The sequence below is a fragment of the Ranitomeya imitator genome, chromosome 4 (genome assembly GCF_032444005.1).
Source record: "Ranitomeya imitator isolate aRanImi1 chromosome 4, aRanImi1.pri, whole genome shotgun sequence".
Taxonomy (NCBI): Eukaryota; Metazoa; Chordata; class Amphibia; order Anura; family Dendrobatidae; genus Ranitomeya; species Ranitomeya imitator.
Genome location: NC_091285.1, coordinates 4,405,208 through 4,514,458, shown reverse-complemented (window position 1 = coordinate 4,514,458; position 109,251 = coordinate 4,405,208). Strand labels below are relative to the sequence as shown.

At 50.6% G+C, this 109,251-nt stretch overlaps 1 protein-coding gene across 15 annotated transcripts; it reads left to right on the top strand.

Annotated features, from left to right (window-relative positions):
- The first annotated feature begins 6,243 nt into the window (after positions 1–6,243).
- Positions 6,244–91,103, top strand: C2CD5 (C2 calcium dependent domain containing 5). 15 transcript variants are annotated; one of them, XM_069762798.1, is made up of 27 exons: positions 6,244–6,351; positions 9,457–9,563; positions 11,864–11,950; positions 12,025–12,196; positions 19,880–19,975; positions 20,130–20,285; positions 20,399–20,597; positions 23,772–23,923; positions 31,720–31,805; positions 32,790–32,898; positions 58,658–58,772; positions 58,850–58,942; positions 63,228–63,422; positions 64,134–64,320; positions 64,394–64,558; positions 64,670–64,810; positions 65,255–65,318; positions 66,654–66,715; positions 73,921–74,019; positions 74,608–74,697; positions 74,771–74,852; positions 75,707–75,793; positions 75,876–75,920; positions 76,063–76,164; positions 88,333–88,523; positions 88,836–88,982; positions 89,191–91,103. In XM_069762798.1, the coding sequence occupies exons 2-27, from the start codon at positions 9,474–9,476 to the stop codon at positions 89,308–89,310; spliced, it is 3,132 nt and encodes a 1,043-aa protein (XP_069618899.1). In that variant the 5' UTR covers positions 6,244–6,351; positions 9,457–9,473; the 3' UTR covers positions 89,311–91,103. The 15 variants fall into 15 exon arrangements, with proteins under 15 accessions (XP_069618899.1, XP_069618896.1, XP_069618897.1 ...); XM_069762795.1 differs by having other exon boundaries at positions 58,850–59,032; positions 75,716–75,793; XM_069762796.1 differs by having other exon boundaries at positions 58,850–59,032; positions 76,093–76,164.
- The last annotated feature ends 18,148 nt before the right edge of the window (positions 91,104–109,251 follow it).

The window sequence follows — 109,251 nt, the reverse complement described above, 5'->3', positions numbered from 1 at the left end:
TAATACAGGATGTAACTCAGGATCAGTAATGTAATGTATGTACACAGCGACTGCACCAGCAGAAAAGTGAGTGCAGCTCTGGAGTATAATACAGGATGTAACTCAGGATCAGTAATGTAATATATGTACACAGTGACTGCACCAGCAGAATAGTGAGTGCAGCTCTGGAGTATAATACAGGATGTGACTCAGGATCAGTAATGTAATATATGTACACAGTGACTGCACCAGCAGAATAGTGAGTGCAGCTCTGGGGTATAACGACACACAGATCTACATCTCTGGACCAGATATCACCTCCCTACTAACCAGAATCCCTCAATGTCTGTCCATTATTTCATCCTTCTTCTCCACTAGATTTCTAAAACTTAACATGGACAAAACAGAATTCATCATCTTTCCCCCATCTCACGCGATCTCCCCAACGAACCTATCCATTACAGTAAACGGCTGCCCACTCTCCCCAGTCCCACAAGCCCGCTGTCTTGGGGTAATCCTTGACACTGATCTCTCCTTTAAACCACATATCCAAACCCTTTCCACTTCCTGCCGCCTCCAACTCAAAAATATTTCACGGATCCGCACATTCCTAAACCAAGAATCTGCAAAAACCCTAGTCCATGCCCTCATCATCTCTCGCCTTGACTACTGTAACCTCCTGCTCTGTGGCCTCCCCTCTAACACTCTTGCACCCCTCCAATCTATTCTAAACTCTGCTGCCCGACTAATCCACCTGTCCCCCCGCTATTCCCCGGCCTTTTCCCTCTGTCAATCCCTTCACTGGCTCCCCATCACCCAGAGACTCCAGTACAAAACCCCTAACCATGACGTACAAAGCCATCCACAACCTGTCTCCTCCATACATCTGTGACCTCGTCTCCCGGTACTTTCCTGCACGCAACCTCCGATCCTCACAAGATCTCCTTCTCTACTCCCCTCTTATCTCCTCTTCCCACAATCGCATACAAGATTTCTCTCGTGCATCCCCCCTACTCTGGAATGCTCTACCACAACATATCAGACTCTCGCCTACCATCGAAACCTTCAAAAAGAACCTGAAGACCCACCTCTTCCGACAAGCCTACAACCTGCAGTAACCACCGATTGACCAAACCGCTGCATGACCAGCTCTACCCTCATCTGCCGTATCCTCACCCATCCCTTGTAGATTGTGAGCCCTCGCGGGCAGGGTCCTCTCTCCTCCTGTACCAGTTGTGACTAGTATTTTTCAAGATTATTGTACTTGTTTTTATTATGTATACCCCTCCTCACATGTAAAGCGCCATGGAATAAATGGCGCTATAATAATAAATAATGATAATAATAATAATAATAATACAGGATGTGACTCAGGATCAGTAATGTAATATATGTACACAGTGACTGCACCAGCAGAATAGTGAGTGCAGCTCTGGGGTATAATACAGGAGGTAACTCAGGATCAGTAATGTAATGTATGTACACAGTGAATGCACCAGCAGAATAGTGAGTGCAGCTCTGGAGGATAATACAGGATGTAACTCAGGATCAGTAATGTAATGTATGTACACAGTGACTGCACCAGCAGAATAGTGAGTGCAGCTCTGGGGTATAATACAGGATGTAACTCCGGATCAGTAATGTAATGTATGTACACAGTGACTGCACCAGCAGAATAGTGAGTGCAGCTCTGGGGTATAATACAGGAGGTAACTCAGGATCAGTAATGTAATGTATGTACACAGTGACTGCACCAGCAGAATAGTGAGTGCAGCTCTGGGGTATAATACAGGAGGTAACTCAGGATCAGTAATGTAATGTATGTACACAGTGACTGCACCAGCAGAATAGTGAGTGCAGCTCTGGAGTATAATACAGGATGTAACTCCGGATCAGTAATGTAATGTATGTACACAGTGACTGCACCAGCAGAATAGAGAGTGCAGCTCTGGGGTATAATACAGGATGTAACTCAGGATCAGTAATGTATGTACACAGTGACTGCACCAGCAGAATAGTGAGTGCAGCTCTGGGGTATAATACAGGAGGTAACTCAGGATCAGTAATGTAATGTATGTACACAGTGACTGCACCAGCAGAATAGTGAGTGCAGCTCTGGGGGATAGTACAGGATGTAACTCAGGATCAGTAATGTAATGTATGTACACAGTGACTGCACCAGCAGAATAGTGAGTGCAGCTCTGGAGTATAATACAGGATGTAACTCAGGATCAGTAATGTAATGTATGTACACAGTGACTGCACCAGCAGAATAGTGAGTGCAGCTCTGGGGTATAATACAGGATGTAACTCAGGATCAGTAATGTATGTACACAGTGACTGCACCAGCAGAATAGTGAGTGCAGCTCTGGGGTATAACAGAGGATGTAACTCAGGATCAGTAATGTAATGTATGTACACAGTGACTGCACCAGCAGAATAGTGAGTGCAGCTCTGGGGTATAATACAGGATGTAACTCAGGATCAGTAATGTAATGTATGTACACAGTGACTGCACCAGCAGAATAGTGAGTGCAGCTCTGGAGTATAATACAGGATGTAACTCAGGATCAGTAATGTAATGTATGTACACAGTGACTGCACCAGCAGAATAGGGAGCGCAGCTCTGGAGTATAATACAGGATGTAACTCAGGATCAGTAATGTAATGTATGTACACAGTGACTGCACCAGCAGAATAGTGAGTGCAGCTCTGGAGTATAATACAGGAGGTAACTCAGGATCAGTAATGTAATGTATGTACACAGTGACTGCACCAGCAGAATAGTGAGTGCAGCTCTGGGGTATAATACAGGATGTAACTCAGGATCAGTAATGTAATGTATGTACACAGTGACTGCACCAGCAGAATAGTGAGTGCAGCTCTGGGGTATAATACAGTATGTAACCCAGGATCAGTAATGTATGTACACAGTGACTGCACCAGCAGAATAGTGAGTGCAGCTCTGGAGTATAATACAGGAGGTAACTCAGGATCAGTAATGTAATGTATGTACACAGTGACTGCACCAGCAGAATAGTGAGTGCAGCTCTGGGGTATAATACAGGATGTAACTCAGGATCAGTAATGTAATGTATGTACACAGTGAATGCACCAGCAGAATAGTGAGTGCAGCTCTGGGGTATAATACAGGATGTAACTCAGGATCAGTAATGTAATGTATGTACACAGTGACTGCACCAGCAGAATAGAGAGTGCAGCTCTGGGGTATAATACAGGATGTAACTCAGGATCAGTAATGTATGTACACAGTGACTGCACCAGCAGAATAGTGAGTGCAGCTCTGGGGTATAATACAGGAGGTAACTCAGGATCAGTAATGTAATGTATGTACACAGTGACTGCACCAGCAGAATAGTGAGTGCAGCTCTGGGGGATAGTACAGGATGTAACTCAGGATCAGTAATGTAATGTATGTACACAGTGACTGCACCAGCAGAATAGTGAGTGCAGCTCTGGAGTATAATACAGGATGTAACTCAGGATCAGTAATGTAATGTATGTACACAGTGACTGCACCAGCAGAATAGTGAGTGCAGCTCTGGGGTATAATACAGGATGTAACTCAGGATCAGTAATGTATGTACACAGTGACTGCACCAGCAGAATAGTGAGTGCAGCTCTGGGGTATAATACAGGATGTAACTCAGGATCAGTAATGTAATGTATGTACACAGTGACTGCACCAGCAGAATAGTGAGTGCAGCTCTGGAGTATAATACAGGATGTAACTCAGGATCAGTAATGTAATGTATGTACACAGTGACTGCACCAGCAGAATAGTGAGTGCAGCTCTGGAGTATAATACAGGAGGTAACTCAGGATCAGTAATGTAATGTATGTACACAGTGACTGCACCAGCAGAATAGTGAGTGCAGCTCTGGAGTATAATACAGGAGGTAACTCAGGATCAGTAATGTAATGTATGTACACAGTGACTGCACCAGCAGAATAGTGAGTGCAGCTCTGGGGTATAATACAGGATGTAACTCAGGATCAGTAATGTAATGTATGTACACAGTGACTGCACCAGCAGAATAGTGAGTGGAGCTCTGGAGTATAATACAGGAGGTAACTCAGGATCAGTAATGTAATGTATGTACACAGTGACTGCACCAGCAGAATAGTGAGTGCAGCTCTGGGGTATAATACAGGATGTAACTCAGGATCAGTAATGTAATGTATGTACACAGTGACTGCACCAGCAGAATAGGGAGCGCAGCTCTGGAGTATAATACAGGATGTAACTCAGGATCAGTAATGTAATGTATGTACACAGTGACTACACCAGCAGAATAGTGAGTGCAGCTCTGGAGTATAATACAGGAGGTAACTCAGGATCAGTAATGTAATGTATGTACACAGTGACTGCACCAGCAGAATAGTGAGTGCAGCTCTGGAGTATAATACAGGATGTAACTCAGGATCAGTAATGTAATGTATGTACACAGTGACTGCACCAGCAGAATAGGGAGCGCAGCTCTGGAGTATAATACAGGATGTAACTCAGGATCAGTAATGTAATGTATGTACACAGTGACTGCACCAGCAGAATAGTGAGTGCAGCTCTGGAGTATAATACAGGAGGTAACTCAGGATCAGTAATGTAATGTATGTACACAGTGACTGCACCAGCAGAATAGTGAGTGCAGCTCTGGGGTATAATACAGGATGTAACTCAGGATCAGTAATGTAATGTATGTACACAGTGACTGCACCAGCAGAATAGTGAGTGCAGCTCTGGGGTATAATACAGTATGTAACCCAGGATCAGTAATGTATGTACACAGTGACTGCACCAGCAGAATAGTGAGTGCAGCTCTGGAGTATAATACAGGAGGTAACTCAGGATCAGTAATGTAATGTATGTACACAGTGACTGCACCAGCAGAATAGTGAGTGCAGCTCTGGGGTATAATACAGGATGTAACTCAGGATCAGTAATGTAATGTATGTACACAGTGAATGCACCAGCAGAATAGTGAGTGCAGCTCTGGGGTATAATACAGGATGTAACTCAGGATCAGTAATGTAATGTATGTACACAGTGACTGCACCAGCAGAATAGAGAGTGCAGCTCTGGGGTATAATACAGGATGTAACTCAGGATCAGTAATGTATGTACACAGTGACTGCACCAGCAGAATAGTGAGTGCAGCTCTGGGGTATAATACAGGAGGTAACTCAGGATCAGTAATGTAATGTATGTACACAGTGACTGCACCAGCAGAATAGTGAGTGCAGCTCTGGGGGATAGTACAGGATGTAACTCAGGATCAGTAATGTAATGTATGTACACAGTGACTGCACCAGCAGAATAGTGAGTGCAGCTCTGGAGTATAATACAGGATGTAACTCAGGATCAGTAATGTAATGTATGTACACAGTGACTGCACCAGCAGAATAGTGAGTGCAGCTCTGGGGTATAATACAGGATGTAACTCAGGATCAGTAATGTATGTACACAGTGACTGCACCAGCAGAATAGTGAGTGCAGCTCTGGGGTATAATACAGGATGTAACTCAGGATCAGTAATGTAATGTATGTACACAGTGACTGCACCAGCAGAATAGTGAGTGCAGCTCTGGGGTATAATACAGGATGTAACTCAGGATCAGTAATGTAATGTATGTACACAGTGACTGCACCAGCAGAATAGTGAGTGCAGCTCTGGAGTATAATACAGGAGGTAACTCAGGATCAGTAATGTAATGTATATACACAGTGACTGCACCAGCAGAATAGTGAGTGCAGCTCTGGAGTATAATACAGGAGGTAACTCAGGATCAGTAATGTAATGTATGTACACAGTGACTGCACCAGCAGAATAGTGAGTGCAGCTCTGGAGTATAATACAGGATGTAACTGAGGATCAGTAATGTAATGTATGTACACAGTGACTGCACCAGCAGAATAGGGAGCGCAGCTCTGGAGTATAATACAGGATGTAACTCAGGATCAGTAATGTAATGTATGTACACAGTGACTACACCAGCAGAATAGTGAGTGCAGCTCTGGAGTATAATACAGGAGGTAACTCAGGATCAGTAATGTAATGTATGTACACAGTGACTGCACCAGCAGAATAGTGAGTGCAGCTCTGGGGTATAATACAGGGGTATCTCGGGGTCCGCGGTGTGTACGGTGTCGGTACGTTATGACGTCAGTGTTGGCCTCTGTCTCCTCCTCTCTGTTCCGCTCTTCCGGCTTCTTGGTCTTCTCCGCGCTCCGTACTTACAGTCATGTGACTGATCGGAAGCGGAAGTAGTGACTGCTGAGGAGAGTGGGTGGTGCTGAGATCTGGACGTCAGTCATGTGACCGTTCGAAAACTGTGTCCGGTGTGTATCGGGTGTGTGACGTGTGCGGTGTATACCGGGTGTGTGACGTGTCCGGTGCGGTGTATACCGGGTGTGTGACGTGTCCGGTGCGGTGTATCCCGGGTGTGTGACGTGTCCGGTGCGGTGTATACCGGGTGTGTGACGTGTGCGGTGTATACCGGGGGTGTGACGTGTCCGGTGTATATCGGGTGTGTGACGTGTGCGGTGCGGTGTATATCGGGTGTGTGACGTGTGCGGTGCGGTGTATCCCGGGTGTGTGACGTGTCCGGCGCGGTGTATACCGGGTGTGTGACGTGTCCGGTGCGGTGTATACCGGGTGTGTGACGTGTGCGGTGCGGTGTATCCCGGGTGTGTGACGTGTCCGGTGCGGTGTATCCCGGGTGTGTGTCGGGTCCGGTGCGGTGTATACCGGGTGTGTGACGTGTCCGGTGCGGTGTATATCGGGTGTGTGACGTGTCCGGTGCGGTGTATACCGGGTGTGTGTCGGGTCCGGTGCGGTGTATACCGGGTGTGTGACGTGTCCGGTGCGGTGTATACCGGGTGTGTGACGTGTGCGGTGCGGTGTATATCGGGTGTGTGACGTGTGCGGTGCGGTGTATACCGGGTGTGTGACGTGTCCGGTGCGGTGTATACCGGGTGTGTGACGTGTGCGGTGCGGTGTATATCGGGTGTGTGACGTGTGCGGTGCGGTGTATACCGGGTGTGTGTCGGGTCCGGTGCGGTGTATACCGGGGGTGTGACGTGTGCGGTGCGGTGTATACCGGGTGTGTGACGTGTCCGGTGCGGTGTATATCGGGTGTGTGACGTGTCCGGTGCGGTGTATACCGGGTGTGTGTCGGGTCCGGTGCGGTGTATACCGGGTGTGTGACGTGTCCGGTGCGGTGTATACCGGGTGTGTGACGTGTGCGGTGCGGTGTATATCGGGTGTGTGACGTGTGCGGTGTATATCGGGTGTGTGACGTGTGCGGTGTATATCGGGTGTGTGACGTGTCCGGGGCGGTGTATACCGGGTGTGTGACGTGTCCGGTGCGGTGTATATCGGGTGTGTGACGTGTCCGGGGCGGTGTATACCGGGTGTGTGACGTGTCCGGTGCGGTGTATACCGGGTGTGTGACGGGTCCGGTGCGGTGTATATCTGGTGTGTGACGTGTCCGGTGCGGTGTATACCGGGGGTGTGACATGTCCGGGGCGGTGTATACCGGGTGTGTGACGTGTCCGGTGCGGTGTATATCGGGTGTGTGACGTGTCCGGTGCGGTGTATACCGGGTGTGTGACGTGTCCGGTGCGGTGTATATCGGGTGTGTGACGTGTGCGGTGTATATCGGGTGTGTGACGTGTCCGGGGCGGTGTATACCGGGTGTGTGTCGGGTCCGGTGCGGTGTATACCGGGTGTGTGACGTGTGCGGTGTATACCGGGTGTGTGACGTGTGCGGTGTATATCGGGTGTGTGACGTGTCCGGGGCGGTGTATACCGGGTGTGTGTCGGGTCCGGTGCGGTGTATACCGGGTGTGTGACGTGTCCGGTGCGGTGTATATCGGGTGTGTGACGTGTCCGGGGCGGTGTATACCGGGTGTGTGACGTGTCCGGTGCGGTGTATACCGGGTGTGTGACGGGTCCGGTGCGGTGTATATCTGGTGTGTGACGTGTCCGGTGCGGTGTATACCGGGGGTGTGACATGTCCGGGGCGGTGTATACCGGGTGTGTGTCGGGTCCGGTGCGGTGTATACCGGGTGTGTGACGTGTCCGGTGCGGTGTATATCGGGTGTGTGACGTGTCCGGGGCGGTGTATACCGGGTGTGTGACGTGTCCGGTGCGGTGTATACCGGGTGTGTGACGGGTCCGGTGCGGTGTATATCTGGTGTGTGACGTGTCCGGTGCGGTGTATACCGGGGGTGTGACATGTCCGGGGCGGTGTATACCGGGTGTGTGTCGGGTCCGGTGCGGTGTATACCGGGGGTGTGACATGTCCGGGGCGGTGTATATCTGGTGTGTGACGGGTCCGGTGCGGTGTATATCGGGTGTGTGACGTGTCCGGTGCGGTGTATACCGGGTGTGTGACGTGTCCGGTGCGGTGTATATCGGGTGTGTGACGTGTCCGGTGCGGTGTATACCGGGTGTGTGACGGGTCCGGTGCGGTGTATATCGGGTGTGTGACGTGTCCGGTGCGGTGTATACCGGGTGTGTGACGGGTCCGGTGCGGTGTATACCGGGTGTGTGACGTGTGCGGTGCGGTGTATACCGGGTGTGTGACGTGTGCGGTGTATACCGGGTGTGTGACGTGTCCGGCGCGGTGTATACCGGGTGTGTGACGTGTCCTGTGCGGTGTATACCGGGTGTGTGACGTGTCCGGTGCGGTGTATCCCGGGTGTGTGACGTGTCCGGGGCGGTGTATACCGGGTGTGTGACGTGTCCGGTGCGGTGTATACCGGGTGTGTGACGTGTCCGGTGCGGTGTATACCGGGTGTGTGACGTGTCCGGTGCGGTGTATCCCGGGTGTGTGACGTGTCCGGCGCGGTGTATACCGGGTGTGTGACGTGTCCGGCGCGGTGTATACCGGGTGTGTGACGTGTCCTGTGCGGTGTATACCGGGTGTGTGACGTGTCCGGTGCGGTGTATACCGGGTGTGTGTCGGGTCCGGCGCGGTGTATACCGGGTGTGTGACGTGTCCGGTGCGGTGTATACCGGGTGTGTGTCGGGTCCGGCGCGGTGTATCCCGGGTGTGTGACGTGTCCGGTGCGGTGTATATCGGGTGTGTGACGTGTCCGGTGCGGTGTATCCCGGGTGTGTGACGTGTCCTGTGCGGTGTATACCGGGTGTGTGACGTGTCCGGTGCGGTGTATCCCGGGTGTGTGACGTGTCCTGTGCGGTGTATACCGGGTGTGTGACGTGTCCGGTGCGGTGTATCCCGGGTGTGTGACGTGTCCGGTGCGGTGTATCCCGGGTGTGTGACGTGTCCGGTGCGGTGTATCCCGGGTGTGTGACGTGTCCGGTGCGGTGTATACCGGGTGTGTGACGTGTCCGGCGTGGTGTACACTCAGCCTCTCCCCTGTATACACCGGTCACGTCTCGTCATACAGTCCGGCAGCGGCAGTTACTCTCTTCTATTCTCCTGCAGGTGACGGAGCAGCAGCCATGCCCGGGAAGCTGAAGGTGAAGATCGTGGCCGGACGTCACTTACCGGTGATGGACCGGGCCAGCGACCTCACCGACGCCTTTGTGGAGGTCAGAAGCTTCTCTGTGCGCCGCTAATGAGCGTGTCAGCAAGTGTGCCCGAAACCCAGCGAGGAGGGAACGGGAGGACACCGTGCGCAGACCGGGGGAGGGAACGGGAGGGCCGTGCTGTATCCTCCGCTCACCGCTAGAGCTGCACTCACTATCCTGCTGTTACATTGTGTCTTGTCCTCCAGTCACCGCCAGAGCTGCACTCCTTATCCTGCTGTTACATCGTGTCTTATCCTCCAGTCACCGCCAGAGCTGCACTCACTATTCTGCTGTTACATCATGTCTTATCCTCCAGTCACCTCCAGAGCTGCACTCACTATTCTGCTGTTGCATAGTATATTATCTTCCAGTCACCTCCAGAGCTGCACTCGCTATTCGGCTGTTGCATAGTATCTTATCCTCCAGTCACCTCCAGAGCTGCACTCGCTATTCTGCTGTTACATTGTGTCTTATCTTCCAGTCACCTCCAGAGCTGCAGTCACTGTTCTGCCTTTAGTTACTTTTTTCCCACCCGTGGTTCTGCTTGTTGGCAGCTGCTCCTCTATCTTTTTCTAAGTCTTTTCCCTTTTTTTGTTTGTACCTGTGGCTCTATTAAAATGCGGGTGGAACGTGTAGCATCTCTTGGCTATTTGCCGGTTACGCCCGGTTCCTAGTTTTATGCCCGGTTCCTAGTTTTACGCCCGGTTCCTAGTTTTACGCCCGGTTCCTAGTTTTACGCCCGGTTCCTAGTTTTACGCCCGGTTCCTAGTTTTACGTCCCGGTTCCTAGGTTTACGTCCCGGTTCCTAGGTTTACGTCCGGTTCCTAGGTTTACGTCCCGGTTCCTAGGTTTACGTCCGGTTCCTAGGTTTACGCCCGGTTCCTAGTTTTACGCCCGGTTCCTAGTTTTACGCCCGGTTCCTAGTTTTACGCCCGGTTCCTAGTTTTACGTCCCGGTTCCTAGTTTTACGCCCGGTTCCTAGTTTTACGCCCGGTTCCTAGTTTTACGTCCCGGTTCCTAGTTTTACGTCCCGGTTCCTAGTTTTACGTCCCGGTTCCTAGGTTTACGTCCGGTTCCTAGGTTTACGTCTCGGTTCCTAGGTTTACGTCCCGGTTCCTAGGTTTACGTCCCGGTTCCTAGTTTTGTGCCCCGGTTCCTAGGTTTACGTCCCGGTTCCTAGGTTTACGTCCGGTTCCTAGGTTTACGTCCCGGTTCCTAGGTTTACGTCCCGGTTCCTAGTTTTACGTCCTGGTTCCTAGGTTTACGCCCGGTTCCTAGGTTTACGCCCGATCACTAGGTTTACGTCCCGGTTCCTAGGTTTACGTCCCGGTTCCTAGGTTTACGTCCCGGTTCCTAGGTTTACGTCCCGGTTCCTAGGTTTACGTCCCGGTTCCTAGGTTTACGTCCCGGTTCCTAGGTTTACGTCCCGGTTCCTAGGTTTACGTCCCGGTTCCTAGGTTTACGTCCCGGTTCCTAGGTTTACGTCCCGGTTCCTAGGTTTACGTCCCGGTTCCTAGGTTTACGTCCCGGTTCCTAGGTTTACGTCCCGGTTCCTAGGTTTACGTCCCGGTTCCTAGGTTTACGTCCCGGTTCCTAGGTTTACGTCCCGGTTCCTAGGTTTACGTCCCGGTTCCTAGGTTTACGTCCCGGTTCCTAGGTTTACGCCCGGTTCCTAGTTTTACGTCCGATCACTAGTTTTACGTCCCGGTTCCTAGGTTTACGTCCCGGTTCCTAGGTTTACGTCCCGGTTCCCAGGTTTACGTCCCGGTTCCCAGGTTTACGTCCCGGTTCCTAGGTTTACGTCCCGGTTCCTAGTTTTACGCCCGATCACTAGTTTTACGCCCCGGTTGCAGATCTTCTCACCCTGTTCCTGCCCCTCGTTGACCTTACAGCCGTTTCTGTCTGTAGTCTCTCCTGTTCTTTGCATCCTGGTTGCCGCGGTTACCATTGTGCTGGGATTTCCTTCTGCAGTTGATACATTGTATCTGTCGGTCACTGTCCATCTCTTTTCCTCTATTGTTTGGCCTTTGTGTTCTTTTTGCTGCTCTTTTTTTTCTTTGTCACCACCCTGTGTTTTCTCTCATGCATACTTATTTCGTTAGGAGCGGACCCCTGAAGATTGTGAGCCCTCGCGGGCAGGGTCCTCTCTTCTCAACCAGTCATGACTTGTACTGTTTAAGATTAGTGTTTTTTTTGTTTTGTTATTTTATGTATACCCTTCCTCACATGTAAAGGGCCATGTAAAAAATGGAGCCTTAATAATAATAATACTAATCATACTAATAATCCCCTTATTAACCCTTTTGCCTCCACTCCTTCAGGTGAAGTTTGCAAACACCACGTTTAAGACTGACGTGTACCCCAAGTCTCTGAATCCTCAGTGGAACTCTGAGTGGTTTAAGTTTGAGGTGATTCTTCATTTATCGAGTGGATGTTGGGAGTTCAGATACTTTGCTGGGTGTTAACCCCTCGCTCTCTGCAGGTGGATGATGAGGATTTGCAGGATGAGCCGCTACAGATCACCGTCCTGGACCACGACACGTACAGCGCCAATGACGCCATCGGGAAGGTGTACATAGACATCGACCCGCTACTGTACTCGGAGGCTGCCACCGTCATTTCAGGGTGGTTTCCTATATACGACACTATCCACGGTAAGAAGCCGTCTGGTGTAGGGGTCTCCAGCGCTGCCGTCCTGTAGGGGGGAGGTCTCCAGCTCTGCCGTCCTGTAGGGGGGGGGGGGTCTCCAGCTCTGTCGTCCTGTAGGGGGGGGGTCTCCAGCTCTGTCGTCCTGTAGGGGGGGGGGTCTCCAGCTCTGTCGTCCTGTAGGGGGGGGTCTCCAGCTCTGCCGTCCTGTAGGGGGGGTCTCCAGCGCTGCCGTCCTGTAGGGGGGGGGTCTCCAGCTCTGTCGTCCTGTAGGGGTCTCCAGCTCTGTCGTCCTGTAGGGGTCTCCAGCTCTGTCGTCCTGTAGGGGTCTCCAGCTCTGTCGTCCTGTAGGGGTCTCCAGCTCTGTCGTCCTGTAGGGGTCTCCAGCTCTGTCGTCCTGTAGGGGTCTCCAGCTCTGTCGTCCTGTAGGGGTCTCCAGCTCTGTCGTCCTGTAGGGGTCTCCAGCTCTGCCGTCCTGTAGGGGTCTCCAGCTCTGCCGTCCTGTAGGGGTCTCCAGCGCTGCCGTCCTGTAGGGGTGTCTCCAGCTCTGTCGTCCTGTAGGGGTCTCCAGCTCTGCCGTCCTGTAGGGGTCTCCAGCTCTGCCGTCCTGTAGGGGTCTCCAGCTCTGTCGCCCTGTAGGGGTCTCCAGCTCTGTCGCCCTGTAGGGGTCTCCAGCGCTGCCGTCCTGTAGGGGGAGTCTCCAGCTGTGCCGTCCTGTGGGGGGGGTCTCCAGCTCTGCCGTCCTGTAGGGGGGGTCTCCAGCTCTGCCGTCCTGTAGGGGGGTCTCCAGCTCTGCCATCCTGTAGGGGGGGTCTCCAGCTCTGCCGTCCTGTAGGGGGGGGGGTCTCCAGCTGTGCCGTCCTTGTGGGGGAGGTCTCCAGCGCTGCCGTCCTGTAGGGGGGAGGTCTCCAGCGCTGCCATACTGTAGGGGGGGGGTCTCCAGCTGTGCTGTCCTGTGGGGGGGGTCTCCAGGTGTGCCGTCCTGTGGGGGGGGGTCTCCAACTCTGCCGTCCTGTAGTGGGGGTCTCCAGCTCTGCCGTCCTGTGGGGGGGGTCTCCAGCTCTGCCGTCCTGTGGGGGGGGGGGGTCTCCAGCTCTGCCGTCCTGTGGGGGGGGGGGGTCTCCAGCTCTGCCGTCCTGTAGGGGGGTCTCCAGCTGTGCCGCCCTGTAGTGGGGGGTCTCCAGCTGTGCCGCCCTGTAGTGGGGGTCTCCAGCTGTGCCGTCCTGTGGGGGGGTCTCCAGCTCTGCCGTCCTGTGGGGGGGGGTCTCCAGCTCTGCCGTCCTGTGGGGGGGGGGGGGTCTCCAGCTGTGCCGCCCTGTAGGGGGGTCTCCAGCTGTGCCGCCCTGTAGGGGGGGGGGGAGGGGTCTCCAGCTCTGCCAATCTCATGGCTTGGTTTCCTAGAAAGCAGGATGACTACCAGTCTGGCTGCTCCTCCATCATGAGTCTTAACCTTTGTAATCCCTGATACTTTGGAGCTTGCGGTTTTATTTCTGCATAATCTGAGCAGTTTAACCCTTACTTGTCATGTCACGTGTTTCCCCTTGTGGCCCCCTAGTAATTTCTGAGGTTCCTCTCATCTGTCCCGATCCCCCCCCCCCTTTCTATATATGCCACGGTGGCCCCTCCAGATCCACTGTATTCCATGCGGTGCCTGATCTATGGCCTCTTCACTGTAATCATAAAGCTAAACATTTTCTCATTAGTCGGATTCTAATGGCTGGGTCCAGTTAAAGGATGAAGATGTATTGCACCAGGGTGCACGGAGCGCAGCGTAAGGGCCACATGCAGCCCACCCATGCGGACACAGCAGTGTTTCCCTAGCAGGTCACCTCCGTGTGCAGCCATCCTGGCCATCCGCTTTCTCACATTCTGTTCTTTCATGTCGTCCTCTTGTCACGCTCACACGTATATTTTGTTGCATCTGGTCTTCTGTCGAGCTAGTTCACCTGATGCACATCAGCCGCACTTTAGAACATCTTGTGTTCAGTCTCACGCTGTTGGTGCAGATTGTCGGATGCATTGACTTTGACCTGCTTTCTAGGGCTGCACACAGTCCTTCCTCCTGGTATCTGGCTTTATTGGTTCTTGTCACTTTTACTGGAGCAATATATTGATATGTTGCTGATTGACTTTAGTGTGGGATAGTGATTGCCACATCATGGGGTAACTAGGTATCTTACCATGCTTTAGTGTTTTTATTAGTCTGTCTTGCTGTATGTGTTTATGTCAAATAATAAAATATTTTTTTACTAAATTTTGAATGCTCCCAATTTTGTGGGCTTGTATGTTTTCTCCCTTTTCCATCTCATGCCCGTTAACAAATTCTTGGAAAACCCCTATTTTCAATATTGTCTAGTGGTGCCCTCCATATTCTGTTCTAAAGTATTGTCCTCTTCTGGCGCTAGCTTGTTGTCTCTTAATTCTGTGTTATTCTCCTCTTGTTGCACTCGCTTTTTGTCGCTTTCTTCTTAGTAATAATGTTGTCCTTTTTTGGTGCTTTTGTTCGTTGTCTGTTCATCTTTATTACTGTTGTCCTCTTGTGACACAATTTGTTGCTTCCTTTATAATGTTATCCTCATCTGGCACTTGTTCGTTGTCGCTTACTTATGTCACCTCTGGCGCTAGCTCTTTCTATCTTTGATTTCTATTAATATTTTCCTCTTGTGGTGCTCGCTCGTTGTCACTTTTTTTCTTTGTGTTAATGTCCTTTTGTGGCGCTCTTGTTGCTTTCCTCTGTGTTGTTCTCTTCTGTCGCTTCCTTGTTGTCACTCATGTCTATTAATATTGTGCCCTTTTGTCGCTCGCTCATTGCCGCCTCCCTCTTGTATTAATGTTGTGCTCTTGTCGCTCGCTCTTTGCCACTTTCCTCTGTGTATTAACCCCTTTACCCCCAAGGGTGGTTTGCACGTTAATGACCGGGCCAATTTTTACAATTCTGACCACTGTCCCTTTATGAGGTTATAACTCCGAAACGCTTCAACGGATCCTGGTGATTCTGACTTTGTTTTCTCGTGACATATTGTACTTCATGATAGTGGTAAAATTTCTTTGATAGTACCTGCGTTTATTTGTGAAAAAAACGGAAATTTGGCGAAAATTTTGAAAATTTCGCAATTTTCAAACTTTGAATTTTTATGCAATTAAATCACAGAGATATGTCACACAAAATACTTAATAAGTAACATTTCCCACATGTCTCCTTTACATCAGCATAATTTTGGAACCAATTTTTTTTTTTTGTTAGGGAGTTATAAGGGTTAAAAGTTGACCAGCAATTTCTCATTTTTACAACACCATTTTTTTTTTAGGGACCACGTCTCATTTGAAGTCATTTTGAGGGGTCTATATGATAGAAAATGCCCAAGTGTGACACCATTCTAAAAACTGCACCCCTCAAGGTGCTCAAAACCACATTCAAGAAGTTTATTAACCCTTCAGGTGTTTAATAGGAATTTTTGGAATGTTTAAATAAAAATGAACATTTAACTTTTTTACACAAAAAATTTACTTCAGCTCCAATTTGTTTTATTTTACCAAGGGTAACAGGAGAAAATGGACCCCAAAAGTTGTTGTCCAATTTGTCCTGAGTACGCTGATACCCCATATGTGGCAGTAAACCACTGTTTGGGCGCATGGGAGAGCTCGGAAGGGAAGGAGCGCCGTTTGACTTTTCAATGCAAAATTGACAGAAATTGAGATGGGACGCCATGTTGCGTTTGGAGAGCCACTGATGTGCCTAAACATTGAAACCCCCCACAAGTGACACCATTTTGGAAAGTAGACCCCCTAAGGAACTTATCTAGAGGTGTGGTGAGCACTTTGACCCACCAAGTGCTTCACAGAAGTTTATAATGCAGAACCGTAAAAATAAAAAATCATATTTTTTCACAAAAATTATATTTTTGCCCCCAGTTTTGTATTTTCCCTAGGGTAACAGGAGAAATTGGACCCCAAAAGTTGTTGTCCAATTTGTCCTGAGTACGCTGATACCCCATATGTGGGGGGGAACCACCGTTTGGGCGCATGGGAGGGCTCGGAAGGGAAGGAGCGCCATTTGGAATGCAGACTTAGATGGAATGGTCTGCAGGCGTCACATTGCGTTTGCAGAGCCCCTAATGTACCTAAACAGTAGAAACCCCCCACAGGTGACACCATTTTGGAAAGTAGACCCCCTAAGAAACTCATCTTGATGTGTTGTGAGAGCTTTGAACCCCCAAGTATTTCACTACAGTTTATAACGCAGAGCCGTGCAAATAAAAAATATTTTTTTTTCCACAAAAATTATATTTTAGCCCCCAGTTTTGTATTTTTCCAAGGTTAGCAGGAGAAATTGGACCCTAAATGTTGTCCAATTTGTCCTGAGTACGCTGATACCCGATATGTGGGGGGGAACCACTGTTTGGGCGCATGGGAGGGCTCGGAAGGGAAGGAGCATCATTTGGAATGCAGACTTAGATGGATTGGTCTGCAGGCGTCACATTGCGTTTGCAGAGCCCCTAATGTACCTAAACAGTAGAAACCCCCCACAAGTGACCCCATATTGGAAACTAGACCCCTCAATGAACTTATCTAGATGTGTTGTGAGAACTTTGAACCCCCAAGTGTTTCACTACAGTTTATAACGCAGAGCCGTGAAAATAAAAAATCTTTTTGTTTTCCCACAAAAATTATTTTTTAGCCCCCAGTTTTGTATTTTCCCAAGGGTAACAGGAGAAATTGGTCCACAAAAGTTGTTGTCCAATTTGTCCTGAGTACGCTGATACCCCATATGTGAGGGTAAACCTCTGTTTGGGCACACCGGAGAGCTCGGAAGGGAAGGAGCACTGTTTTACTTTTTCAACGCAGAATTGGCTGGAATTGAGATCGGACGCCATGTCGTGTTTGGAGAGCCCCTGATGTGTCTAAACAGTGGAAACTCCCCAATTATAACTGAAACCCTAATCCAAACACATCCCTAACCCTAATCCCAACAGTAACCCTAACCACACCTCTAACCCAGACACACCCCTAATCCTAATCCCAACCCTATTCCCAACTGTAAATGTAATCTAAACCCTAACCCTAACTTTAGCCCCAACCCTAACTGTAGCCCCAACCCTAACTGTAGCCCCAACCCTAACTGTAGCCCCAACCCTAACCCTAGCCCTAACCCTAACCCTAACCTTAACCCTAGCCCTAACCCTAGCCCTAACCCTAGCCCTAACCCTAGCCCTAACCCTAGCCCTAACCCTAACCCTAATCCTAGCCCTAACCCTAGCCCTAATGGGAAAATGGAAATAAATACATTTTTTTTTATTTTTCCCTAACTAAGGGGGTGATGAAGGGGGGTTTGATTTACTTTTAAAGCGAGTTTTTTAGCGGATTTTTATGATTGGCAGCCGTCACACACTGAAAGACCCTTTTTATTGCAAAAAATATTTTTTGCGTTACCACATTGTGAGAGCTATAATTTTTCCATATTTTGGTCCACAGAGTCATCTGAGGTCTTGTTTTTTGCGGGACGAGTTGACGTTTTTATTGAAAACATTTTCGGGCACGTGACATTTTTTGATCGCTTTTTATTCCGATTTTTGTGAGGAAGAATGACCAAAAACCAGCTATTCATGAATTTCTATTGGGGGAGGCGTTTATACCGTTCCGCGTTTGGTAAAATTGATAAATCAGTTTTATTCTTCGGGTCAGTACGATTACAGCGATACCTCATTTATATCATTTTTTTATGGTTTGGTGCTTTTATACAATAAAAACTATTTTACAGAAAAAATAATTATTTTTGCATCGCTTTATTCTCAGGACTATAACTTTTTTATTTTTTTGCTGATGATGCTGTATGGCGGCTCGTTTTTTGCGGGACAATATGACGCTTTCAGCGGTACCATGGTTATTTATATCTGTCCTTTTGATCGCGTGTTATTCCACTTTTTGTTCGGCAGTATGATAATAAAGCGTTGTTTTTTGCCTCGTTTTTTTTTTTTTTTTTTTTTTCTTACGGTGTTTACTGAAGGGGTTAACTAGTGGGACAGTTTTATAGGTCGGGTCGTTACGGACGCGGCGATACTAAATATGTGTACTTTTATTGGTTTTTTTTTTTATTTAGATGAAGAAATGTATTTATAGGAATAATTTTTTTTTTTTTTTCATTATTTTGGAATATTTTTTTTAATTTTTTTACACATTTGGAAAAATTTTTTTTAACTTTTTTACTTTGTCCCAGGGGGGGACATCACAGATCAGTGATCTGACAGTTTGCACAGCACTCTGTCAGATCACTGATCTGACATGCAGCGCTGCAGCCTTCACAGTGCCTGCTCTGAGCAGGCTCTGTGAAGCCACCTCCCTCCCTGCAGGACCCGGATCCGCGGCCATCTTGGATCCGGGGCTGGAGGGAGCAGGGAGGGAGGTGAGACCCTCGCAGCAACGCGATCACATCGCGTTGCTCCGGGGGTCTCAGGGAAGCCCGCAGGGAGCCCCCTCCCTGCGCGGTGCTTCCCTGCACCGCCGGCACATCGCGATCATCTTTGATCGCGGTGTGCCAGGGGTTAATGTGCCGGGGGCGGTCCGTGACCGCTCCTGGCACATAGTGCCGGATGTCAGCTGCGATAAGCAGCTGACACTCGGCCGCGCTCCCCCCGTGAGCGCGGCCGATCGGCTATGACGTACTATCCCGTCCAGGGTCAGATAAGCCCAGGGCACCTCGACGGGATAGTACGTCTAAGGTCACAGAGGGGTTAATGTCCTGCCCTTGTGGCGCTCGCTCATTGTCGCTTCCCTTTGTATTACTGTCGTGCCCTTGTGTCGCTCGCTCGTTGTCGCTTCCCTCTGTATTAATGTCGTGCCCTTGTGGCGCTCGGTCATTGCTGCTTCCCTCTGTATTAATGTCGTGCCCTTCTGGCGCTCGCTCGTTGTCGCTTTCCTCTGTGTATTAATGTCATGCCCTTGTGGCGCTCGCTCATTTTCGCTTCCCTCTGTATTAATGTCCTGCCCTTGTGTCGCTCGCTCGTTGTCGCTTTCGTCTGTGTATTAATGTCGTGCCCTTGTGGCACTCCATTGTTGTCACTTTGCTCTGTATTAAGGTCGTGCCCTTGTGGTGCTCGCTCGTTGTCGCTTTCCTCTGTGTATTAATGTCGTGCCCTTCTGGCGCTCACTCGTTGCCGCTTCCCTCTGTATTAATGTCGTGCCCTTGTGTCGCTCGCTCGTTGTCGCTTTCCTCTGTGTATTAATGTTGTGCGCTTGTGGCGCTCGCTCATTGTCGCTTCCCTTTGTATTACTGTCGTGCCCTTGTGGCGCTCGCTCGTTGTCGCTTCCCTCTGTATTAATGTCGTGCCCTTGTGGCGCTCGCTCATTGCCGCTTCCCTCTGTCTGTATTAATGTCGTGCCCTTCTGGCGCTCGCTCGTTGTCGCTTCCCTCTGTATTAATGTCGTGCCCTTGTGGCGCTCGGTCATTGCTGCTTCCCTCTGTATTAATGTCGTGCCCTTCTGGCGCTCGCTCGTTGTCGCTTTTCTCTGTGTATTAATATTGTGCCCTTGTGGAGCTCGCTCATTGTCGCTTCCCTCTGTATTAATGTTGTGCCCTTGTGGTGCTCGCTCGTTGTCGCTTTCCTCTGTATTAATGTGCGTGCCCTTCTGGCGCTCGCTCTTTGTCGCGCTCCTTGCAGTTTTCTCTCCTTTTGATCAGTTTTTCCCTTGTGCAGGGATTCGTGGCGAGATCAGCGTGGTGGTGAAAGTGGACCTCTTCAATGATCTGAATCGCTTCCGTCAATCCTCCTGCGGAGTGAAGTTCTTCTGCAGTAAGTGATGAGCAGTCGCCATTATGTGAGACGGTCTGATGGGAGTAGTAGTCCTTATTGGACTGAACCTGTGGTTGTATCTTTTCTGGGGTGATGGGTGTTTAGAGCTGGTTTTGCGGTGGGTGTACCCCCTTCTCTCGGTCCTGTGTTGCAGCCACTTCCATCCCTAAGTCGTACCGCGCGGTCGTCATCCACGGCTTTGTAGAAGAACTGGTGGTAAACGAGGACCCCGAGTATCAGTGGATTGACCGGATCCGGACCCCGAGAGCTTCCAATGAGGCGCGTCAGCGGCTGATCTCCCTCATGTCAGGTGAGTGGGGTAGATGACGGGTAATGCCATCTATAAGTGCAGATACGGGCCCCCGGCGGAGGCAGCTGATCACGTGGGGACCCGCTGACGTCTGTCTGACCTCTCCTCCCCAGGCGAGCTGCAGCGGAAGATTGGCCTCAAAGTGCTGGAGATGCGAGGCAACGCCGTGGTGGGCTACCTGCAGTGCTTCGATCTGGAGGGGGAGTCCGGTCTGGTGGTCCGCGCCATTGGAACCGCGTGCACTCTGGATAAGTTAACCAACCCAGCACCATTCCTCCCGGCCTGTCACTCACCATGTAAAGAGCTGAAGGAGTAAGTACGAGCCGTCCCCGGGGTCACAGAGCAGAGTGTGTGCAGTGGGTGCGTACCATGTCCATCCGTGCAGAGCGCCAGCCCCTCCGACACTGCGCTCCACAGCAGAAGAGTGAGTGCAGCTCTGGGGTATAAGACAGGATGTAACTCAGGATCAGTAATGTAATGTATGTACACAGTGACTGCACCAGCAGAATAGTGAGTGCAGCTCTGGGGTATAAGACAGGAGGGAACCCAGGATCAGTAATGTATGTACACAGTGACTGCACCAGCAGAATAGTGAGTGCAGCTCTGGAGTATAATACAGGATGTAACTCCGGATCAGTAATGTAATGTATGTACACAGTGACTGCACCAGCAGAATAGTGAGTGCAGCTCTGGGGATAATACAGGATGTAACTCAGGATCAGTAATGTAATGTATGTACACAGTGACTGCACCAGCAGAATAGTGAGTGCAGCTCTGGAGTATAATACAGGATGTAACTCAGGATCAGTAATGTAATGTATGTACACAGTGACTGCACCAGCAGAATAGTGAGTGCAGCTCTGGGGTATAATACAGGATGTAACTTAGGATCAGTAATGTAATGTATGTACACAGTGAATCCACCAGCAGAATAGTGAGTGCAGCTCTGAGGTATAATACAGGATGTGACTCAGGATCAGTAATGTAATGTATGTACACAGTGACTCCACCAGCAGAATAGTGAGTGCAGCTCTGAGGTATAATACAGGATGTAACTCAGGATCAGTAATGTAATGTATATACACAGTGACTGCACCAGCAGAATAGTGAGTGCAGCTCTGGAGTATAATACAGGAGGTAACTCAGGATCAGTAATGTAATGTATATACACAGTGACTGCACCAGCAGAATAGTGAGTGCAGCTCTGGAGTATAATACAGGGTGTAACTCAGGATCAGTAATGTATGTACACAGTGACTCCACCAGCAGAATAGTGAGTGCAGCTCTGGAGTATAATACAGGGTGTAACTCAGGATCAGTAATGTAATGTATGTACACAGTGACTGCACCAGCAGAATAGTGAGTGCAGCTCTGGGGTATAATACAGGATGTGACTCAGGATCAGTAATGTAATGTATGTACACAGTGACTGCACCAGCAGAATAGTGAGTGCAGCTCTGGGGTATAATACAGGACGTAACTTAAGATCAGTAATGTAATGTATGTGCACAGTGACTGCACCAGCAGAATAGTGAGTGCAGCTCTGGGGTATAATACAGGACGTAACTTAAGATCAGTAATGTAATGTATGTACACAGTGACTCCACCAGCAGAATAGTGAGTGCAGCTCTGGAGTATAATACAGGATGTAACTCAGGATCAGTAATGTAATGTATGTACACAGTGACTGCACCAGCAGAATAGTGAGTGCAGCTCTGGGGTATAATACAGGATGTAACTCAGGAGCAGTAATGTGTGTACACAGTGAGTGCAGCTCTGGGGTATAATACAGGATGTAACTCAGGAGCAGTAATGTAATGTATGTACACAGTGGCTGCACCAGCAGAATAGTGAGTGCAGCTCTGGGGTATAATACAGGATGTAACTCAGGAGCAGTAATGTAATGTATGTACACAGTGGCTGCACCAGCAGAATAGTGAGTGCAGCTCTGGGGTATAATACAGGATGTAACTCAGGATCAGTAATGTGTGTACACAGTGAGTGCAGCTCTGGGGTGCAGCTCCGTGCTCTGCAGTCCTCTGCTGTGGATGGTGCAGTCTGGAGGAGCTGGTGTGTCCCGGTGTGTGACGCTCTTTTCTTGATGGGATCTTCCATTAACCATTTCTCAGCCTGATCTTTTTAACCTGTAGAACTTGTGTCCTGTTCTCTTTTTCTCCCACGGGTCGCTGCTGCTTTTCTCAGGTCTCCACTGGTCCAGCCACCGAGCCACGGATATCGCTCAACTCACAACAGCCCTATTCACACTGCTTCCGGCTCACGACTTACTCAGAACTTCTCTGTGTCTGTCCCCACTCTCATCTACACTGGTACGAGACCTCTCTCCCTCCGCAGTGGGGAGGGGCAGGGTAGGCTGGCACTGCCACATACTACCCTCGGACAGGTGCTCAGGTGTACGCAGAGCCCCTCCACTGACCTTCAGACCCAGCCTCGTTCACTAGGAGAAACATGTCCACGTCTAGTCACCCCCAGAGCTACACTCACTATTCTGCTGTTACATCGTCCCTTATCCTCCAGTCACCTCCAGAGCTGCACTCACTATTCTGCTGTTACATCGTCCCTTATCCTCCAGTCACCCCCAGAGCTGTACTCACTATTCTGCTGTTACATCGTCCCTTATCCTCCAGGCACCTCCAGAGCTGCACTCACTATTCTGCTTTTACATCGTCCCTTATCCTCCAGTCACCTCCAGAGCTGCACTCACTATTCTGCTGTTACATCGTCCCTTATCCTCCAGTCACCTCCAGAGCTGCACTCACTATTCTGCTGTTACATCGTCCCTTATCCTCAAGTCACCTCCAGAGCTGCACTCCTTTTATACATGCCCCCTGCTCTCACACCTCACAGCGTACTCTTCATCACCGTGATATACCGCACTAGTAGTGAATGTTGCGCGTCCCATAATGCAGTGCTGTATAGCTGACCATCTGCCAGCTGCGCTTTGAAGTGCAGCTCTTGAGGTAACTGCAGATTTGGATGTATCTGGAGCAGAAGGCTGCTGCCTTATGTACATTGTATGAGGATAGAAGTGACACGTCAATGATCAGGGGTCCGCGCTGAGCCTCCGACCTCCGGCGGGATCTGCTGACCTGTCACTGGTGGGCTTCCCTGTGTCCAAGGTCACGTGGCTGGCGGTCAGTGGAGGGGCACCAGGTAAGTGACGGCAGCCGCCGGAGGGCGCAGTGTAGCGGATGCATGATAGTGGAGCCGGGCAGCGAGGGGGAGGGGGCGCTGCGGCTGCAGACGATCTGCCTTCTGCTTGCTCTCAGATCTTTTGCTTCTTTTGTCTCCTTTTCTTTGCTGATCTTTGTTGTTGGTGGCGGACGCTGGCCTGAGGAGCGGCACTGGCATTGAGGCGCTGGGAGAGTCTCCCCTCAGTCTTCCCATAGCCCCCCATTACGGGAGGCGCCCCCCAATGATTGGTTTATTTGGGGGATTATTTAATGTATCTCCACCTTCTTCTGACAGGACCCCCTTCAGTGAAGAGCTAATCCCCAATATTCACTCATCCGGACCCTCCACCCCTCTGAAAAACCAAACCTATTCCTTTTCACCTTCCAAGTCGTACAGCCGACAGTCCTCTTCTTCAGACACAGATTTGAGTTTGACACCCAAGACCGGTAAGACGCCTCCACCCGCGACGCCGCACAATTCTGCTCAGCGTTTGTCCTTCTTTGGTTTGTGTTTAATTTATCTTTATATTAATTCCTCCACTGCTGCAAGTTATCAAAAAGATGTCTGAAGGGTCCAGAATATAGGAAGCGTCCCCCACCGATGTGTGCAACGCTGGCCCCGTCCCCCATGGCCCCGTCCCCCATGATTCCTCTGTCCTAAACCCCACCCCTGGCCCCTTTCAGGGTACAGCTCTGCCCCCACCCCCATGGCCTGACCCCCGCAGCCCGTTCCCTATGGCCCCTCTGTCGGTACAGCACTGTCCTCCTAAACCCCACCCTCACCCCTGGCCCCTTTCAGGGTACGGCTTTGCCTCTTGACATGGCCCCTCTGAGTGTACAATTCTTTCTGGTTACTGTAGTTCTCCTCACCTTTTCCATATCTGTCCCTTGTGATTACTATTCTATTTGGTAGTTATCCTCTTCCCCATTGAGTACGGCCCTTTGTGTCCCCATTACTGATTCTTCACCCCAGCTTTCCTGTCACATCCGCTCCTGGTTGTCTCCTCTGTGATCCCATAATACTCTGCTCTCTGCTGCTTTCACCAATTGGCGATATATACACCCCCGCACACAGAGGAGTATATACCCTGAGCCAGGAGCTGATAGTGTATGGACACGGTGACTGCTGCTCCTCGTGGGCGCGTCGCCTTTGCTGCTCCTCGTGGGCGCGTCGCCTTTGCTGCTCCTCGTGGGCGCGTCGCCTTTGCTGCTCCTCGTGGGCGCGTCGCCTTTGCTGCTCCTCGTGGGCGCGTCGCCTTTGCTGCTCCTCGTGGGCGCGTCGCCTTTGCTGCTCCTCGTGGGCGCGTCGCCTTTGCTGCTCCTCGTGGGCGCGTCGCCTTTGCTGCTCCTCGTGGGCGCGTCGCCTTTGCTGCTCCTCGTGGGCGCGTCGCCTTTGCTGCTCCTCGTGGGCGCGTCGCCTTTGCTGCTCCTCGTGGGCGCGTCGCCTTTGCTGCTCCTCGTGGGCGCGTCGCCTTTGCTGCTCCTCGTGGGCGCGTCGCCTTTGCTGCTCCTCGTGGGCGCGTCGCCTTTGCTGCTCCTCGTGGGCGCGTCGCCTTTGCTGCTCCTCGTGGGCGCGTCGCCTTTGCTGCTCCTCGTGGGCGCGTCGCCTCTGCTGCTCCTCGTGGGCGCGTCGCCTCTGCTGCTCCTCGTGGGCGCGTCGCCTCTGCTGCTCCTCGTGGGCGCGTCGCCTTCTCTGCTCCATACAGGTCTGGGCTGTAAATCCCTGAGCTGCTGAGCCCGTGCCCCCGAGGCCCCATCTGCTGCACACCTCAGCCATGGTTTTGATAACTCTCCCATCATTTCTCATTATCATGTCCATAGTTGTGTGCCTGCCGGCTGTATATCGGTATTTCTCTGTACCCGGGGCAGCGGCACAGGTCTGTGCAATAGTTTTCAGCAGGTGTATAAATAAATTGGACTTCACACATGTGTATGCGTGTCTGGGGGCTTCTGTATATAACCCAAAACTAAGCAAAAAAGCTGCCAAATATTTAATGTAATACATGTACAAAGGACAGGTGTAAAGATGAGAAATGCCTGTGTGACACGGGCCGGACCACCAGCAGGTACAGGCCAGGAACAGAGCAGACGGGCTGCCGGCCCCGCGGCGGCTGTGCGCTCCCGGCCCCGCGGCGCCTGTGCGCTCCCGGCCCCGCGGCGCCTGTGCGCTCCCCATAAAAGGCAGATGGCCATAGGTTGCATCTTCACACGGCGGCCTCTTTGTACATGCGGCTTACTTATTAATATCGTACTATTTGGGAGCTTAAAGTATTTTTTTCCTTTGAAGTGTAGAATAAATACTGAAAAGTGGAAAGTTATTACAGGTAGAAGAGTTAAAAGTTTATTTGTATCAATTTGCGAAATACAAAGTGACTGAAGAAAAGAGAAGTATAAATCCCATCAGTATCTGGTGACCAGGTAGTGGTGGCGACGGGCTGTCACCAGGTAGTGGGGGCGGGGGTGGGGGGCTGTCACCAGGTAGTGGGGGCGGGGGGGCTGTCACCAGGTAGTGGGGGCGGGGGGCTGTCACCAGGTAGTGGGGGCGGGGGGGCTGTCACCAGGTAGTGGGGGCGGGGGGGCTGTCACCAGGTAGTGGGGGCGGGGGGCTGTCACCAGGTAGTGGGGGTGGCGGGCTGTCACCAGGTAGTGGGGGCGGGGGGCTGTCACCAGGTAGTGGTGGCGACGGGCTGTCACCAGGTAGTGGGGGCGGGGGGCTGTCACCAGGTAGTGGGGGCGGGGGGCTGTCACCAGGTAGTGGGGGCAGGGGGCTGTCACCAGGTGGCGGGGGTGGGGGGCTGTCACCAGGTAGTGGGGGCGGGGGGCTGTCACCAGATAGTGGGGGCAGGGGGCTGTCACCAGGTAGTGGGGGCGGGGGTGGGGGGCTGTCACCAGGTAGTGGGGGTGGCGGGCTGTCACCAGGTAGTGGTGGCGACGGGCTGTCACCAGGTAGTGGGGGCGGGGGGCTGTCACCAGGTAGTGGGGGCGGGGGGCTGTCACCAGGTAGTGGTGGCGACGGGCTGTCACCAGGTAGTGGGGGCGGGGGGCTGTCACCAGGTAGTGGGGGCGGGGGGCTGTCACCAGGTAGTGGGGGCAGGGGGCTGTCACCAGGTGGCGGGGGTGGGGGGCTGTCACCAGGTAGTGGGGGCGGGGGGCTGTCACCAGATAGTGGGGGCAGGGGGCTGTCACCAGGTAGTGGGGGCGGGGGTGGGGGGCTGTCACCAGGTAGTGGGGGTGGCGGGCTGTCACCAGGTAGTGGGGGCGGGGGGGCTGTCACCAGGTAGTGGGGGGCGGGGGGCTGTCACCAGGTAGTGGGGGCGGGGGGCTGTCACCAGATAGTGGGGGCGGGGGGCTGTCACCAGGTAGTGGGGGCGGGGGGCTGTCACCAGGTAGTGGGGGCAGGGGGCTGTCACCAGGTGGCGGGGGTGGGGGGCTGTCACCAGGTAGTGGGGGCGGGGGGCTGTCACCAGATAGTGGGGGCAGGGGGCTGTCACCAGGTAGTGGGGGCGGGGGTGGGGGGCTGTCACCAGGTAGTGGGGGTGGCGGGCTGTCACCAGGTAGTGGGGGCGGGGGGGCTGTCACCAGGTAGTGGGGGGCGGGGGGCTGTCACCAGGTAGTGGGGGCGGGGGGCTGTCACCAGATAGTGGGGGCGGGGGGCTGTCACCAGGTAGTGGGGGTGGGGGGCTGTCACCAGGTAGTGGGGGTGGCGGGCTGTCACCAGGTAGTGGGGGTGGGGGGCTGTCACCAGGTAGTGGGGGCGGGGGGCTGTCACCAGGTAGTGGGGGCGGGGGTGGGGGGCTGTCACCAGGTAGTGGGGGTGGCGGGCTGTCACCAGGTAGTGGGGGCGGGGGGGCTGTCACCAGGTAGTGGGGGGCGGGGGACTGTCACCAGGTAGTGGGGGGCTGTCACCAGGTAGTGGGGGTGGCGGGCTGTCACCAGGTAGTGGGGGGCTGTCACCAGGTAGTGGGGGGCTGTCACCAGGTAGTGGGGTGCTGTCACCAGGTAGTGGGGGTGGCGGGCTGTCACCAGGTAGTGGGGGTGGGGGGCTGTCACCAGGTAGTGGGGGGCTGTCACCAGGTAGTGGGGGGCTGTCACCAGGTAGTGGGGGGCTGTCACCAGGTAGTGGGGGGCTGTCACCAGGTAGTGGGGGGCTGTCACCAGGTAGTGGGGGGCTGTCACCAGGTAGTGGGGGGCTGTCACCAGGTAGTGGGGGGCTGTCACCAGGTAGTGGGGGGCTGTCACCAGGTAGTGGGGGGCTGTCACCAGGTAGTGGGGGGCTGTCACCAGGTAGTGGGGGTGGCGGGGCTGTCACCAGGTAGTGGGGGGCTGTCACCAGGTAGTGGGGGGCTGTCACCAGGTAGTGGGGGGCTGTCACCAGGTAGTGGGGGGCTGTCACCAGGTAGTGGGGGGCTGTCACCAGGTAGTGGGGGGCTGTCACCAGGTAGTGGGGGGCTGTCACCAGGTAGTGGGGGTGGCGGGCTGTCACCAGGTAGTGGGGGTGGGGGGCTGTCACCAGGTAGTGGGGGGCTGTCACCAGGTAGTGGGGGGCTGTCACCAGGTAGTGGGGGGCTGTCACCAGGTAGTGGGGGGCTGTCACCAGGTAGTGGGGGGCTGTCACCAGGTAGTGGGGGGCTGTCACCAGGTAGTGGGGGGCTGTCACCAGGTAGTGGGGGGCTGTCACCAGGTAGTGGGGGGCTGTCACCAGGTAGTGGGGGGCTGTCACCAGGTAGTGGGGGGCTGTCACCAGGTAGTGGGGGGCTGTCACCAGGTAGTGGGGGGCTGTCACCAGGTAGTGGGGGGCTGTCACCAGGTAGTGGGGGGCTGTCACCAGGTAGTGGGGGGCTGTCACCAGGTAGTGGGGGGCTGTCACCAGGTAGTGGGGGGCTGTCACCAGGTAGTGGGGGGCTGTCACCAGGTAGTGGGGGGCTGTCACCAGGTAGTGGGGGTGGCGGGGCTGTCACCAGGTAGTGGGGGGCTGTCACCAGGTAGTGGGGGTGGCGGGGCTGTCACCAGGTAGTGGGGGGCTGTCACCAGGTAGTGGGGGGCTGTCACCAGATAGTGGGGGGCTGTCACCAGGTAGCGGGGGCGGGGGGGCTGTCGCCAGGTAGCGGGGGCGGGGGGGCTGTCGCCAGGTAGCGGGGGCGGGGGGGCTGTCGCCAGGTAGCGACGGCTGGGGGGCTGTCGCCAGGTAGCGACTGCGGGGGGCTGTCGCCAGGTAGCGGGGGCGGGGGGGCTGTCGCCAGGTAGCGACGGCTGGGGGGCTGTCGCCAGGTAGCGACTGCGGGGGGCTGTCGCCAGGTAGCGACTGCGGGGGGCTGTCGCCAGGTAGCGACTGCGGGGGGCTGTCGCCAGGTAGCGACGGCGGGGGGCTGTCGCCAGGTAGCGACGGCGGGGGGCTGTCGCCAGGTAGCGACGGCGGGGGGCTGTCGCCAGGTAGCGGGGGGCTGTCGCCAGGTAGCGGGGGGCTGTCGCCAGGTAGCGGGGGGCTGTCGCCAGGTAGCAGGGGGCTGTCGCCAGGTAGCGACGGCGGGGGGGCTGTCGCCAGGTAGCGGGGGGCTGTCGCCAGGTAGTGATGGGATTTACGTTTCTCTTTTTGTCTCTTCACGTCTTGTTTGTTGATAGAAGTGATTTCTGTGTGTGAAGCCTCAGACCGCGCAGCATTTCCCAAACCTGCCGAACATTTTTGCACAGCATTAAGTACCTGCACCCCTGATCCCTGGTGGGGGTGCACTTATACACCCCGAGTCTCTGTGTGTGAGTAGAGTATATCGGTTAAACCCCCCGGTCTGTGTGCACCTGTACCTGTACCCCCCTGGATCTTGGTGTGTATACTGATACCCCCTCCCTGATTATCCCTGTGCCCCCTCTCTGGGTGTATGTGTGTCTGTACACTTTATTTTCACTTTTTTTTTTGTTTTCTTCCTCCTTTTTGTTCTTCCATCCTCCTCATCTTCATTCTGTCCTCCTTCAGCTCTTATTCCGAAGGGTCCTCGGATTTTCGTGTCCCCCAGCTCCCCCGCTCTTATCTGTGAGCCCCCGAGCCTCAGCCAGTCCCGTAGTCTCCTCCTGGCCTCCCGCGTCTCCCCAGCGCTCACCGCTCCTGCCGGCCCGCGGCTGAGGAGATCCAGGTCCTTCAGTGACGATCTGCTGCTGTCGGCTGGTAGGATCCATCGCCGCACGTCTGCTGTGCTGAGTTCTCACGAGCAGCGGCTAAAAGCGTGTGCCGCTAGTCACCGGACTGCCTGGTGATCACTGGCCCTCCGCACCCGCTGCTGATCATGGGGCTGCCTGGTGATCACTGGCCCTCCGCACCCGCTGCTGATCATGGGGCTGCCTGGTGATCACTGGCCCTCCGCACCCGCTGCTGATCATGGGGCTGCCTGGTGATCACTGGCCCTCCGCACCCGCTGCTGATCAAGGGGCTGCCTGGTGATCACTGGCCCTCCGCACCCGCTGCTGATCACCGGGCTGCCTGGTGATCACTGGCCCTCCGCACCCGCTGCTGATTACCGGACTGCCCGCTGGTCACTGGCCCTCCGCACCCGCAGCTGATCACCGGGCTGCCTGGTGATCACTGGCCCTCCGCACCCGCTGCTGATCACCGGGCTGCCTGGTGATCACTGGCCCTCCGCACCCGCTGCTGATTACCGGACTGCCCGCTGGTCACTGGCCCTCCGCACCCGCAGCTGATCACCGGGCTGCCTGGTGATCACTGGCCCTCCGCACCCGCCGCTGATCACCGGACTGCCCGCTGGTCACCGGGCCTCCGCACCCGCCGCTGATCACTGGGCTGCCTGGTGATCACTGGCCCTCCGCACCCGCTGCTGATCACCGGGCTGCCCGCTGGTCACCGGCCCTCCGCACCCACCGCTGATCACTGGGCTGGTCACCGGGCCGCCGCGGGCGCCGCTGATCACCAGACTAATGTGTGCGTCCCATCCACAGCGACACTAACATCAGCCTCCCAGGGAGCTGCACCATGAAGGGACTCGCAGTGATGGCACCCTGATCTCTGTGAGATTGCTGCTTGCATGGTGTCACTCCCGGCCCCTGGGCTGTCCTGTGCTTGCCGCAGGGCCCTTGCATGCGTGGGGCGCATCAGCATTTCCTTTGTTTGTGCAGCACCTCGCAGCCTGCAGTCCCCGCACGTAGCATCTGGGTATAACGCTTCCCATTCTCTGATGGCGCGGTGCGCAGCACATTTCCTTCTAGTGTGTGTCCCACCACCATGCAGCCCGGAGACCATGTGACACCTACCTGCTGACACTCTCCGGCTCCCCCACCCTCTCCATCACCTCCTCATCTGTCCGGTGGGGGCCTCCATACTTGATGTGTGGTCAGTGCCGCCTCACCGGTATCACCCAGTCCAATAAGCGACACCGACTCTGGGACTCTGCCGAGCCCGGCTCCGGGACTCTGCCGATCCCGGCTCCGGGACTCTGCCGATCCCGGCTCCATTTCCTTATCTGATTATAGCTACTAAATTTGCAGTGCTTGGGGATCTGCTATTAAAGGGCCGGCGTCCAGTCTGTGGCAGATGTCGCATCTTCAAGGAAATTTGAATTTCTTGCCATTGTCCAGATCTCTGCTTGCTGTCAGTGAATCGTTTTGAGCTGCAGATGCTGAGCAGACTCGTCCCGTGTACACCGATACATGGCAATGTTTCCGCTCACTGACAGCAAGCAGAGATCTTCACACTAGGGAGGAAAAATGTCTGAGACAGCGGCATAAACCTTCTCTATAGAACAGACTGGACGCCACCTCGTCCCCCCATAAAATGGTTTATTACATCGCAGAGGAAAGATGGCGTCCTGGGCGTTACTGCGGCGGCTTTAACTCTCAGGATCTGCTGGAAGTGGCAGCGCTTTCTGGTCAGAACCTGATGTAAAGACATCGCCCAGAAGGGGGGTCCACGGCCATACATCCAGCAGGGGGTGCAGTGAGCAAGGAGCTCCGTCACCTGAGAGCCAACAGCAAGGCAGCAGCAAAAGTGGCTCCGGCCGCACAGGGTCACCGCCGCGGCCGGCCGTACAGGGTCACCGCCGCTCCTCTGCCACTCGTGTCCACCCATGATACAACGTGTGGGGATTCTTGCCCCGAGTCCCATCTTTCCTCTAGATCTGGCTGGGAAGCGTCAATGCTTGTGTCCGGGGGGCAGGACGGGCCACGCTCGCGGTTCTGATCACTTCTTACTTGCATTAGTGTCCTGTGATTCTCAGTTTTGTCTTTTTGGTGGCGCCCTCTAGGTATGGGCAGCGGAAGTGCAGGAAGAGAGGGCGGCGCCTTTAAAGCCCTCCTGAGACAGCAGACACAGTCGGCACTAGAGCAGCGGGTAAGCAGCGTGTGTGATGCATCCTTCTGCATGGGAGCTGCGTACGCTGCTGTTGTGCAGCCAGTCTCCCCTTACCCCCCGAGAGTGATGGTCGCCCTGATCCTGGATGGTCCCCGGGAGAGGTCTGGCTGATGGTTGTCCCCGGAGGGGTCTGGCTGATGGTTGTCCCCGGAGGGGTCTGGCTGATGGTGGTCCCCGGGAGGGGTCTGGCTGATGGTGGTCCCCGGAAGAGGACTGGCTGATGGTGGTCCCCGGGAGGGGTCTGGCCGATGGTGGTCCCTGGGAGGGGTCTGGCTGATGGTGGTCCCCAGGAGGGGTCTGGCTGATGGTGGTCCCCGGGAGGGGTCTGGCTGACGGTGGTCCATGGGAGGGGTCTGGCTGATGGTGGTCCCCGGGAGGGGTCTGCCTGATGGTGGTCCCCGGGAGGGGTCTGGCTGATGGTGGTCCCCGGGAGGGGTCTGGCTGATGGTGGTCCCCGGGAGGGGTCTGGCTGATGGTGGTCCCCGGGAGGGGTCTGGCTGATGGTGGTCCCCGGGAGGGGTCTGGCTGATGGTGGGTCCCCGGGAGGGGTCTGGCTGATGGTGGGTCCCCGGGAGGGGTCTGGCTGATGGTGGGTCCCCGGGAGGGGTCTGGCTGATGGTGGGTCCCCGGGAGGGGTCTGGCTGATGGTGGTCCCCGGGAGGGGTCTGGCTGATGGTGGTCCCCGGGAGGGGTCTGGCTGATGGTGGTCCCCGGGAGGGGTCTGGCTGATGGTGGGTCCCCGGGAGGGGTCTGGCTGATGGTGGGTCCCCAGGAGGGGTCTGGCTGATGGTGGTCCCCGGGAGGCGTCTGGCTGATGGTGGTCCCCGGGAGGGGTCTGGCTGATGGTGATCCCCGGGAGGGGTCTGGCTGATGGTGATCCCCGGGAGGGGATGCCTTGATTGCCTGCTGCCGCTCGGCCCCCCGTCGCCCCTATTAATGGTGGCCTCTTCTCTCCCCCTGCAGGAGTTCCCTTTTTTCACCCTGACCTCGTTCCCGGTGGGCTTCCTCTTCCACGTCGGCGGAGTGGTCAGCGCCCGGTCGGTGAAACTTCTGGATCGGATCCATAACCCGGGTACGTCCGCTCTGGTCTCATGTACTTGCTGCTGCTTTCTGTGACCCGGTGAAGGGGGTCCTGGTGTGAGGACAGGGTGGGCTTCAGTGCCTACACATGGGGTGCAGTAGGGTCCCCTCCAGCGTCTCGCTCATTGGTCAGCGCCTCCTCCTATCCCCCATAGGGATTTTCGGCTCCATCACCTGATGTCTCCTCCTATCTGACCCAATGGGGGCGATTAAAGGGCCGGCGCACAATCTTCTGGACATTGGGCTCCTGCTTCCTTCCAATAGTCTGATGTTCCAGCTCCTCACCGTCTATAAGACCTTTGCTTGCAGTCACTGAATTGATCATCCTTGCTGATGTTTTTGTCGCTCTGTATCTGCGATCCTCTGTGATCTAATTACACAGATCCCTCCCATCATAGGCTACAGGCTGACTCCTCATACTTGCACTGTTACATTGGGACAAATCCTCAGCTCTATCTCTTCACTGACAGCAGATATATGGCAAACATTTTTTTTTAAAGATGAATATACCTAATTTACCTTCATCTGGACACCGCCCCTTTAATTGAGGCCTGTTGTTTGTCAGTGGCCAGCTTTCTGTGTTCCCTTCCAGCCATCCTCCTGTTTCCTGCAGATTTTCAGCAGCATTGGGGTCCTATATCGCCTCCTTTATAGGGTCACTTTCCCTTTAACACCCGGTGATTGTAGCAGATTCCTGAAGACTGATACATTGATACCTTGAGTGGCCTGTGTTGTCATTGGGCGGCTGCGGCCTCTGGGGGAGGGGGGTGGGCGATGTCCTCCAGAGCTGCAATCACTATTCTGCTTATGAAGTTTTTTTACTACAGTCCCATCCAGAGCTGCGTGCACAGTGATAACTCAGTGGTAAAGCTCCAGGGGTCCATATATGGTCCATTAGCTGCCGCCCATCTCCTACGAACTCAACCAGGGGCATTATCAGCTGAGGGTACTAGTCCGCCGTGATTGTCTCCACTGCATAGTAATGGCCTGCTCCTCACCAGACCCCCGAACTATCAGGGAGCTGACTGTAAGGTAGCAGGGTTATGTAAGGTCCTACTCCCTGAGAGCTGACTGTAAAGTACCAGGGTCATGTAAGGTCCTACTGCCTGAGAGCTGACTGTAAGGTACCAGGGTCATGTAAGGTCCTACTCCTTGAGAGCTGACTGTAAGGTACCAGGGTCATGTAAGGTCCTACTCCCTGAGAGGTGACTGTAAGGTACCAGGGTCATGTAACGTCCTACTCCCTGAGAGGTGACTGTAAGGCAGCAGGGTCATGTAAGGTCCTACTCCCTGAGAGCTGACTGTAAGGCACCAGGGTCATGTAAGGTCCTACTCCCTGAGAGCTGACTGTAGGGCAGCAGGGTCATGTAAGGTCCTACTCCCTGAGAGCTGACTGTAAGGTACCAGGGTCATGTAAGGTCCTACTCCCTGAGAGCTGACTGTAAGGCACCAGGGTCATGTAAGGTCCTACTCCCTGAGAGCTGACTGTAAGGTACCAGGGTCATGTAAGGTCCTACTCCCTGAGAGCTGACTGTAAGGTAGCAGGGTTATGTAAGGTCCTACTCCCTGAGAGCTGACTGTAAGGCACCAGGGTCATGTAAGGTCCTACTCCCTGAGAGCTGACTGTAAGGTACCAGGGTCATGTAAGGTCCTACTCCCTGAGAGCTGACTGTAAGGTAGCAGGGTCATATAAGGTCCTACTCCCTGAGAGGTGACTGTAAGGCAGCAGGGTCATGTAAGGTCCTACTCCCTGAGAGCTGACTGTAAGGCACCAGGGTCATGTAAGGTCCTACTCCCTGAGAGCTGACTGTAAGGCACCAGGGTCATGTAAGGTCCTACTCCCTGAGAGGTGACTGTAAGGCACCAGGGTCATGTAAGGTCCTACTCCCTGAGAGGTGACTGTAAGGCACCAGGGTCATGTAAGGTCCTACTCCCTGAGAGCTGACTGTAAGGTACCAGGGTCATGTAAGGTCCTACTCCCTGAGAGCTGACTGTAAGGTAGCAGGGTCATGTAAGGTCCTACTCCCTGAGAGTTGACTGTAAGGCACCAGGGTCATGTAAGGTCCTACTCCCTGAGAGCTGACTGTAAGGTACCAGGGTCATGTAAGGTCCTACTCCCTGAGAGCTGACTGTAAGGCACCATGGTCATGTAAGGTCCTACTGCCTGAGAGCTGACTGTAAGGCACCAGGGTCATGTAAGGTCCTACTCCCTGAGAGCTGACTGTAAGGCAGCAGGGTCATGTAAGGTCCTACTCCCAGAGAGCTGACTGTAAGGTACCAGGGTCATGTAAGGTCCTACTCCCTGAGAGCTGACTGTAAGGTAGCAGGGTCATATAAGGTCCTACTCCCTGAGAGGTGACTGTAAGGCAGCAGGGTCATGTAAGGTCCTACTCCCTGAGAGCTGACTGTAAGGCACCAGGGTCATGTAAGGTCCTACTCCCTGAGAGCTGACTGTAAGGCACCAGGGTCATGTAAGGTCCTACTCCCTGAGAGGTGACTGTAAGGCACCAGGGTCATGTAAGGTCCTACTCCCTGAGAGGTGACTGTAAGGCACCAGGGTCATGTAAGGTCCTACTCCCTGAGAGCTGACTGTAAGGTACCAGGGTCATGTAAGGTCCTACTCCCTGAGAGCTGACTGTAAGGTAGCAGGGTCATGTAAGGTCCTACTCCCTGAGAGTTGACTGTAAGGCACCAGGGTCATGTAAGGTCCTACTCCCTGAGAGCTGACTGTAAGGTACCAGGGTCATGTAAGGTCCTACTCCCTGAGAGCTGACTGTAAGGCACCAGGGTCATGTAAGGTCCTACTGCCTGAGAGCTGACTGTAAGGCACCAGGGTCATGTAAGGTCCTACTCCCTGAGAGCTGACTGTAAGGCAGCAGGGTCATGTAAGGTCCTACTCCCTGAGAGCTGACTGTAAGGCACCAGGGTCATGTAAGGTCCTACTCCCTGAGAGGTGACTGTAAGGCACCAGGGTCATGTAAGGTCCTACTCCCTGAGAGGTGACTGTAAGGCACCAGGGTCATGTAAGGTCCTACTCCCTGAGAGCTGACTGTAAGGTACCAGGGTCATGTAAGGTCCTACTCCCTGAGAGCTGACTGTAAGGTACCAGGGTCATGTAAGGTCCTACTCCCTGAGAGCTGACTGTAAGGTAGCAGGGTCATATAAGGTCCTACTCCCTGAGAGGTGACTGTAAGGCAGCAGGGTCATGTAAGGTCCTACTCCCTGAGAGGTGACTGTAAGGCACCAGGGTCATGCAAGGTCCTACTCCCTGAGAGCTGACTGTAAGGCACCAGGGTCATGTAAGGTCCTACTCCCTGAGAGGTGACTGTAAGGCACCAGGGTCATGTAAGGTCCTACTCCCTGAGAGGTGACTGTAAGGCACCAGGGTCATGTAAGGTCCTACTCCCTGAGAGCTGACTGTAAGGTACCAGGGTCATGTAAGGTCCTACTCCCTGAGAGCTGACTGTAAGGTAGCAGGGTCATGTAAGGTCCTACTCCCTGAGAGTTGACTGTAAGGCACCAGGGTCATGTAAGGTCCTACTCCCTGAGAGCTGACTGTAAGGTACCAGGGTCATGTAAGGTCCTACTCCCTGAGAGCTGACTGTAAGGCACCAGGGTCATGTAAGGTCCTACTGCCTGAGAGCTGACTGTAAGGCACCAGGGTCATGTAAGGTCCTACTCCCTGAGAGCTGACTGTAAGGCAGCAGGGTCATGTAAGGTCCTACTCCCAGAGAGCTGACTGTAAGGTACCAGGGTCATGTAAGGTCCTACTCCCTGAGAGCTGACTGTAAGGTACCAGGGTCATGTAAGGTCCTACTGCCTGAGAGCTGACTGTAAGGTACCAGGGTCATGTAAGGTCCTACTGCCTGAGAGCTGACTGTAAGGCACCAGGGTCATGTAAGGTCCTACTGCCTGAGAGCTGACTGTAAGGTACCAGGGTCATGTAAGGTCCTACTGCCTGAGAGGTGACTGTAAGGTACCAGGGTCATGTAAGGTCCTACTGCCTGAGAGCTGACTGTAAGGTACCAGGGTCATGTAAGGTCCTACTCCCTGAGAGCTGACTGTAAGGTACCAGGGTCATGTAAGGTCCTACTCCCTGAGAGCTGACTGTAAGGTACCAGGGTCATGTAAGGTCCTACTGCCTGAGAGGTGACTGTAAGGTACCAGGGTCATGTAAGGTCCTACTGCCTGAGAGCTGACTGTAAGGCACCAGGGTCATGTAAGGTCCTACTCCCTGAGAGCTGACTGTAAGGTACCAGGGTCATGTAAGGTCCTACTGCCTGAGAGGTGACTGTAAGGTACCAGGGTCATGTAAGGTCCTACTGCCTGAGAGCTGACTGTAAGGTACCAGGGTCATGTAAGGTCCTACTGCCTGAGAGGTGACTGTAAGGCACCAGGGTCATGTAAGGTCCTACTCCCTGAGAGCTGACTGTAAGGTACCAGGGTCATGTAAGGTTCTACTCCCTGAGAGCTGACTGTAAGGCACCAGGGTCATGTAAGGTCCTACTCCCTGAGAGCTGACTGTAGGGCAGCAGGATGTTGCATGCAGCTCTGGATGTGAGTGGAGTAGGGGAGGTGTAACTTCTAGTTACTGTATTACATTTTGTCCGCTGTCCCCCCCAGCGCTGTCCTTTTTAAGCTGTCTGTGATGGCAGCCTGTGTGGTGACTTGTCGATGCCTCTCTTGCAGCCTGTGTGGTGACTTGTGTCGATGCCTCTCTTGCAGCCTGTGTGGTGACTGGTGTCAATGCTTCTCTTGCAGCCTGTGTGGTGACTTGTGTCGATGCCTCTCTTGCGGCCTGTGTAGTGACTGGTGTCGATGCCTCTCTTGCAGCCTGTGTAGTGACTGGTGTCGATGCCTCTCTTGCATCTTGTGTGGTGACTGGTGTCAATGCCTCTTGCGGCTTGTGTGGTGACTGGTGTCGATGTCTCTTGCAGCCTGTGTGGTGACTGGTGTCGATGCCTCTCTTGCAGCCTGTGTGGTGACTGGTGTCGATGCCTCTCTTGCAGCCTGTGTGGTGACTGGTGTCGATGCCTCTTGCAGCCTGTGTGGTGACTGGTGTCGATGCCTCTCTTGCAGCTTGTGTGGTGACTTGTGTCGATGCCTCTCTTGCAGCCTGTGTGGTGACTGGTGTCGATGCCTCTCTTGCAGCCTGTGTGGTGACTGGTGTCGATGCCTCTCTTGCAGCCTTTGTGGTGACTGGTGTCGATGCCTCTCTTGCAGCCTTTGTGGTGACTGGTGTCGATGCCTCTCTTGCAGCCTGTGTGGTGACTGGTGTCGATGCCTCTCTTGCAGCCTTTGTGGTGACTGGTGTCGATGCCTCTCTTGCAGCCTTTGTGGTGACTGGTGTCGATGCCTCTTGCAGCCTTTGTGGTGACTGGTGTCGATGCCTCTTGCAGCCTGTGTGGTGACTGGTGTCGATGCCTCTCTTGCAGCTTGTGTGGTGACTTGTGTCGATGCCTCTCTAACACCTGATTTGCTGTTTTGAACTCAGCCTTTGTCGGGATTATGGGTAACACCAGATCTTACAAACTGCTAGACTGGAGTAGTTACAGCGCAGGTACAGCCCCCGTCAGACGCTCATCGGACCCTCCGTGACCCCCATACACGCCAGCAAAAATTATGGCTGCTCAGTGAAAACCAAGCTCCTCCCAAATGTGGGGCGGGGTCTGGGGAAGGGGGTCCTCGTCCAATCACAAATCTGCAGAATAAGATCTTTGCAATCGGTCACTGGAGTTCTGCATTATAGGGGGAAGGGGCCCTGCGGCTTCATCTGGGGAGGGGTCCTGCGGTGTCTTCTGGGGAGGGGTCCTTCGTGTCTTCTGGGGAGGGGTCCTGCGGTGTCTTCTGGGGAGGGGTCCTTCGTGTCATCTGGGGAGGGGTCCTTCGTGTCTTCTGGGGAGGGGTCCTGCGGTGTCTTCTGGGGAGGGGTCCTTCGTGTCTTCTGGGGAGGGGTCCTGCGGTGTCTTCTGGGGAGGGGTCCTTCGTGTCATCTGGGGAGGGGTCCTTCGTGTCTTCTGGGGAGGGGTCCTGCGGTGTCTTCTGGGGAGGGGTCCTGCGGCTTCATCTGGGGAGGGGCCCTGCGGCTTCATCTGGGGAGAGGTCCTTCGTGTCATCTGGGGAGGGGTCCTTCGTGTCTTCTGGGGAGGGGTCCTTCCTGTCATGTGGGGAGGGGTCCTTCGTGTCTTCTGGGGAGGGGTCCTTCGTGTCTTCTGGGGAGGGGTCCTGCGTTGTCATCTGGGGAGGGGTCCTTCGTGTCTTCTGGGGAGGGGTCCTTCGTGTCTTCTGGGGAGGGGTCCTTCGTGTCTTCTGGGGAGGGGTCCTTCGTGTCATCTGGGGAGGGGTCCTTCGTGTCTTCTGGGGAGGGGTCCTTCGTGTCTTCTGGGGAGGGGTCCTTCGTGTCATGTGGGGAGGGGTCCTTCGGTGTCTTCTGGGGAGGGGTCCTGCGGCTTAATCTGGGGAGGGGCCCTGCGGCTTCATCTGGGGAGGGGTCCTTCGTGTCTTCTGGGGAGGGGTCCTTCGTGTCATCTGGGGAGGGGTCCTTCGTGTCTTCTGGGGAGGGGTCCTTCGTGTCTTCTGGGGAGGGGTCCTTCGTGTCTTCTGGGGAGGGGTCCTTCGTGTCTTCTGGGGAGGGGTCCTTCCTGTCATGTGGGGAGGGGTCCTGCGTTGTCATCTGGGGAGGGGTCCTTCGTGTCTTCTGGGGAGGGGTCCTTCGTGTCTTCTGGGGAGGGGTCCTTCGTGTCATCTGGGGAGGGGTCCTTCGTGTCATCTGGGGAGGGGTCCTTCGTGTCTTCTGGGGAGGGGTCCTTCGTGTCTTCTGGGGAGGGGTCCTTCCTGTCATGTGGGGAGGGGTCCTGCGTTGTCATCTGGGGAGGGGTCCTTCGTGTCTTCTGGGGAGGGGTCCTTCGTGTCTTCTGGGGAGGGGTCCTTCGTGTCTTCTGGGGAGGGGTCCTTCGTGTCTTCTGGGGAGGGGTCCTTCGTGTCATCTGGGGAGGGGTCCTTCCTGTCATGTGGGGAGGGGTCCTGCGTTGTCATCTGGGGAGGGGTCCTTCGTGTCATGTGGGGAGGGGTCCTTCGTGTCTTCTGGGGAGGGGTCCTTCGTATCTTCTGGGGAGGGGTCCTTCGTGTCTTCTGGGGAGGGGTCCTTCGTGTCTTCTGGGGAGGGGTCCTTCGTGTCTTCTGGGGAGGGGTCCTTCGTGTCTTCTGGGGAGGGGTCCTTCATGTCTTCTGGGGAGGGGTCCTTCGTGTCATCTGGGGAGGGGTCCTTCGTGTCTTCTGGGGAGGGGTCCTTCCTGTCATGTGGGGAGGGGTCCTGCGTTGTCATCTGGGGAGGGGTCCTTCGTGTCTTCTGGGGAGGGGTCCTTCGTGTCTTCTGGGGAGGGGTCCTTCGTGTCTTCTGGGGAGGGGCCCTTCCTGTCATGTAAGGAGGGGTCCTTCGTGTCATCTGGGGAGGGGTCCTTCGTGTCTTCTGGGGAGGGGTCCTTCCTGTCATGTGGGGAGGGGTCCTGCGTTGTCATCTGGGGAGGGGTCCTGCGGTGTCTTCTGGGGAGGGGTCCTTCGTGTCTTCTGGGGAGGGATCCTTCGTGTCTTCTGGGGAGGGGTCCTTCGTGTCTTCTGGGGAGGGGTCCTGCGGTGTCTTCTGGGGAGGGGTCCTTCGTGTCATCTGGGGAGGGGTCCTTCGTGTCTTCTGGGGAGGGGTCCTTCGTGTCTTCTGGGGAGGGGTCCTTCGTGTCTTCTGGGGAGGGATCCTTCGTGTCTTCTGGGGAGGGGTCCTTCGTGTCTTCTGGGGAGGGGTCCTTCGTGTCTTCTGGGGAGGGGTCCTTCGTGTCTTCTGGGGAGGGGTCCTTCGTGTCTTCTGGGGAGGGGTCCTTCGTGTCTTCTGGGGAGGGGTCCTTCGTGTCATCTGGGGAGGGGTCCTTCGTGTCTTCTGGGGAGGGGTCCTTCGTGTCTTCTGGGGAGGGGTCCTTCCTGTCATGTGGGGAGGGGTCCTTCGTGTCTTCTGGGGAGGAGTCCTTCGTGTCATCTGGGGAGGGGTCCTTCGTGTCTTCTGGGGAGGGGTCCTTCCTGTCATGTGGGGAGGGGTCCTTCGTGTCTAATGGGGAGGGGTCCTTCGTGTCTTCTGGGGAGGGGTCCTTCGTGTCTTCTGGGGAGGGGTCCTTCGTGTCTTCTGGGGAGGGGTCCTTCGTGTCTTCTGGGGAGGGGTCCTTCGTGTCTTCTGGGGAGGGGTCCTTCGTGTCTTCTGGGGAGGGGTCCTTCCTGTCATGTGGGGAGGGGTCCTGCGTTGTCATCTGGGGAGGGGTCCTTCGTGTGTTCTGGGGAGGGGTCCTTCCTGTCATGTGGGGAGGGGTCCTTCGTGTCTAATGGGGAGGGGTCCTTCGTGTCTTCTGGGGAGGGGTCCTTCGTGTCTTCTGGGGAGGGGTCCTTCGTGTCTTCTGGGGAGGGGTCCTTCGTGTCTTCTGGGGAGGGGTCCTTCGTGTCTTCTGGGGAGGGGTCCTTCGTGTCTTCTGGGGAGGGGTCCTTCCTGTCATGTGGGGAGGGGTCCTTCGTGTCTTCTGGGGAGGGGTCCTGCGTTGTCATCTGGGGAGGGGTCCTTCGTGTGTTCTGGGGAGGGGTCCTTCCTGTCATGTGGGGAGGGGTCCTTCGTGTCTAATGGGGAGGGGTCCTTCGTGTCTTCTGGGGAGGGGTCCTTCGTGTCTTCTGGGGAGGGGTCCTTCGTGTGTTCTGGGGAGGGGTCCTTCCTGTCATGTGGGGAGGGGTCCTTCGTGTCTAATGGGGAGGGGTCCTTCGTGTCTTCTGGGGAGGGGTCCTTCGTGTGTTCTGGGGAGGGGTCCTTCCTGTCATGTGGGGAGGGGTCCTTCGTGTCTAATGGGGAGGGGTCCTTCGTGTCTTCTGGGGAGGGGTCCTTCGTGTCTTCTGGGGAGGGGTCCTTCGTGTGTTCTGGGGAGGGGTCCTTCCTGTCATGTGGGGAGGGGTCCTTCGTGTCTAATGGGGAGGGGTCCTTCGTGTCTTCTGGGGAGGGGTCCTTCGTGTCTTCTGGGGAGGGGTCCTTCGTGTCTTCTGGGGAGGGGTCCTTCGTGTCTTCTGGGGAGGGGTCCTTCGTGTCTTCTGGGGAGGGGTCCTTCGTGTCTTCTGGGGAGGGGTCCTTCGTGTCTTCTGGGGAGGGGTCCTTCCTGTCATGTGGGGAGGGGTCCTGCGTTGTCATCTGGGGAGGGGTCCTTCGTGTGTTCTGGGGAGGGGTCCTTCCTGTCATGTGGGGAGGGGTCCTTCGTGTCTAATGGGGAGGGGTCCTTCGTGTCTTCTGGGGAGGGGTCCTTCGTGTCTTCTGGGGAGGGGTCCTTCGTGTCTTCTGGGGAGGGGTCCTTCGTGTCTTCTGGGGAGGGGTCCTTCGTGTCTTCTGGGGAGGGGTCCTTCGTGTCTTCTGGGGAGGGGTTCTTCCTGTCATGTGGGGAGGGGTCCTTCGTGTCATCTGGGGAGGGGTCCTTCGTGTCTTCTGGGGAGGGGTCCTTCGTGTCTTCTGGGGAGGGGTCCTTCGTGTCTTCTGGGGAGGGGTCCTTCGTGTCTTCTGGGGAGGGGTCCTGTGGGGACTGGCCGCAGCGTTTGAGGCTTTTCCGTCTCTTCATGAAAAGAACATAAGAACATTTTCCCTTTCTGAGATCAGGGAAGGACTGCTCTAATTATTGCCCCCTAGGCTGGTGGCGAGCGGAGGACGCACCCTAGATGACGATGTGGCTCCTCGGGGGCCGTTCCTTATTTCCCGGTCACAAATATACAACAGGAATTAGATTCATTAGAGCCAATTAACCCCTTTGTGACATTGGATGTAATAGTACGCCGATGTCGGACTCCCCCTATTTGTTGCGGGCTCCGGCACTGAGCCCGCATCTCCAGGCACATGTTAGCAGATATATACAGCTCACATGTGCCCGCAACAGCCACAGGTGGAACCGTGATCCTCCCGCTGCTGTTAACTAGTTAAATGCCAATGTTAATCTCTGGCAGCAGCATTTAACTTCCGGCAAGCGCATCGGAAATCCCGCCCACTTGTGACCCCGTCAAATGATCGCAGGTCAACGAGGGGTTGGCATGACAACTAGAGGTGTCCAGCAGATCTCTATGGTGGTCTTAGCCGTATTGCTGTGAGCGCCGCCCGGTGGTCGGAGCAGTTCTGCTACATACAGGCGATCTGATCATTGCTCCTATGTAGCAGAGCCGATCGCGCTGTGGCAGCTTCGAGCCTCCCATGGAGTCTATTGCAGCATGCCAAAAGTTAAAAATAAAAAAAATAAAAATTAAAAAAAAAGTATAATTGTTAATATCACCCCCTTTTTCTGCCCAATTCAAAATAATACAAAAATCAAACTTACACATATTTGGTATCGCCGCGTTCAGAATCGCCCGATCTATCAATAAAAAAAGGATTAACCTGATCGCTAAACGGACGTAACGAGCAAAAAAGTCAAAACGCCAGAATTCCGTTATTTTGGTTTGCGTGATATTGCATTAATATTGTATCTGCTCCAACATGGTATCATTAATAACGTCAGCGCGGCGCCCAGATCACGAGAAATGGGGACGCTGCCGGTATCCGAAAATGGAGCAAGTTCTTTTTGGAATTTTTTTTTTACCACTTAGATAAAAAGGAACCTGGACATGTTTGGTGTCTATGAACTCGTCATGACCTGGAGAATCACAATGGCCGCTCAGTTTTAGCATTTAGTGAACCTAGCAAAAAACAAGTGTGGGATTGCACTTTTTTTGCAATTTCACCGCACTTGGAATTTTTTTTCTGTTTTCTGTTACACGACATGCTAAAACCAATGGTGTCGTTCAAAGTACAACTCGTCCCGCAAAAAATAAGCCCCAACATGGCCATAGTGACGGAAAAATAAAAAAAGGAGGGGAGCGAAAACGGAAAATGGCCTGACGGTTAAGGGGTTAATGGATGAAGTAATTATGAGTCTCTCCTGCGGACAGTGCTATATCCCCCCATTACTGAGCTCCTGGGGGTCTCTGTCTATTGATCAGTAAGGCTCAGCAATAATGTAGAAGGTGCATACAATAGGGGTGCAGTATACTGACCCTGGGGGGCTACAACAAATAGTTGTTCCCTGTATAGAAATAGGTGGTAGCCCCCCATTATAGCGGCAGCCCCCCATTATGGCGGCACTACAGGAATATACTCTTAGGTCCATGTAATGGAAACATCCAGACACTTCCCAGTCTTACCTGTTCACAATGCCAGAAGTTATTCACCTCTGAAGAGCTCAAATCTCTGTGTACCTGGTCCATAGAGGGTCCCGGACAATCTGCTCAATGTGGGGGATTAACCAAGAAGAAGGTCATAGATCCATCCGGATCAGTGCATAGAGACCATAGATCCATCCGGATCAGTGCATATAGGCCATAGATCCATCCGGATCAGTGCATAGAGGCCATAGATCCATCCGGATCAGTGCACAGAGGTCATAGATCCATCCGGATCAGTGCATAGAGACCATAGATCCATCCGGATCAGTGCATATAGGCCATAGATCCATCCGGATCAGTGCACAGAGGCCATAGATCCATCTGGATCAGTGCATAGAGACCATAGATCCATCCGGATCAGTGCATAGAGACCATAGATCCATCCGGATCAGTGCACAGAGGCCATAGATCCATCCGGATCAGTGCATAGAGACCATAGATCCATCCGGATCAGTGCATAGAGACCATAGATCCATCCGGATCAGTGCATAGAGACCATAGATCCATCCGGATCAGTGCACAGAGGCCATAGATTCATCTGGATCAGTGCATAGAGGCCATAGATCCATCCGGATCAGTGCATATAGGCCATAGATCCATCCGGATCAGTGCATAGAGACCATAGATCCATCCGGATCAGTGCACAGAGGCCATAGATCCATCCGGATCAGTGCATAGAGACCATAGATCCATCCGGATCAGTGCATATAGGCCATAGATCTGTCGGGGTCGTCACGACAATACCCTTCATCCACCAGTCATTCCAAATCAGATTTAAAGCAGTGGTACCGAAGTGAAGAATGAGTCAGACACAATGCTGGTTCAAACTCAGAGTCTGCTTATGCTTCCACACGTAGTGGTAACCTCACAGCAACTGAACTGTTTATTTCATATACATAACATTATATAGTCCATTGGGGGTGTATCTAGTATTCAGTCCCTCTGATTGGCTATGACATCATCTGATGAATCTTCCTTTGTCCACATCTTGTTAAGTTTCCATTTCTCCAGAAACGATACTTTAGCTTCAGAAACGAAAGTAGATTCTTGGCAAGTACAAAAACTAAGGCAAAAGTGAATACTGGCAGCCATCTTAAATACAGTTAAATTTGCATTTAGCAAGCAAAGGGGAAAAACTTATTGTTTCACAGCATAAGAATATATAAAAGTACAAAAGAGTATAAAAACGTATATTTTTACCTTGACAGATCCATCCGGATCAGTGCATAGAGACCATAGATCCATCCGGATCAGTGCACAGAGGCCATAGATCCATCCGGATCAGTGCATAGAGACCATAGATCCATCCGGATCAGTGCATAGAGACCATAGATCCATCCGGATCAGTGCACAGAGGCCATAGATTCATGTGGATCAGTGCATAGAGACCATAGATCCATCCGGATCGGTGCATAGAGACCATAGATCCATCCGGATCGGTGCACAGAGGCCATAGATCCATCCGGATCGGTGCATAGAGACCATAGATCCATCCGGATCGGTGCACAGAGGCCATAGATCCATCCGGATCGGTGCACAGAGGCCATAGATCCATCCGGATCGGTGCACAGAGGCCATAGATCCATCCGGATCGGTGCACAGAGGCCATAGATCCATCCGGATCGGTGCACAGAGGCCATAGATCCATCCGGATCGGGGCACAGAGGCCATAGATCCATCCGGATCGGGGCACAGAGGCCATAGATCCATCCGGATCGGGGCACAGAGGCCATAGATCCATCCGGATCGGGGCACAGAGGCCATAGATCCATCCGGATCGGGGCACAGAGGCCATAGATCCATCCGGATCGGGGCACAGAGGCCATAGATCCATCCGGATCGGGGCACAGAGGCCATAGATCCATCCGGATCGGGGCACAGAGGCCATAGATCCATCCGGATCGGGGCACAGAGGCCATAGATCCATCCGGATCGGGGCACAGAGGCCATAGATCCATCCGGATCGGGGCACAGAGGCCATAGATCCATCCGGATCGGGGCACAGAGGCCATAGATCCATCCGGATCGGGGCACAGAGGCCATAGATCCATCCGGATCGGGGCACAGAGGCCATAGATCCATCCGGATCGGGGCACAGAGGCCATAGATCCATCCGGATCGGGGCACAGAGGCCATAGATCCATCCGGATCGGGGCACAGAGGCCATAGATCCATCCGGATCGGGGCACAGAGGCCATAGATCCATCCGGATCGGGGCACAGAGGCCATAGATCCATCCGGATCGGGGCACAGAGGCCATAGATCCATCCGGATCGGGGCACAGAGGCCATAGATCCATCCGGATCGGGGCACAGAGGCCATAGATCCATCCGGATCGGGGCACAGAGGCCATAGATCCATCCGGATCGGGGCACAGAGGCCATAGATCCATCCGGATCGGGGCACAGAGGCCATAGATCCATCCGGATCGGGGCACAGAGGCCATAGATCCATCCGGATCGGGGCACAGAGGCCATAGATCCATCCGGATCGGGGCACAGAGGCCATAGATCCATCCGGATCGGGGCACAGAGGCCATAGATCCATCCGGATCGGGGCACAGAGGCCATAGATCCATCCGGATCGGGGCACAGAGGCCATAGATCCATCCGGATCGGGGCACAGAGGCCATAGATCCATCCGGATCGGGGCACAGAGGCCATAGATCCATCCGGATCGGGGCACAGAGGCCATAGATCCATCCGGATCGGGGCACAGAGGCCATAGATCCATCCGGATCGGGGCACAGAGGCCATAGATCCATCCGGATCGGGGCACAGAGGCCATAGATCCATCCGGATCGGGGCACAGAGGCCATAGATCCATCCGGATCGGGGCACAGAGGCCATAGATCCATCCGGATCGGGGCACAGAGGCCATAGATCCATCCGGATCGGGGCACAGAGGCCATAGATCCATCCGGATCGGGGCACAGAGGCCATAGATCCATCCGGATCGGGGCACAGAGGCCATAGATCCATCCGGATCGGGGCACAGAGGCCATAGATCCATCCGGATCGGGGCACAGAGGCCATAGATCCATCCGGATCGGGGCACAGAGGCCATAGATCCATCCGGATCGGGGCACAGAGGCCATAGATCCATCCGGATCGGGGCACAGAGGCCATAGATCCATCCGGATCGGGGCACAGAGGCCATAGATCCATCCGGATCGGGGCACAGAGGCCATAGATCCATCCGGATCGGGGCACAGAGGCCATAGATCCATCCGGATCGGGGCACAGAGGCCATAGATCCATCCGGATCGGGGCACAGAGGCCATAGATCCATCCGGATCGGGGCACAGAGGCCATAGATCCATCCGGATCGGGGCACAGAGGCCATAGATCCATCCGGATCGGGGCACAGAGGCCATAGATCCATCCGGATCGGGGCACAGAGGCCATAGATCCATCCGGATCGGGGCACAGAGGCCATAGATCCATCCGGATCGGGGCACAGAGGCCATAGATCCATCCGGATCGGGGCACAGAGGCCATAGATCCATCCGGATCGGGGCACAGAGGCCATAGATCCATCCGGATCGGGGCACAGAGGCCATAGATCCATCCGGATCGGGGCACAGAGGCCATAGATCCATCCGGATCGGGGCACAGAGGCCATAGATCCATCCGGATCGGGGCACAGAGGCCATAGATCCATCCGGATCGGGGCACAGAGGCCATAGATCCATCCGGATCGGGGCACAGAGGCCATAGATCCATCCGGATCGGGGCACAGAGGCCATAGATCCATCCGGATCGGGGCACAGAGGCCATAGATCCATCCGGATCGGGGCACAGAGGCCATAGATCCATCCGGATCGGGGCACAGAGGCCATAGATCCATCCGGATCGGGGCACAGAGGCCATAGATCCATCCGGATCGGGGCACAGAGGCCATAGATCCATCCGGATCGGGGCACAGAGGCCATAGATCCATCCGGATCGGGGCACAGAGGCCATAGATCCATCCGGATCGGGGCACAGAGGCCATAGATCCATCCGGATCGGGGCACAGAGGCCATAGATCCATCCGGATCGGGGCACAGAGGCCATAGATCCATCCGGATCGGGGCACAGAGGCCATAGATCCATCCGGATCGGGGCACAGAGGCCATAGATCCATCCGGATCGGGGCACAGAGGCCATAGATCCATCCGGATCGGGGCACAGAGGCCATAGATCCATCCGGATCGGGGCACAGAGGCCATAGATCCATCCGGATCGGGGCACAGAGGCCATAGATCCATCCGGATCGGGGCACAGAGGCCATAGATCCATCCGGATCGGGGCACAGAGGCCATAGATCCATCCGGATCGGGGCACAGAGGCCATAGATCCATCCGGATCGGGGCACAGAGGCCATAGATCCATCCGGATCGGGGCACAGAGGCCATAGATCCATCCGGATCGGGGCACAGAGGCCATAGATCCATCCGGATCGGGGCACAGAGGCCATAGATCCATCCGGATCGGGGCACAGAGGCCATAGATCCATCCGGATCGGGGCACAGAGGCCATAGATCCATCCGGATCGGGGCACAGAGGCCATAGATCCATCCGGATCGGGGCACAGAGGCCATAGATCCATCCGGATCGGGGCACAGAGGCCATAGATCCATCCGGATCGGGGCACAGAGGCCATAGATCCATCCGGATCGGGGCACAGAGGCCATAGATCCATCCGGATCGGGGCACAGAGGCCATAGATCCATCCGGATCGGGGCACAGAGGCCATAGATCCATCCGGATCGGGGCACAGAGGCCATAGATCCATCCGGATCGGGGCACAGAGGCCATAGATCCATCCGGATCGGGGCACAGAGGCCATAGATCCATCCGGATCGGGGCACAGAGGCCATAGATCCATCCGGATCGGGGCACAGAGGCCATAGATCCATCCGGATCGGGGCACAGAGGCCATAGATCCATCCGGATCGGGGCACAGAGGCCATAGATCCATCCGGATCGGGGCACAGAGGCCATAGATCCATCCGGATCGGGGCACAGAGGCCATAGATCCATCCGGATCGGGGCACAGAGGCCATAGATCCATCCGGATCGGGGCACAGAGGCCATAGATCCATCCGGATCGGGGCACAGAGGCCATAGATCCATCCGGATCGGGGCACAGAGGCCATAGATCCATCCGGATCGGGGCACAGAGGCCATAGATCCATCCGGATCGGGGCACAGAGGCCATAGATCCATCCGGATCGGGGCACAGAGGCCATAGATCCATCCGGATCGGGGCACAGAGGCCATAGATCCATCCGGATCGGGGCACAGAGGCCATAGATCCATCCGGATCGGGGCACAGAGGCCATAGATCCATCCGGATCGGGGCACAGAGGCCATAGATCCATCCGGATCGGGGCACAGAGGCCATAGATCCATCCGGATCGGGGCACAGAGGCCATAGATCCATCCGGATCGGGGCACAGAGGCCATAGATCCATCCGGATCGGGGCACAGAGGCCATAGATCCATCCGGATCGGGGCACAGAGGCCATAGATCCATCCGGATCGGGGCACAGAGGCCATAGATCCATCCGGATCGGGGCACAGAGGCCATAGATCCATCCGGATCGGGGCACAGAGGCCATAGATCCATCCGGATCGGGGCACAGAGGCCATAGATCCATCCGGATCGGGGCACAGAGGCCATAGATCCATCCGGATCGGGGCACAGAGGCCATAGATCCATCCGGATCGGGGCACAGAGGCCATAGATCCATCCGGATCGGGGCACAGAGGCCATAGATCCATCCGGATCGGGGCACAGAGGCCATAGATCCATCCGGATCGGGGCACAGAGGCCATAGATCCATCCGGATCGGGGCACAGAGGCCATAGATCCATCCGGATCGGGGCACAGAGGCCATAGATCCATCCGGATCGGGGCACAGAGGCCATAGATCCATCCGGATCACCTGCACTAACACATGGTCTGGACTCCACTTTTCTGCTAGTTTCGGATCCTCTCGTCCCGACGCGTTTTTCCCCCTGTAAAATCCCGGGACCTCAGTGGGTCCATGATCCGGGTCAGGGAGTTGGATGGATCCTGTCGGGTGATCTCTGTGCTGAGGGTGACCAGTCTCGGCAGCTGTTCATACAAGGACTGTAATCGGTTCCCCCCCCGCTATGTGTCCGGTCCCGGAGATTCCCTTGGAATCCTGCGATGCGACTTCTTCCGTGGTACCGGGCAGCAGAAGCCCCGAGACTGAGCCGCAACCAACACGTGCGGCCACCAGGGGGAGACAGAGAGAGGGGCACATAACATACACTGCAGCCTGTACCCGGGGGGTGCGGACCCCGACCACAGGAGCCCACAGTCTACAGGAACCAGCAGACATGAGGGGGCACGAGAAATGGGGGGCTTCTCCTAACACAGCCGGGGCCGAAGGGACCACCCGAGGGATCCTCCTGTCAGGTGACCGTAACTGACCAGCACAGGATACAGCGAACCCACTGTGACCCCACAATACAGCACATCATTTCCTCCAGTCACTCCCAGAGCTGCACTCATTATTCTGCTGTTACATCGTGTCTTATCCTCCAGTCACCTCCAGAGCTGCACTCACTATTCTGGTGTTACATCGTGTCTTATCCTCCAGTCACCTCCAGAGCTGCACTCACTATTCTGCTGCTACATCATGTCTTATCCTGCAGTCACCTCCAGAGCTGCAGTCACTATTCTGCTGCTACATCGTGTCTTATCCTCCAGTCACCTCCAGGGCTGCACTCACTATTCTGCTGTTACATCGTGTCTTATCCTCCAGTCACCTCCAGAGCTGCACTCACTATTCTGCTGTTACATCATGTCTTATCCTGCAGTCACCTCCAGAGCTGCACTCACTATTCTGCTGTTACATCATGTCTTATCCTGCAGTCACCTCCAGAGCTGCACTCACTATTCTGCTGTTACATCATGTCTTATCCTGCAGTCACCTCCAGAGCTGCACTCACTATTCTGCTGCTACATCGTGTCTTATCCTCCAGTCACCTCCAGGGCTGCACTCACTATTCTGCTGTTACATCGTGTCTTATCCTCCAGTCACCTCCAGGGCTGCAGTCACTATTCTGCTGTTACATCGTGTCTTATCCTGCAGTCACCTCCAGAGCTGCACTCACTATTCTGCTGCTACATCATGTCTTATCCTGCAGTCACCTCCAGAGCTGCACTCACTATTCTGCTGTTACATCATGTCTTATCCTGCAGTCACCTCCAGAGCTGCGGTCACGGTACTGCTTGCTCTGGCACCGCCCTTAGCCGTGTGTGGTGTCGGTAGACGCCGGTGTTTCGGCGCTTCTGCTCAGCGGTGGGCCGCTCCATTACATTCAGGGGGCTTCGCTGTATACATGTTGTAATCCTCCCCAATGTCTGGAGCCCGGAGCTGTAATCCTGGCAGCAGCACAGAGGATGTCAGCGGGGCGCAGTCAGGGCTGTTTGTGTGTCGTGTGTCACTGAGCTGCCATAGTTTCTGTGTGTGACGTATCGAGCATGCTGCGACCCAATCCCCCCGCCCCCCCTTCCTGTGGCTGCTGACATGCTGAGCCCCCCCCCCCCCCCCCCCGTAGACTGGTGAGCGCCCCCCCCCTCCCCCCCCGTAGACTGGTGAGCCCCCCCCCCTCCTGTAGACTGGTGAGCCCCCCCCGTAGACTGCTGAGCCCCCCCCGTAGTCTGCTGAGCCCCCTCCGTAGTCTGCTGAGCCCCCCCCCGTAGTCTGCTGAGCCCCCCCCCGTAGTCTGCTGAGCCCCCCCCCGTAGACTGCTGAGCCCCCCCCGTAGTCTGCTGAGCCCCCCCCGTAGTCTGCTGAGCCCCCCCCGTAGTCTGCTGAGCCCCCCCGTAGTCTGCTGAGCCCCCCCCGTAGTCTGCTGAGCCCCCCCCCGTAGTCTGCTGAGCCCCCCCCCCGTAATCTGCTGAGCCCCCCCCCCCGTAATCTGCTGAGCCCCCCCCCCCGTAATCTGCTGAGCCCCCCCCACGTAGTCTGCTGAGCCCCCCATCTGCTGAGCCCCCCCCCCCCGTAGTCTGCTGAGCCCCCCCCCCGTAATCTGCTGAGCCCCCCCCCCCCACGTAGTCTGCTGAGCCCCACATCTGCTGAGCCCCCCATCTGCTTGGCCCTGTAGTGTCCTGTATGTCCTCAGTGGTTGCTGCTGCCCCCTTGTGGATTTTGCGGCTCGTGACGTTTGCTTTCCGCTGCTTGTGCCCATATGTGATCGCATGTCCTGTGCCCGGCAGTCACCGCTCCGCAGGTAAGTAGTCGCCCTCCCCCCATGGCTTTTACCCCAAATCCGGGCACCGCCTTCACCCCCTGCCCCCTCTACAGCTGTCCCCAGTGTTTGGTAGAGGGTGGAGGGGTGTCGCTGGGGGGTAAAAGACGCACCAGTCAGAAGGACTCGCGTGGCGCCAGCTCTCCCCCATTTGCTGCGCATGCTCCATGCAAAAAGTATTCTGTAATATAATATAAATGAGTTCAGCTCTGCAGGAGGTAACGCTGACATCTAGTGGAGGGATACGGCTCTGCAGGAGGTAACGCTGACATCTAGTGGAGGGATACGGCTCTGCAGGAGGTAACGCTGACATCTAGTGGAGGGATACGGCTCTGCAGGAGGTAACGCTGACATCTAGTGGAGGGATACGGCTCTGCAGGAGGTAACGGTGACATCTAGTGGATGGATACGGCTCTGCAGGAGGTATTGCTGACATCTAGTGGAGGGATACGGCTCTGCAGGAGGTAACTCTGACATCTAGTGGATGGATACGGCTCTGCAGGAGGTATTGCTGACATCTAGTGGAGGGATACGGCTCTGCAGGAGGTAACTCTGACATCTAGTGGAGGGATACGGCTCTGCAGGAGGTAACTCTGACATCTAGTGGAGGGATACGGCTCTGCAGGAGGTAACGCTGACATCTAGTGGAGGGATACGGCTCTGCAGGAGGTAACGCCGACATCTAGTGGAGGGATACGGCTCTGCAGGAGGTAACTCTGACATCTAGTGGAGTGATACGGCTCTGCAGGAGGTAACGCTGACATCTAGTGGAGGGATACGGCTCTGCAGGAGGTAACGCTGACATCTAGTGGAGGGATACGGCTCTGCAGGAGGTAACTCTGACATCTAGTGGAGGGATACGGCTCTGCAGGAGGTATTGCTGACATCTAGTGGAGGGATACGGCTCTGCAGGAGGTAATGCTGACATCTAGTGGAGGGATACGGCTCTGCAGGAGGTAACGCTGACATCTAGTGGAGGGATACGGCTCTGCAGGAGGTAACGCTGACATCTAGTGGAGGGATACGGCTCTGCAGGAGGTAACGCTGACATCTAGTGGAGGGATACGGCTCTGCAGGAGGTAACGCTGACATCTAGTGGAGGGATACGGCTCTGCAGGAGGTAATGCTGACATCTAGTGGAGGGATATGGCTCTGCAGGAGGTATTGCTGACATCTAGTGGAGGGATACGGCTCTGCAGGAGGTAATGCTGACATCTAGTGGAGGGATACGGCTCTGCAGGAGGTAACGCTGACATCTAGTGGAGGGATACGGCTCTGCAGGAGGTAACGCTGACATCTAGTGGAGGGATACGGCTCTGCAGGAGGTAACGCTGACATCTAGTGGAGGGATATGGCTCTGCAGGAGGTAACTCTGACATCTAGTGGAGGGATACGACTCTGCAGGAGGTAACTCTGACATCTAGTGGAGGGATACGGCTCTGCAGGAGGTAATGCTGACATCTAGTGGAGGGATATGGCTCTGCAGGAGGTAACTCTGACATCTAGTGGAGGGATACGGCTCTGCAGGAGGTAACGCTGACATCTAGTGGAGGGATACGGCTCTGCAGGAGGTAACGCTGACATCTAGTGGAGGGATACGGCTCTGCAGGAGGTAATGCTGACATCTAGTGGAGGGATACGGCTCTGCAGGAGGTAACGCTGACATCTAGTGGAGGGATACGGCTCTGCAGGAGGTAACGCTGACATCTAGTGGAGGGATACGGCTCTGCAGGAGGTAATGCTGACATCTAGTGGAGGGATATGGCTCTGCAGGAGGTAACTCTGACATCTAGTGGAGGGATACGGCTCTGCAGGAGGTAACGCTGACATCTAGTGGAGGGATACGGCTCTGCAGGAGGTAACGCTGACATCTAGTGGAGGGATACGGCTCTGCAGGAGGTAACGCTGACATCTAGTGGAGGGATACGGCTCTGCAGGAGGTAATGCTGACATCTAGTGGAGGGATATGGCTCTGCAGGAGGTAACTCTGACATCTAGTGGAGGGATACGACTCTGCAGGAGGTAACGCTGACATCTAGTGGAGGGATACGGCTCTGCAGGAGGTAACGCTGACATCTAGTGGAGGGATACGGCTCTGCAGGAGGTAACGCTGACATCTAGTGGAGGGATACGGCTCTGCAGGAGGTAACGCTGACATCTAGTGGAGGGATACGGCTCTGCAGGAGGTAACGCTGACATCTAGTGGAGGGATACGGCTCTGCAGGAGGTATTGCTGACATCTAGTGGAGGGATACGGCTCTGCAGGAGGTATTGCTGACATCTAGTGGAGGGATACGGCTCTGCAGGAGGTAACGCTGACATCTAGTGGAGGGATACGGCTCTGCAGGAGGTAACGCTGACATCTAGTGGAGGGATACGGCTCTGCAGGAGGTAACGCTGACATCTAGTGGAGGGATATGGCTCTGCAGGAGGTAACTCTGACATCTAGTGGAGGGATACGACTCTGCAGGAGGTAACGCTGACATCTAGTGGAGGGATACGGCTCTGCAGGAGGTAACGCTGACATCTAGTGGAGGGATACGGCTCTGCAGGAGGTAACGCTGACATCTAGTGGAGGGATACGGCTCTGCAGGAGGTAACGCTGACATCTAGTGGAGGGATACGGCTCTGCAGGAGGTATTGCTGACATCTAGTGGAGGGATACGGCTCTGCAGGAGGTATTGCTGACATCTAGTGGAGGGATACGGCTCTGCAGGAGGTAACTCTGACATCTAGTGGAGGGATACGGCTCTGCAGGAGGTAACGCTGACATCTAGTGGAGGGATACGGCTCTGCAGGAGGTAACGCTGACATCTAGTGGAGGGATACGGCTCTGCAGGAGGTAATGCTGACATCTAGTGGAGGGATACGGCTCTGCAGGAGGTAACGCTGACATCTAGTGGAGGGATACGGCTCTGCAGGAGGTAACGCTGACATCTAGTGGAGGGATACGGCTCTGCAGGAGGTAACGCTGACATCTAGTGGAGGGATACGGCTCTGCAGGAGGTAACTCTGACATCTAGTGGAGGGATACGGCTCTGCAGGAGGTAATGCTGACATCTAGTGGAGGGATACGGCTCTGCAGGAGGTAACTCTGACATCTAGTGGAGGGATACGGCTCTGCAGGAGGTAACTCTGACATCTAGTGGAGGGATACGGCTCTGCAGGAGGTAACGCTGACATCTAGTGGAGGGATACGGCTCTGCAGGAGGTAACTCTGACATCTAGTGGAGGGATACGGCTCTGCAGGAGGTAATGCTGACATCTAGTGGAGGGATACGGCTCTGCAGGAGGTAACGCTGACATCTAGTGGAGGGATACGGCTCTGCAGGAGGTATTGCTGACATCTAGTGGAGGGATACGGCTCTGCAGGAGGAAACGCTGACATCTAGTGGAGGGATACGGCTCTGCAGGAGGTAACGCTGACATCTAGTGGAGGGATACGGCTCTGCAGGAGGTAACGCTGACATCTAGTGGAGGGATACGGCTCTGCAGGAGGTAACGCTGACATCTAGTGGAGGGATACGGCTCTGCAGGAGGTAACGCTGACATCTAGTGGAGGGATACGGCTCTGCAGGAGGTAACGCTGACATCTAGTGGAGGGATACGGCTCTGCAGGAGGTATTGCTGACATCTAGTGGAGGGATACGGCTCTGCAGGAGGTATTGCTGACATCTAGTGGAGGGATACGGCTCTGCAGGAGGTAACTCTGACATCTAGTGGAGGGATACGGCTCTGCAGGAGGTAACGCTGACATCTAGTGGAGGGATACGGCTCTGCAGGAGGTAACGCTGACATCTAGTGGAGGGATACGGCTCTGCAGGAGGTAATGCTGACATCTAGTGGAGGGATACGGCTCTGCAGGAGGTAACGCTGACATCTAGTGGAGGGATACGGCTCTGCAGGAGGTAACGCTGACATCTAGTGGAGGGATACGGCTCTGCAGGAGGTAACGCTGACATCTAGTGGAGGGATACGGCTCTGCAGGAGGTAACGCTGACATCTAGTGGAGGGATACGGCTCTGCAGGAGGTAACTCTGACATCTAGTGGAGGGATACGGCTCTGCAGGAGGTAATGCTGACATCTAGTGGAGGGATACGGCTCTGCAGGAGGTAACTCTGACATCTAGTGGAGGGATACGGCTCTGCAGGAGGTAACTCTGACATCTAGTGGAGGGATACGGCTCTGCAGGAGGTAACGCTGACATCTAGTGGAGGGATACGGCTCTGCAGGAGGTAACTCTGACATCTAGTGGAGGGATACGGCTCTGCAGGAGGTAATGCTGACATCTAGTGGAGGGATACGGCTCTGCAGGAGGTAACGCTGACATCTAGTGGAGGGATACGGCTCTGCAGGAGGTATTGCTGACATCTAGTGGAGGGATACGGCTCTGCAGGAGGAAACGCTGACATCTAGTGGAGGGATACGGCTCTGCAGGAGGTAACGCTGACATCTAGTGGAGGGATACGGCTCTGCAGGAGGTAACGCTGACATCTAGTGGAGGGATACGGCTCTGCAGGAGGTAACGCTGACATCTAGTGGAGGGATACGGCTCTGCAGGAGGTAACGCTGACATCTAGTGGAGGGATACGGCTCTGCAGGAGGTAACTCTGACATCTAGTGGAGGGATACGGCTCTGCAGGAGGAAACGCTGACATCTAGTGGAGGGATACGGCTCTGCAGGAGGTAACGCTGACATCTAGTGGAGGGATACGGCTCTGCAGGAGGTGACGCTGACATCTAGTGGAGGGATACGGCTCTGCAGGAGGTAACGCTGACATCTAGTGGAGGGATACGGCTCTGCAGGAGGTAACGCTGACATCTAGTGGAGGGATACGGCTCTGCAGGAGGTAACGCTGACATCTAGTGGAGGGATACGGCTCTGCAGGAGGTAACGCTGACATCTAGTGGAGGGATACGGCTCTGCAGGAGGTAACGCTGACATCTAGTGGAGGGATACGGCTCTGCAGGAGGTAACGCTGACATCTAGTGGAGGGATACGGCTCTGCAGGAGGAAACGCTGACATCTAGTGGAGGGATACGGCTCTGCAGGAGGAAACGCTGACATCTAGTGGAGGAGTCCGGCTCTGCAGGAGGTAACGCTGACATCTAGTGGAGGGATACGGCTCTGCAGGAGGTAACGCTGACATCTAGTGGAGGGATACGGCTCTGCAGGAGATGACGCTGACATCTAGTGGAGGGATACGGCTCTGCAGGAGGTGACGCTGACATCTAGTGGAGGGATACGGCTCTGCAGGAGGTAACGCTGACATCTAGTGGAGGGATACGGCTCTGCAGGAGGTAACGCTGACATCTAGTGGAGGGATACGGCTCTGCAGGAGATAACGCTGACATCTAGTGGAGGGATACGGCTCTGCAGGAGGTAACGCTGACATCTAGTGGAGGGATACGGCTCTGCAGGAGGTAACGCTGACATCTAGTGGAGGGATACGGCTCTGCAGGAGGTAACGCTGACATCTAGTGGAGGGATACGGCTCTGCAGGAGGTAACGCTGACATCTAGTGGAGGGATACGGCTCTGCAGGAGGTAACGCTGACATCTAGTGGAGGGATACGGCTCTGCAGGAGGAAACGCTGACATCTAGTGGAGGGATACGGCTCTGCAGGAGGAAACGCTGACATCTAGTGGAGGAGTCCGGCTCTGCAGGAGGTAACGCTGACATCTAGTGGAGGGATACGGCTCTGCAGGAGGTAACTCTGACATCTAGTGGAGGGATACGGCTCTGCAGGAGGTAACGCTGACATCTAGTGGAGGGATACGGCTCTGCAGGAGGAAACGCTGACATCTAGTGGAGGGATACGGCTCTGCAGGAGGTAACGCTGACATCTAGTGGAGGAGTCCGGCTCTGCTCGGCAGTGATTGCTCGCCCTGCACATTTCCTATGTCACCCACATACGCCGCTGCGCTGCACAGAGCATGCCCTCCGTTTCCTTCCCCTGTCAGTGGCCCTGGTGCTTGCACTGCACGTGGCAGACAGTGTGCCGGCCGTCGTCCTGCAGGGGCTCCGCGCAGCTCCGTATACTGGGGTGAGATGATGGTCACTGCTGTACAGTGCTGCACCGTGGGAGGCTCCATCATCCTACTCTGGGCTGACGTGTCCAGCGGGGCGCTCCGCCCCTCCACCCTCTGTCGGCCGCCCCTGCAGGATGCGTTGTTGCGCTGTGCGGAGCCGCCGCGGATCCAACTTGTTGCTTCTGTTCCTCCAGATGAGCCGGAGACCCGAGACGCCTGGTGGGCCGAGATCCGACAGGAGATTAAGTCTCACGCCAAAGCGCTGGGCTGCCACGCCGTGGTGGGCTACAGTGAGTGCACCAGCATCTGGTGAGTGGGGGAGGGTGCTGGCCGGGGAGGGTGCTGGCCGGGACCGCTCGCTGACCTGTGGCCCCTTCTCCCCGCAGGGAGGAGCTCTGCATCCTGTCCGCCTCGGGCACCGCTGCCGTACTGAACCCCCGGTTCCTGCAGGACGCCGGCGACTGCGGCCTGGAGCTAAGGTGGTCGCCGCAGGCCGGATTCTGTGTAGGGTCAGACAAGGGAGAGTGTGAGGTTTTCCTGCAGAGCAAGGATAGTGCCGCCCGGCCGGGGTAGGTGGTGTCATTATAGGGGCGACTGCAGGGCGAGCACCCCAAAAACTAACAACATCACCGGAGGTAACGCCTCTCTGCAGACAGAACATAGGGCACATTTAAAGGGGCAGTCTCCAGCTCGCCACAGCATAAGGAGCTTAAGTCGCTACTGTCCCTTTAAATTCAATAAGTCCATTTTATATTACAATACAGCTGGGGGTGCGGTCTGCACAGGATCCGCCCACAAGGAACTGCAGCAACCGCTATTATTAGATTCCCATTATCGGCATGTGACTGCCCCTTTAAATATCATGGCCAAATTAAAAAGCACAAAATGAACTAACCCATAGGATCAGTGCGATGATCAACACCTCCAGAGCTGCACTCACTATTCTGCTGTTACATCATGTCTTATCCTCCAGTCACCTCCGGAGCTGCACTCACTATTCTGCTGCTACATTGTGTCTTATCCTCCGGGGCTGCACTCACTATTCTGCTGCTACATTGTGTCTTATCCTCCGGAGCTGCACTCACTATTCTGCTGCTACATTGTGTCTTATCCTCCAGGTCTTTTATTAAATAAAATGAAACACTTTACATGACAATAACTGTGATACATTACAAATAAAACACAACAGAACAGAACATAAGAACAAAGCTCCAATCAGACGACAACAAACGACAAAAGCCACAAAGTAATAAACCGGAAATGGAACAAAAATGGAGAAAGTTCATGACCTACAAATCAGGGACGAGAAAGAAAAATTCCACTAACATAAAAAAAAGCAAAACTAAAAGACAACAAACAAAATACTCATAACTTACGTGAATACCTGTAAAAAATTATAAATAATAAATAGTATAAAATCATGTAAGACCCCCGGCCCAGCTTCATTCATACTACTATATACAACCCCAACTACATTCACACCATCCTATATACAATATTATATACAATATATACACTATAAACACATTATACTAAACCAAACACTATACAACACCGCAAACACAACAAAACGCTGCTGGTCCCACTGCCGAACCTTACAGCCCCACTTACACCACAACATTCACCCTACAACAAACCTAAACACAACACAGTGTACAACATTAACATTTGTTTTTGTTTTTTTTATTTATTTTTATTTTTTTTAAATATATATACACACACCTACTCTAACTATCCCGCCACCCCTGATCCAGCTCTGGCCACAAAGTTCAGGAATCATCCGAGCTAGGATCAGGCCCCAAAGTTTTTCCCCAGGCGGGGCCTGGGCCAGATCAGTCTCTTATCACCGCCGTTGAACCCCCCAATCCCCCACCCAACCTAACTAAGACCCTCTATTATACACACTATATACAATATATACAAAACACTATATACAATATATACATAAACCAACATCACAGAACACAACCTACATTCTCACCACCCGAGGCTCAAGTTCGATGCCTGCAAACCTTCTATTCGGGCAACAGAAATACAATACAAAAATCTAGGGTGTAAAGACATCAGCCCACCACAAGGATATAGGAGCGCTAACGGACTAAGGCACCCCGAAGGAGAAACCCCTCCAGAGATGGGCCGCCCTCCGGGCACCCAGACCCCCGCACTCCAGAGAACGCACCTTCACCAGGGCACCTAGGATGCTGCTACAAACTTCATCTACTCGGAGGATTTTACTCTGCGTCGAAAGTACTCTCCACTTCTGACATCACCACCATCGCCTCCTCTTGCGAAGAAACAAAGACGGTAACGTCGTCGGCGTAGGCCACTACCCTCAGAATAGCTTCTGGCACCAACCCGCCCATCCTCACCCCCGCCAACGGTCCACAATCAACCCTTCTGAGGAAGGGATCGATCGCAAATGCGTAAAGCAAAGGTCTAAGAGGGCAGCCCTGGCGGACACCAGATCCCACCCCGAAAGGTTGTCCAATCCACCCGTTTACCAGAGGGAAAGTCTCAGCCCCTGCGTACAAGGTCTTAAGCCAGTCCACAAACCCTCCAGGCAGACCATACCTCAAAAGAGTGGAATCATGTCTTATCCTCCAGTCACCTCCAGAGCTGCTCTCACTATTCTGCTGTTACATCATGTCTTATCCTCCAGTCACCTCCAGAGCTGCACTCACTATTCAGCTTACATCATGCCTTCTCCTCCAATCACCTCCAGAGCTGCACTCACTATTCTGCAGTTACATCATGCCTTATCCTCCAGTCACCTCCAGAGCTGCACTCACTATTCTGCTGTTGCATTATATCCTTTAGTCACCTCCAGAGCTGCACTCATTCTCTGTTACATCATGTCTTATCCTCCAGAGCTGCACTCACTAGAGATTTCTCCTTGGTGTGACTGCAGCTTTTAGTGGGCATTGTCCTGGGTGTACAGATTTGGTTGTGAATGGTGCAGACCCCCCTTTCCCCCGTGTGGTTGCAGCTTGGGCTGTGAGTGGTGCATTCTCTCCAGTGTGGTTGCAGCTTGGGCTGTGAGTGGAGCATTCTGTCTTGTGTGGTTGCAGCTCTGGCTGTGAGTGGAGCAGACCTGGCGGTGTGGTTGCAGCTCTGGCTGTGAGTGGAGCATTCTCTCCGGCGTGGTTGCACCTCTGGCTGTGGGTGGAGAACACCCCACGGTGTGGTTGCAGATCTGGCTGTGAGTGGAGCATTCACTCTGGCGTGGTTGCAGCTCTGGCTGTGAGTGGAGCATTGTCACGGATCCCTTCTCCGTGGTGCCACTTATTCGTCACGTGCCTGCTCTCACACGTGACTTGGGGTTGTGCCTGCAAGGGTTAATCTATCTCCCCACTCTCAGTCCAGCATTCAACCTCTGTCCTATGCTGTAATGGGAGCATAAATCACACACCGACCCAGGCCACACACCTGCTCATACACGCTGCCACCACTCACCGAATACACGGGCGATGAGTCCCGGAACTAACAATACTAATAAAAATATGTCTACCACTCATAAGGCTCACACACCTTAGGCTATGGATTCTTTTAGAACATTCAAGGTTCAACTTGTTAAAGTTTTATACTTTAATAGCAAAAAGTTCAATGCTTACAATAAGAAAAAGGTATAAAAATATGATAATAAAATGACATACAACTTATGCAAAACAGTGTCAAAACAAACAGGAGAAAACTCACAGAAATTATCTAACTGGTAGTTGCTTCTGCTCCCTGAGGGTAGGAAGAATGTAGATTGGATCACACCAGCTTCTCAGGCTGCCCCCATTATATGAACACAATTCTCTTTCTGCAGCCTAAATTTATAACTTTGGTCTGAGGTCAGGTTTCTAGACCGGCCCCTCAGGCCAATATCATAACTGCTGCCTGTTTGATTGGGCCACAGCCGCGCCCCCAATGAATATATTATTTTCTCTTGTGAAAAGGTTCTCAGGGATAGATCTCCTCAGGGCGCAATTTAGCATCTCCCCTCCAAGACCTCAGAGGTGTCAAGTGTTCCTTTCTTCTTGGCCTTAGCCAGACCTCCTGGTGGGATATGGAGACACAATTTCTACTAGTCTCAAGAAGGTACCTATTAACACCTAGGTGCGACTTGCCTTCAGGACCGATGTTACATTATCACTGGTCACACATATAACCCTAGACATATGTCACTACACACATATAGATATATAGATATATACACACATATTTCACCACAAGCATTCTCTCCGGTGTGGTTGCAGCTGTGGGTGGAGCACACCCCGCGGTGTGGTTGCAGCTCTGGCTGTGAGTGGGGCATTCTCTCGGCGTGGTTGCAGCTCTGGTTGTGAGTGGAGCAGACCCCGCTGTGTGGTTGTGGCTGTGAGTGGAGCAGACCCCGTGGTGTGGTTGCAGCTCTGGCTGTGAGTGGGGCATTCTCTCCGGCGTGGTTGCAGCTCTGGTTGTGAGTGGAGCAGACCCCGCGGTGTGGTTGCAGCTCTGGTTGTGAGTGGGGCATTCTCTCCGGCGTGGTTGCAGCTCTGGTTGTGAGTGGAGCAGACCCCGCGGTGTGGTTGCAGCTCTGGTTGTGAGTGGAGCATTCTCACCGGCGTGGTTGCAGCTCTGGTTGTGAGTGGAGCAGACCCCGCAGTGTGGTTGCAGCTCTGGCTGTGAGTGGAGCATTCTCTCCAGTGTGGTTGCAGCTCTGGATGTGGGTGGAGCACACCTGGCGGTGCTCTCCCTGCAGCCTGCTCACCCGCACTCTTCCCCACGCTCTCCCCTGCACAGGCCTGAGGACGCCCCGCTGTCGCCGCCCTGCGCCTTCTGCCACATCCCGTACGACGAGCTGAACATGCCGTTCCCCGCGCACCTCACCCTGTGCTGCAGCTGCCGCCGGCAGAAGGTCCCGGACGTCCTGTTCACCACCATCGACCTTCCCGCCGAGACCCCCATCGTGGGGAAGGGCTGCCTGATCCAGGCCAGGTACTGAGCGCTCCCTGCGTCTCACGCGCTGACTGTCCGCTCCCTGCGTCTCACGCGCTGACTGTCCGCTCCCTGCGTCTCACGCGCTGACTGTCCGCTCCCTGCGTCTCACGCGCTGGCTGTCCGCTCCCTGCGTCTCACGCGCTGGCTGTCCGCTCCCTGCGTCTCACGCGCTGGCTGTCCGCTCCCTGCGTCTCACGCGCTGGCTGTCCGCTCCCTGCGTCTCACGCGCTGGCTGTCCGCTCCCTGCGTCTCACGCGCTGGCTGTCCGCTCCCTGCGTCTCACGCGCTGGCTGTCCGCTCCCTGCGTCTCACGCGCTGGCTGTCCGCTCCCTGCGTCTCACGCGCTGGCTGTCCGCTCCCTGCGTCTCACGCGCTGACTGTCCGCTCCCTGCGTCTCACGCGCTGACTGTCCGCTCCCTGCGTCTCACGCGCTGGCTGTCCGCTCCCTGCGTCTCACGCGCTGGCTGTCCGCTCCCTGCGTCTCACACGCTGGCTGTCCGCTCCCTGCGTCTCACGCGCTGGCTGTCCGCTCCCTGCGTCTCACGCGCTGGCTGTCCGCTCCCTGCGTCTCACGCGCTGGCTGTCCGCTCCCTGCGTCTCACGCGCTTGCTGTCCGCTCCCTGCGTCTCACGCGCTGGCTGTCCGCTCCCTGCGTCTCACGCGCTGGCTGTCCGCTCCCTGCGTCTCACGCGCGGGCTGTCCGCGCAGGTTGTGTCGTCTGAAGAAGAAGGCGCAGGCGGAGGCCAACGCTACGGCCATCAGCAACCTGCTGCCCTTCATGGAGTACGAGCTGCACACGCAGCTGATGAACAAGCTCAAGCTGAAGTCCATGAACGCGCTGTTCGGCCTGCGGATCCAGATCACGGCCGGCGAGAACATGCTGCTGGGGCTGGCGGTAAGCGGCGGCTGACAGCTGCGAGCGCTGCCCCCAAACCACAGGGCACCGGGGTAACTAGGGCTTCTCTTAGTCTGCCACAGGGGTGTACCTGGCCTCACTGCCCACCCCCGGGGGCATCCAGATCTCCGGCAAGACCCCCAGCGATGGACCCTACGAGCAGCACATCGCCCACATGCAGAAGAAGATCAACGAGACCATCGCCAAAAACAAGGAACTGTACGAAATCCACCCCCCGGTGAGCGGCTGCGCATGAGTGATGGCGGCGGCAGCGCATGAGCGATGGCGGCGGCAGCATATTGGTGATGGCGGTAATATTTGGCGTCTGACCGTTATTAACATCCTGCAGGAAATCCTAGAAGAGACGATCGGATCTCCCATCCCGGAGACGCGGCAGAGAACACGACTGCTGCGTTCTCAGTCCGAGAGCTCCGATGAGGTGGTGGAGCTGGACCTGTCTCACGGGAAGAAGGACGCCTTCGTCCTGGAGGTAAGAACCGCAGACCCTGCGCGCAGCGTATCTACCGCACCCGACCCTGCACAGCGTATCTACCGCCCCCCGACCCTGCGCAGCGTATCTACCGCCCTGCGCACCGTATCTACCGCACCCCGACCCTGCGCAGCGTTTCTACCGCACCCCGACCCTGCGCAGCGTTTCTACCGCACCACAACCCTGCGCAGCGTATCTACCACACCACGACCCTGCACAGCGTATCTACCGCCCCCCGACCCTGCGCAGCGTATCTACCGCACCCCGACCCTGCGCGGAATGTCTGTAGCACTCCCCGACCCTGCGCAGCGTATCTACCGCACCCCGACCCTGCGCGGAATGTCTGTAGCACTCCCCGACTTTGCACGGAATGTTAGTATTTCATCCCGACACTTTTATGCTCCAGTAAAATCCTAAAACTGGAGATTTTTTTTTACCTTTCAGATCGATGACACTGATGCTGTGGAAGACGTCCACTCACTCCTGACAGACGTCCCTCCACCGCCAGGTGCAGTAATATATAGAAAGAATTGCTCCAGAGCTGCACTCAGTATTCTGCTGGTTTGTATTCCAAACAGTCACTAACTTTGTGACCAAACAATGTTCAGCTGAGCACCGATAATGCAGGAGAGCAAGGAGTGAACATTCACCAGAGAAGACAAGGAATGCGGCAGAATAGTGAGTGCAGCTCTGGAGTATAATACAGGATCAGTAATGTAATGTATGTACACAGTGACTGCATCAGCAGAATAGGGAGTGCAGCTCTGGAGTATAATACAGGATGTAACTCAGGATCAGTAATGTAATGTGTGTACACAGTGACTGCACCAGCAGAATAGGGAGTGCAGCTCTGGAGTATAATACAGGATGTAACTCAGGATCAGTAATGTAATGTGTGTACACAGTGACTGCACCAGCAGAATAGTGAGTGCAGCTCTGGGGTATAATACAGGATGTAACTCAGGATCAGTAATGTATGTACACAGTGACTGCACCAGCAGAAAAGTGAGTGCAGCTCTGGGGTATAATACAGGATGTAACTCAGGATCAGTAATGTAATGTATGTACACAGTGACTGCACCAGCAGAATAGGGAGCGCAGCTCTGGAGTATTATACAGGATGTAACTCAGGATCAGTAATGTAATGTATGTACACAGTGACTGCACCAGCAGAATAGTGAGTGCAGCTCTGGAGTATAATACAGGAAGTAACTCAGGATCAGTAATGTATGTACACAGTGACTGCACCAGCAGAATAGTGAGTGCAGCTCTGGGGTATAATACAGGATGTAACTCAGGATCAGTAATGTAATGTATGTACACAGTGACTGCACCAGCAGAATAGTGAGTGCAGCTCTGGGGTATAATACAGGAGGTAACTCAGGATCAGCAATGTAATGTATGTACACAGTGACTGCACCAGCAGAATAGTGAGTGCAGCTCTGGAGTATAATATAGGATGTAACTCAGGATCAGTAATGTAATGTATGTACACAGTGACTGCACCAGCAGAATAGTGAGTGCAGCTCTGGAGTATAATATAGGATGTAACTCAGGATCAGTAATGTAATGTATGTACACAGTGACTGCACCAGCAGAATAGTGAGTGCAGCTCTGGAGTATAATACAGGAGGTAACTCAGGATCAGTAATGCAATGTATGTACACAGTGACTGCACCAGCAGAATAGTGAGTGCAGCTCTGGGGTATAATACAGGATGTAACTCAGGATCAGCAATGTAATGTATGTACACAGTGACTGCACCAGCAGAATAGTGAGTGCAGCTCTGGGGACTAATGCAGGTTGTTATTGATCAGAGTTGTTTGTGCTTTGTGCTCTGCAGGTTTCTACAGCTGTAATACAGAGGTTATGCCTGGTATAAATAACTGGACGTCGGATATTCAGGTGGGCGATGCTTGTTGCGGTGCGTCCCCCCATGTGTATTAGTGATGGGTGAACTGCTAGGGGAACGTCTGATCTCGCTGCGGTGATATCAGTGTCTGGATGTTCTCATAGATGATGTTCGTGTTCCTGCGGCTGTTACTCGGCCCGAACACATGAAGGGATTGCACGATTGTTTGGGAATCCAGTGTTCAGGCCGAGTATCTAGACTGCAGGATTCCCGGATAAGACGATATCACAGCACGACTGCTCATCACCAGTGTGTGTATAATTATATATATATATATATATACTCCCCCCGTGTGTATAATAATATATATACCTCCCCCTGTGTATAATATATAAACTCCCCCTGTGTGTATAATAATAATAATAAATATATATATATATATACTCCCCCCTGTGTATAATATATAAACTCCCCCTGTGTGTATAATATATATACTCCCCCCCTGTGTGTATAATAATATATATACTTCCCCCTGTGTATAATAATAATATATATATATACTCCCCCCTGTGTATAATATTTATACTTCCCCTGTGTATAATAATAATATATATATATACTCCCCCTTGTGTATAATATATAAACTCCCCCTATGTGTATAATAATATATATACTCCCACTGTGTTTAATAAAATATATATATATATATATACTCCCCCCGTGTGTATAGTAATATATATACTCCCCCTGTGTATAATATATAAACTCCCCCTGTGTGTATAATAATATATATACTCCCACTGTGTTTAATAAAATATATATATATACTCCCCCTGTGTGTGTAATAATATATATACTCCCCCTGTGTGTATAATATATATACTCCCCCCTGTGTGTGTAATAATATATATACTCCCCCCTGTGTGTGTAATAATATATATACTCCCCCCTGTGTGTGTAATAATATATATACTCCCCCCGTGTATAATAATATATATACTCCCCCCTGTGTGTGTAATAATATATATACTCCCCCTGTGGGTATAATATATATGTATACTCCCCCCGTGTGTATAATAATATATATACTCCCCCCTGTGTGTGTGTAATAATATATATACTCCCCCTGTGGGTATAATATATATGTATACTCCCCCCGTGTGTATAATAATATATATACTCCCCCCTGTGTGTGTAATAATATATATACTCCCCCCTGTGTATAATAATATATATACTCCCCCCTGTGTGTGTGTAATAATATATATACTCCCCCTGTGGGTATAATATATATGTATACTCCCTCTGTGTGTGTAATAATATATATACTCCCCCTGTGTGTGTAATAATATATATACTCCTCGTGTGTATAATAATATATATGTATACTCCCCCCGTGTGTAATAATATATATACTCCCCCCTGTGTATAATAATATATATACTCCCCCCTGTGTGTATAATAATATATATACTCCCGCTGTGTGTGTAATAATATATATACTCCCCCGTGTGTATAATAATATATATACTCCCCCCTGTGTGTATAATAATATATATACTCCCCCCTGTGTGTATAATAATATATATACTCCCCCCTGTGTATAATAATATATATACTCCCCCCTGTGTGTATAATAATATATATACTCCCGCTGTGTGTGTAATAATATATATACTCCCCCCTGTGTGTATAATAATATATATACTCCCCCCTGTGTGTATAATAATATATATACTCCCCCCTGTGTGTGTAATAATATATATACTCCCCCTGTGTATAATAATATATATACTCCCCCCTGTGTGTGTAATAATATATATACTCCCCCCGTGTGTGTAATAATATATATACTCCCCCCTGTGTGTATAATAATATATATACTCCCCCCTGTGTGTATAATAATATATATACTCCCCCCTGTGTGTGTAATAATATATATACTCCCCCTGTGTATAATAATATATATACTCCCCCTGTGTGTATAATAATATATATACTCCCCCTGTGTGTATAATATATATACTCCCCCCTGTGTGTGTAATAATATATATACTCCCCCTATGTATAATAATATATATACTCCCCCTGTGTATAATAATATATATACTCCCCCCTGTGTGTGTAATAATATATATACTCCCACTGTGTTTAATAATATATATATATATATACTCCACCTGTGAATATAATATAATATATATATATATATATATATATATATATATATATATATATATATATATATATAATTTTACATATATACACATATACACAGTCATGGCCAAAAGTATTGACTCCCCTGCAGTTCTGTCAGATAATACTCCGTTTCTCCCTGAAAATGATTGCAGACACAAATTATTTGTTATTATTATCTTCATTTAATTTGTCTTAAATGAAAAAAACACAAAAGAGAATGAAGCAAAACATTGATCATTTCACACAAAACTCCAAAAATGGGCCAGACAAAAGTATTGGCACCCTCAGCCTAATACTTGGTTGCACAACCTTTAGCCAAAATAACTGCGACCAACCGCTTCCGGTAAACATCAATGAGTTTCTTACAATGCTCTGCTGGAATTTTAGACCATTCTTCTTTGGCAAACTGCTCCAGGTCCCTGATATTTGAAGGGTGCCTTCTCCAAACTGCCATTTTTAGATCTCTCCACAGATGTTCTATGGGATTCAGGTCTGGACTCATTGCTGGCCACCTTAGAAGTCTCCAGTGCTTTCTCTCAAACCATTTTCTAGTTCTTTTTGAAGTGTGTTTTGGGTCATTGTCCTGCTGGAAGACCCATGACCTCTGAGGGAGACCCAGCTTTCTCACACTGGGCCCTACATTATGCTGCAAAATTTGTTGGTAGTCTTCAGACTTCATAATGCCATGCACACGGTCAATCAGTCCAGTGCCAGAGGCAGCAAAGCAACCCCAAAACATCAGGGAACCTCCGCCATGTTTGACTGTAGGGACCGTGTTCTTTTCTTTGAATGCCTCTTTTTTTCTCCTGTAAACTCTATGCTGATGCCTTTGCCCAAAAAGCTCTACTTTTGTCTCATCTGACCAAAGAACATTCTTCCAAAACGTTTTAGGCTTTTTCGGGTAAGTTTTGGCAAACTCCAGCCTGGCTTTTTTATGTCTCGGGGTAAGAAGTGGGGTCTTCCTGGGTCTCCTACCATACAGTCCCTTTTCATTCAGACGCCGACAGATAGTGCGGGTTGACACTGTTGTACCCTCAGACTGTTTGTTTGGTGTGGAATTATATCCAATTTGGCTTTAGGACAATTCTTTTTGTGTTTTTTAATTTAAGACAAATTAAATGAAGATAATACCAAATAATTTGCGTTTGCAATCATTTTCAGGAAGAAACCGAGTATTATCTGACAGAACTGCAGGGGTCAAGTAAATAAGGCAGCACACTGTGGCGCTAAAACATGCAAACATGAAACACGAAAATTGAACTGCATTACTGCACTAGAAATATGAAAAATGAGCGCGTTTAGCGCATAAAAATGGCCAATTTTATGTGTACCTGGTAGCCACTTTACGGCATCTCTCTTATACCAGGTCCTACACTTTTCCATCCACTATATATACAGACACATCTGCAGGTTTTTCTCAGTATCTGACATGAAATCAAAATGAACCTTTCCCGTTTTAGGACAATTAGGATTACCATAATTTATTAATATTCACCAAATGCCAGAATAATGAGAGAGAGAGAGAATGTTTTAAGGCATTTTTATTACTTACGGTTAAGTCAAAAGCTTCCATACATTAAGATCACTATGCCTTTACCCAATCTGGACTGCCCATATGATGATGTGTGTTTGGAAGCTTCTGATAAGTTTCTGGCAACATCAGAGTTAATTAGAGACACACCTGTGGATGTATTTTAATGCACACCTGAAACACACTGCTTCTTTGTGTGGCATCATGGGAAAGTCTCAAGAAATCAGCCAAGATATCAGGAAGAGAATTGTGGACTTGCACACGTCTGGCTCATCCTTGGGTACAATTTCAAGATCCCTAAAGGTGCCTCAGTCATCTGTATAAACAATTATACACAGGTACCAACAAGATGGGAATGTCCAGCCATCATACCGCTCAGGAAGGAGGTGGGTTCTGTGTCCCAGAAATGAACATGCTTTGGTCCAACATGTGCATATCAACCCAAGGACAAAAGCAAAAGACCTTGTGAAGAGGATGGCGGAAGCTGGTAAGATTGTATCAATATCCACAGTGAAACGAGTACTTTATCAATATGGGCTGAAAGGCCACTTTGCCAGGAAGAAGCCATTACTCCTTAAGAAACATAAGAAAGCCAGATTAGTGTCTGCAAATGCACACAGGAACGAAGACCTTAATTTTTGGAGACTGTCACGGATCCCTACTCCATGGTGTCACTTATTCGTCACGTGCCTGCTTTCACACGTGACTTGGGGTTGTGCCTGCAAGGGTTAATCTATCTCCCCACTCTCAGTCCAGCATTCAACCTCTGTCCTATGCTGTAATGGGAGCATAAATCGCACACCGACCCAGGCCACACACCCGCTCATACACGCTGCCACCACTCATCGAATACACGGGCGATGAGTCCCGGAACTAACAATACTAATAAAAATATGTCTATCACTCATAAGACTCTCACACCTTAGGCTATGGATCCTTTTAGAACATTCAAGGTTCAACTTGTTAAAGTTTTATACTTTAATAACAAAAGGTTCAATGCTTACAATAAGAAAAAGGTATAAAAATATGATAATAAAAATACACACAACTTATGGAAAACAGTATCAAAATAAACAGGAGAAAACTTACAGAAATTATCTAACTGGTAGTTGCTTTCTGCTCCCTGAGGGTAGGAAGAATGTAGATTGGATCACACCAGCTTCTCAGGCTGCCCCCATCATGTGAACACAATTCTCTGTCTGCAGCCTAAATTTATAACTTTGGTCTGAGGTCAGGTTTCTAGACCGGCACCCCAGGTTAATATCATAATTGCGGTCTGTTTGATTGGACACGGCCGCTCTACTAATGAATATATATGATCTTCCTCTGGAGACACTTGTGAGATGGTTCCTCAGGCCGCAATTAGCACCTCCCCTCCAAGACCTAGGAGGTGCCAAATGTTAGCTTCTTCTTGGCCCTAGCTAGACCTCCTGGTGAGATATGGAGACACAATTTCTACTAGTCCCAAGGAAGTACCTATTAACACCTAGGTGCGACTTGCCTTCAGGACAGATGTTACATTATAACTAGTCACACATATGAACCTAGACATATGCCACTACACACATATAGATATATATACACACATTTCACCACAGAGACGTCTTGTGGTCTGATGAAAATAAAATGTAACTTTTTGGGCATAATGACCATCGTTACGAGCAAAAAGGGAGAAGCTTCGAAGCCTAAGAACACCATCCCCACTGCTGGTGGCAGCATCATGTTGTGGGGTTGTTTTGCTGCAGGAGGGACTGGTGCACTTCACAAAACAGATGGCATCATGAGAAAAGATTATGTGGCAATACTGAAGCAACATCTCAAGACATCAGCCAGGAAGTGAAAGCTTGGGCGGAAATGGGTCTTCCAAATGGACAATATCCAGAAGCATACTGCCAAAATAGTAACAAAGTAGCTTCAGGATAACAAAGTCAGAGTTGTGGAGCGGCCATCACAAAGCCCTGATCTCAATCCTAGTGAAAATGTGTGGGCAAAGCTGAAAAGTCGGTGTGAGCAAAGCAACCTACAAACCCGGATCAGTGACACCAGTTTTGTTAGGAGGAATGGACACAAATTCCCACCAACTATTGTGAGAAGCTCGTGGAAGGATATCCCAAACGTCTAACCCAAGTCATTGTGTAAGGGCAATGGCACCAAATACTAATGAAATAGATGGAAACTTCTGGTTATGACTGTATTGTGAAGGAAACTGGTTCTTCCCACGTCACCAATCCATGACGTAACTACACAGGCACAGCTCTCCGGCGCCCCCTTTGTCTCTCAGGTCAATAAGGGTACTGCACCTAGAGCAAATGGCCGCCGGGGAGACTGCCCTGATACCCACGCTGGGTATCCTAAGATACGCAATCAGAATAAAAGGATCAGCCCAAAATTAATTTATGGTTTAATTGCCTTAAGGGCGCACTAGATAATTACAAGAAATATACAGTAAAAATATACCAAGAGTTAGTCAGAGTAAAATATAACAATAATAGTTCAAGGCTTAGAGGTATAAAGCTAGAGGTAAATTTCCCAGGTTGAAGGTCGCTTGTGGAGGCCGGGGAGCTCTGCGTTCCACAGGTACAAGACTTCTAGTTGCCGGGTAGCCCCCAAAAAGCATGTGCTTGCTCCCCTCTGGCTGGCATATGCCCTGTTCCTTATTTCATCATCATCTTCTTCTGTTGTGTCTGACTCTCCATGTGTCCTCAGCTCTTAATCATTCTGTGTCCCTCCCCCCTGTACCTGGGTGGGCTAACAATCTCCACCCTTCAGCTTCCCTGCAGAATCTATTCCCAATACCTAATAAATGGAATCGCTTCTCTCAGGATGATCGGATCAGTACACGGGCGTACCGCGCATGTGGTTTGTTCTGCTGGTCGTACAGGGATTAAACCTGGACCCATTCGATCGCTGTGGGAGGCTGATCTCTTTATCTCAGGTTCCAGAACTCTCACTAACCCGGGAGCTGCACTGTCAGATGCGCAATTTCTTCAGGGCTATGATGATATTTTTTATGATCCTGTACCTCAGACGATGCGTTCATAATTTCATGTTGTAGACGGTCCGGCTGGGAAGACAATAGCCGTGTCCTCCTGTAGCCATCTGACATGTATGCTATAATTGAGCCCCCCAGGCACCTCCATGCCCCCTGCTGGCGTGGCTTCCTCATTCAAGCTTTGAAGTGCCATCTGCCTGCTACACTGGTCTCAGTCCATTACCGTACTAAAGGGTCTTCATTCAAGTAGGGAAAAGGTGGGGGCCAGGAGTGCTCATGTCCCTGCCAATGTGTGACCAGGTGAATTCTGATAGGAGACAAAATGGCGTCAGGCCAATCTCTGATAGGCCAGCATTATGCCCCATATCCAAGATGGCGGCTGCTCCCTCTTCACATGTATATATACTGTATACTCCGCTCACACTGTATATAATATACACACTACAGGCATATATACACTCACCTGTCTATACACCTGTGTAAATATATGCACTCCTCCTGTTTGTCACCTCTGACGCCTTCCGTTCTTCTTTTAGATGTTCACCTCGGTCCGCGTCATCCGACTTTCCAATGTAAACCTGACAAATCAGACCCTGAACAAGAGCTTCAGCGACATGTGCGAGAACCTCCTGAAGGTACAGGCCCCTCTCTGTGCGGGGGCCCATCTCTGTGCGGCGTCCTCTCCTTGTACTGCACGGTTATGGGGGCTCTGCTATAGTGAGGAGTGTACCTGGTGATCCAGGGACACAGCTGGGGCATCCGGGGGCATTACCTTTAGCCGTGGGGTTGGTGTGTGCAGCTCAGGAGCTGAGATGGATGCTGGGCTCCGTGGGGCCCCTCTTATAGCTCCATAGACAGGAGCCAGGATGTAATCAACCACAATTAAAGCCTCTATTCTTTACACTGCAGGCTTCATCCAGAGAGCTAGAGGAAAGGTTCCTGTTATGAAGTGATGGCGCCCCCCTGTTATAAGACGGACTCTATTATTGCCTCTTCGTTTTCTAGGTCACTGCTTGCTGTCAGTGAATGGGGCCGTCTGGTCTAGGTGGTATATGGGCAGTCATGCGTCCGGAGGATTGTCTGGACTGGATACAATGGTAACAAGCCTCAACCACTGGCAGCAAGCAAAGATCTTGAGTGCAGCGAGGATGTTGGTAGTTGTGTGCCAGCGGGGCCTCTGTAGCTTCTGGGCAGCGCTCACCGTCCCTCCTGTTTCCCCTCAGAGCCTGTACTTCAAGCTGCGCTCCATGGTGCCGTGCTGCCTCTGCCACGTGAACTTCACGGTCGCGGTGCCGGAGGATGAATCCATACAGGTGATCGGTTGCGACGAGAAGTCTCTGCCCTGCTTCAGCCTGGGCGCGGTGGTAACGGTGCGTCTCATTCCAGGTCACTGTCACCGCGGTGGCCATCACCTTCAGCAAGCAGGATGCCCTACAGAGCGTCAAGAGCACGGCGGAGCGACCGCGAGGTGAGGAGTCACGTCACCCCATACTGGTGATGTCGCCCTGTGGGAGTCCCAGGGGGCAGGCAGCCTGGAGTGGGAGTCCCGGGCCGAGGGTGGGCGGGCGCCCTGGAGTGGGGAGTCCAGCGCCAGGGGTAGGCAGGCGACCTGGAGTGGGGAGTCCCGGGGGTGGGAGTCCTGGAGTGGGAGTCCTGGGCCGGGGGTGGGTGGACACCCTGGAGTGGAGAGTCCCGGGGGGCGGGCGGCCTGGAGTGGGAGTCCCGGACCGAGGGTGGGCGGGCGCCCTGGAGTGGGGAGTCCCGCGCCAGGGGTAGGTGGGCAACCTGGAGTGAGGAGTCCCGGGCCGGAGGTGGGCGGTCGCCCTGGAGTGGGGAGTCCCGGTGGGCGGGCGCCCTGGAGTGGGGAGTCCCGGGCCGGAGGTGGGCGGGCGCCCTGGAGTGGGGAGTCCCGGGGGCAGGCGCCCTGGAGTGGGGAGTCCCGCGCCGGGGGTGGGCGGGCGCCCTGGATTGGGCGGGCACCCTGAAGTGGGGGGTCCCGCGCCGGGGGTAGGCGGGCGCCCTGGAATGGAAAGTCCCGGGCCGGAGGTGGGCAGGCGCCCTGGAGTGGGGAGTCCCGTGCCCTGGAGTGGGCGGGCACCCTGAAGTGGGGAGTCCCGCGCCGGGGGTAGGCGGGTGCCCTGGAGTGGGGAGTCCCGGGGTGGGCGGGTGACCTGGAGTAGGGCGTTCCGGTCTGGGGGTGGGCGGGCGCCCCGGAGTGGGGAGTCCCAGGGTGGGCGGGCGCCCTGGAGTGGGAGTCTCGGGGGAGGGGGGGCTGATAAAAGGGTCAGTACTTATGTCTGGAAGTTGAAATTCTTATCCAAGTTTCTACAGACGCAGACGAGATGCTCCAGTTTCCTCTGGAATTATCCTCTGAATCCCCTGGACTGACAACTTTCTCTCCAGCCAAAGGTAAAGTGTGGCGGTGCCGACAACCTCACACGTGTATGCAGGCAGGTTGTCAGCACATTGTATAACGCGTCGGTCTCCGCAGATCTGCAGGACAGGACGGGGTCCTCAGCCGGCGCTCCGCAGAGAGGTAGGTCCGCCTGTGACCGCTGGGGTCGGGATGCGTCTGACTCTGGAAGGTGATTTTCTTGGTCAGGACTCTTTGCCGGAGACGTCATCCATCTTTTTTCTTTGTCTTTTTGTCCTGTCTCTGTCTGTCCGTCCGTCTCCAGCCTCTGCCGCTGACTACAGTTCCTTTGCAGACAGATGCAGCAGCTGGATAGAGCACATTAGAATGAGGGCTCACACCATAAGACGCGGATCAGTAAAGACAAGTAGGACGCTGTGTGTTTCTTCATTGTGCTGATTCTTCCAGCGTTCATGTGATCCACAGTGGGGGCTACAGAGATCATGTGATCCACAGTGGGGGCTACAGAGATGTAATCCACAGTGGGGCTGCAGAGATCATGTGATCCACAGTGGGGGCTGCAGAGATCATGTGATCCACAGTGGGGGCTGCAGAGATCATATGATCCACAGTGGGGGCTGCAGAGATCATGTGATCCACAGTGGGGGCTGCAGAGATCATGTGATCCACAGTGGGGGCTGCAGAGATCATGTGATCCACAGTGGGGGCTGCAGAGATCATGTGATCCACAGTGGGGGCTGCAGAGATCATGTGATCCACAGTGGGGACTGCAGAGATCATGTGATCCACAGTGGGGGCTGCAGAGATCATGTGATCCACAGTGGGGGCTGCAGAGATCATGTGATCCACAGTGGGGGCTATAGAGATCATGTGATCCACGATAGAGATCGTGAATTATGGTGGCTATGGGGCTACAGAGATAGTGAATTATGGTGGGTATGGGGCTACAGAGATAGTGAATTATGGTGGGTGCGGAGCTACAGAGATCATGTAAGGCTTGGTGGGTGCGGAACTACAGAGATCGCATAAGACTCCGTTGGGAGCAGAGCTGCAGAGATCAAATAAAGCTCTGTGGGTGCAGAGCTACAGAGATCTTGTAAGGCTCGGTGGGTGCGGAGCTACAGAGATCATATAAGGCTCGGTGGGTGCCGAGCTACAGAGATCATGTAAGGTGTCACGTACACACTTCTCAGCATGCAACTTGGGGTTGTGCCTGCAAGGGTTAATCTATCTCCCCTCTCTCAGTCCAGCATTCAACCTCTGTCCTATGCTGTAATGGGAGCATAAATCACACACCGACCCAGGCCACACAACCGCTCATACACGCTGCCACCACTCACCGAATACACGGGCGATGAATCCCGGAAATATAACTACTACTGTCTGAAAATCATAAGGATCACACGCTTTAAAGCTATGGATTCTTTAGAACATGCAAGGTTCAACTTGTTAAAGTTTTATGCTTTAATACAAAAAGGTTCAGTGCTTACAGTAAAGAGTATAAAAACATGGTAATAAAAAGACATACAAATATGCAAAACAGTTATAAAAATGGGAGAAAACTTACAGAAATATGTAAACTTGTAGTCTGTTTTCTGCTCCCTGGGGGGAGGGGGGGTAATGAATATGGACTGGAACACATCAGCTTGGCTGCCCCTCAAACTGTGAAAATGATTGTAGTGAAATATACTGTTTTGCATACCTGTATGTCTTTTTATTACCATATTTTTATACCCTTTTCTTTACTGTAAGCAGTGAACCTTTTTGTATTAAAGCATAAAACTTCAACAGTTGAACCTTGTATGTTCTAAAGAATCCATAGCCTAAGGTGTGTGAGCCTTATGAGTGGTAGACAGTATTAGTATTATTTCTGGGACTCATCGCCCGTGTATTCGGTGAGTGGTGGCAGCGTGTATGAGCGGGTGTGTGTCCTGGGTCGGTGTGTGATTTATGCTCCCATCACAGCATAAGACAGAGGTTTAATGCTGGACTGAGAGTGGGGAGATAGATTACCCCTTGCAGGCACAACCCCAAGTCACGTGCGGAGAGCTGTCACGTGACAAATTACAGGCAGCACAGAGAGGGATCTGTGACAATGATTCTATGTATACGGGCCTGTCAAGGATCCCTTCTCCGTGGTGTCACTTATTCGTCATGTGCCTGCTCTCACACGTGACTTGGGGTTGTGCCTGCAAGGGTTAATCTATCTCCCCACTCTCAGTCCAGCATTCAACCTCTGTCCTATGCTGTAATGGGAGCATAAATCACACACAGACCCAGACGCGGAACTACAGAGATCGCGTAAGACTCCGTTGGGAGCAGAGCTGCAGAGATCAAATAAAGCTCTGTGGGTGCAGAGCTACAGAGATCTTGTAAGGCTCGGTGGGTGCGGAGCTACAGAGATCATATAAGGCTCGGTGGGTGCCGAGCTACAGAGATCATGTAAGGTGTCACGTACCCACTTCTCAGCATGCAACTTGGGGTTGTGCCTGCAAGGGTTAATCTATCTCCCCTCTCTGTCCAGCATTCAACCTCTGTCCTATGCTGTAATGGGAGCATAAATCACACACCGACCCAGGCCACACAACCGCTCATACACGCTGCCACCACTCACCGAATACACGGGCGATGAATCCCGGAAATATAACTACTACTGTCTGAAAATCATAAGGATCACACACTTTAAAGCTATGGATTCTTTAGAACATGCAAGGTTCAACTTGTTAAAGTTTTATGCTTTAATACAAAAAGGTTCAGTGCTTACAGTAAAGAGTATAAAAACATGGTAATAAAAAGACATACAAATATGCAAAACAGTTATAAAAATGGGAGAAAACTTACAGAAATATGTAAACTTGTAGTCTGTTTTCTGCTCCCTGTTCCGCGTCTGGGTCTGGGTCTGTGTGTGATTTATGCTCCCATTACAGCATAGGACAGAGGTTGAATGCTGGACTGAGAGTGGGGAGATAGATTAACCCTTGCAGGCACAACCCCAAGTCACGTGTGAGAGCAGGCACATGACGAATAAGTGACACCACGGAGAAGGGATCCTTGACAGGCCCGTATACATAGAATCATTGTCACAGATCCCTCTCTGTGCTGCCTGTAATTTGTCACGTGACAGCTCTCAGCACGTGACTTGGGGTTGTGCCTGCAAGGGTTAATCTATCTCCCCACTCTCAGTCCAGCATTAAACCTCTGTCTTATGCTGTGATGGGAGCATAAATCACACACCTACCCAGGCCACACACCCGCTCATACACGCTGCCACCACTCACCGAATACACGGGCGATGAGTCCCGGAACTAACAATAATAAAAATAAGTCTATCACTCATAAGGCTCACACACCTTTAGGCTATGGATTCTTTTAAAACATTCAAGGTTCAACTTGTTAAAGTTTTATACTTTAATAGCAAAAGTTCAATGCTTACAATAAGAAAAAGGTATAAAAATATGATAATAAAAAGACATACAACTTATGCAAAACAGTGTCAAAATAAACAGGAGAAAACTTACAGAAAACATCTAACTGGTAGTTTGCTTTCTGCTCCCCGAGGGGGGGTGAATGGAGTTGGGTGGAGCACATCAGCTTCTCAGGCTGCCCTCACATGTGAGCACAATTTTCTTTCTGCAGCCTAAATTTATAACTTTGGTCTGAGGTCAGGGTTCTAGACTGGCCCCTCAGGCCAATATCATAACTGCTGCCTGTTTGATTGGGCCACGGCCGTGCCCCCAATGAATATATTATTTTCTCTTGTGGAGAGGTTCTCAGGGATAGATTACCTCAGGCCGCAATTTAGCATCTTCTCTCCAAGACCTCAGAGGTGTCAAGTGTTCCTTTGTTCTTGGCCTTAGCCAGACCTACTGGTGGGATATGGAGACAGAATTTCTACTAGTCCCAAGGAAGTACCTATTAACACCTAGGTGCGACTTGCCTTCAGGACAGATGTTACATTATCACTAGTCACACATATAACCCTAGACATATGTCCCTACACACACACACATATACATATATATCCCATATACACATATACACACACAAACATATTTCACCACAGCCTAATTTATATAGTCACAGTGGAGGTCAAATGTCTCGACCAGCCTCTCATGTTAATATTTATAATTGCTTGTTTGTGACTGGACCGTGAGCGCTCCACCAATGAATATATTATTCTCTCTGAAATTCTTTGTGTAAGTTTCTCACAGATAGATAGTGTCAGGCTGTAATTAACATCTGTCTTCAAAAGAGCTAGAAGGTGTGAAATTTTTCCCCTTCTTCCTGTTTCTCAGCAAGACCCCCTGGCGAGATTGGAGACAGTAGACTGCCTTCTCAGGATAACATACGGTGTGAGACCTGTAGTTTCAGGACAGATGTTAAATTACTGCTAGTCACACATATATACCTATACATATTTCACTACATACATATATACCTATACATATTTCCCTGCATAAGGCTCGGTGATTGCGGAGCTACAGAGATAATGAGATTCATGGTGACCGCTGCCGAGATCCCATGTGGTGCGGTGGGTTTACAGAGATCATTAGATCCTCTCTGGGGGTGTGCTATAAATATCATGTGATCCACGGTGAGGCTCTGCAGAATGCGGGTGGGGATTGCCTCACTGCAGCCACAGATGACGGTCACCGTAGAGATGTCAGAGCTGCGGCTCTGATCACCATCTGACGGTTCCGATTTAACGTGGCGTATTTACACTCTACTCACATCCAGAGCTGCATTCAATCCACAAGTATTTACAGATGTCACTGAGGCTCCCTGGTGCTTCAGTGTCTGTATAGAGAGTGCTGTGCTGTGGTGCACTGGGGGGGGGGATTTGTATCCTTCATATTACAGGACTTCCCCCACAATACAGCACAGCGACGTGCACCGCCTCCTTATATTACAGGACTTCCCCCACAATACAGCACAGCGGCGTGCAGTCTCTACTTATATTACAGGACTTCCCCCACAATACAGTGCAGCGGCGTGCACTCTCTCTTTATATTACAGGATTTCCTCACTATACAGCACAGCGGCGTGCACCCTCTCCTTATATTGCAGGACTTCCCCCACTATACAGCACAGCGACGTGCACCCTCTCCTTATATTACAGGACTTCCCCCCCACAATACAGCACAGCGGTGTGCACCCTCTCCTTATATTACAGGACTTCCCCCACAATACAGCACAGCGGTGTGCACCCTCTCCTTATATTACAGGACTTCCCCCCACAATACAGCACAGCAACGTGCACCCTCTCCTTATATTACAGGGCTTCCCCCCCACAATACAGCACAGCGGCGTGCACCCTCTCCTTATATTACATGACTTTCCCCACAATACAGCACAGCGGCCTGCACCCTCTCCTTATATTACAGGACTTTCCCCACAATACAGCACAGCGACGTGCACCGCCTCCTTATATTACAGGACTTCCCCCACAATACAGCACAGCGGCGTGCAGTCTCTACTTATATTACAGGACTTCCCCCACAATACAGCACAGCGGCGTGCACCCTCTCCTTATATTACAGGACTTCCCCCACAATACAGCACAGCGGCGTGCACCCTCTCCTTATATTACAGGACTTCCCCCACAATACAGCACATTGGCGTGCTCCCTCTCCTTATATTACAGGACTTCCTCCACAATACAGCTCAGCGGTGTGAACTAGTAACATAGTAACATAGTAACATAGTTAGTAAGGCCGAAAAAAGACATTTGTCCATCCAGTTCAGCCTATATTCCATCATAATAAATACCCAGATCTACGTCCTTCTACAGAACCTAATAATTGTATGATACAATATTGTTCTGCTCCAGGAAGACATCCAGGCCTCTCTTGAACCCCTCGACTGAGTTCGCCATCACCACCTCCTCAGGCAAGCAATTCCAGATTCTCACTGCCCTAACAGTAAAGAATCCTCTTCTATGTTGGTGGAAAAACCTTCTCTCCTCCAGACGCAAAGAATGCCCCCTTGTGCCCGTCACCTTCCTTGGTATAAACAGATCCTCAGCGAGATATTTGTATTGTCCCCTTATATACTTATACATGGTTATTAGATCGCCCCTCAGTCGTCTTTTTTCTAGACTAAATAATCCTAATTTCGCTAATCTATCTGGGTATTGTAGTTCTCCCATCCCCTTTATTAATTTTGTTGCCCTCCTTTGTACTCTCTCTAGTTCCATTATATCCTTCCTGAGCACCGGTGCCCAAAACTGGACACAGTACTCCATGTGCGGTCTAACTAGGGATTTGTACAGAGGCAGTATAATGCTCTCATCATGTGTATCCAGACCTCTTTTAATGCACCCCATGATCCTGTTTGCCTTGGCAGCTGCTGCCTGGCACTGGCTGCTCCAGGTAAGTTTATCATTAACTAGGATCCCCAAGTCCTTCTCCCTGTCAGATTTACCCAGTGGTTTCCCGTTCAGTGTGTAATGGTGATATTGATTCCCTCTTCCCATGTGTATAACCTTACATTTATCATTGTTAAACCTCATCTGCCACCTTTCAGCCCAAGTTTCCAACTTATCCAGATCCATCTGTAGCAGAATACTATCTTCTCTTGTATTAACTGCTTTACATAGTTTTGTATCATCTGCAAATATCGATATTTTACTGTGTAAACCTTCTACCAGATCATTAATGAATATGTTGAAGAGAACAGGTCCCAATACCGACCCCTGCGGTACCCCACTGGTCACAGCGACCCAGTTAGAGACTATACCATTTATAACCACCCTCTGCTTTCTATCACTAAGCCAGTTACTAACCCATTTACACACATTTTCCCCCAGACCAAGCATTCTCATTTTGTGTACCAACCTCTTGTGCGGCACGGTATCAAACGCTTTGGAAAAATCGAGATATACCACGTCCAATGACTCACCGTGGTCCAGCCTATAGCTTACCTCTTCATAAAAACTGATTAGATTGGTTTGACAGGAGCGATTTCTCATAAACCCATGCTGATATGGAGTTAAACAGTTATTCTCATTGAGATAATCCAGAATAACATCCCTCAGAAACCCTTCAAATATTTTACCAACAATAGAGGTTAGACTTACTGGCCTATAATTTCCAGGTTCACTTTTAGAGCCCTTTTTGAATATTGGCACCACATTTGCTATGCGCCAGTCCTGCGGAACAGACCCTGTCGCTATAGAGTCACTAAAAATAAGAAATAATGGTTTATCTATTACATTACTTAGTTCTCTTAGTACTCGTGGGTGTATGCCATCCGGACCCGGAGATTTATCTATTTTAATCTTATTTAGCCGGTTTCGCACCTCTTCTTGGGTTAGATTGGTGACCCTTAATATAGGGTTTTCATTGTTTCTTGGGATTTCACCTAGCATTTCATTTTCCACCGTGAATACCGTGGAGAAGAAGGTGTTTAATATGTTAGCTTTTTCCTCGTCATCTACAACCATTCTTTCCTCACTATTTTTTAAGGGGCCTACATTTTCAGTTTTTATTCTTTTACTATTGATATAGTTGAAGAACAGTTTGGGATTAGTTTTACTCTCCTTAGCAATGTGCTTCTCTGTTTCCTTTTTGGCAGCTTTAATTAGTTTTTTAGATAAAGTATTTTTCTCCCTATAGTTTTTTAGAGCTTCAATGGTGCCATCCTGCTTTAGTAGTGCAAATGCTTTCTTTTTACTGTTAATTGCCTGTCTTACTTCTTTGTTTAGCCACATTGGGTTTTTCCTATTTCTAGTCCTTTTATTCCCACAAGGTATAAACCGCTTACACTGCCTATTTAGGATGTTCTTAAACATTTCCCATTTATTATCTGTATTCTTATTTCTGAGGATATTGTCCCAGTCTACCAGATTAAGGGCATCTCTAAGCTGGTCAAACTTTGCCTTCCTAAAGTTCAATGTTTTTGTGACTCCCTGACAAGTCCCCCTAGTGAAAGACAGGTGAAACTGCACAATATTGTGGTCGCTATTTCCTAAATGCCCAACCACCTGCAGATTTGTTATTCTGTCAGGTCTATTAGATAGTATTAGGTCTAAAAGTGCTGCTCCTCTGGTTGGATTCTGCACCAATTGTGAAAGATAATTTTTCTTGGTTATTAGCAGAAACCTGTTGCCTTTATGGGTTTCACAGGTTTCTGTTTCCCAGTTAATATCCGGGTAGTTAAAGTCCCCCATAACCAGGACCTCATTATGGGTTGCAGCTTCATCTATCTGCTTTAGAAGTAGACTTTCCATGGTTTCTGTTATATTTGGGGGTTTGTAACAGACCCCAATGAGAATTTTGTTACCATTTTTCCCTCCATGAATTTCAACCCATATGGACTCGACATCCTCATTCCCTTCGCTAATATCCTCCCTTAAAGTGGACTTTAGACAAGACTTTACATAGAGACAAACCCCTCCTCCTCTCCGATTTTTACGATCCTTTCTAAACAGACTGTAACCCTGTAAGTTAACTGCCCAGTCATAGCTTTCATCTAACCATGTCTCGGTTATTCCCACTATGTCAAAGTTACCTGTAGATATTTCTGCTTCTAGTTCTTCCATCTTGTTTGTCAGGCTTCTGGCGTTTGCGAGCATGCAATTTAGAGGATTTTGTTTTGTTCCAATCTCCTCACTGTGGATTGTTTTAGAAATGTTCTTACCTCCCTTCTGAGTATGTTTTCCTGGGTCGTCTTTGTTCGAGTCTAATGTTTTTCTTCCCGTCCCCTCTTCTTCTAGTTTAACGCCCTCCTGATGAGTGTAGCGAGTCTTCTGGCGAATGTGTGTTTCCCAGGTTTGTTGAGGTGTAGTCCGTCTCTGGCGAGGAGTCCATCATACCAGTAATTCACACCGTGGTCCAGGAATCCAAATCCTTGTTGTCTGCACCATCGTCTTAGCCAGTTGTTTGCATCAAGGATCCTGTTCCATCTCCTGGTGCCATGCCCGTCTACTGGAAGGATAGAAGAAAAAACTACCTGTGCATCCAGTTCCTTTACTTTCTTCCCCAACTCTTCAAAGTCCTTGCAGATTGTCGGTAGGTCCTTCCTTGCCGTGTCATTGGTGCCAACATGTATCAGAAGAAATGGGTGGACGTCCTTGGAGCTGAAGAGCTTTGGTATCCTATCGGTCACATCCTTGATCATCGCACCTGGAAGGCAGCATACTTCTCTTGCAGTTATGTCCGGTCTGCAGATGGCTGCTTCTGTGCCTCTCAGTAGTGAGTCTCCCACCACCACCACTCTTCGTTGCTTCTTGGCTGTACTTTTTGCTGTCACTTGTTGCTGTGTGCCCTTTTCTTTTTTGCTTGCTGGTATTGCTTCATTCTTAGGTGTGCCATCTTCATCCTCTACAAAGATTTGATATCGGTTCTTCAGTTGTGTGGTTGGTGATTTCTCCATGGTCTTCTTGCTTCTTTTGGTCACATGCTTCCACTCATCTGCTTTTGGAGGTTCTCTGACACTTTTTTCACCTTCTGTGACCAGTAGAGATGCTTCTGTTCTGTCTAGAAAGTCTTCATTCTCTTTGATGAGTTTCAAAGTTGCTATTCTTTCTTCCAGACCCCGCACCTTTTCTTCTAAAAGGGCCACTAGTCTACACTTCTGACAGGTGAAATTGGATTCTTCTTCTGGTCGATCTGTGAACATGTAGCACATGCTGCAGCTCACCATGTAGGTTGTCACATCTGCCATGTTGCTCCTAGATCCTGCTGACTTGCTGTGTGTTTTCCTTCTTGTGAAATCTACTCAGCCAAGCTCTCTTGCAATAATGTCCTACAGGCAAAAATTCGCGCGCCGTAAGGCGCGCGGTTTGGTGATGCTTTCGAAGCAGCTGGTCCCGGCTGTACCCATAACTCTCTCCTTATATTACAGGACTTCCCCCACAATACAGCACAGCGGCGTGCTCCCTCTCCTTATATTACAGGACTTCCCTGTCATGGATCCCAACATGTTGACACCAATATGTCACGGATCCCATCGGCTATGTCCGGGACCCCTCCAATCTGTTACGGATCATGGGGAGGATACCTTTATCATCCCCACCACTCACCAATATCTCATGAACCGGGGTTGTTTGGTTGCCTCTGGTTCCTTCTGAAGGGGATTTATCTATATCCCACTTCCCAGTTCCGGTTTGGAACTTGCAGCTCTCCGGCTCCCACCTTACCCTCAGGTCAGAAAGGGTACTGCACCTAGCATAATTAGTCGCCAGAAAGGCTGCCTTACTTTGTACTGGCTAATGGACACACTGCAGCGAGGGCGATATACCTACTCCCACTCAGGCGGGAACAATAATTATCAACGCCGCCGTTGCTACAAAACCTCGCAAAGGCACAGGACAAATCCGCTGCCACCAGCTCCGATTTCTTAATTATTAACGGGTCCGGAGCCAACCCAGATTAGTAGCGTAATTCACTTCAGAGGACGTGACAGTACATTATAGAGCAAGGAGAGACAAAGTAGTAATTTTATATAATTTACTCCAAAAAAAGGCAGGCAGTGTTTACAGATGTATAAAAAGATATTATAAAGAAGACAAATATCATATGTACTGTACAATTACAAATACAATAGGATTAAAGTTGAAAAAACACTTAAATTTTGTTCAGATCATTTCATCTCATGGCTGACCATGTGCTCAGGGGACACATCAAGATGCATTACACCCCTGTCTCACAACTAGACCCAGGAAAAAGACACTGAAGACTGCTGTCTCACTCACTTATCTCCCAGCCTAAAACCAAGGCACTCCCCCTGTGGTGACCTCACTCAGAGGCTAAATCCTCCCTTTTCTTAGAGTTATGACAAATCATTTCTATACATAACTCCCTGTATGAACCTCGTATGAGAATGACACTATGATCAGGATGTTCACAGCTTCAGGGGGGGTTCTTTTAAGTATAAACACGGTGTAGATACATGACCCGCTTACGGAGAAATTGGCTCCTTGCAACTCGTTGGGTTTTGCGCCTAGCGATTTCAGTGAGCTATAGATCTCTCGATGGACATCCGGAATATGTAATCCTTATATGTCCAGCCCGGATCTGTGCTAGTTTACATAACTTTACAAGAACATAAGGGTCCCATGCAGTTTCTGTACCAGTTTTGGGCTGGTATTAGGCAGGAGGGGGAATGAGGAGTTGGGGACAGACTGGCATTCGCAGCTCCGAGCCATAAAAATTCTATAGCGATTCCAGCGAGTGTTGCAGGCACCCTGGGCTAACATTACACTATATAGCAGGGGGGAGGGAGTTGCCTGCAGGCAAAAAGAGAAGAACTTTCTAGGCAGAGTGAAGAGGGGGGGGGGTCAGTATAGCCCACAGCGTGTGTCTGAAAAGCCATGAACCTTTTAGGTATATACTCAAAACATGGCATATTCATATTATCGTGACCGGTATAATACAGGATGTAACTCAGGATCATTAATGTAATGTATGTACACAGTGACTGCACCAGCAGAATAGTGAGTGCAGCTCTGGAGTATAATACAGGATGTAACTCGGGATCATTAATGCAATGTATGTACACAGTGACTGCACCAGCAGAATAGTGAGTGCAGCTCTGGGATATAACACAGGAGGTAACTCAGAATCAGTAATGTAATGTATGTACACAGTGACTGCACCAGCAGAATAGTGAGTGCAGCTCTGGGGTATAATACAGGATGTAACTCAGGATCAGTAATGTATGTACACAGTGACTGCACCAGCAGAATAGTGAGTGCAGCTCTGGGGTATAATACAGGATGTAACTCAGGATCAGTAATGTAATGTATGTACACAGTGACTGCACCAGCAGAATAGTGAGTGCAGCTCTGAGGTATAATACAGGATGTGACTCAGGATCAGTAATGTATGTACACAGTGACTGCACCAGCAGAATAGTGAGTGCAGCTCTGGGGTATAATACAGGATGTAACTCAGGATCAGTAATGTATGTACACAGTGACTGCACCAGCAGAATAGTGAGTGCAGCTCTGGAGTATAATACAGGATGTAACTCAGGATCAGTAATGTAATGTATGTACACAGTGACTGCACCAGCAGAATAGTGAGTGCAGCTCTGGAGGATGATGAATGGGGTACCTTGGGTTCAGTGTAGGGGTGACAGACTTATTGAATTCTGGGAGTAGCGGGTTGCGGTCAGCATTTTGGTGGTCCCTGGTCGGTAGCTGGTACATCCCCCACGTTGGAGAATATGAGCAGCACAATCTACGTTTCGGCTTCCACACTCTCCGGTTTCCAGTGATTTCTCCTTCTTCGCGATGAATTATTATTGGCTCCTCGCTTTCTCCATTATTTTCTTTCTTTTCAGCTTTTGGTTCCTGTCATCCATGATTCTTTTACAGGAATGCCTCTTCTGTTGGCGCCGCCATCATTCCTCCTGCGCCACCATCTTTCCTCCTGCGCCGCCATCTTTCCTCCTGCGCCGCCATCTTTCCTCCTGCGCTGGCATGATCTGCATGACTCCGCCATGATGTCCTGCTGTCACTTCTGCCTGAGCTTCACCCTTTGGTGTCTGTCTGCCGTCGCTGACATTGAGCCCTCCTGCCGCCTTCTCCTCCTCTTCCTCGCTCTGACACTTGTCTCTTCTCTTCCAGTTACTTCCATGGATAAGGCGAGTCCGTTGGGCGATGGTCACTTGAGGAACCGTCCCGTTTTTGCTCTTGGTTTTCCAGCCGTCACCGTTGTCAAGATGACTCCTCTCTCCTTTATACCAGGGGCTAAAATAACCAAATATCTCGGTATTATCAACATGTTTTTCATCCGAGAAACGACCTCATTACGTGAGGTGAGCCCCCTGAGGTCCGAGTGTGGGATTGGCGCAGTATTGAAGCAAAATGTGCTTTGTTACAATGTATCAGTGCAGAGGAATTCGGTAGGAGAATGCGACCAGCTGAGGATATCTCCACTGATACATTGTAGCAAACCCTCAGCGCTGTGAGCAAGAATCTTCTGCAGGTCTGGATGTTAACAGTGAGTGCTTTCGTTCACTGTCGGCAAGCAGTGGTTTTGCAATATTCTCCCTGTTATACTTTACTTGCCGATGGTAAGACCATCACTTTAGGTGGGACGTCACCTCCTCCTCATTGTGTTTTGTTAGGAAGGAGGGGTGAGCGGCTTCCTCCACGCCTTCATATGTGAAGTGTTCGCCATGGTCCGTGCCCACGTCGCTGCTCTGGGGGGCAACGCGGTCGTGTCATACATTATGAAGCAATGCGTCTTCATGGAGAACACAAATAAAAACCAGGTGAGTGGATGCCGGCTCTCTAGGATCGCTGCCATGCTCCAGAGCTGCACTCAGTGTTCTGCAGTTTGTTATGCTCATGTCAGTAAGCCTGCTCGCCCAATGTTAGATATCCTGTCTAGGTGTGAAGCAGGGAGAGTACCCCTGTAATTCTGAATGTGACCTTCAATGTGGGGTTCATCTTTTGTCCTGATTTTTCCCTCTCTCTCAGGCACAGTGTCTCATCAATGTCAGTGGAGACGCCGTCATCTTCACCCGAGAGTCAGACACAGACGTGGCGTCGTCCATATCGCAGCAGCACGCAAGTCAGGCGGCAGGAGAAGCGACGTGAGGGCCGGAGCTGCGCTCAGCTCGGGGAGACGTGGATGATACGAATCGCAGGAAACCGCGCTGTTCTGTCATCGTCTAGTACAGGTTCATATCCGGATAATTCCATAGCTCATAGAACTATCATAGATCTGTCATCATCCACGAGGATCCGAGATCAGCCACTGAGAACCATCATCATCCACAAGAGTCTGAGATTAGTCATTGAGATCCGTCATCACCCACGAGGATCAGAGATCAGCCCCTGAGATCCGTCATCAGCCACGAGGATCAGAGATCAGCCACTGAAATCCGTCATCATCCACGAGAATCCGAGATCAGCCACTGAAATCCATCATCAGCCACCAGGATCTGAGATCAGCCACTGAGATCCATCAGCCACGAGGATCTGAGATCTGTCATCATGCATAAGGATCAGAGATCAGCCACTGACATCCGTCATCATCCACGAGAATCCGAGATCAGCCACTGAAATCCATCATCAGCCACGAGGATCAGAGATCAGCCACTGAGATCCGTCATCAGCCACGAGGATCTGAGATCAGCCACTGAGATCCGTCATCATCCATGAGGATCCAATATCAGCCACTTAAATCCGTCATCATCCACAAGAATCTGAGATTAGTCATTGAGATCCGTCATCAGCCATGAGGATCCGAGATCAGCCACTGAGATCCGTCATCAGCCACGAGGATCTAACATTAGTCATTGAGATCCGTATAATCTCGGAGCAGGTAATGATGGTTCTCAATGACTAATCTCGGATCCTCATGAATGATATCAGTCACTGAGATCTGTCCTCATCCACGAGGATCCAAGACTAGTCATTGAGAACCATCATTATCTGAGAAGATCTGAGATCTGTCTTCATTCGCGAAGATCTGATCTCCGCCACTAAGATCTGTTTTGGTTCACGGGTGTCCGTCTTCAGCCACGGGTGTCCGTCTTCAGCCACAGGTGTCCGTCTTCACTGTGTGAGGTCCATCATCTTCTCTTGGCATCTGTCATCATCTACTGAGATCCATCAACATCTTCGGCAGCCGCCCTCATCCGTTATTTTTGCTCCCATCCCCACACAGCACACATTATGGCCCTTCTTTGCATGGACGGGCCCCTGAGATCTCCACATTTCAGCTTGATAGGAAGTGACAGATGGTGCCTCAGTGTTACGACTGGCCGGTGTGAAGGACTAGTATTCTCAGCATGCGTCTGATGAGGTCACATTCTTGCACTGACAAATCAGAGATCACCTGACTGTCTGCAGCGTCGCCTTCGAGAAGCGATCTCTCGATGAAATACCCTGCCATGAAGCTGTTCCCAGCCGTCCTCCCTGAAATGAACCTTCCAGCTGCTGTTATAACTTATGTCCGTCTGATAATGTCCCCAAGATTAGAGCAATGAGGGGCTGTGGAGACCCCGTGTCACAGCAGGGGAGGATTCGTTTACTGCGGTCACCAGTATGTGCGGTGCAATCAGTAAAGATGTAGACTTCAGGGACTAGAAGGATTTTTATTGGACCTTCAATAAATGAGACTTTTATGGACCTTTTGCTGGATGGATTTTTTTTCTATTTTCTATCAGCACATTATCCCCAGCTGCAAACCCATAATGCATTGCACGTGTATCTATTCTAATAGTAAACCCCAGGTGGCGCCACCTCATCAGCCCTGCGGAGGCAGGAAGGCGTAACTGTCGCCCATAGGCCAATTCTCATGATGGAACAACTTGAATGTAAATATGTAATTTGTGCCAGAATAGAGATTTCTAGAGAAATAAACTTCACCTGAAAACCGTAAAGCCTTGATTCCAGCTTGTTACAGTGTATCAGTGAGAATACTATGACATCTATAGATCAGTTTCAAGAGTGTGTGTCAGGATTCCCTGACCGCTGCCACCAATTTGTCACGATTCACACCGTGACCGTCACCCCTACGTCACGGATCGGGTTGACTTTGGGCCAACAGACGGCTATCACATGTGCAGGGGGGCTTATCTTAGTTATCCCTCCACTCCACAATGTGATGAAAAAACACACACAAGGCTATTGACCTCTTAGTTTACAGCAGGGGCTTATCTTAGGTATCCCACTGCTTTTCAATATACCACGAACTGCAGGGATTTATGTATGTCCCACTTACAGTTCCACTCAACACTTGCAGCTCTCTGGCGCCCCCCTTACTCTCAGGTCAGATTAGGTACTGCACCTTGGGGTAATTGGTCGCCAGACAGGCTGCCTGCTATGTACTGGCTATTGGGCACGCTGCAGCGATGCGATAAACTACTCCCACTCAGGCAGGAACAATAATTATCAACGCCGCAGTCGCTACAACATCACCCCAAAAGCCTGCACGGTATCGTTGCCACCAGCTTCGATTAAACGGGTCCGAAGCTAACCCAACACAGTAGCGTATTTCCCTTCTGGAGACTTGGGGTACGGTTTAGAACAGGAGAACGAACTAGTATTAAAAAATATATCCCATCAAAAGTTTCAGGCAGTGTTTTTTCAAAATATTTTACAAAGATGTTACAAATGAGACAATTGCAAATATGTACAAGGTAATTATAACATAAAGGGGATTAAAGGAGAAAAGATAACACTCACATGTTCTCAGTTCATTGCATTGCAGGCAACCGTACGTCCCAGTTCATTGGACGTGCTCAGGGCTCTTCCAGGAGAAGACAAGAAATCAAGAAGACTGAGCTGGGGATCTTGGCAGACAGTTATAGCTTCAGCCTGTGACATCCCAGAAAGGGGTTGGATCACCTCGTCCCTCCTACCTCTTCAGTCTAACTAAACTTTAAACTATTTTCTCTAATTTCTATAACTTCGCTACAAAACATGTCATAGTCATAACAAACCCAGCAATCATCTCGGATTAACGTGGGCATTCTAATGAGATCAAATATGTCCTGTCTGTGATACATATTTACAGATAAATCCCTACTTCTTTACCAGATGGAGTTAGAAGCCCGTATTTCGAGGGATGGGTAGATCCACCTAGGGAGATTACGAATATATATTTTCGTGTTCTTAACGTAAACGGTTTGCGTAATATCTTACAAAAACAAAACAAAGAACTTCCATGGTTCTCTGCTAGAGGAAGATTTGAGCCTAGTCGTAAATACCTTTCGGCCATAAAACTCCCCCCAGTACATTGACACAGCAGCTCTTGGCTGAGTGAAAGGAAAGGGGGGCTTTTTAGCCCGCAGCCTGCTAACAAGAGAAACTACATATGATATTTCATACCATATCGTGACAGTGTGATATATATATATATATATATATATATATATATATATATATATATACACATACAGTGTCGTGTATGTCGTCTATATATCTGTACTGGGGGTTATTGCAGCATCGTCCTGGATCATCTATATCCCTGCAACGGGGGTCAGCGTATTGTGTATGTCGTCTATATACCTCTACTGGGGGTTAATGCAGCATCGTCCTGGATCATCAATATCCCTGCAACGGGGGTCAGCGTGTCGTGTATGTCATCTATATAGCTTTACTGGGGGTTAGTGTGCCATCATCCTGGTTCATCTATATACCTGCAACCGGGGGGTCAGCGTGTTGTGTATGTCGTCTATATATAGCCTGAATGGTAATCCTGTCACTGAAATAGCCTGCATGTCTTTTTACCCTATTCAATCTCGGCAAGCAGCCTGAATGGTAATCGTCATTCAACTCCTTTGCTAGAATTCATGGTTCCCAGTGCTGACTGTTGTAGCTCCAGGGGGGGATCTCTGTAGATGTTTATCTCAGCAGAGGTGATATTGTATAGAGATGTAATCAGGATGGTGTCTTTTCACCTTCTCCACACCAGGATGTGTTGAGCAGCTGTCCCTAATTTATAACTAACCAGCTCCCATAATCCCGCTCTCCTCTCCCTGCACTGGGACCTATAAATTTAGATTCATTCTTAGGGGTGCACGCATGTGTGGGGTCGCACGCATTCAGCAAAGCATCGCATTAGCTAAGCATCAAGTTAAAGGGCAGTTATTCCATGGCAGTTAGTCAGGGCAGGAGTCAGGTAACCCACACTGCTCTCCCTTTTGTCCATGTGCTTTATTCCTATCCTATGTACCTTTGCCATCCACATTCACCGCCCATTCCCCCCTCCATCACGACTCACACATCAGTCCCTCTCTCCTTCCCTCTCCCATGTACAGCTCCCATGCACTTCTCACCTTCCTGGAAAACCTCAGCCCATCTAGCCTAAATAATAATAATAATAATAATTTTATTTATATAGCGCCAACATATTCCGCAGCGCTTTACAAATTATAGAGGGGACTTGTACAGACAATAAACATTACAGCATAACAGAAATACAGTTCAAAACAGATACCAGGAGGAGTGAGGGCCCTGCTCGCAAGCTTACAAACTATGGGGAAAAGGGGAGACACGAGAGGTGGATGGTAACAATTGCTTTAGTTATTCGGACCAGCTATAGTGTAAGGCTCAGGTGTTCATGTAAAGCTGCATGAACCAGCCTAAACACACTGCACAAAAAAAACTTCATACACTTCCAAAAACTACTTGGTTTTTATCTTCTTACTCCTACTGATTTCAGGGGACATCTCCCCCAACCACGGTCCCCCAACCTCACCCGCTACCCTACCTCATCAAAACCATTCTAACCTTATTAATATTTGCACTCACTCACCTCTCTCTTTCAATTGTGCCCTTTGGAATCCACGGTCTGTATGTAACAAGCTTCCATTCCTGCACAACTACTTTCTGAACAACTCTCTGAATCTGTTGTCCCTCACTGAAACCTGGATCCAGGACTCTGACACTGTCTCCCCTGCTGCCATTTCCCATGGTGGCTTACAATTCTCCCATTCCCCGAGACCCACAAAGAGACATGGTGGAGTCTGCATACTCCTCTCCCCACAATGCACTTTCCAGGTCATCCCCCCAGCTCCATCACTCTCATTCCCTTCTTTTGAGGTCCACGCCATCAGGCTATTTCGTCCCCTCTCCCTCAGAGTAGCAGTCATATACCGACCCCAGGCTCACCCACCCACTTCCTGGACCATTTCTCTGCCTGGCTGCAGCACTTCATGTCCTCAGAACTCCCAACCCTTATCCTGGGAAACTTCAACATCCCCACTAACAGCCCCACTTCTACATCTGCATCCCAGCTTCTATCACTAACCATTTCGCTCGGCCTCTCACAGCTCTCAACCTCTGAGACACACAAGGACGTAAACACCCTTGACCTGGTCTTTGTCCGGCTCTGTTCAATCTCCTCATGCCTAAATAACTCACCGCTTCCCCTCTCTGACCACAGCATTTTCTCCTTCACACTCTCAAATCCTCGCCCACCCCAGCACACTCCTACCTACCACACATTCAGAAATCTACAAGCCATTAACCCTTATACACTTTCAGACTCCCTACCCTCATTGTCCCTAATCTCTTCTTTTTCTGTCCTGATCAGGCTGTACATCACTACAATGACACTCTTAGAAGCACCCTGGACCAAGTAGCTCCCCTCACCCTCAGAACCTCCAAACACAGAGTGAGGGTATGTTTCCACGTTCAGGAAACGCTGCGTGTTTGATTCTGCATAGAACGCAGCGTCAAACACGCAGCGTCCAGATGTTACAGCATAGTGGAGGGGATTTCATGAAATCCCGTCTCCACTATACGTGGTAACACGCATCCGGCGGCGCTGCGATTCTGGACATGCGGAGGGTCTTTTCAGATCACGGCAGGTCCGTTTACCTTGCGGCGCCACTGTGCCGCCGCAAGGTATAACACAGGGCCCTATATGTGGGGTGCGATGATTCCAGATGTGTGCAATAAACACATCCAGCATCATCGCATCTCCAGAAGGGGGCAGAGCGAGTTTGCCGCTCCGTCAAAACCGCCGGCCTTCCTGAACGTGGACACATACCCTAAAACAGCCCTGGCTCACATCGCAAACCCGATTTCTCCAGCGATGCTCCAGGTGTGCTGAACGCTTATGGAGGAAAAGTCGCACACCAGAAGACTTAATACACTTCAAATTTATGTTAAGGACCTATAACTCTGCCCTTCACCTCGCCAACAGACCTACTTCACCACCCTGATCTCACTATCCAACAACCCCAAGAAACTTTTTGACACCTTTCACTCCCTCAGGCCGAAAGCACAAGCCCCTATCACAGACATTTGTGCTGATGACCTGGCATCCTACCTTATAGAGAAAATAAATAACATCTGTCAGGAAATTCGCTCCCAATCACCAAGATCAGTGACTCCCATCTCCCCTGGCTCACTCTCCACATTTGATCCCATCACTGAAGAAGTCTCCAGGCTCCTCTCTTCTCGTCCGACTACATGCACTTCCGACCCCATTCCCTCACATCTCCTCCAGTCGTCACAGCTCACCTAACTACAATGTTTAATCTCTCCCTCTCAGGCATTTTCCCCTCCTTTAAACACTATCATTATTCCATTTCTAAAGAAACCCACCCTCGACCCATCCTGCACAAACAACTAGAGACCAGTCTCCAATCTCCCCTTCATCTCTAAACTCTTGGAGCGCCTGATATAGTCCCGCCTTACCCGTTACCTCTCCACTCACTCTCTCCTAGACCCTTCACAGTCCGGCTTCTGCCCCCTACATTCGACCAAAACTGCACTCATCAAAGTGACCAACGACCGTCTGACAGCAAAACGTAACGGTGACCACTCTCTGCTCATTCTTCTCGATCTTTCTGCAGCTTTCGACACTGTTGACCACCCTCTCCTGCTCTCTAGGCTCCAGTCACTAGGCATTAAGGACACTGCTCTCTCCTGGTTCTCCTCCTATCTTTCTGACCGCTCCTTCAGTGTTCTGTTCTCTGGCTCCACTTCATCTCCTCTTCCTCTCACTGTCGGGGTACCTCAGGGCCCAGTCCTTGGACCCCTTCTCTTCTCCCTCTACACAGCCCCAATTGGACAGACCATCAGCAGATCTGGCTTTCAGTACCATCTTTATGCTGATGACACACAACTATACACGTCATCCCCTGACCTTACTCCCGCTGTACTACAGAACACCACTGACTGTCTTCAGTCTCCAACATCATGTCCGCTCTCTATCTGAAACTCAACCTCTCCAAAACTGAACTTCTGCTCCCGCCATCTACCAACCTCCCTAAACCTGACATTTCCCTCTCCGTGGGTGGCACCATAATAACACCCCGGCAGCAGGCGCGCTGTCTGGTGTTATGTTTGACTCCGATCTCTCCTTCACCTCCCATATACAATCTCTTGCCCGCTCGTGCCGCTTACACCTAATGAACATCTCTAGAATCCGCCCTTTTCTCACCATGGAAACAGCAAAAACCCTCACTGTCGCCCTGATCCACTGTCGCCCTGATCCACTTTCGCCCTGATCCACTGTCGCCCTGATCCACTCCCGCCTGGACTACTGTAACGCTCTATTAATTGGCCTCCCCCCTCACGCGACTTTCCCCTCTCCAGTCCATCCTTAATGCAGCAGCCAGCGTTGTCCATGTGGCTAATCATTGGACGTGTCCGCTCTTCGCCAGTCATTACACTGGCTGCCCATTCATTACAGGATACAATTCAAAGTACTTGTTCTCACCCACAAAGCTCTCCACAGTGCGGCACCCCTTACATCTCCCTCATTCCTGTCTATCAGCCTAACCGACCGCTGCGCTCTGCAAATGACTTTCGACTAACCTCTGCACTAATCCGTACCTCCCACTCCCGACTCCAAGACTTCTCCCGTGCTGCGCCAATCCTCTGGAATGCTCTTACCTCAAGCTATTAGGACCATACACAATTTGCATAGTTTTGGGCGCTCACTCAAAACACATTTGTTCAGAGCGGCCTATCACATTCACTAAGCAAAGTCATTTTATGTTTGTGTGTGTGTAGCCCATTCACTATCCCCATCTACCCCCCACCCCCAGAAGATGACCGGACCCTCATTGTAAATACATCATTGTAAATACACACCTGTACTTTGTATCTCCCCACCTCATTGTAGATTGTAAGCTCTCACGAGCAGGGGCGGCTTATTGTGCTTTAATTGTATTGTTAACATTGTTACTTATGACTTATGTTTGAAATAAAACTGTAAAGCGCTGCGGAATATGTTGGCGCTATATAAAGATTATTATTATATACCTCTACTGGGGGTTAATACGCCATCATCCTGGATCATCTATATACCTGCAGCGGGGTCATCGTGTCGTGTATATACCTCTACTGGGGGTTAAAGCGCCACCACCCTGGATCATCTATATACCTGCAGCCGGGGGGGTCAGCGTGTCGTGTATGTCGTCTGTATACCTCTACTGGGGTTAATGCATCATCATCCTGGATAGTCTATTTACCTGCAGCCAGCAGTGGTCAGCGTGTCGTCTATATACCTCTACTGGGTGTTAATGCGGCATCATCCTGGATGATCTATATACCTGCAACCGGGGGTCAGCGTGTCGTGTATGTCTATATACCTCTATTTGGATTAGTGCACCATCATCCTGGATTATCTATATACCTTCAGCAGCGGTCAGCGTGTCGTGTGTGTCGTCTATATATCTGTACTGGGGGTTAATGCAGCATCATCCTGGATCATCTGTATACCTATTTAATTAACCCCTTTACCCCCAAGGGTGGTTTGCACGTTAATGACCGGGCCAATTTTTACAGTTCTGACCACTGTCCCTTTGAGGTTATAACTCTGAAACGCTTCAACGGATCCCAGTGATTCTGACATTGTTTTCTTGTGACATATCTTCACGATAGTGGTAAAATTTCATTGATATTACCTGCGTTTATTTGTGAAAAAAACGGAAATTTGGCGACAATTTTGAAAATTTTGCAATTTTCCAACTTTGAATTTTTATGCCCGTAAATCACAGAGATATGTCACGCAAAATACTTAATAAGTAACATTTCCCACATGTCTACTTTACATCAGCACAATTTTGGAACCAACTTTTTTTTTTGTTAGGGAGTTATAAGGGTTAAAAGTTGACCAGTGATTTCTCATTTTTACACCATTTTTTTTTTTAGGGACCACATCTCATTTGAAGTCATTTTGAGGGGTCTACATGATAGAAAATACCCAAGTGTGACACCATTCCAAAATACAAACTACAAACCACAATACACATAGAAACAACAAATGTCCATGCACAAGCCGATCATATAACCCACCCAAACCCTCCATAATGGTCAACAAACCTATAATAGAAAGACCAATATTGACCCCAATACTAAAGCGTTAGATTAACCCTAATGATGACGACTAAAACAATACCCATAACAATACATATAGAATAGGGCCAAGCAGGGAACGACATTCAACGGAGCTGATAGGCGTATCTCTACGGCATTTCAGATATCCTCGATAGTCCAATAACAGCAAAACATGACGTGCACCTACCTAAAGCAAGAAAATAAAACATAAGTAAAAACAATGTACATGCCAACAGTGGGTTCCACTACGGTGCCAAGTGCGTATGATCACGGAAATGGAGCAAAAGAGATATTCTCATTTAGTCCGTGAGGGTGGATTGTCCGTAATGTCCAAATCCACTTAGACTCCAGCTGCGCTAGACGTTTCGAGAGATTCCCTCCCCTAACATTAATCTGTAGCAGGTCAATTCCACGTACTCTTAATAATGTATCGTCGCAGTGATGGAATTCCCAGAAGTGGCGCGGCAGGGTCTTAAGGGTGGATGCGTCCGTGCAGGAGGCCGCCGCGCTGATACCCAATACGTGTTCCCGAATACGGACTTTGAGTCGCCGTGTGGTCAACCCTACATAGATTAGACCACACGGACATGTAGCATAATAGATCACGTATCGGGAAACACCAGAGATATGTTGTCTGATGGTGAATTGTTTCGTGCCATCCGAGTTGCAAAAGGAGGCATACCTCTCAACATTGGGACACGCGACGCACCTACCGCACGGAACACATCCACCCCCCGGCCGAAACGCATCCAGAAAGGTAGGCACGACCTGACCAACGTAATGGCTACGTGTCAATTGATCACGGAGGTTTCTCGCACGTCTAAACGTGATAGAGGGATTATCTGGGAGGAATTTAACAATAATTGGATCGGCCTTCAAAATAGGCCAGGCACTTTTTTTTGCACTATTTTCACTTTTTTTGCACTATTGCACTTAGCTTTGATTGTTTAGTTATAAAAATCCCTTTTTGCACATATTATTCAACCATTGTTGCACACTTTTTTTATGGTGCTTCTTGATTTTGCAGTTGCTGTATTAATTGTTGCACAGCTCTTTTGCATTTTTTGCACAAATTCGCACTTTGCAATTTTAAGTGTTTTTTTTTCCCTGTTTTATTTTTGTGCAATTTTTGGGAATAGTGCCAGGATATATCATATTAGTGTGGAGATGTAATGTATTATTTTTTTTATATTTTGGTTGGTGTCCTATCATATCATTATATTGTGCTCATATTTATCAGCTATATTTTGTGATTATATTATTTTTTTTATATTTTATATTACTTTCAATAAAAATAATTTTATACGCTGTCTTTTTTACACTTTTTATTTGGGATGATTTATGTCTCTGATCAGTGTAATATACAGTGTATCTGATCGATGTAATATAACATAGTAACATAGTAACATAGTTAGTAAGGCCGAAAAAAGACATTTGTCCATCCAGTTCAGCCTATATTCCATCATAATAAATCCCCAGATCTACGTCCTTCTACAGAACCTAATAATTGTATGATACAATATTGTTCTGCTCCAGGAAGACATCCAGGCCTCTCTTGAACCCCTCGACTGAGTTCGCCATCACCACCTCCTCAGGCAAGCAATTCCAGATTCTCACTGCCCTAACAGTAAAGAATCCTCTTCTATGTTGGTGGAAAAACCTTCTCTCCTCCAGACGCAAAGAATGCCCCCTTGTGCCCGTCACCTTCCTTGGTATAAACAGATCCTCAGCGAGATATTTGTATTGTCCCCTTATATACTTATACATGGTTATTAGATCGCCCCTCAGTCGTCTTTTTTCTAGACTAAATAATCCTAATTTCGCTAATCTATCTGGGTATTGTAGTTCTCCCATCCCCTTTATTAATTTTGTTGCCCTCCTTTGTACTCTCTCTAGTTCCATTATATCCTTCCTGAGCACCGGTGCCCAAAACTGGACACAGTACTCCATGTGCGGTCTAACTAGGGATTTGTACAGAGGCAGTATAATGCTCTCATCATGTGTATCCAGACCTCTTTTAATGCACCCCATGATCCTGTTTGCCTTGGCAGCTGCTGCCTGGCACTGGCTGCTCCAGGTAAGTTTATCATTAACTAGGATCCCCAAGTCCTTCTCCCTGTCAGATTTACCCAGTGGTTTCCCGTTCAGTGTGTAATGGTGATATTGATTCCCTCTTCCCATGTGTATAACCTTACATTTATCATTGTTAAACCTCATCTGCCACCTTTCAGCCCAAGTTTCCAACTTATCCAGATCCATCTGTAGCAGAATACTATCTTCTCTTGTATTAACTGCTTTACATAGTTTTGTATCATCTGCAAATATTGATATTTTACTGTGTAAACCTTCTACCAGATCATTAATGAATATGTTGAAGAGAACAGGTCCCAATACTGACCCCTGCGGTACCCCACTGGTCACAGCGACCCAGTTAGAGACTATACCATTTATAACCACCCTCCCAGATAACCCAACCAGATACAATGTATCTGATCTTCTAATATACAATGTATCTGATCAGTGTAATATATAATGTATCTGATCGGTGTAATATACAATGTATCTGATCTGTGTGATATACAATGTATCTGATCAGTGTAATATATAATGTATCTGATCTGTGTGATATACAATGTATCTGATCGGTGTAATATACAATGTATCTGATCTGTGTGATATACAATGTATCTGATCAGTGTAATATTTGATACAATGTATCTGATCGGTGTAATGTAGAATGTATCTGATCGGTGTAATGTAGAATGTATCTGATCGGTTTAATATACAATGTATCTGATCGGTGTAATGTAGAATGTATCTGATCGGTGTAATGTACAATGTATCTGATCGGTGTAATATACAATGTATCTGATCGGTGTAATGTAGAATGTATCTGATCGGTGTAATGTAGAATGTATCTCATCGGTGTAATGTAGAATGTATCTGATCGGTGTAATGTAGAATGTATCTGATCGGTGTAATGTAGAATGTATCTGATCGGTGTAATGTACAATGTATCTGATCGGTGTAATATACAATGTATCTGATCGGTGTAATGTAGAATGTATCTGATCGGTATAATGTAGAATGTATCTGATCGGTGTAATGTACAGTGTATCTGATCGGTGTAATGTAGAATGTATCTGATCGGTGTAATGTACAGTGTATCTGATCAGTGTAATATTTGATACAATGTATCTGATTGGTGTAATATACAATGTATCATCGGTGTAATATACAGTGTATCTGATCGGTGTAATATACAAAGTATCTGATCGGTGTAATGTACAATGTATCTGATCGGTGTAATATACAGTGTATCTGATCGGTGTAATATACAGTGTATCTGATCGGTGTAATATACAGTGTATCTGATGTGTGTAATATACAATGTATCTGATCGGTGTAATGTACAATGTATCTGATCGGTGTAATGTAGAATGTATCTGATCGGTGTAATATACAGTGTATCTGATGTGTGTAATATACAATGTATCTGATCGGTGTAATGTAATATGCAATGTATCTGATCGGTGTAATGTAGAATGTATCTGATCGGTGTAATATACAGTGTATCTGATCGGTTTAATGTAGAATGTATCTGATCGGTGTAATGTAGAATGTATCTGATCGGTGTAATATACAGTGTATCTGATCGGTATAATGTAGAATGTATCTGATCAGTGTAATGTAGAATGTATCTGATCGGTGTAATGTACAGTGTATCTGATCGGTGTAATGTACAATGTATCTGATTGGTGTACTATACAATGCATCTGATTGGTGTAATATACAATGTATCTGATTGGTGTACTATACAATGTATCTGGTGTAATATACAATGTATCTGATTGGTGTACTATACAATGTATCTGGTGTAATATACAATGTATCTGATCGATGTACTATACAATGTATCTGGTGTAATATACAATGTATCTGATTGGTGTAATGTACAATGTATCTGATCGGTGTAATATACAGTGTATCTGATCAGTGTAATTTTTGATACAATGTATCTGATCGGTATAATGTAGAATGTATCTGATCGGTGTAATGTAGAATGTATCTGATCGGTGTAATGTAGAATGTATCTGATCGGTGTAATGTAGAATGTGTCTGATCGGTGTAATGTAGAATGTATCTGATCGGTGTAATTATACAATGTATCTAATTTGATACAATGGATGTGATCGGTGTAATGTAATATACAGTGTATCTGATCGGTGTAATGTAGAATGTATCTGATCGGTGTAATTTTTGATACAATGTATCTGATCGGTGTAATGTAGAATGTATCTGATTGGTGTAATGTAGAATGTATCTGATTTGATACAATGTATCTGATCGGTGTAATGCAGACTGTATCTGATCGGTGTAATGCAGACTGTATCTGATCGGTGTAATGTAGAATGTATCTGATCGGTGTAATATACAGTGTATCTGATGTGTGTAATATACAATGTATCTGATCGGTGTAATATACAATGTATCTGATCGGTGTAATGTAGCATGTATCTGATCGGTGTAATATTTGATACAATGTATCTGATCGGTGTAATATACAGTGTATCTGATCGGTGTAAGATACAATGTATCTGATCGGTGTAATGTAGAATGTATCTGATCGGTGTAATATACAATTTATCTGATCGGTGTAATATTTGATACAATGTATCTGATCGGTGTAATATTTGATACAATGTATCTGATCGGTGGACTGTGGAGACCTGGGTGTCGTAACCAGTGCCTTCCCCCCTCCCATCAATCCCGTAATGAAACACACAGTCCTAGGTGGGTTGAACAGGTCGGTCACAGTTTATTAATTAAATAATCGGAGAAAGGGCAATTACATATCGTAACGAGCGGCTCGCGCCGAGCTCCTGTCAGTGATCGACAGGGGAATTGGCCCAACGAGCGGTTACGACCTTTGCCCTCCCCCGCTTCTTCCGCCACGGAGGATCCCGTGTATTAACTACGCGGGACTCCGACCCCCCCCCTCGATGTTAGGGCCTGTTCAACCCCATCCTGTAAACCAGACAGAAAAATATCGAGGCCAATGTCCGTTAGGTGAACTCCGTCCGGTCTTAGTTGTGGCGTGTTATCCCCTTGTAGCGGGCGGTGACGAATCACGATACCGCCTCTTCCTCTCACATATTTTCCAATCCGAGCATTGAATTTGCTCCTTGTCCGCTCTATGGCTTTTTTATCTCTTACTCCTCGCCAGACGTCCCGTGGTGCTATATCCGACCACACCAGTATCATGTTCCTGAATAGACAGCTGAACCTTTCCATATCCGTTGTCACCCATTTGTACAATTCGGCCACCTTTTGTTTGCCAAGGTCATTGCCACACGCATGTACCACCATTCTCACCAGGTGTTCCGCCATCCTTGCTATGCCAACCATCTCTTTGAACACCTGTTTCCACTGAAGGCCTCTGACACCCCTCCAGTTAACTTTTTTTTTTTTTTTTTTTTCCGGGAGGTAAAGATTTGTCCCTCCTGGCCGCCGTTCGGCCCTCTTTTCGGCCCAGTAAACGTAGGAATCTCCTACAACCCAAACTTCAACCCCTGAAAGAGACAACACATGTTAATTAAGCAAGTCGGGTCTAATGTATCTGGCGAAGCATGCGGACTTCCAACGACCCATTCTCTGCACCTCGGCCTCTGACACTCCTGCCCTAGCCGCTTCTGTGGCTGCCCCTATGCGAAACGAATGTGTTCCGTACTCTGGATTTGCGCCGGCTTTTTCCAAGCATAGCTTGAACATCGCCTGAAATTGGTACTTGGTCAGAGGGGACCCGTCTGTATGAGTGAAGAAAAATCTACCAGCGTGTCTTATCCCGGCGTATCTTCTAACCATTTTTAGCGGGCAAGCTGGGCCATCTGTGGAGTTAACCAGGACCCATGTGCCCCTACCAGTGGGATCGCATTTGGACTTTCTAACCCTGATGCGCAGGGCGTCACTGCATATAACTATGTCCTCATTAATTAGGCCTCCTTCCGACGCGTTTTTTGACCGCGGTAGCAATTTGCTGATACGCAGTGCTCCGAAAAAGACGGTCGCAAAAGCTGCTGATATGAGGGCTGCCTCGTATTGCGATAAGCAGACCGACGGGGATATCGCAATCAGGTCCTGCAATAGTCTCAGTGAAATGGGGCGGCGACATTCTTGGCTTGGCTGAAGCCTTTTCAAACCTTTTATGGCTTGTCTTATGCAAAAGGACTTAGTTACGTCTACCCAACCCAATAATTGAAAGAAAATTGCTAGCCCCGATAATTTCCGTTGTGCCGAGGTGCCCGACGCCCCACCTTCCCTCAACCGTAGTAGAAAATCAGTTGTCACCGCGCTTCGTGCTCCGTCGCATTCATCGACTGGCCTACCCCGAATTAGTGAGCACCACTCCTCCCAAGCCTTACCATACACCTGCCAGGTAGCTGGCAAAACAGAGGCCCGGATTAAGGGCATCAATGATTGGCCACTATGTCCCACAGGGACTGTGGACACCGAATACCCCGGGGTTGCGCGTTGGGCTGCTGGATTCTGAAAGTCTGCCAATTGGAAAATAACAATGGGTTAATGATATTCTCGTCAACTTCCGATGTAGAATGTATCTGATCGGTATAATGTAGAATGTGTCTGATCGGTGTAATGTAGAATGTATCTGATCGGTGTAATATTTGATACAATGTATCTGATCGGTGTAATATACAATTTATCTGATCGGTGTAATATTTGATACAATGTATCTGATCGGTGTAATATTTGATACAATGTATCTGATCGGTGTAATATTTTATACAATGTATCTGATCGGTGTAATATTTTATACAATGTATCTGATCGGTGTAATGTAGAATGTATTTGATCGGTGTAATATACAATGTATCTGATCGGTGTAATGTAGAATGTATCTGATCGGTGTAATATACAGTGTATCTGATGTGTGTAATATACAATGTATCTGATCGGTGTAATATACAATGTATCTGATTTGATACAATGGATGTGATCGGTGTAATGTAATATGCAATGTATCTGATCGGTTTAATGTAGAATGTATCTGATCGGTTTAATGTAGAATGTATCTGATCGGTGTAATGTACAATGTATCTGATTGGTGTAATATACAATGTATCTGATTGGTGTACTATACAATGTATCTGATCGGTGTAATGTAGAATGTATCTGATCGGTGTAATATACAGTGTATCTGATCGGTGTAATGTAGAATGTATCTGATCGGTGTAATGTAGAATGTATCTGATCGGTGTAATATTTGATACAATGTATCTGATCGGTGTAATATACAATTTATCTGATCGGTGTAATATTTGATACAATGTATCTGATCGGTGTAATATTTGATACAATGTATCTGATCGGTGTAATGTAGAATGTATCTGATCGGTGTAATGTAGAATGTATCTGATCGGTGTAATGTAGAATGTATCTGATCGGTGTAATGTAGAATGTATCTGATTTGATACAATATATCTGATCGGTGTAATATTTGATACAATGTATCTGATCGGTGTAATGCAGAATGTATCTGATCGGTGTAATATTTGATACAATGTATCTGATCGATGTAATATACAATGTATCTGATCGGTGTAATATACAGTGTATCTGTTCAGTGTAATTTTTGATACAATGTATCTGATCGGTGTAATGTAGAATGTGTCTGATCGGTGTAATGTAGAATGTATCTGATCGGTGTAATGTAGAATGTGTCTGATCGGTGTAATGCAGAATGTATCTGATTTGATACAATGTATCTGATCGGTGTAATATTTGATACAATGTATCTGATCGGTGTAATGCAGAATGTATCTGATCGGTGTAATGCAGAATGTATCTGATCGGTGTAATATTTGATACAATGTATCTGATCAGTTTAATTTTTGATACAATGTATCTGATCGGTGTAATATTTGATACAATGTATCTGATCGGTGTAATGTAGAATGTATCTGATCGGTGTAATGTAGAATGTATCTGATCGGTGTAATATTTGATACAATGTATCTGATCGGTGTAATGCAGAATGTATCTGATCGGTGTAATATTTGATACAATGTATCTGATCGATGTAATATACAATGTATCTGATCGGTGTAATATACAGTGTATCTGATCAGTGTAATTTTTGATACAATGTATCTGATCGGTGTAATGTAGAATGTGTCTGATCGGTGTAATGTAGAATGTATCTGATCGGTGTAATGTGGAATGTATCTGATCGGTGTAATGTAGAATGTATCTGATCGGTGTAATATTTGATACAATGTATCTGATCGGTGTAATGCAGAATGTATCTGATTTGATACAATGTATCTGATCGGTGTAATATTTGATACAATGTATCTGATCGGTGTAATATACAATGTATCTGATCGGTGTAATATTTGATACAATGTATCTGATCGGTGTAATATACAATGTATCTGATCAGTGTAATTTTTGATACAATGTATCTGATCGGTGTAATGTAGAATGTATCTGATCGGTGTAATGTAGAATGTATCTGATCGGTGTAATGTAGAATGTATCTGATCGGTGTAATGCAGAATGTATCTGATCGGTGTAATGCAGAATGTATCTGATCGGTGTAATATTTGATACAATGTACCTGATCAGTGTAATTTTTGATACAATGTATCTGATCGGTGTAATGTAGAATGTATCTGATCGGTGTAATGTAGAATGTATCTGATCGGTGTAATATTTGATACAATGTATCTGATCGGTGTAATATACAATTTATCTGATTGGTGTAATATTTGATACAATGTATCTGATCGGTGTAATATACAATTTATCTGATCGGTGTAATATTTGATACAATGTATCTGATCGGTGTAATGTACAATGTATCTGATGTGTGTAATATACAGTGTATCTGATGTGTGTAATATACAGTGTATCTGATGTGTGTAATATACAGTGTATCTGATGTGTGTAATATACAATGTATCTGATGGGTGTAATGTACAATGTATCTGATTTGATACAATGGATGTGATCGGTGTAATGTAATGTAGAATGTATCTGATGTGTGTAATGTACAATGTATCTGATGTGTGTAATGTAGAATGTATCTGATGGGTGTAATGTAGAATGTATCTGATGGGTGTACTATACAATGTATCTGATGATACAGTGTATCTGATTGGATGAAGCTGCTCCTCCTATACATAAAACAACTCGGCACAGATGGCAACAACCGTGGCACACGCTGCAAACACGTTTCCTGCAGCGGTGCTCCAGGTTCGCAGAACGTCTGTGGAGAAAATCTAATCTACCCGAAGATTTCATCCATTATAAGTTCATGCTAAAGACATACAATTCTGCCCTTCACCTCTCCAAACAAACCTACTTCAACACCCTCATCACCTCCCTGTCCAATAACCCTAAACGTCTCTTTGACACGTTCCAGTCCCTACTCAACCCAAGAGAGCAGGCCCCAACCACGGATCTCCGTGCTGACGATCTGGCCAATTACTTCAAAGAAAAAATTGACCACATTCGACAGGAAATCATCTCCCAATCTCTTCATACCATGCACTGTCCTCCCTCCCCCACTGCATCTAGTTCACTCTCTGACTTTGAAGCAGTTACAGAAGAAGAAGTAAGCAGGCTCCTTGCATCTTCTTGCCCGACCACTTGCACCAGTGACCCCATTCCGTCACATCTCCTCCAGTCCCTTTCCCCGGCTGTCACCTCTCACCTAACAAAAATATTCAACCTTTCCCTCACTTCCGGTATTTTTCCCTCCTCATTTAAGCATGCCATCATACATCCATTACTTAAAAAACCATCCCTCGATCAAAACTGTGCCGCTAATTATAGACCTGTCTCTAATCTTCCCTTCATCTCTAAACTCCTCGAACGCCTGGTCCACTCCCGTCTTACCCGCTATCTCTCAGATAACTCTCTTCTAGACCCTCTTCAATCTGGCTTCCGCTCTTTACACTCTACTGAAACTGCCCTCACTAAAGTCTCTAATGACCTACTAACAGCTAAATCTAATGGTCACTACTCCATGCTAATTCTCTTGGATCTCTCTGCAGCATTCGATACTGTGGATCATCAGCTCCTCCTCACTATGCTCCGCTCCATCGGCCTCAAGGACACCGTTCTCTCCTGGTTCTCCTCCTATCTCTCTGACCGATCCTTCACTGTATGTTTTGCTGGTTCCTCCTCCTCTCACCTTCCCCTTACTGTTGGGGTTCCTCAAGGATCAGTCCTAGGCCCCCTCCTCTTCTCTTTGTATACTGCCCCTATTGGACAAACAATCAGTAGATTTGGTTTCCAGTACCATCTCTATGCTGACGACACCCAATTATACACCTCTTCTCCTGATATCACACCGACCTTTTTAGAAAACACCAGTGATTGTCTTACCACTGTCTCTAACATCATGTCCTCCCTCTATCTGAAACTGAACCTGTCAAAAACTGAACTCCTCGTGTTCTCTCCCTCTATTAACCTACCTTTGCCTGACATTACCATCTCCGTGTGCGGTTCCACCATTACTCCAAAGCAACATGCCCGCTGCCTTGGGGTCATCCTTGATTCTGACCTTTCATTCACCCCCTACATCCGATCACTGGCTCGCTCTTCTTACCTGCATCTCAAAAACATTTCTAGAATTCGCCCTTTTCTTACTTTCGACTCTGCAAAAACTCTGACTGTTTCACTTATTCATTCTCGTCT

Bases quoted from the DNA above. Each gene is read 5' to 3' on its own strand.
- C2CD5 (XM_069762790.1), top strand. From the start codon at position 9,474: ATGCCCGGGAAGCTGAAGGTGAAGATCGTGGCCGGACGTCACTTACCG. The intron at 19,976-20,129 runs GTAAGTGATGAG...CCTGTGTTGCAG, and splicing joins CGGAGTGAAGTTCTTCTGCA to CCACTTCCATCCCTAAGTCG. The intron at 88,983-89,190 runs GTGAGTGGATGC...CCTCTCTCTCAG, and splicing joins AGAACACAAATAAAAACCAG to GCACAGTGTCTCATCAATGT.